The sequence below is a fragment of the Podarcis tiliguerta genome (assembly GCF_965153285.1).
Source record: "Podarcis tiliguerta genome assembly, chromosome: 13".
NCBI lineage: Eukaryota > Metazoa > Chordata > Lepidosauria > Squamata > Lacertidae > Podarcis > Podarcis tiliguerta.
Window position 1 is genome coordinate 10,593,288 of NC_139546.1, and position 121,896 is coordinate 10,715,183.

The 121,896-nt window shown below is 47.6% G+C and overlaps 5 protein-coding genes across 9 annotated transcripts; 3 read left to right on the top strand and 2 right to left on the bottom strand.

Annotated features, from left to right (window-relative positions):
• The first annotated feature begins 11,830 nt into the window (after nucleotides 1-11,830).
• PLEKHH3 (pleckstrin homology, MyTH4 and FERM domain containing H3) lies at nucleotides 11,831-59,281 on the top strand. Of its 4 annotated transcripts, XM_083407745.1 has the most exons (13): nucleotides 11,831-12,372; nucleotides 13,419-13,532; nucleotides 33,162-33,220; nucleotides 41,833-41,921; nucleotides 42,521-42,715; nucleotides 45,962-46,119; nucleotides 49,708-49,816; nucleotides 51,165-51,462; nucleotides 53,461-53,668; nucleotides 54,797-54,933; nucleotides 55,883-56,003; nucleotides 56,624-56,859; nucleotides 58,725-59,281. In XM_083407745.1, the coding sequence occupies exons 1-12, from the start codon at nucleotides 12,313-12,315 to the stop codon at nucleotides 56,837-56,839; spliced, it is 1,764 nt and encodes a 587-aa protein (XP_083263871.1). In that variant the 5' UTR covers nucleotides 11,831-12,312; the 3' UTR covers nucleotides 56,840-56,859; nucleotides 58,725-59,281. The 4 variants fall into 4 exon arrangements, with proteins under 4 accessions (XP_083263871.1, XP_083263870.1, XP_083263872.1 ...); XM_083407744.1 differs by lacking the exon at nucleotides 11,831-12,372 and having other exon boundaries at nucleotides 13,216-13,532; XM_083407746.1 differs by lacking the exons at nucleotides 11,831-12,372; nucleotides 13,419-13,532 and adding an exon at nucleotides 13,974-14,343.
• Nucleotides 59,282-61,525: 2,244 nt separating this feature from the next.
• TUBG1 (tubulin gamma 1) lies at nucleotides 61,526-86,652 on the bottom strand. The gene is made up of 11 exons (XM_083407859.1): nucleotides 86,557-86,652; nucleotides 83,925-84,037; nucleotides 81,910-82,077; nucleotides 80,525-80,593; nucleotides 74,493-74,572; nucleotides 72,463-72,589; nucleotides 71,368-71,454; nucleotides 69,678-69,827; nucleotides 65,697-65,849; nucleotides 64,046-64,207; nucleotides 61,526-62,136 (listed from the first exon to the last, which is right to left on the bottom strand). Exons 1-11 carry the CDS (start codon nucleotides 86,603-86,605, stop codon nucleotides 61,939-61,941), a joined length of 1,356 nt encoding a protein of 451 aa, XP_083263985.1. The 5' UTR covers nucleotides 86,606-86,652; the 3' UTR covers nucleotides 61,526-61,938.
• Nucleotides 86,653-86,654: 2 nt separating this feature from the next.
• On the top strand, nucleotides 86,655-102,440 carry RETREG3 (reticulophagy regulator family member 3). Of its 2 annotated transcripts, none has more exons than XM_083407822.1 (9): nucleotides 86,655-87,256; nucleotides 91,489-91,595; nucleotides 93,603-93,633; nucleotides 94,759-94,885; nucleotides 95,816-95,900; nucleotides 97,042-97,179; nucleotides 97,598-97,680; nucleotides 98,887-99,019; nucleotides 99,703-102,440. In XM_083407822.1, exons 1-9 carry the CDS (start codon nucleotides 87,003-87,005, stop codon nucleotides 100,149-100,151), a joined length of 1,407 nt encoding a protein of 468 aa, XP_083263948.1. In that variant the 5' UTR covers nucleotides 86,655-87,002; the 3' UTR covers nucleotides 100,152-102,440. The 2 variants fall into 2 exon arrangements, with proteins under 2 accessions (XP_083263948.1, XP_083263949.1); XM_083407823.1 differs by having other exon boundaries at nucleotides 93,606-93,633.
• Nucleotides 102,441-103,629: 1,189 nt separating this feature from the next.
• On the top strand, nucleotides 103,630-112,648 carry PSMC3IP (PSMC3 interacting protein). Its single transcript, XM_083408025.1, has 8 exons — nucleotides 103,630-103,836; nucleotides 105,934-106,049; nucleotides 106,963-107,052; nucleotides 107,685-107,796; nucleotides 107,987-108,132; nucleotides 108,718-108,771; nucleotides 111,963-112,022; nucleotides 112,203-112,648. Exons 1-8 carry the CDS (start codon nucleotides 103,800-103,802, stop codon nucleotides 112,257-112,259), a joined length of 672 nt encoding a protein of 223 aa, XP_083264151.1. The 5' UTR covers nucleotides 103,630-103,799; the 3' UTR covers nucleotides 112,260-112,648.
• A 774-nt stretch (nucleotides 112,649-113,422) lies between these two features.
• On the bottom strand, nucleotides 113,423-121,051 carry MLX (MAX dimerization protein MLX). Its single transcript, XM_083408005.1, has 8 exons — nucleotides 120,945-121,051; nucleotides 119,237-119,273; nucleotides 118,074-118,163; nucleotides 117,402-117,508; nucleotides 117,100-117,199; nucleotides 116,646-116,745; nucleotides 116,206-116,407; nucleotides 113,423-114,489 (listed from the first exon to the last, which is right to left on the bottom strand). The coding sequence occupies exons 1-8, from the start codon at nucleotides 120,990-120,992 to the stop codon at nucleotides 114,433-114,435; spliced, it is 741 nt and encodes a 246-aa protein (XP_083264131.1). The 5' UTR covers nucleotides 120,993-121,051; the 3' UTR covers nucleotides 113,423-114,432.
• Nucleotides 121,052-121,896: the final 845 nt, after the last annotated feature.

Below are 121,896 nucleotides of genomic sequence, written 5' to 3' on the forward strand. Positions count from 1 at the left end.
CGCTCCTCACCTGCCGTGCTGCTTCTGCTAAGGATGAAGTGCTGTTGTGGTGGAAAGGGGTTAAGTTCACTGCATGTACAGTGTTAGAGGGAAATATTATGAAAATGATGTATAGATGGTACAGTGGTACCTCAGGTTACATACGCTTCAGGTTACATACGCTTCAGGTTACAGACTCCACGAACCCAGAAATAGTGCTTCAGGTTAAGAACTTCGTTTCAGGATGAGAACAGAAATCATGCTCCGGCGGTGTGGCGGCACCAGGAGGCCCCATTAGCTAAAGTGGTGCTTCAGGTTAAGGACAGTTTCAGGTTAAGTACAGACCTCTGAAACGAATTATGTACTTAACCCGAGGTACCACTGTACTCAACCCCTGTAAAATTAGCAAAGATATATCATAATAGTGATAACTTATGTTGGAAATGTAAAGAAAAAGAGGGTACTTTCTATCATATGTGGTGGACCTGCTCCAAGGGAATAGACTTCTGGGAGAAGATTTATAATGAACTGGAAAAAATGTTGAAATATACATTATTACGAAACCAGAGGCCTTTCTTCTTGGAATAATAGGTTTGGAATTGCCCCCCCAAAATGTTAGATTGTTTTTGTATGCCACAACTGCAGCTAGAATTTTGTTAGCTAAGAACTGGAAATCACAAGAAGTCCCAACAGTGGAGGAATGGCAGATGAAGATGATGGACTTTTTGGAGCTAGCTGACCTGACTGGAAGAGTCCGCAACCAGAAGGAGGAGGAATGGATGAAATTCAAAGAATATTTAGTTAAATATGCTAAGATAACTTAATTGGAAAAACTTGCAAATACCAGATAGGCTTAGGAATTAAATATGTGATGTTATAGAATAATATGTTTAGAGTTAAAATGAAAAGAAAGAAAGATGTTAAGTGATTAAGTTAATTTTATGAGAAATCTGTTTTGGAAAACTGTTACAATGATATACAGTGGTACCTCAGGTTACATACGCTTCAGGTTACATACGCTTCAGGTTACAGACTCCGCTAACCCAGAAATAGTGCTTCAGGTTAAGAACTTTGCTTCAGGATGAGAACAGAAATCGTGCTCCAGCGGCGCAGCAGCAGCAGGAGGCCCCATTAGCTAAAGTGGTGCTTCAGGTTAAGAACAGTTTCAGGTTAAGTACAGACCTCCGGAACGAATTAAGTTCTTAACCTGAGGTACAACTGTACACTGAAATTCAGCCAGGGGGATTTGAGGAAGTCACTTAACAATGTTACTAAGATTGGATTAAGTACAGTTAAGATCTGTTTGTTTGTTTGTTTGTCTGTTGAAATTTTTTGTAAAATCAATAGGGTGGGGGAAAGGGGTGAACGGCTAAAGAAAGATATGCCCCACTTCCGAATCCTACAAAGGCTGTCCAAAGTTATTTAGTGCCTAAGAATGTTACAGCATGCTCTCCAACATTAAAATAGGGACGTCTTAAGGGAAAGCGGGACATTTTGGGGTCAAATCAGAAACCGGGACGGCTTCCGTAAATCCGGGACTGTCCCTGGAAAATAGAGATATTTGGAGGGTCTGGACCAATGGCCCACCTAGTCCAGTACCCTGTTCTCACAGTGGCCATCCAGATGTCTGAGGGAAGTGTTGTAAATGAAATCTGCCCTTCTTCCCTTATGGGGTATCCATTAGCCCGTATAGAGTCCTTAAGTGGGTTCCCGATTGGTAGGAGAAAATAACAGAGGCCAACCAGAGAATATTGAGAAGCAAAGCAGCTAGTAAGTCTGATCTTTATTAAAGCTGTTGCAACAGGGTGATCCCCTCACAAGCAGGAAAGGAGGAGTACCCAGAACCAAGGTGTGCCTGCCCTTATATAAAGGTAAAGGGACCTCTGACCATTAGCTCCAGTCATGGCCGACTCTGGGGTTGTGGCGCTCATCTCGCTTTATTGGCCGAGGGAGCCGGCGTACAGCTTCCGGGTCATGTGGCCAGCATGACTAAGCCACTTCTGGCGAACCAGAGCAGCGCACGGAAACGCCGTTTACCTTCCCGCCAGAGCGGTACCTATTCATCTACTTGCACTTTGATGTGCTTTCGAACTGCTAGGTTGGCAGGAGCAGGGACCAAGCAACGGGAGCTCACCCTGTCACAGAGATTCGAACCGCCGACATTCTGATCGGCAAGTCCTAGGCTCTGTGATTTAACCCACATCACTACCCGCGCTGACATTTTAAATTCCCTGCCCTGGAGCTCAAGACCACCCCTCCATACATCATACATACATCACAGAAGGGGTGTAACCCAAGACCACCACCCCACAAACATCGTACCTACATCACAGAAAAGGTGATCTACAACAGAAATTTGAATGTTGTTGTTTTTCATGTCTGCCAAGTTATCTGATAACGCCTTATCTGACTGCCTTTCCTGGTAGTTTGGCCATTCCTTTGAAATGGTGATTACCCAATTCCTGAGACAACGGGAAGGTTCCCTCACCCCCTCCCTCCTTGCAGAGAAAACATTTGGTCAATTTGGGAGTCAAAATGGTTTCAGGGCGGTCTTCCTGTGCTGCTCCAGGCATGTGGTCCACATATCTATGTATGTGCTTGGTTGGTACACTTATGAACATTTATTATATATACAAGACCTTAAATTTTTTATTACAGAAGCCCACATGCGTGCAACGGCGCTCTCCCCTAGTAGTGCTCCACAACAAGTTTACAGTACACAGGAAATACCAGGGCCATCCCAATACATTTTGGTACATTGTTCTGAGAAGGCGGCTATGGGCGATGAGCTCCTTGTAGGCTGGATTTGCTGCCTCTGCAGATTCTGCCACCTGAGGCGGTTGCCTCACCACACCTCATGTGTCTGTCGGTCCTGGGTACTGCACAGTCCTCGTGGAAAGAAGCATAGCTGTCATCTTACAGATTTGAAAATAAGGGACCAGCAGCCTCAAAAATAAGGGATCAGCAGCCAAAATAAAGGATTTTAGTCAGCCAGCAGCCAAATGAAGCCTCAAGCGGTGGTTCCCACAGCACAGCAACCCAGCAAAGGGGATGCAGCAAGGAAAACTACCGTCACCTCTCCGCTGGGAAGCGCTGAGCAAAGGCGAGTCCCCAGGCAACGCGGCCGATTTGATCGGCACAAGGCATGCAAGCTCCACTCCCCAGTCGTTCTTGGACTCCTTATTGGGTGAGCAACGCAGCCAAGCAACACAGTTGGAGCCTCCCTCCCTGGCCGGGCAGGAGAGGAGCTGCTTCCTTTGAAACCCGGGAAATTTAAGGGACATCATCAATAAGGGACAGCAGCGGGACACAGCGCTGGGATAAGGGACTGTCCCACCAAATAAGGGACGCTTGACAGCTATGGAAAGAAGTGATGAGTAGTTTTGTTTTCCAGGAGTTTGTTGCTGGCCCAGTCACCTTCTTCCAGTGCATTGCAGGGAACACCACCAAAGAGCACCCCAGGAGAGGCAGCAGACTAGGCCTTGCCCTCCAGCAGCCATTGAACATGTCAATACCTGCTCACGAGCATCACTGTTGTTGTGCGGGCTGGGAGCAGGCACCAGGCAGAGTCGTGGGCAAGTGTTGGTAGGGTTTGGAAATCGTTTTTATTCCATTTTACAAATATAAATTTATAACAAATCCAAATACATATCCATATAAAGAAATTACTCTGAATCTCACAACCTCCCCTGTGGATCCTAATGTCAACATTTTCAGCTGCCATCTATGTTTTATATCTGTCTGAATCATCCATAGTATTTGTTATATTACAAGTGAGATTACAATCCTACTAATATTTCCATCTGCTTACAGTGGTCTCCTAAGTAAATTATAATTTTTTCCCCATTCTTTCTTAAAGTTTTTGTCTTCTTGGTCCCTGAGTTTTCCAGTCAGTTTTGCCATTTTGGCATAGTAGAATCTCTGGTAGGGATTCTTTCTTCTTTCCATCTCTTGGCTAATAGCATCCATGCTGCTGCTGTCGCATACATGAAAAGTCTTTTCTGTTCCTTTGGAAGATTGATACCTACAATTCCTAACAAAAAGGCTTCTGGGTTGTTGTTTTTACAAACGTTATTTTACACATTTTTTTTAGTTCATTATATATCATTTCCCAGAAAGTCTTTATTACCTTACACGGCCACCACATATGATAAAAGGTACCTCCTTTTTCTTTACATTTCCAGCAGGTATTTGTACTTGTTCTATACATTTTTGCTATCTTAAAAGGTAAAGGTAAAGGGACCCCTGACTGTTACGTCCAGTCACAAACGACTCTGGGGTTGTGGCACTCATCTCGCTTTACTGGCCGAGGGGGCCAGCATTTGTCCGCAGACAGCTTCCAGGTCATGTGGCCAATATGACTAAGCCGCTTCTGGAAAACCAGAGCAGCACACGGAAACACTGTTTACCTTCCCGCAGGAGTGGTACCTATTTATCTACTTGCACTTTGATGTGCTTTCAAACTGCTAGGTTGGCAGGAGCAGGGACCGAGCAACGGGAGCTCACCCTGTCGCGGGGATTCGAACCGCTGACCTTCTGATTGGCAACCCCTAGGCTCTGTAGTTTAGACCACAGTGGTACATCATTTTCATCTAATTTTCTTTCAGCGTAAAACATGCCGTAAATTTCAGATCTGTTTTCCACAGCCTTTCCCAATCTGCAATCTGAATGTTATACCCCAAATCCTTTGCCCAGTGTATCATTACACATGTAATGTATCCTTGCAGCAACCAGGCAGAGTGGTGGGCAACTATTGGTGGGATTTGGAAAACAGATGCCCAAGGTGTGAGGGTGCCCTTTCCCCAGCACGGCAGAAAGACCCAACCACTGTTGTCTTCCGAATGAGAAACGGGGTGTCTGTGTGAGGTGTCCTCTTCTCCTTCACCTCTCACAGGAAAACGTCCTTGTGGCTGGTGCTGAAAACAGGTGCTGGGCCTGAGCGATGGCTTTCACACGCAGCTTCCTCTTTCCACGAAATCCCCGCCCGAGGAACATCCCCACTGTTGTGGGGAAGCGGCCTTCCTAAGGGGGGACTTCTCTTTTGATTCATTTCCTGTGGAAGACTAGACTCAAGTTCCCAGGCTTGCCACTTCCCCAAACGGCTGCAAGTGACAAGAACTAGCACGGTTTAGCACCAGCAGATGGACTTCTATTTTCCCAGAGGGGACGTCAGGGGCTAGGCTTGCTTTGCAAAGTCAGATCATAGGCCCCCTTGGGAGACTAGATGAAGGAAAAGGTACCCCTTACCATTAGGTCCAGTCGCGGACGACTCTGGGGTTGCACTCTCATCTCGCTCTATAGGCCGAGGGAGCCGGTGTTTGTCCGCTTCCGGGTCATGTGGCCAGCATGACTAAGCCGCTTCTGGTGAAACAGAGCAGCGCACGGAAACAACATTTACCTTCCCGCCAGAGCAGTACCTGCCGTATTTTTTGCTCTATAAGACTCACTTTTTCTCTCCTAAAAAGTAAGGGGAAATGTGTGTGCGTCTTATGGAGCGAATACAGGCTGTGCAGCTATCCCAGAAGCCAGAACAGCAAGAGGGATTGCTGCTTTCACTGCACAGTGATCTCTCTTGCTGTTCTGGCTTCTGAGATTCAGAATATTTTTTTTCTCGTTTTCCTCCTCCAAAAACTAGGTGCGTCTTGTGGTCTGGTGCATCTTATAGAGTGAAAAATACGGTATTTATCTACTTGCACTTTGATGTGCTTTCGAACTGCTAGGTTGGCAGGAGGTGGGACCAAACAAAGAAGAAGAAGAAGAGTTTGGATTTGATACCCCGCTTTATCACTACCCGAAGAAGTCTCAAAGTGGCTAACATTCTCCTTTCCCTTCCTCCCCCACAACAAACACTCTGTGAGGTGAGTGGGGCTGAGAGATTTTAGAGAAGTGTGACTAGCCCAAGGTCACCCAGCAGCTCCATGTGGAGGAGTGGAGACACTAACCTGGTTCACCAGACTACGAGTCTACCACTCTTAACCACTACACCACGAAGGGAGCTCACCCCATCACAGGGATTCAAACCACTGACCTTCTGATCGGCAAGCCCTAGGCTCTGTGGTTTACACCACAGCGCCACCTGCGTCCCAGGGCTTGGGAGACGGGAAGTCCTAAATATCCGAGTACATAAATGTTTCCTCTGGGCTGGAACACTGTGGCCATTGAACTATTAACCACCTCAGGTTGGTCAATCCCTCTCCGCTCAGTATAATAAGCCAAGAAGGCAAGGGTTTGAGCATACATTAGGTGTGTCCCCATTTGTCCAGTCACCTTGGTTACATCCTCAGGCCTTGGCAACTGAAATCCACCCAACGGAAAGTAGAGCGGGTGAAACTATGGAGACCTCCAAATACGGATTCCACGGTTGCGTCTGGGCAGACATGGGTTGTTGTTTTCTAATCCTCTGTGAGCTTTGAGAACATGTCACAGAGAGCCCTCTAGGGTTCTGCAACGTCCCCAGGCAGGCCAGATTGCAAAAAGCCCTGAAGGAACCACAAAAGCTTTGCTGGGGGTGGCACTGCAAGGATGCAATGGCGCTGGAAAATAACTGCTTGGGCTCCCACTAGCGTCTCCAATCAGTCTTCTTGCGCTGCAGCTATCTTCCTTCCTGCGTGGTTGCCCTTTGCTCCCTAAATTACCAAGGAGCCAGTTGGGATAAGCTAAGCGGAAAAGGGTGCTGAGGAGGAAGAGTGTCAAAGGCCTGACTCATCTTCATATTCTGCAGAGTGACTTGTGCCAGCTGCGGCAACTGGAAATTCCCCAAGGCTGTCTGGACTCCTGGGGGTTCCATGAGCCTCCTGGGATGGACCCCCCCCCCTTAACCAGCAGATCCATCTCAGCAGAGGGGACTAGATGCAGGGAGACTAAGAGCGCCTCTGGACATGCGAACCATGTGTAGGAAACTTGTGAAGCAAGCAAATCAGGACGAGCGCGAGGCAGAAGCTCGTTGTCAACCACCCCATAAACTAGTCAGAAGGAATGCTCGATAAAGACAGATATGATCTAAGTACCTGTGTCGACTTTTGTGCAAGCAAATCAAGATGAACGCCCAGTGAACAGGCCATCTGGAAGAGCCCTAAACCTCAACAGGAAGCAATTTGATCAGGGGTTGGCAAGGCTTACCTCTCCTGGGCGGTTCACTCCAGTGGAGATCCCTCCATGACACCTGCGTCTGCGCAGACATGATTTCGGCGTCTGCGCAGATGCGATTTCCGGCGGCGCGAAAGCGAGTCCCTGTGCCACGCCGGTTTAGCACAGTGTTGAGGGACTCGGCGAGTGGGCAGCTCAGTTTGGGGGCAGCTCGTGGGCCAGTTAAATGACCCCCATGGGCCTCTTGCAGCCCATGGGCCTTAGGCTGCCGACTCCTGAATTAGATCGACAGAGGGAGGATTTATTTGGCTATAGACACTCTATGGACAAATACGAAAGAAGAATACAGTGGTGCCTCGCAAGACGAAAAGAATCCGTTCCGCGAGTCTTTTTGTCTTGCGGTTTTTTCGTCTTGCGAAGCAAGCCCATTAGCGGATTAGCGCTATTAGCGCTATTGGCAGTTTAAGGGCTATTAGCGGCTATTAAAGGCTTAAGGGATTAGCGGTTTAGCTGCTAAAAGGCTATTAGCAGCTTAGCTCTTTAGAAAAAGGGGTTGGGGAGCGGGGAAAAAACCTCAAAAATTTTCGTCATTTTCGTCTTGCAAAGCAAGCCCATAGGGAAATTTGTCTTGCAAAGCACCTCTGAAAACGGAAAACCCTTTCGTCTTGCGGGTTTTCCGTCTTGCGAGGCATTCGTCTTGCGGGGCACCACTGTATACAAAATGGATGAAGGCAATGTGAAAAATTTAGATGTGATATAAAAATCCAGAAGAAGGAAGGAAGGGAGTCAGCTCTTAGGAGCAAATATAAGTGTAAAATGTAATACAGTATGTGTATGTGGAGTACATTAATGAAAACCAATAAAGAATATTATGAAGGGGGGGAAGAATTAGACTGACAGAGATGTCAGAATACCCCACTCCCCACCCCCCTTCAGAAGTAAAATGTGTGACGAGTTGGTTTTTATTTGTTTGATCAGGGATGTTGGAAGCCCTCTCTAGTATCTTTTTTTAAAAAAGTGGGGTGCACACCTTTGAAATAAGTCAGTACCCTCGGATGGCTGTCAGCTAACCACAGATGCACCTGTTCGGAAGGGTTAATCACCTGCAAGACACGATGTGCGCACCAAACTTCAAGCGCATTTGAATGCTTGCAGGTGCCATTTGAAAGGGTGTTTCTCGATCGCGCAGTCTGCTTGTGTGGCGCACTGCGACTTTTCACGGCTGCAAAAGTAACAGGGTTTACATGCAAAGGGGGGGGGGGAGAGAGAGCGTGCGACGGTTAAAATTCCACTGGGAGGAGAGTCTTCAGCCCAGCCAGACAAGTGTGGGAGTGAATTTGGCAGGCCTGCATTTCCTCTGTCCAGAGCTCAGCCCGAACCCACCCAGTTGTTCTGAGATGCTGCTTGACCCAGCATTTACGCCAAGGCGGGGGCAAGCGGGTTTAACCCCTGCTAAACCTTAACAGTGGGAGATGTTAGGAATCAGGAAGACTAAAACTAGGCACTGAGCCTAGCAAGCTCATGCTTAATACTGCTCACATTTTTATCAACAAGTCTGAAGGCTTAGAGTCGTTCAAAATCAAGTAGTAAAAAAATAAGAAATTTGAAAGCCTTGTTTGTGTATACAGCGGTACCTCTGGTTACATACTTAACTTGTTCCGGAGGTCCGTTTTTAACCTGAAACTGTTCTTAACCTGAAGCACCACTTTAGCTAATGGGGCTTCCTGCTGCTGCTGCGCCGCCGGAGACAGATTTCTGTTCTTATCCTGAAGCAAAGTTCTTAACCTGAAGCACTATTTCTGGGTTAGCGGAGTCTGTAACCTGAAGTGTATGTAACCTGAAGCGTATGTAACCCAAGGTACACTGTATATATAAAAGCAGTGCTTTTTTCTGGGGGAACACAGGGGTACGTATACCTCTAATCTTTTTCTGAATCTTTGTACTTTTGTTCCTTTACTGTATTTATTTTCCCCGATTTGAACTATAAAATGGTGGTTTTCTTGAATCAAAATGAGAGTACCCCTAAACATTTTTAAAGAAAAAAAGCACTGTCTAAAAGTGTGTGTTTCAGTTTTACTAAGTAAAAACAGGAGGTTTCCAGCCAGAAGTGGCATTAATGAAAAATATGGTATTTTTCAAAAGTGTCAGGGAACAGTGAACAAGAGTCCACAACAAAATGTTGCAGTTTGCCCTGGTTTGCATGTGTGAACCTGATCCTGTGGCTGAATTGGTCGGGCAAGGGGGAGAGTTAGTATCAAAGGAAGGAGTCTTTGTTCTAACTTGGGTCTTACTTCAAGTTTGTATGTTATCTGTGTTTTAAGGTTCTGAACGTTTAAAAATGCAACCAGTCTGCATGCAAGTCACTGGAACAGGAGTTCAGCATGTGACTGAGTGACTGGTTCCACCTGGAAGTGCAAAGAGGCAATTTAAGTAGACTGACCTTTGCTGCAACCTGAGAGGTGTGGGGAATTTTTTGAGTGGGGAACCAAACTAACCTCAGCCTCACCTGCAAAATTAACAGTACACTATATGGGCAGGGCTGCTGTAGACTATTCTCACTGAAGCCCTCCAACCTGCAATACATGTATAACAATGAACGCGGGTGGCGCTGTGGGTTAAACCACAGAGCCTAGGACTTGCTGATCAGAAGGTCGGCGGTTCGAATCCCCGTGACAGGGTGAGCTGCCGTTGCTCCTGTCAACCTAGCAGTTCAGAAGCACGTCAAAGTGCAAGTAGATAAATAGGTACCACTCCGGCGGAAAGGTAAACGGCGTTTCCGTGCGCTGCTCTGGTTCACCAGAAGCAGCTTAGTCATGCTGGTCACGACCTGGAAGCTGTATGCCGGCTCCCTTGGCCAGTAAAGTGAGATGAGTGCCGCAACCCCAGAGTCGGTCACGACTGGACCTAATGGTCAGGGCTCCCTTTACCTATTTATGCTGCAGAATTGCTGTGTACAGTTCGACCCACAATATGGGGATAAAAAAAAGAGTTTTCTCCCCTCCCCCTGCCCAAAAACAGGCAGCATCCTGTGTCCTCACCCCAAAGATACTACAGACTTGGCGTTCCCCTCAGCCTGCCAACACCTCCCTCTCATGTTCTTTTGACATCCTTCCCTGAATATTGGATCTGTTAAGATTTTGAGAGATACCAAAAGCTCTGATCCCTGCAAAACAGATACGCATCCAAACCAGGGATGGTGGTGGAATCTCGGGGCATAATTCTTTCAGAAATCCTTACATGGAACTGGCGGAAATGACTGGCAGAATCCGAGACCAGGGAGAAGAGTCGGTGGAAGAATGTTAGAAGGATGCTGGAATGAAGTTATATGGCTTTAGCAGAAATGTAATAAAGACTTAAGTAAAAGTGGATTGATAACGGGATAAAATGAAAAATTTAAGGTTAGACTGTTAAGATAAATTATAGAACAAAAATTGAGTAAGATGGAAAGAATTTGCTGAAATAGTTAATTGAAATAAAATACAAAAAAGGGAGGTGTGAGGAGGTCGATGAAACAAGTTAATGAAAGGTAAAGATATGGAATATTGGATGTGTGTGTTTAATGTGTTGTTGTTTTTTCATTTTTTCATTTTTTTTGTATTGTATTTTTTTATTGTAACTATAATGTATGTTTTGTTAAATTCATATTGTTTCTTCTTCTTTCTTTTTCTTTTTTCTGTAATTTCTAAACCTCTAATAATTTTTTTTTAAAAGAAATCCTTTCAGAGTCAGCTGCCGTGGATAAACTGACCAGGCAAGAGATGCCATTCCAGGAATCTACTTGGCAGCAGCCTGGGCAGCAGTGATGCCATCAGGGGAGCACTGCGGGAGGCCAAAGTCCAAGCCAAATTAGCAACAAGGCCCACAAATGCAGCAGGCTTATCTTACTACATTTTGAAGCCCTTATTTTCTGTCTAAATAGTGGGGGGAGGGGTCCTTAGGACCATACAACTAAAATGACCAATTGCACCTTAGCTGTTGGGGGCAACTTAACACAGTTTAAAGGTAAAAGGTAAAGGTACCCCTGCCCGTATGGGCCAGTCTTGACAGACTCTAGGGTTGTGTGCCCATCTCACTCAAGAGGCCGGGGGCCAGCGCTGTCCGCAGACACTTCCGGGTCACGTGGCCAGCGTGACAAGCTGCATCTGGAGAGCCAGAGCCGCACACGGAAACGCCGTTTACCTTCCCGCTAGTAAGCGGTCCCTATTTATCTACTTGCACCCGGGAGTGCTTTTGAACTGCTAGGTTGGCAGGCGCTGGGACCGAACAACGGGAGCGCACCCCGCCGCGGGGATTCGAACCGCTTTCGATCGGCAAGCCCTAGGCACTGAGGCTTTAACCCACAGCGCCACCCGCGTCCCTTAACACAGTTTAGCTACCTATTAATATCATTTTACCCTCCTCTCATGCAGAGTTGCAAAAATTCTGAAATATGATTCAGGAGATCCATGACAGGGTTTCTTTATATATTTCTTTTAATATTTCCCAATTAAAAGCAGCTATGGAGGCTTCAGATTTTGACTGCAGCAGTGGCACTGGGATAGGTTTCACTCCCCCCCTTAAAAAAAAAAAGCCCACCTGAGCCCCCTAAATTGGGTAGGGGCATGGTAGGGGCATGGTCTTTTATCTGAAAAATGGCACAGGGGGAGATATAAAAACCAGGTTCCCTGCAGCTGTTTGAAAGCAAAAACCACAAACCGCAATTTGAAATCTTCCTACATATTTTAGATCAGTCTGCAACAAGCTGCTTAGAAAAATGTACCATCAGTGTTAAAATTCCATGCTGTTCTGCTTTCTTTTCCACATGAGTAGCATGTAGTATAAACAGAGCAAGAGGTACACTCAGAAACACATTTTTTTAACATCAAATGTGAAAATGGTTGTTTTGAATACGGCAGAATAACAAAGACTTTGCACAGTGCTGTGTTGGAATTTGTCCTCCAGTTACTTGATTTTTCATCCTCTGCAAAAAAAACTAAAAATTGTTACTTTATTTTTTGCATCATTCTCAGGGTTCTTTAGAAATTCAGTGGCTGCGAGGTTTGGAGCCTTCCTTACTGCTGAGAGGTGGAGAAGGGTGGTGTATGTTTTTCTTTCTGGTAAACATTTCTCAAGCACATGTACAGCCTCCTTGGTTTCCCACACTTCCTTACCCCTCTCACAAGAAAGATTGCCTCATAAAGGTTTCCCCTGAGCTCTAGCTGAAACTTGGGCACCTGGGGAGGCTGCAAGGTGCAGACTGCTGGTGAGATGATTTGTCGACTGAAGGAGCTGTCATACAGGAATATCCTTGGCCACCTCAGAGGTAAGGTAAGTGCAACAAAAACCATGAAATTCACTACAAAACCCCTCACATGCAACTTGTTTTCTCATTAGTTGATGGGAAAAGCTGATGGGTGAAGGAAGAGGCAGTTGCAGAGCTGCTGCCACCGCCTTTGAAATGCAAAGCCTAATAAGAGCCCTGTGGGATCAGGCCAAGGAAACCATCTAATCCACATCCTGTTTCCCACAGTGGCTAACTAAACGCCTCCAGGGAAACTCAAGAGCAGGACGTGAAGTCAACAGCCACCCTTCCCTACTGCTGGCTAGCCTAGTATTTAATCACATAGCACCTCCCAACACGGAGGCTAATTAATAGTTGGGTGACTGATAGCTGTTGATAGACTTGTCTTCCCCAGTCGAATGTTTCGCAGCTTCTCTGGAGCTACCACAAAGAACCTGATGTGCCTAAGAGTTCTTAATTTCTGTAATGCAGAAGGATTTTTAAAAATGAAAATTGCCAGGCCTTTGGCTGGCCTATATACAGTGGCGTAGCGTGGGGGGTGCAGGGGGGGCCGGCCGCACCGGGCACAACATCGGGGGGGCGCTCGCACTCGCAGCTCTCTGCCTCTACCTGGCTCAGTGCTAAATTCCACGGGTTAGGGGGCGCAAATTATTTGCCTTGCCCCGGATGCTGACAACCCACGCTACGACACTGCCTATATATAACACATTCCTTGCCCTGGGACCCTGGGAATATAGAAAAAGCGAGTCTGCCCATTCTCAGAACAACTCTCCTCTTTTATTATGTTCCACATCTTTCAGGGCTTGTCCAGACCCTCCAAGTGTCCCTATTTTCCAGGGACAGTTCCAGATTCATAGATGCTGTCCTGGTTTCTGATTTGATCCTGGAATGTCCCACTTTTCCTTAGGACGCCCCTGTTTTCATCGGAGAAATGTAGGAGGGTATGGAGTTAGGCGACCCCGGAGCCAAGGAGATAAGTAACTATACAACCTTTAGGTGATATCTCATGGCAGCCCTACATAAGGAAGTTTTTCTGGTTAACGTTTCATTATGTTTCTATATATGTTGGAAGCTGCCCCGTGGACGTCCATCTCTCCATCGGGGAATGTTGGAAGCTATTCGGCGTGCCAAGCCTGCCTTCCAAATTCGCCAGGAAATCACACATTTCCCTCCATTACAACTCCAGGTGTGTACTTAAGAGGGAGCCGGTTAACGCCACTGCGGCCGGGGAACGAAAACCTCTGCATATGCTCAGGAGAACTGCGCCTCTTGTTTCTCGCGCAGAAGCCTCCCTGCTGCCATACCAGAGGCTCCGGTTCACTCGGATCGAGACCCCCCCCCCAACTCGCCACTGCGCTTTCCCTTCTCCGGCCGAAGTCGGGAAAAGGCGCAGCCCCGTCTTGGCGGCGCTTTCTGAGCCGCCCCGATCGCTCCACCCGGCCCCGATCCTTGAGTTTTGGCACCGGACCGGAGCCCGCCCGCCTGCTTTGCCTCCCGCTCCGGGGCAGAGGAAAGCCGAGCGCGCCCCGGGCCTGTCTCCCTCTCCAAGCCGGTCCGCGTGACGCATCCGGCTGCCGGCCCCCCGGAAAGGGCGGCTCCTCCCGGGGCAACCGGCGGAGCTGGGCCGGGACGCGCTCCTCCTCCTCCTCTTCTTCCCCAGCTCGGGCGCGGGGGCGGGGAGAGCCGGGGCGGGGCGAGAGCGGGCTGAGCGAGCGCGCCAGACGGCCGGGGAGCTGCGCGCCGGGAGGGTCCCTGTTTGGCGTCTCCAAACGCGCCCTGGGCGCACCGTCCTTTCCTTGGCTCGCCTTGCGCGCGCGGATCGAGGCTCCCGCGGCGAGCTCAGGCGCCGGATGCCGTTCCCCGGCGGCTTGTGGTGGTTGCTGTGCTGCAGGCAAGGCTTCACCTTGCTCCGACGCGACTATGGCGAGGCAGGCAAAGGGGGGGCGGACGACGACGAAGCCGAGGAGTCCTTCGAATTGCGCAGCAAAGGCGACGAGGTGAGTTGGGCAGCTCCCGGAGTTACTTGCTGCGCCCTGTTCCCGCCGGGGGGGAGGGGGCTGCAGTTTCTGCAGAGCTTGCCGGCAGATCTCACTTTTATTTTTTTAATATCTTGCGCTTTTGCGACCCTAGAGGAGCCCGCGTGCCTTACCTCGTCCCCGCGCCCCCGATACCCGGGGGACGGACGGACCAGGAGGACAAAGTGTTCTGAACGCGCCTGGGACGTAAATTCGCGCAGGTTAGCTGCGGGTTCTCCTTTGGAAGCTCTGTCCTGTGCGTCGGGGGCGGGGGGAGAGAATTGCTCGCTTTACTCAGTGTAAAGGAATTCGCTTGAAACGTGTTCGGAGGCTTTAGTGAGCCTTGACTCATGCAGCCCTGGACCTGCGTTCTTGATTTGCAAAGGAAGGTGGATTCATGGAGGACTGGCGCGGTAGAAATCGGCGCATAAACTTCTTTAGGCGCTTTTGCACCTAGGATATATGCTCTTTGGGGCCGATCTAACCTGCAGGATAGCACCCCCGGCCCCATCGGCGTGATTGGCTCCGTCCTGTAAGCAGTTTGGGAGCCGTCCCCAGGGCAGCACTGCCCGTCTCCTCATCCTCCCAATTTCGGGGGAGGGTGAGCTTTCTCCGGATAGGTAGCATGAACTAAGTGGCAGGAATGATTTGCTGGCAACGTGAGTTGGGGAGCGGGTGTCTCCTCATATTTATAATCCTTATGTAATTCTACAGCCATGAATTATGCAGAATGAGCTGTTGTCTTGGCTGCTTGGCCACCTCTTCCTCCCAGCCCATTTCCTCTTCACCGTGGGCAAAAGGAAGTCATGGAGAGCTGAACCCTGGCCAGCTTCAAGAGTGACAGAGAGCAGGGCTGCCTTTTGGCTGGCTGGGACACAGGGCCCTTCACAGCCCGACCAGAGTTCAGAAAGAAGCCATTCATCTTCCCAGACCAGCTCCAAAGGATGAATTTCTTGACATCAGCTGAAGCCGTAGATTTGTGCCAGTTGATTTTTTTACAGGAATAATGATGCTTGCTCTAGGGTAGAACGAGGCTGTTCCCTTTAATAAAATATTTCCTTTCTCTGACCTAGTACCTTGGATACTAGGCATACCTTTGCCCTTGTGGGCTTCCTCTGCAAGAGATCTGGAGAGCAGGGGCTTTTCTGTGGTGGCTTCCCACTTGTGGAATGCTATCCCCAGGGAGGCTCGCCTGGCGCCTTCGTTACCTATCATTAGGCACCGGGCAAAAACATTCCTCTTCTCCCAGGCCTTTGGCTAATTAAGCAACCTATGGCCTTTTAAACAGTGTGGGGGGGTTATTGTTTGTTATGATGGTATGTATTTATGTATTTTTACATTCTAAACTGCTCTGTGATCCTTGGACGAAGTGTGGTACAGTGGTACCAGTGGCGTAGCGTGGGTTGTCAGCACCCGGGGCAAGGCAAGTAATTCGCGCCCCCTAACCCGTGGATTTGCGCCCCCTAACCCCCATATGTTGCGCCCGGTGCGGCTGGCCCCCCCTGCACCCCCCCACGCTACGCCACTGAGTGGTACCTCAGGTTACAGACGCTTCAGGTTACAGACTCTGCTAACCCAGAAATAGTACCTCGGGTTAAGAACTTTGCTTCAGGATGAGAACAGAAATCGTGCTCCGGCGGCGCGACGGCAGCAGGAGGCCCCATTAGCTAAAGTGGTGCTTCAGGTTAAGAACAGTTTCAGGTTAAGAACGGACCTCCAGAACGAATTAAGTTCTTAACCAGAGGTACCACTGTACAGGTAAAACGTTGTAGAGAAACGGATTCCAGTCTGGCTGGCCAAGGTTTAGCTTAGCCCGAAGCTGGATTTGCTGGGGAAATTGGGAGTCTCTTTCTCTCTCACACTCACGCACACCTTTCTGCTCTGAAACCTCTCCAGTCACAAAGGCAGGTCCTGTCAAGAGGAACGGGATGTGACATGTTGGAGGCGATGCATCACTGCAGCCTGGAAGGAACAGGTTTGGGGTTCTCCAGATCTCCGCAGAGGTGTTATTAGACGTCCACGAAGAGGAAGCGCTAGCCCTGGCTTGGGAGGAGGGGGGAGGGATCTCCAAGCTGGACTGCCCAGCGAGTTGTAGCCTTGGTTTGCCAACACATGGCTGCATTTGTAGGCCCTGTTGCCCTCCCAAGAGGAAACAAAATTTGGGGCGGTAGATGATTTGGCTGAAGGCATGAAAAGGCTGCATCACAAATCCCAGAGACAAGTTATTGGGGGCTAAATATACACATGCTGCTTTGAGCCACCCAGAGTGGGCGGGGTATAAATTATTATTATTATTATTATTATTATTATTATTATTATTATTCCTCCCCCTTCCTTTGCTCCGTCATGGCTGGGGAGCACCTCCTATGCCATAGGCCATGGCTTTATTCAGAAGGAGAACAACAAAAAACAACAACAATAACCATAAGCATAACAATCATTGGGCACCACACATACAATAAAACCACGGTCACGGCTACTAAAATTATTTGTTGCATTAAATAGAATAGAGTGGCAGAAGATTCTCAGGTAAGATGTGCCAAATTAAATATCTGAATCCCCTTGCAATTGACTATTTTATCTAGTTCCTTCCTCCTGATCTTCTTAGCTGCCAGCCCATAGAGTGCTACTTTATAAGTAACAGTCGTCATTTCACCCTTTCCACCCTATTCAGATATATTCCACTCATAAACAGGGGTTTTATAAATCGGTCTCTTGGGTCTATATATAACGGGCACTGCAATAAATACTTCTGGTTACATACATAACTCGTTCCGGAGGTCCGTTCTTAACCTGAAACGGTTCTTAACCTGGAGCACCACTTTAGCTAATGGGGCCTCCTGCTGCTGCCGCGCCGCCGGAGCACTATTTCTGTTCTGATCCTGAAGCAAAGTTCTTAACCCGAGGTGATATTTCTGGGTTAGCGGAGTCTGTAACCTGAAGCGTATGTAACCCGAGGTACCACTGTAATGGCACAGGTCCTCGACGCAGGGTTGTCCACACAGACAGAGTCTCTCTTCATAATGTACTTTGAGCACCTCCTATTTAATCCTGCTTAGCAGTAAAATTGGAAGCATGTATGTCCAGCTAAAGCAGGAATGGAGAAACTGTGGCCCTCTATATGCTGTCGGACTACAGTTCCCATCTTCCATCACCAGTGGCCATGTTGCCTGGAGCTGATGGGAGATGGTCCATCAACAGCTCGCCTGCCCCCGTCCCCCGGCTGAATTAGATGGTTCTGGGAAGCCCACAGCAGGGCTTGAACCCAACAGCCCTCTCCATGGCTGTTGGACTAATTACCCCTGCCCGTACGGGCCAGTCGTGTCCGACTCTAGGGTTGTGCGCCCATCTCACTCAAAGAGGCCAGGGGCCAGCGCTGTCCGAAGACACTTCCGGGTCACGTGGCCAGCGTGACATTGCTGCTCTGGCGAGCCAGAGCCGCACACGGAAACGCCGTTTACCTTCCCGCTAGTAAGCGGTCCCTATTTATCTACTTGCCCCTGGGGGTGCTTTCGAACTGCTAGGTTGGCAGGCGCTGGGACCGAACAACGGGAGCGCACCCCGCTGCGGGGATTCGAACCGCCGACCTCTTGATCGGCAAGCCCTAGGCGCTGAGGCTTTAACCCACAGCGCCACCCGCGTCCCCGTTGGACTAATTATTATGGCTAATACCTATCGATAGGCCCATTTATAGAGGATAGGTCCAATCCCATTTTAGAGCCATCTAAGCCCATGGCCATTGTCTCTTGTGGCCGTAAGTTCTATACATTGCGTCAGGGCTGGGGAACCTGTGGTCTTTCAGCTGTTCCTGGACTCCAGCTCCCATCAGCCCTAGCCAATGTGGCCAATGTTTAGGGATGATGGGAATTGTGGTCCAGGAATGCATTGTGTGACTTTCTTTTGTCTGTCCCCAGTCTGCTGGCCAACCAATTTAACAGCGTGACCCTCAGTTTTAGCATTGAAAGGGGCGGGGATATTCCCCCTCCTCAATACCATGCCTGATTTTGCGCACCTCTGTCTTAACCATCCTTGTCTGTCAGCCTAGGTAGCTCAATTGGTTAGAGCGTGGTGCTGATAACGGCAAGGTTGCAGGTTTGATCCCCGTATAGGTTAGCTGCATATTCTTGCATTGCGTGGACTTGGACTAAATAATAATAATAATAAATTTTTAAAAATTATTATTTGTACCCCATCCATTCTGGGTGGCTTCCAACAGAGATTAAAAATACACTAAAATACATTTAATAAAGGTAAAGGGACCCCTGACCATTAGGTCCAGTTGTAACCGACTCTGGGGTTGCGGCGCTCATCTCAGTTTATTGGCAGAGGGAGCCGGCGTACAGCTTCCGGGTCATGTGGCCAGCATGTCGCGAACCAGAGCAGCGCACAGAAACACCGTTTACCTTCCCGCCGGAGTGGTACCTATTTATCTACTTGCACTTTGACGTGCTTTCAAACTGCTAGGTTGGCAGGAGCAGGGACCGAGCAACGGGAGCTCACCCCATCATGGGGATTCGAACCGCCGACCTTCTGATCGGCAAGCCCTAGGCTCTGTGGTTTAACCCACAGCGCCACCCGCGTCCCAAAATACGTTTAATACAAAGATTTAAAATACATTATTTTTTTTTATAAATTTTTTTATTGCGTTTCTTTCCATAATTTTATAGGTTTATAAACAAATAAAGTAGTTACAAGAAACAAATTTTCTCTTTTTTAACAACAAAAACAAAATAAAACTTGGACTTCCCCACCCCTTCCGATTCTGCGTTCTTTGCATTAACAATGTCAGCATTTTGTTACCTTATTTCATACCTTGTTGTAACTTTCGAATGTTATGTATCCAAATACAATATATTATATCTCAATTTCAATACCTTTAAAATAAACATAACATATTCAATTTAAATTGTCTCCTTTTCTCTTTTGTCACTAATTTTACCATTTACTTAATCATATTCGCAGAAGCTTAACGTTTCCTAATCATGCACTTTCTTAGGATTCATACAGCTTATAATATTTTTTCAGATAATCTTTAAATTTTCCCCAGTCCTCCTCAATTGTTTCTTTATCCAAATCTCGGATTCTGCCGGTCAGTTCAGCTATCTCCATGTAGTCCATCAACTGCGTCTGCCAGTCCTCCAGCGTGGGCAAATCTTGTGTCTTCCAACTCTTTGCAATGAGTATTCTTGCTGCTGTGCTAGCGTACATAAACAAAGTTCTATCTTTCTTTGACATTTTCTGGTCCACCATGCCCAACAGGAAGGCCTCTGGTTTCTTAGGAAAGGTATACCTAAATACCTTTTTCAATTCATTATAAATCATTTCCCAGAAGGCCTTCACTTTTGGGCAGGTCCACCAGAGATGGAAGAAAGTCCCCTCTGCTTCCTTACACTTCCAACATTTGTTGTCAGACAGGTGATGCATCTTGGCTAGCCTGACTGGGGTCATGTACCACCGGTATATCATTTTCATAATGTTTTCCTTCAAGGCACTAGATGCCGTGAATTTCATTCCGGTGTTCCATAACCTTTCCCAGTCTTCAAACATAATATTATGTCCAACATCCTGTGCCCATTTTATCATAGCAGATTTAACTATCTCATCCTGTGTGTTCCACATAAGCAGCAAGTTATACATTCTAGATAAAATCTTGGTCTTTGGTTCTAACAATTCTGTCTCTAGTTTCGATTTCCCCTCCTGGAAACCAACCTTTTTATCCATTTTAAAAACCTCTTGAATTTGAGCATAATGTAACCAATCTCGCACCTTGTTTTTTAATTTGTCCTGGCTCTGCAACTTCCAACCGTCTCCAATTTTTTCAATTAATTCCCAATATTTCGGCCAATAGGCCTCCATATTGGGTCTTTTTCGAGCTTTGGCCTCCACCGGTGATAGCCACCTCGGTGTTTTACTCTCTAATAAGTCTTTATATTTCATCCAGACTGCAAAAATCGCTTTTCTGACAATATGGCTTTTAAACAATTTGTGAACTTTAACCTTGTCATACCATAGATATGCATGCCAACCAAATGCATTATCAAAACCTTCCAGATCTAGGACGTCGGTGTTTTCTAGCAAAAACCAATCTTTCAGCCAGCAGAAGGCTGCAGCTTCATAGTACAACCTCAAATCCGGCAGGGCAAACCCCCCTCTTTCTTTTGAATCAGTTAATATTTTATACTTTATTCGGGGCTTTTTGCCCTGCCAGACAAACTTAGATATATCCTTCTGCCATTTTCCAAAACATTCCTCTCTGTCCACGATCTGTAGGGTTTGAAACAAGAATAACATTTTCGGCAATACGTTCATTTTAATTGCTGCAATCCTTCCCAACAAGGAAAGTTTCAATCTTGACCAAATTTCTAAATCCTTCTTTACTTCCAACCAGCATTTTTCATAATTGTCCTTAAATAAATTCAAATTTTTGGAAGACAAATAGATCCCTAGGTATTTCACTTTCTTTACCACATTTAATTCTGTTTCTCTCTGAAACCCCTCTGTTTCTGTAAGTGTCAAATTCTTGGTCAAAACCTTGGTTTTTTGTTTGTTCAACTTAAACCCCGCCACCTGACCAAACTCAGATATAAGTTCAAGAACTCTTTTTGTACTGGATTCTGGCTCCTGCAATGTCAAAACTAGGTCATCTGCAAAAGCTTTAAGTTTATATTGTTTCACTCCGACCTCTATCCCTTGTACCAGCCGGTCCTCCCTTATCATGTTCAATAGCACCTCCAGGACTGAAATGAATAAAAGAGGGGATAGAGGGCACCCTTGTCGTGTCCCTTTTTCAATTTTGAACTCCTCCGTCACCACATTGTTCACTATTAATTTGGCCTTTTGCTCTGAATAAATTGCTCGTAACCCATTTTCAAACCCCCGCCCCACTCCCATCCCTTCCAAGTTTTTCTTCATGAACATCCAAGATATATTGTCAAATGCTTTCTCCGCATCAACAAAAATTAACACCGCCCTTGTGTTCCTGTTAGTTTGTAAAAGTTCCAAAATATCGATGATGTTTCTGGTATTCTCATATAAATGTCTACCAGGGAGAAAGCCTGCTTGGTCTTTGTGAATTACTTCAATTAAAACTTTTTTAAGTCTACTTGCCAAAATGTCTGCAAATATTTTGTAATCCACATTCAGGAGTGAGATGGGGCGGTAGTTCTTGAGTTGAGTCTTTTCAGATTCTATCTTAGGTATCAATGTGATGAACGCTTCTTTCCACGTTTCTGGTGCCCTCTTCCCATCCATGATCTGGTTGCATACCTCCAACAAGGGTTGTGTTAAATAGTCTTTCAAAGTCTTGTAGTATTTGGAGGTAAGCCCATCCGGGCCTGGAGATTTGCCTAGTTGCATGTTCTGAATGGCACTTTCAATTTCCTGGGTGGTTATTGTAGAGTTCAAGATTGATCTTTTATCTTGAGTTATTTTTGATAGTCCATTTGTCTTTAAAAAATGATCTATCTCTGATTCTTTCTGAGGCCCCTGTACATAAAGTTCTTTAAAATATCTGTGGAAGCACTTCCTAATTTCCTCTGGTTTCTGCACCGTTCTTCCTTCAATCTCTAGATTTGTAACTGTATTCAACTTTTGTCTTTTTTTCAGCTGCCAAGCTAGCAGCTTTCCACATTTATTTGCTGATTCAAAGGATCTTTGCTTCATCTGTTTTATTTTCCATTCAATCTCCTGATTAATCAATTTTGAATATTCTGCTTGATGGAATTTAATTTCTCTCAACAGATCCTTTGACTTTGGTTTAGTTCTCAATTTTTTCTCTCCTTGATGTATTTTCTCCAGTATTTTATCTTTCTTTCCATTCCAGAGCTTCTTCTTAATTGTATTCTGTTGTATCAGAAACCCCCTCATGACAGCTTTGCTTGCGTCCCAGATCGTTCTTTTTTCTACTGTAGTATTCAAATTTATCTCAAAATAGTCCTTTAATGTTTTTTGGGCCTTTTTCACAATCTCTTGATCTCTTAAAAGAGTGTCATTCATTCTCCATCTGAAGGAACCGGTTTGAGTAAGTCTGAGATCTAATTTCAGAGCGTTGTGGTCGGAGCATGTTTTTGGGCAGATTTCCACCTTTTTAGTCTTGGGTGCCAGCCCCCTGGAGGTCCAGATTTGGTCGATCCTTGACCAGGACAGGTGGGCCTCAGAGAAGAAAGTTCCTTCTTTACCTAGGGGGTTCTTTGTCCTCCATATATCAATCAAATCCAGATTGTCAGTCATTTCAAAAAAAGTTTTAGGCAGTCTGCCGTCTGATGTTAGATTTTGGTTATAAGACTTATCCATATGTGTAGACACCACTCCATTCATGTCTCCCATCATTATGATGTTAGCATAGTCCAGATAGTCCAGCAGCGTCTCATGCAGCTTCTTGAAAAATTCTGATTTCCCGTCGTTTGGAGCATAAATTCCTAGTATCAATATTTTTTCTCCTTGGGTCTGGATTTCAATTGCCAGAATTCTTCCATATTCATCTTTGAATAAAAATTTAGGTATCAGGCTCTCCTTAGCATAAATCACCACTCCTCTTTTCTTTACCTTGTCTGAGGAAATAAACTCTTGGCCTAGTCTTTTGTTGACCAAAACTTTCCTGTGGAGCCTGGTCACATGGGTTTCTTGTAAACAAATAATATCCAATTGTTCTTTCTTCAATATATGAAACAGTTTCCTTCTTTTCTCCGGGGAATTTCCGCCATTTATATTCCAACTGAGTAGCTGCAGAGACATCCTGAACTATTCTGTTACACCTAGAGCGGTGTATCTTCTTTTTCCTCTAATTCCGAGGGTTTAGGCGTCCCTCCGCCTGCTGGCAGAGTGGGTCCTGGTTTAAGTATAGGCCAAAGGGCTGCTGCTTCTTTTTGGAGATCTTCTCCGTGGTCGTGCTGGAACTTTTGTAGATCCTCTGGTAATCTTATTTTAACCTTCTTCTGTTTGTAAGTAAATGATAGTCCTTGTGGGAACTCCCACCTATAAGGGATTGAGTTAAGTCTCAACAACTTAGCCAATTCTGAATAGGTGGCTCTCAGATCCAATAGCTGTTTAGGAATATCTCGGTAGATTTCCACCCTTTTCTCTTGTATCTCAATTGAGTTTTTGAAGTGTAGGCCTAATATTTTGTCTCTCTCCTCTCTTGATCTCAAAGCTATTAGACAGTCTCTAGATCTATCTTTTCTTACCAATCTTCCCAGTCGAAAAGCCGATACTACTTCTGCTTTAACTTCCTCAACCTCTTTTTTAGCTGATGTTGCAATTTCAACGGCTTCCCCTGCCAATTTACGGTTCTCTTCCGTTGCTCCTTGCAATTTTTCAATTGCTTGGGTGTGTTGGGAAACCTGATCTGTCAATTTCTGGATCGAGGATGTAGCTTGGTCAATTTTTGTTGATTGGTTATCAATTTTTTGATTTAATGTTGACAATTGTTCCAAAACTTGTTTCAGTGCTGCCTCTGCTCCTCCTGATGCCATATCTTCCTCTTCAGATTTTTCAGGCTTTTCACTTTCTACTTTTTGTGTTGCAAGCACAGCAGGCACTGATAGTCTACGTCCCTGAGTTAAAGTTGTTTGCAAAAGCTGTGCCTGCTTTTTTGCTTTTTCTTTTTCCTTAGCTTCCTTAGCTTTGGCTGCTCTTGTCTTTCCTGTACCACTCATCAGTCAATGTTCAAGGTCAGATGTTGTAATCCCATGGGAAAGACAAGTCCAAATTTATAAACAATCTGGAGAAAGAAAGTAAGCAAAAAAACTTTTCCCAGGCCTTTGTTATCCAATGTCCTCTAGGGGGAGTGCCACCAAAAGTTAGTAAGAAGAAGGTAACTTTTCCGCCATTAAAGTTTCCGTTTTCAAAAACAATTTTAAAAGCAAGTTAGTTCCAAAACACTAAGAAAAAAGTCCTGCAGAGCACTTTAAAACGTTTAACAATGTTCCAACAAGGTGCCTGCAATTGTATCCACTCAAACTAAGTAAGCCCAAAAGTTGCACTTCAGTTACAAAAGTATCTGGAAGTTTGTAACAGTTCCGCAGTCAAGCAACTTCACCCGGCCACCCGAAGATTTGGGGTTAGAGTCTTCCCTCGCCCCATGGGGGACCGCTCCAAGTCCAATTTAAACTGTATTTTTTCTTCCTTTAAGAATAGAATTTCAAGTGTGCACGAAAGTCCCACTTTAAAGCCTTAAAGCTTCCCTGTTCACAGCGCTTTCCGCTCTTTAAACAGTCTGCTTTGATCTTATAAGCAGTGCCGGAAGACGGACTTCCTCTTTCTCGTCTCCCGGTTTCAGCCAAATTTCTTCAAGTTATTGTAACAAATCTTAAGTCCTTACTCACGGGTTTGCTGTTTCAGAGTAGTATTTTTTGGAAGAAAGGTCAGCGCTCATCCGTGACAGCCGCGCGGCTTCGCCTCCGCAGAAAGAGCGATGAACTCACAGCACCGCTCCCCCTCCTTCACTCCGGAGCCCCTTACGGGGTCCCTTCCGCGAATTTGGGGTCGCTCCAGGTGCCCGCCGAGTCCCACGGCCACGGACTCTCTCTGTCCGTGGTTTTTCTTGATGGGTTGCCGCTGCGCCGTAGCGAAACAACCCTTTTCTGCGGTGCCCCTCTTCAGAGCTCGAAGAGGTCCGCCATCACGGTTTCGCGCCGCCTCCGGAAGTCAAGATTTAAAATACATTAAACCACGGCAAAGCTGACCTGGTTCCATTTGTTTAGCCTCAGGGTCCCTTCCAACTCTACATTTCTATGATTATCTGATTCATTTATTCTCCCCCCCCCCCCAAAGTAATTTCCAAGTGTGCTAGCTTTTTTTTTTTGGACAGGGGAAATGCTCCAGCTACTTCATCATGTCTTTTAACTATAGCCTTTGTGCGATGCTGCCAGAACCTGTTTTCCCCAGTGGGGAGCTACGCCAGAGCAGAGCTGGGGTGGGCATGAGCTCACTTACCACTACAAAAGCAGCTTGACTAGCTGGAGAGACTAGATGCTGAACCTGGTCATCTGATAGGTGTTAACTGGGCGTGCCGTAGTGTCACGCACTCCTGGCACTGCTTGCCTTGACCCCTCAGGAAATTTAAGGATTTGGCATCCCCAAACTCACCCTCCAGGTGTTTTGGGACTACAATTCCCATCATCCCTGACCACCGGTCCTGTTAGCTAGGGATGATGGGAGTTGTAGTCCCAAAACATCTGGAGGGCTGGGTTTGGGGGTGGCTGATTTGGAGGATGCTATCCAGCTTGGGACGCGGGTGGCGCTGTGGGTTAAACCACAGAGCCTAGGACTTGCCGATCAGAAGGTCAGTGGTTCAAATCCCCGCGACGGGATGAGCTCCCTTGTTCGGTCCCTGCTCCTGCCAACCTAGCAGTTCGAAAGCACGTCAAAGTGCAAGTAGATAAATACCTTCTCCAGCGGGAAGGTAAACGCCGTTTCCGTGTGCTGCTCTGGTTCGCCAGAAGCGGCTTAGTCATGCTGGCCACATGACCCAGAAGCTGTACGCCGGCTCCCTCGGCCAAAAAAGCGAGATGAGCACCGCAACCCCAGAGTCAGCCACAACCGGACCTAAAGGTCAGGGGTCCCTTTACCTTTACCTATCCAGCTTAGGTTGGCTGGGGTTAGGATGGTCCCCGTCCCCGATAGTCAGGGAACGTCGCCGATAGTCAGGGAAGAAGGGAGTTGAAGTTTGCCAATATCTGGAAGGCCACAGCTTCCTCACCCCCCCCCCCCAAGCATTTGAAATTAGCCAGGTGCCAGGCACGTTTTGTAACTTGCATGGGTTCAATTGCAACCACTTGGAGATCTTCAAATGCCAGGTTGGCACCTGTCATCTCCACCTGGCTGGCCCCTCCAGCTTTCTTAAGCAGCTAAGCAGTTCATCATTGCAATTACCCTGTGAGGTAGGCTGTGACTGGCCCAAGGTCACCCAGTCAGCTTCATGACCGAGTACATATTTGAACCATGATCTCCCAGGTCCTAGTCCAACACTCTAACCCATGGGTAGGCAAACTAAGGCCCAGGGGCCGCATCCGGCCCAATCGCCTTCTAAATCCGGCCAGCGGACGGTCCAGGAATCAGCGTGTTTTTACATGACTAGAATGTGTCCTTTTATTTAAAATGCATCTCTGGGTTATTTGTGGGGCATAGGAATTCGTTCGTTGTTTTCCCTTCAAAATATAGTCCAGCCCCCCACAAGGTCTGAGGGACAGTGGACCCTGCTGAAAACGTTTGCTGACCCCTGCTCTAACCACTACATCACCCTGGCTTCCTAGAGTACTTCTGCTGTGCTATGAGCTAAATTAAGTAGGCAAATAAATATGGAGGGAAGCAAAATGTCGCTTGGAGAAGGGTCTGAAATATTTCCCTTGCAGCGTGAATTTGTTTTATTCTGGATTTCTTTATTTGATGTTTTAATGGGTTGTAAAGCTCTTTGAGATTTCTTCTTCGAGATATAAAGCAGTCTAGAAATGAACTGAAGAAAAGGAAAAAGAAATATCATTAGGGGGGCGGAATGGCGCCTAGACATTCTGTTGTGGCGACCGTAACCTAGGTTTTAAGCTGCTATTTGGCAGTGACCTTATATGTCTTGAGTTTCCTAACATGGCTCACCCCTGGTTTATGGAACAGCAATTGAAGAACTTCTAGCCCCACATTCCCCCTTTTAATGGCTTCCCTCCAAGTCCAGTGTCTTTGCCCTGCCAAGGCTTTCTGAAAGAGGAATGCAGAAATTATTTTTCAGTCATGCAAGTTCCTTCATTTCGGGCCCTCAGAATGGTAAGGAAAAGTGTTCAGTTCCCTTCTCCATTAGGTTGTGGTGAGAAGTGATCAGACACAACCGTGTTTTCACCCGCAGACGCCACTTAGCCCAAGTGAGAAAATCCACGATTTGTCAACTTGCTCATTTATGTGGATTGTCGTCCGAAGAGTTCCATAAGCCGAAACAGTTTTATTTTTAAGGGAGTAGAGTTCTCTCTTTCGAAGGAGGAGTGAAAGCTGCTGTAGTCAATGGGTAAACTCTTACAAAGAGTTTACTATTTCAGAACACTTTACAGTGGTACCTCTGGATACGACCGGGATCCGTTCCAAAGCCCCGTTCGCATCCAGAAGCGAATGCAACCCATGTCTGCGCGGGTCGCGATTCGCCGCTTCTGTGCATGCGCGTGACATCATTTTGACCGTCTGTGCGAGCGGCGAAACCCGGAAGTAACGCGTTCCGTTACTTCCGTGTCACCGCGGAGCGCAACCCGAAAGCGCTCAACCTGAAGCAACTTCAACCCAAGGTATGACTGTATTTCTAAAGTATTACAGTGGTACCTCGGGTTACAGACGCTTCAGGTTACAGACTCTGCTAACCCAGAAATAGTACCTCAGGTTCAGAACTTTGCTTCAGGGTGAGAACAGAAATCGCACGGCAGCAGCGGGAGGCCCCATTAGTTAAAGTGGTACCTCAGGTTAAGAACGGACCTCCAGAACGAATAGTTCAGACTGCTAATCTGAAATATTTCAAGTAGGTGCGCTTTCGGTAAGTACAAGGGCTTGCAGACTCTCCTTACCATGCAAATTTGAGATAATTGCTACAAACAACCATTAAACTTTTAAAAGCCTTCCTGAGCCTGGTCATTATAGTATGGCGTCATTCACTTCTCCTGGAGAAGGAGGAAGGGACACCTGTCAGAACAGGGAAGGGATGTTTAATTTTCATTTTTCATTTCACATTTAATTTGTATACCACCTTTCTATTTCACTATACCCAAGGCAGTTTACAAGCTGAAGAGGCAAAGAATGTACACCATATAACAATCCAATCCAAAAATGTGATAATAAAACATAACTTTAAAATAAGCAACTTATATCAAATAAAGTCAGATTCAACAATCCACTAGAAGAGTATAGAATATTAAATATCAGCATATAAAAATGAAACAGAAATCCACTCTTAACAATTACAATAAATAATTTCTAAACTATAATCAGTAAAAACAATGGCAAGTCACAGTGTGTAAAATAATACAATACAAATTGAGAAGCAGAGATTGGAGGGTGGGGCAAGACAGGTGGAAAGGTCTTGCCTGATGGGCGGCTGGAAGTCTCTCCCCTTGAGGAGACCTTGAGGAGTCCTCCTTAGGGTTCTCATTGCCGGAAGCAAATTAGGGCCTTCTCCCACAAAGACTCTGAACCTGCAGTTTCCAGCTCTGGTAGCTTAATCCTGCTAGGAAGTCATCTCTACAACGTTTTGCCTGTACAGTGGTACCTCTGGTTAAGAACTTAATTCGTTCTGGAGGTCCGTTCTTAACCTGAAACTGTTCTTAACCAGAAGCACCACTTTAGCTAGTGGGGCCTCCTGCTGCCTCTGCGCCACCGGCACGCAATTTCTGTTCTCATCCTGAAGTAAAGTTCTTAACCTGAAGTACTATTTCTGGATTAGCGGAGTATGTAACCTGAAGCATCTGTAACCTGAAGCATCTGTAACCCAAGGTACCACTATAATATAACATATAACATATAACATATAACATATAACATATAACATATAACATAACATAATGCATTGTTCTGGAAGCACTCTGTGTGTGTGCCATTACTGGTGATCAGCTATGATGAAACTGTCGGCTCTGAGTTACCCTCAACTCCGCAGAGGCGTTCAGTCTCCGGAACGGGACTGTGGCATTTATTCACCAGCCTTTGCATATGTACCCACTGGAAAGATGCCAAAACAAGGGCAGGGCCTCTTGCACTTTGAATAATTGTGCAGAAGGAGGCATTTCAAGAGTTGTCGCTTGCATGACAACCTTGCATGAGACGAAGATAGCCCCATCGGTGCTGCAAGCCTTGCCGTTTGGTACTTTGGGGAAATCATGGCTTACGGAAGCTAGCATTCCCCACCCCCACCCCCCGTAACATGAGGAAAGGTAAAGGTAAAGGGACCCCTGACTATTAGAATCATAGAATCATAGATTTGTTAGGTCCAGTTGTGGACAACTCTGGGGTTGCGGTGCTCATCTCGCTTTATTGGCCGAGGGAGCCGGCATACAGCTTTCAGGTCATGTGGCCGGCATGACTAAGCCCCTTCTGGTGAACCAGAGCAGCGCACAGAAACACCGTTTACCTTACCGCCAGAGCGGTACCTATTTATCTACTTGCACTTTGATGTGCTTTTGAACTGCTAGGTTGGCAGGAGCAGGGACCGAGCAACGGGCGCTCACCCCGTCGCAGGGATTCGAACCTCCAACCTTCTGATCGGCAAGTCCTAGGCTCTGTGGTTTAACCCACAGCGCCACCCGCATCCTTTTAACATGAGGATAGTTGAGAGCTAAGGGAATCACAGCGGTCTTATAGTGTTGCGGGATGTAATGGGATGGCTGCCAGACAGCGCTTGCTTCTACTGGTCCTCTGTTGCAAGCCCCCTTCTTCCTCTTTCTGTGTGCCCAGTTCTTGCCCTCTGAGCAGATAAATATAGTGCTGTTAAATATGTGCTGAGCAACAGTGCCAGAGTGCAGGCATACTGTGATTTTTTAAAGATACAGTGCAGCCTGACATATTATAGTGGCACTCACGAAATCAAGACAGCTTTTGCTTATGTCTTGGCCTCCACATACTCGCTGTTTCTTACCGTCTTTTCAGCCATGCTCCTCTGCAAGTTGGGACAAAGTTGAAGCTAGGGCTAGCTTGCTGCACGAATTTTAATATGCTTGTAAATGCTATAATCTGAATTATGACAGCCGCCCTCTTGGTGATTTTAAGCTGAAGAGAGCAAGATGGTGCATGTTGCCGAACCAAAAGGAAACCCAGCAAAGTTTTGCATTTCCCAGCATCATCAGAACATCCCACTTCTTCTGCTTTGCTGATAATTTTCTGAACGACGAATTCATTTTAAACACAGCCTACGTGCTGCAAAGGCTGATTTTATGCTTGCTGAGTGAGTCATAAATCAGGATTCGCTTCTTCTTTTCCATTGCTAGTTCCACCTTGTGATGACAAAGGCATTTGTCCTTCTCATTGTCTTGTATCCTTCTCCATAGCCTTGGTCAACATTTTGATCTCCCAGTTCTCCTATATGACCTACCATTATTAGCTTCTGCCACTTCCTCTAATTCAGATGAAATGGCAGCACATGATGCTGTGCTGTATGAATGTAGTCATTGCATAGCATGGATGTGAAGCAAGGATGGATGGCAGCTAACAGATTGAGGTTGAATCCTGACAAGACAGAAGTACTGTTTTGGGGGGACAGGAGGCGGGTGGGTATGGAGGACTTCCTGATCCTGAATGTGGTAACTGTGCCCCTGAAGGACCAGGTGCGCAGCCTGGGAGTCATTATGGACTCAGCTGTCCATGGAGGCGCAGGCCAATTCTGTGTCCAGGGCAGCTGTCTACCAGCTCCATCTGGTATGCAGGCTGAGACCCTACCTGCCCGTGGACAGTCTGGCCAGAGTGGTGCATGCTCTAGTTATCTCCCGCTTGGACTACTGCAATGCGCTCTAAGTGGGGCTACCTTTGAAGGTGACCCGGAAACTACAACAAATCCAGAATGCGGCAGCTAGACTGGTGACTGGGAGTGGCAGCAGAGACCATATAACACCGGTCTTGAAAGACCTCCACTGGCTCCCAGTACGTTTCCGAGCACAATTCAAAGTGTCGGTGCTGACCTTTAAAGCCCTAAATGGCCTCAGCCAGGTATACCTGAAGGAGCGTCTCCACCTCCATCGTTCTGCCTGGACACTGAGGTCCAGCGCCAAGGGCCTTCTGGCGGTTCCCTCACTGCGAGAAGTGAGGTTACAAGGAACCAGGCAGAGGGCCTTCTCGGTAGTGGCGCCCGCCCTGTGGAACGCCCTCCCACCAGATGTCAAAGTGAAAAACAACTACCAGACTTTTAGAAGACATCTGAAGGCAGCCCTGTTTAGGGAAGCTTTTAATGTTTAATAGACTATTGTATTTTAATATTCTGTTGGAAGCTGCCCAGAGTGGCTGGGGAAACCCAGCCAGATGGGCAGGCTATAAATAATAAATTATATTATTATTATTACATCTAGCATCAATAGCAGCCTTTTGTAGGCATCATTTGGTCTCCAGAACTTTCGGGGTGTCCTGGTTTTTACTTTCTGAAATATGGCAAACCCTAGGCTTTTGGCTCATACCTGAATTTGTACATTCCTCAGCTCGCCACTTTAAATCAGTGGTTTTGATCCTAAAATCTGGCAGCGTTTATGATACGGGTGGTGATAATTAACTGAGCTAGGAGAAAGAGGGTTCTACTTTTTCTTTTTTGCTAAGCATTTGAAGGTGTACGAGGGTCTCCCCGCCAGTTCCAGCTCTGCTTCTTCTGCAGAATAATCCTTCCACACTCTCTTGGCGCCTGCTGCCAGCCTGCCTGCCCCTGCAAGGATTGTGGCAGCCCTTGCAAACTTGATCTGATTTATAACAGGTGTTCTAATGCCAGAGGGCAGTTGGTGCCCTGTCTATAACAGGTTACCTGTTGCAGCAGCTCCCTAGCTTTATATTTCGTCTCTCCCATTTTTTCCACCTGGCCTTTGCTCTGGCAGGGAGAGGGGGCCAGGAGGCCTAGTTCGAAACCGGACCTGGCTCTGTGTCCTGCACTGCCCCCGTCCCCGGTCCCCTTTAACTGTGCCAAAAACCTCCTTGCAGATTTTGGCGCCTGCCAACACCACCGATCCCCTTTGAATAAGGTGCACGAGGCCAGGTTTCCCTCTTGCCCTCTGCTGGGGACTTTTCTCCTCTCCCGGACTGCCCATCCCCCTTTGCAGAGGAAGGAAGCCTTGGCCACAATAGGACTTTGTTTGCCTGTATCTTACTCAGCAATGTGCTTGTGCAATTCTGCACAGCCCCGGAGCCCGGTGCCAAGGTCGGCTGAGGATACAGGAACCCGTTCAGCTGCTGCAGCTTGCGGTGTGTGCGGTGGGGTGGGGGTGGGGGGTGGCTAGCCAGACAGACTGTGGCCTGGGAGGGGCAGCAACCCAGACGAAGCAGCCTGGGAAAATTGCAGATTAATAATTCGCTCCCATGTGTGGTTGGGGAAATGGGAAGGGCAATGTTACTGTGCATTTTCCCCCAATCTCTCTCTGGACCGGCCTCTTGCTTTTGTGTGAGAACACACACACACACACACACACACACACACACACACTCACACACACACACAATATAATAATGTGCGGCAAAGGGTGTTGTTCCGGCTTTTGAAACCCCCCCAGTCTTAAAAGCCTTCCAACCTGTCTTCTAACGCAGGTGGCGCTGTGGGTTAAACCACAGAGCCTAGGACTTGCCGATCAGAAGGTCGGCGGTTCGAATCCCCGCAATGACGGGGTGAGCTCCCGTTGCTCGGTCCCTGCTCCTGCCAACCTAGTGCGGCAAGGCCACCTGGAAGAGTTTTACCTTTACATTTTCTGTATAACCATGCATCCCAATAATGCTTAAATTGTTAAGGCTAGAATCTTAGGATTCTAAATCTTAGGAATCCAAAAATCTTAGGAATCCAAAGTCTCTCTCTGCCCTGTTCGAAAGCACGTCAGAGTGCAAGTAGATAAATAGGTACCACTCCGGCGGGAAGGTAAACGGCGTTTCTGTGCGCTGCTCTGGTTTGCCGGAAGTGGCTTAGTCATGCTGGCCACATGACCCGGAAGCTGTACGCCGGCTCCCTCGGCCAATAAAGCGAGATGAGCGCTGCAACCCCAGAGTCGGCCACGACTGGACCTAATGGTTAGGGGTCCCCTTACCTTTAACATGTCTCCTTATCCAAATCACCTGCAAAGCGTAGCTTTGTTTTCTTGTGTTCTGATCAGTGTCCCCCCCCCCTTGCTTTTCAGGGAGCTCCCTTGCAGGTGAACGTCACTCAGCCCAGTCGGACCAGCAGCGGTTCCGAAAGGTGAGCAGCGAAGGGTCATGGGGCAGCTCGGTCGGTAGAGCACAAGGCTCTGAATCTCGGTTGCGGGTTCGATTTCCACGTTGGTCAAAAGATTACTGCATTGCATGGGGTTGGGCCTGTAATAAACAAAAATCTGCCCTTTTTCCCCATAAGGGAACAAGGGCAGATTTTTATGACCCTACCAACTCTACAATTCTGATTCAGTTTGGGGCGTGGCGCTCAAATAGGCAAATGTGTTATTGGGGGTGGGGTAGCTGTTCATGTCAGCATTCTGGCTCCTGTCAGCAGAAACCTGTAGGATCCTGCAACTAATGTGATTGGCTTAGGCCCTGACACTTATTCTTTTTAATAATAATAATAATAATAAGAAGAAGAAGAAGAAGAAGAAGAAGAAGAAGAAGAACTATTTGGTCAACTAGATCTTTTCCCCACTCCCGTGCCTGCAATCTAAGTAAGAACCCTTGCCCATCAAAGGCCAATACAGTGGTGCCTCGCAAGACGAAAAGAATCCGTTCCGTGAGTCTCTTCGTTTAGCGGTTTTTTCGTCTTGCGAAGCAAGCCCATTAGCGGATTAGCGGTTTAGCGGTTATTAGCGGCTATTAAAGGCTTAAGGGATTAGCGGATTAGCTGCTAAAAGGCTATTAGCAGCTTAGTGCCTTAGAAAAAGGGGGTGGGGAGCGGAAAAAACCCCCCAGGAATCGCAAGACATTTTCATCTTGCGAAGCAAGCCCATAGCAAATTCGTCCTGTGAAGCACCTCCAAAACGGAAAACCCTTTCGTCTAGCGGGTTTTCCGTCTTGCGAGGCATTCGTCTTGCGGGGCACCACTGTAACTGCCTGCCTCTTCTGTTTGTTGCCAACTTATTCCCTTCTCCCTTGATGCTGTCATCAAGCTCCAACTTTGGCCAAAAGCAAAATACTGGAAAGGCATTAGTGAATACAGTTTTTTAAAAAATCCCTACGGCTGAAGCCTGCCTCCGTGACAAGCCACCTTGCTTCGAAGTCCTACCTTCTGATTTGGGGTGCGCAGTGGTTTGCAGCAGTAGCTACGTGCTAAGGAATTAGTACTGCATGTGATTTTCTTGTTGCATGTTAAAAAAAAACAACAGTCCTGGGACTTGGTCCTGTCTCAAATTAGCATATGACTGGGGGTTCCTACTAACTTAGATTGCAGGCGTAGGAGTGGGGGAAAGATCATTCTAGTTGCCCAAATAAGTCTTTAATTTTTAAAAAGGAATAAGTGGCAGGGCCTAAGCTTGCCTAGAAAACACCACCCTTTCCCCTGAAATTATTCCCTCTGATTTCAGATATCTGGGGGCGGCTGTGTGGGGAAAACACTTTGTACATGTTCAGATGCACTCTGATCCCAGGTTCAGTTGCTGATATCTTCAAGTAGGACTAGGGAGAGAAACCCAATCTGAAACTCTGGAGAACCGCTGCAAGTCATTGTAGATTATTATTATTATTATTATTATTCATTCATTTCATTTTTATACCGCTTTGTATTTTTAAGAAAAATCTCAAAGCGGTTTACTTCATATTAAACATCAACAAAACAATCCAGAATCAGACATTTCTGAAGAAAGTACACAGTCAAAGCAACACAATTATCAGGAAACCAAAATGCCATCTCGAAAGATTTCAAAATAAAACATCACAAAGGAGGTCAACTACAGAATACATATTTAACACAAAGTTAACGAAAACAAAACAAAAATCTTAAACATTTCAAAAGAAAACATTGCTGAGTGAAGTCAAATATAAAATGCATATTTAAAACAGCATAATTAACAAGAGAATACAATATTATCATAAGCATGACACGGCGGCTTGGCCGGCACAAAAAGATGGGGCAAAAGGACCCAATAATTAGAATTTGTTGTCAGGCATCACGATAGATGATGCTGAGCTACACAGACCAGTTTCCCGACACAGAAAACCTAAGAGTTCAGCCCCAATTTGGGGGGCATTTCTCCTGGACCTCAGACTAATGCGTCCCAAGAGCGCCTTGTTTTGTTCCTTTTTGGAAGGTTTCTCGATTCTTTCTCAACTAGAGAGCAACTGGGAGAGAGAGAGAGGAGAAGCGATTGTGGGAAGAATTCTGTCTGGTGACCCACACTCCTCCCGCCCCGCTTGCAAGCTAATGGTTCCCAGCTGGGGTCAGGCCTAGCGAGGGCGCCTGGAGGAAAGGGACTCCAGCATTTTCCTCTGTTGCAAGACAGGGCCTGGGAAAAGGCCGAGGGGAACAGAGGCCCGTGTGTGAAGCTGAGAGCTCTGGGGTTCGTCCTCCGCAGAGCAAGTGTCTGAACATAGCTGTGGCTGAGTGCCTGGGGGAAACAGAAAGGAAAAGGGGTGAATGATGCCTTTTGGGAGGGGGGTTGAAAACATCTAGGTGGCAGTGGACTCACACACACACACACACACACATATATATATATATATATATGCAGGTTTTGGTGTCCTCGGGTGTCTTCCCGTGTAAAAGTTGGGGTGTCTAGGCGACGTTTCGACGAGGTCTCACTCGTCATCTTCAGGCTGGTGCTTTCGGCTTCTTGTTACTGGAACAGAGCAGGATCTCAGTGTTTGAGTTCCTATAAATACTGTTGAGGAGGTGTGGTGTATAGCCTCCAATGTTCTGGGCAGAGAGGAGGTTCCCAGGCTAGTGTGCCTTTTCTTCTTTTGTTCCTTAATTACTTGAGGGATATCTTGAGTGATTTCTTGAGTGATTTCCTGAATCTCACTTAGGTGGGTCATTAGGTGTGGATTAGTAGCTAAAGCCTTCGTGTCTTGAACTCTTGAACTTTGTGAAGAGTTTTTCTGAGAAGATGGCTGTACTGCATTTGGTTGTGCTCTGGCTTGGCTTCGTGTATAGGGGCGAGCTGTGGTTTTGTGGCCTGTGCCAGCCAGATCTGTGTAGGGATTGCAGGGGGGTGCAGCATCCGGAGGTGCCACCCTGGTTTGGCTACTGGATGGTGTCTGTAATTTATCTGTGGAGAGGGTCTGGGTTTGGGTCTGGTGTGGTTGATTGGTGATGGCGTTCTGTGTGCCTCTGGATCTGGTGTCAGATTTTGTGGGGAGGGCTAATTTCCAGATGTCTGGCAAGCGGGATGTGTCGTCACGCTTGTTCATGTTGTGAGGGTGTTTCTCTATCTCGATGGCTTCCATGATTATTCTCTTGTGGTGATGTTCCATGTTAAAGAGCAATTTGGAATCTGCAAAATTAATTTCGTGTCCTGTTTCTTTCATGTGTTGGAAAAGAGAGGAAGTTTTTTCTTCTTTTTTGACGGCATTCTTGTGTTCTGCGATCCGTGCATTTATTCGTCTGTTTGTTTGTCCAATGTACGTGGCTGGGCAGACTTTGCAGGGTATTTCATAGACCCCTTGGTTTTCCAACTGAATTTTATCCTTGGGGTTTCTGAGGATATTGGCTATTTTTTGGTTGGTGCAAAAGGCTGTTTTGATATTGTGTTTATGGAGGATTTTGCTAATTTTATCTGTAGTGCCCTTGATATAAGGAAGGAGGGCTATGCCATTGTTTTCTTCTGTGTCTTGGTTTTTGGGGGGTGTTTCTTTTTGGATTAGCTTCGTAACCCTGTTTTGCTGGTATCCATTGGTATCCAGCAAAACAGGGTTACGAAGCTAATCCAAAAAGAAACACCCCCCAAAAACCAAGACACAGAAGAAAACAATGGCATAGCCCTCCTTCCTTATATCAAGGGCACTACAGATAAAATTAGCAAAATCCTCCATAAACACAATATCAAAACAGCCTTTTGCACCAACCAAAAAATAGCCAATATCCTCAGAAACCCCAAGGATAAAATTCAGTTGGAAAACCAAGGGGTCTATGAAATACCCTGCAAAGTCTGCCCAGCCACGTACATTGGACAAACAAACAGACGAATAAATGCACGGATCGCAGAACACAAGAATGCCGTCAAAAAAGAAGAAAAAACTTCCTCTCTTTTCCAACACATGAAAGAAACAGGACACGAAATTAATTTTGCAGATTCCAAATTGCTCTTTAACATGGAACATCACCACAAGAGAATAATCATGGAAGCCATCGAGATAGAGAAACACCCTCACAACATGAACAAGCGTGACGACACATCCCGCTTGCCAGACATCTGGAAATTAGCCCTCCCCACAAAATCTGACACCAGATCCAGAGGCACACAGAACGCCATCACCAATCAACCACACCAGACCCAAACCCAGACCCTCTCCACAGATAAATTACAGACACCATCCAGTAGCCAAACCAGGGTGGCACCTCCGGATGCTGCACCCCCCTGCAATCCCTACACAGATCTGGCTGGCACAGGCCACAAAACCACAGCTCGCCCCTATACACGAAGCCAAGCCAGAGCACAACCAAATGCAGTACAGCCATCTTCTCAGAAAAACTCTTCACAAAGTTCAAGAGTTCAAGACACGAAGGCTTTAGCTACTAATCCACACCTAATGACCCACCTAAGTGAGATTCAGGAAATCACTCAAGAAATCACTCAAGATATCCCTCAAGTAATTAAGGAACAAAAGAAGAAAAGGCACACTAGCCTGGGAACCTCCTCTCTGCCCAGAACATTGGAGGCTATACACCACACCTCCTCAACAGTATTTATAGGAACTCAAACACTGAGATCCTGCTCTGTTCCAGTAACAAGAAGCCGAAAGCACCAGCCTGAAGATGACGAGTGAGACCTCGTCGAAACGTCGCCTAGACACCCCAACTTTTACACGGGAAGACACCCGAGGACACCAAAACCTGCATTCCTGTACCCGTGAAAATCTACGAAAGCATATATATATATATATATATATATGTATGTATTCCAGAATGCGGCAGCTAGACTGTTGACTGGGAGTGGCCGTCGAGACCACATAACACCGGTCTTGAAAGACCTACATTGGCTCCCAGTACATTTCCAAGCACAATTCAAAGTGTTGGTGCTGACCTTTAAAGCCCTAAACGGCCTCGGCCCAGTATACCTGAAGGAGCGTCTCCACCTCCATCGTTCTGCCCGGACGCTGAGGTCCAGTGCTGAGGGCCTTCTGGAGGTTCCCTCACTGTGAGAAGCGAAGCTACAGGGAACCAGGAAGAGGGCCTTCTCGGTGGTGGCACCTGCCCTGTGGAACGCCCTCCCACCAGATGTCAAAGAGAACAACAACTACCAGACTTTTAGAAGACATCTGAAGGCAGCCCTGTTTAGGGAAGCTTTTAATGTTTGATGTATTACAGTATTTTAATATTTTTTGGGGAGCCGTCCAAAGTGGCTGAGGAAGCCCAGCCAGATGGCCGGGGTATAAACAATAAATTATTATTATTATTATTATTATTAATTGTAGAGTTGGGACCACACGGGTCATTTAATCCACCCCCATGCAGTGCAGGAATCTTTTTGCCCAACGTGGTGCTCGAACCCACTACCCTGAAATTCCGAGTCTCGAGCTAGGCTTTTGGACAAAGGACAGCAGGAGGTGCCTGAGATGGGTGCCTCTCAATCTGCACTCGAGCCCCAGGACCTATTCTCATTACCAGGGCGAACAAAGTGGTCAGCGATGGAGAGTGAGCAAGTGCAGGAATTGATTTTTCTTATCATGGTATCACGTACTTCCAGGACAAAGGCTGTGGGCTTGGCTGGCAGCACCTCTTGTCTTGGTTGGGGAGCTTTTATTTCTACCTGAGCTCACCTGGCAGGCTATCAGGGTGCCAATACGTTTCCGAGCACAATTCAAAGTGTTGGTGCTGACCTTTAAAGCCCTAAACTGCCTCAGCCCAGTATATCTGAAGGATCATCTCCACCTCCATTGTTCTGCCCGGACACTGAGGTCCAGCTCTAAGGGCCTTCTGGCGGTTCCCTCATTGCAAGAAGTATGATTACAGGGAACCAGGCAGAGGGCCTTCTTGGTGGTGGCCCTCCCACCAGATGTCAAGGCAACAAACAACTATTTTACTTTTAAAAGACAACTGAAGGCAGCCCTGTTTAGGGAAGTTTTTAATGTCTGACGCTGTATTGTTTTTAATATTCGGTTGGAAGCCGCCCAGAGTGGCTGGGGAAACCCAGCCAGATGGGCAGGGTATAAATAATAAATTATTATTATTATCTTGGGTGGGGCCGAAGCCAGCGGTGGATGTGGCCGGGACCAAAACGTAGATGGGGCCTCTCTCTTTCCCTCTTATTCCCCATTCCATTATGGGAGGGACTGGTCACTCTTGCCAGAAGCCTTAAACTGGCCTTCAAAGTTAGCCCAACTCCTGCTATTTGCCTGCCCTTGTCTAGGAATTACTGGGAGTCTTGGTTTGCCTGTTTTCCATCTCCCTTGTGGGGGGTGTGGGAGGGCCCCGATCTACCTCCCTGTGGTCATGGAGGGCCCTCCCCCTAAGCCCCAAATGGAAGCATAAGTGCTTGTTCCGTATTAACTAATGATAGTACCCCTGAGCACATGAAATGGACTTTAGGGTCACCCCGCAAGAAGGAGAATATTGTATATCCCGGACCCATGGAAGTGTACAAATGGGAAAAGGCACTTGCAGGTGGACCCTATGCATGGGATGGAGTCAAAATTCAGAGATGGCGGTGGGCGGATAAGGCCGGAAATCGCTTAACTATTTCGCACATTTTGGAGCAGTTCTAGCAACACTGGGGGGGGGGGGGGCGGACAATGCAAATATGCAAGTCAGAAGCAAAAATAAGTAAAATAAATGTGGGGCTGGACTCCCTTCATAGAGAGGGTTGCAGAATTTAGGGGGGGGGCAAGCCCTTCCCTTCCTCTTTTGTCGTTGCCCCCCCCCTTCCCCAAATGCACACACTGTTCCCTCGGACAATCCAGCCGGCATCCTCTCCTCTCCTGAGCTCCTTCGTTTCCCAAATTCTTGGCAGCCTTTCTATATAAACAGTTTATTTTTAGCCGGAGGTTAACAGTGCAAGAGCTGGCGGCCCACTTTCCCACAGCCGTGGAGGGAAGTGGGTGTGGGGCCGCGTCCGAGGAAGAGGAGGAAAAGCGGTGGGGACGGGTGCTGGAATGTGCGTAGGCCGCAGTTTGGGGGCTTCTGTGGGGAGGGAGGCGAGGAAACGTGGGAGCAGGCAGTTTTCAAGCCCTGAGCCCCACCTTTAGCTGAACATTCGCAATTTGGGGGCTGTGTTTTAATTTTTGACCATATACTGTATTTTTCGCTCCATAAGACGCACTTTCCCCCTCTTAAAATCTAAGGGGAAATGTCTGTGCGTCTTATGGAGCGAATGTGTGGTCCCTGGGGCTGGGGGAACCTGGGCTTCCCTCGCCAGCCCCAACCTGCTCTTTGGGGCTGGCAGTGGCTTTCCACCTTTGGGTCGAGCAGCTCTGGGGTAGCCCGCAAAGCCTCCGCAGGGCAGCGGGGAGCCTTCATCCCACTGCCCTGGGGAGGCTTCGCGTAGCTATTCCTGGCTTTTGCGGGAGGTGGAGGAAGGGACAGAGCAAGGCTCTCTCACTTCCCCCACCTCCCGCAAAAGCCCTCAAGAGCCGCATTTTTTTCTTTTGAATTCCCCCCAGGTAGGTGCCCCTTATGGTCAGGTGTGCCTTATGGAGTGAAAAATACGGTAGGCTGCGAACTCACTTTAGTTCCAGCTGAAATGCAGTTTTTTTTACTCCCCACCCAGCAGTTGGAGACCAGGCCTCCGGGGATGGGTCACACTCAGGGTGGATTTGATTTAAATCAAATTGATTTAAATCACAATTTTAATCACTAGTCAGTAAGACTTGATTTAAATTGTATTTTTTTATAGAAAGACTCATTCTTGCTGGTATAATCTTAATATTTACAACCAGATGGAGGTTTCATTTTTGGAAGAATAAATTTTTAGAGTAGTTTTTCTAGTTGCATCAAAAATTACTGATGTGGTTATGCTATTAGAAATACATAGATAATGATGAAATTATTGTGAGGTTTAATAAGTTAACTGTTTGGACAACTTTTCTGCTGTACTTTATTGGAAGGCGGAAAACAATCATTTCCTTAACAACAATTTAAACAATTTATTTAACTAAAACAACAACATTATAGCGTATGTATCCATGTTTGTTAACTGATGTGGTTAAACAATAAAAACAGACTGAGTTTTAGCACACATGAAAAACTTAAAAACAAATCCTTATTTCCTGATGAATAGCTTTTGGACTATAATGTAGCTTAAACAGTAAACTAGAAATATTTTTTCTCCAAAAGCATTTTATTTAAAAAATCCAATTTAAATAAAAATAATCCAATTTAAAAATCTGATATATAAAAGTTGATTTTTATTCACCCTGGTCACACTAGGGCCTCAGGTTGATGCTTCCATCTCTTTAGCTCAGAGGTGCATAAAGCCCTGAATAAAGCAAATGTGGCCCTTCAAGGCTCTCTGTTTGGCCCTCAGCACCTCCCCCTTGCAGCCGCACCCTGTCTCTCCAGACCGCAGTCCTCACCAGCCCCAGAATATTGCCTGACTATTTCCTTGCACTCAGAGGGGCATAGAAACTAGCCTACGTGGAAAGGTTCAAGCGTTTGCATTGGTTGCTCCACCCATTTTTGCCTGCGGCCCCCCCAGAAGCTCAGCGAGGCCCTGCTTGACCCGCTCTGTCGTCCCGCAGGTCTCTGCCAGTGTCCGAAGAAACGCACAGTCTTATCACGGAGAAGAAGAGCGGGAGACTGCAAGGAGAACCCGATGCTATCGTGAAAGGTGGGGTCTTAACGCAGCGCGACTCCCTGAGCGTGGTACTTGCATTGCAAGTTGCGCTAAATTAAAGAGCAGCCACAAAGCGTTTAGGGGACGCAGGTGGCGCTGTGGGTTAAACCACAGAGCCTAGGACTTGCCAATCAGAAGGTCGGCGGTTCGTATCCCCGCGACGGGGTGAGCTCCTGTTGCTCGGTCCCTGCTCCTGCCAACCTAGCAGTTCGAAAGCACATCAAAGTGCAAGCAGATAAATAGGTACCACTCTGGTGGGAAGGTAAACGGCATTTCCGTGCGCTGCTCTGGTTTGCCAGAAGCGGCTTAGTCATACTGGCCACATGACCCTGAAGCTGTACGCCGGCTCCCTCGGCCAATAAAGTGAGATGAGCGCGCAACCCCAGAGTTGGCCACGAGTGGACCTAATGGTCAGGGGTCCCTTTACCTTTTTACTATTCCTTCTCCTACATAGATGGGCTACCTTCCCAGGTTGACCAGCCCTATCTGCCCCACTTGTAGAAGCAGAAAGAGAACCAAAGTGTCCTTGGGGTGGGGTGGGGGTCAACCTGAGCACAGGCTCCACCTCACCATCTTTCTATTGCCTCTTCCAGGCTGGCTACAACGGGAGGTCCGGGGAGGTATAAAGACTCCTTGGCTGCGTCCTCGCAAGTACTGGTTTGTGCTGACGGAGGATTCCCTCGACTACTATAGCGGGTGTGAGGTGACGGCCCGGTGCCTTGGTTCGCTCGTCCTCACCAGTCTCTGTTCTGTGCTGTGGCCTGACAAGCAGACCTACAAGGAGACAGGTAAAGAATGTGGGCTTGTGCCTGGCTGTGGAGCTCCCTTGCTTGGGTATCGAGCCTTTTAGCACAGGGTTGGAGAACCTCAGATCCCAATGTGGCCCTCTGAACCCTTTCCTCTGGCCCTTGGGATTCTCCTCAGACCACGCCCTCTTCAACTTGGGGGGTGGGGTAGGAACCAACAACCTTTCTTTCTTTCTTTTTTTTATCCTTCCGTCTTGATATTTTATTAAGGATTTTCTTGTTTTACAGAAGTAAGTGTAATGCCTCGTATTTTTTCCCCCCATGTAACATTTTTACAAATCCGTTTCATTTGTTGAGGCATTAGGGGGAGAAGAAAAAAGAAAGGGGGGGTGGATAGAGGGAAGATGGATGGGGGTGGGGTCGGGTGGCGGTGTTTCTATTATGTTTAATGTATGTAGAGTTTGGTGTCAGCGTTGTTTGTGTTGTTCACTTGTGTTCCTTTGGTGGTGAGAGAGGTTGGGGTTGGCCTAGGGTGTGGTTGTTTGCTTGTGGTTGGCTGTGGTGATCTTTGTTTTCATGTGTGAGTGAGGTGGGTGGGTGTTTTGGATCAGGTTAGCCATATTGATTTGTATGCTGTTGGTGGATTATTGCCATTGTCCTGTTGGGCTGTGTATGTGATAAAGGGGAGCCATACCGGGGTGAAGGCGTCTTCTTCTGTTTGTCCCCGTGTCAGTTTCACAGTGGCGTAGCGTGGGGGCTCCAGGGGGGGCCGGCCGCACCGGGCGCAACATCTGGGGGTTAGGGTTAAGGGGGCGCAAATCCACGGGGTAGGGGGCGCAAATTACTTGCCTTGGCCCGGGTGCTGACAACCCACACTACGCCACTGCAGTTTCAGTTTATTAGTTAATTTTTCTAGTAGGGCTGTTTCCCATACTATTTGGAACCAACAACGTTTCTGTCCGGATTTTCACTTTTTGAAATATGGCAAACCGACTGGAATGTGACCTTGGATCTGTAGCAATCCCTAACTTGTTTGGGTGGAGGTGTGCATGTTGCGTGTAGAAACTGGCTTTTTGTGTGCAATTTGTGCAGCTGGAGTGCAGCCTTCTGTACAAAGGGAAGAATCGTGCCTATTGCTTTGCCCGTTCCTGCCCTCCCATTGCTGGCACCCCTGGCCCGTGAGGAAATGTGGCCTTTGAGCCGAAGGAGGTTCCCAACTCCTGTTTCAGCTTTCTTTGATTGATTGATTGATTGATTGATTATATGCCACCCATCAGACTGGGTTGCTGCAGCCACTCTGGGTGGTTTCTGGCAAATGAAAACATCAAACACAGTAAAACGTCAAACATTAAAAACTTCCTTAGGCAGGGCTGCCTTCGCATGCTTCCTAAAAGTCGGATAGTTGTTTATTTCCTTGACATTTGAGGGCAGCACGTTCCACAGGGTGGGCACAACGACCGAGAAGGCCCTTCTGCTTTTCGCTACCTCGGTCTCAAAGCTGCTTTTCTGCAATAGAAATACATTGCATGCAAAATGTAAAAACATATTTATGTAAAAACATAAATTAAAGCATAGAACCTTGGGGATTTTTAAAATATGGAAAAACTTAAAGGGAAAGCATCAGGAAATTTTAAACTTCGGAAAAGTGTTCATGAGGCAAAGGGCCCCTAAGTTTGAAAGGATAGATATAGATATAAAAGCATAGCCTCTCTATGACCTGTGTGCGGCTGTCATGGGGAATGAAACGCTTTTTCTCTTCCTACTTCCCTCATTTCTGTGTTCCTTTCAGGGCTATATCTGCTACTAATGCTAATAGATATAGATCTATAGCTATATATCTATATGGTGTGTAAGTTAAGGCCTGTACACTTCCTGCTTCATGCTAGGGTGTGTGTATATTTTTGGGTTGCCATATGTCTGGAATTTTTCAGACATTGCTGGGATTCAGCCGTTGGAAACAGTGTCCGGGTGGAAATTACTTAAATGTCCGGGAAAGTCCGGGTTTATGGCAACCCATGTTGGAAGTGTAGATCAGGGCTTACTGGGCATGGGCTGGATCACTCCCGTGGAGATCATGGGCCAGACCAGTGCAGCATAGCGCCTGAAATCGCTTTTGCGTATGCCCAGATGCCGAAAATTGCAATTTCCAGTGTCTGGGCATGCGCAGAAGCGATTTCCAGAGCCATGGAAGAGAGTCCCCATGCTGCGCTGCGCCGGTTTAGCCGCGCAGGGACTCGCCGACTGGGCAGCTCGGTTTGGGGGCGGCTCATGGGCCAGTTAATCAACACTCATGGGCCGCTTCCAGCCCATGGGCCTTAGGTTGCCAACCTCTGGGGTAGATTCTGGCCAATTTCCTTAAAAATAGCTCAAAAGCATCTTTTTCTGTTTTTTTTAGATCTTACAAAAAAAATTAAATAGGAGCTGAGAAACTTTTGTGTCTCGATTTTCACTTTTTGAAATATGGCAACCCTAGTATATTTACAGGGACGTGGGTGGTGCTGTGGTCTGAACCACAGAGCCTAGGGCTTGCCGATCAGAAGGTCGGCAGTTCGAATCCCCACAACGAGGTGAGCTCCCATTGCTCGGTCCCTGCTCCTGCCAACCTAGCAGTTGGAAAGCACGTCAAAGTGCAAGTAGATAAATAGGTACCGCTCCAGCGGGAAGGTAAACAGCGTTTCCATGCGCTGCTCTGGTTCGCCAGAAGCGGCTTAGTCATGCTGGCCACATGACCCGGAAGCTGTACGCCAGCTCCCTCGGCCAATAAAGCAAGATGAGTGCGCAACCTCAGAGTCGTCCGCGACTGGACCTAATATACTAGTACCCTTTACTAGTATATTTATACCTGTGTATATGGGATGCGGGTGGCGCTGTGGGTAAAACCTCAGCACCTAGGACTGGCCGATCAGAAGGTCGGCGGTTCAAATCCCCGCTGCGGGGTGCGCTTCCGTTGCTCGGTCCCAGCACCTGCCAACCTAGCAGTTCGAAAGCACCCCCGGGTGCAAGTAGATAAATAGGGACCGCTTACTAGCGGGAAGGTAAACGGCGTTTCCGTGTGCTGCGCTGGCTCGCCAGATGCAGCTTGTCACGCTGGCCACGTGACCCGGAAGTGTCTCCGGACAGCGCTGGCCCCCGGCCTCTTAAGCGAGATGGGCGCGCAACCCCAGAGTCGGACACGACTGGCCTGTACGGGCAGGGGTACCTTTACCTTTACCTTACCTGTGTATACGTGTGTCTGTGTGTTTCTATTAATCACATGCTGGTACTCCCTTCTGTCTCCCTTCTTCACAGGATACTGGGCAGTGACTGTTTTTGGCAGAAAGCACTGCTACCGCCTCTACACAGAGCACTTAAACGAAGCTGTGCATTGGGTTTGCGCCCTTCAGAAGGTCATCATCAGCAAGCCTCCCGTGCAGACCCCAACGCAGCTCCTCATGTGTGACATTGAGGTGAGGGGGGGGGCTGGGCCAGGAAGGGAATGGGGGCGATGCAAGGGCCAGGACACACCTGCTGAGGCTGCGAAAGGGCCAAGCCACACTCCCCTCAGGCAGCAAAGGAGCTGGGAAGCCCTTGGAGCTGAGACGGCACTTGCAGAAATACATAATGAGCGCACCCGGTGGTTTTCTCCCTTAAATGAAGGGAGCGGCAACTGCACACACAGCATTTCTTACTCCTTTAAGGTCATGCTGCTGGTTTGGGCTGCCATTTTTGCACGCTTTCATTCTTATTCATAACTGCTTTAAGAGCGTCTGCAACGTTACGGGTTTGACGGGTTGCTTAAACATCTTTTTTGTAATTATTATTTTTCCTGCCGGCTCACCTCTGTTGTAAAATAATTTTCATTTGATTTTAGAAAATATATGAAAGTCAATTAAAAATCCATATACAGTGGTACCTCGGGTTACATACGCTTCAGGTTACAGACTCCGCTAACCCAGAAATAGTGCTTCAGGTTAAGAACTTTGCTTCAGGATGAGAACAGAAATTGCGCAGCAGCAGGAGGCCCCATTAGCTAAAGTGGTGCTTCAGGTTAAGAACAGTTTCAGGTTAAGAACGGACCTCCGGAACGAATTAAGTTCTTAACCCGAGGTACCACTGTAAAGAGATTGCTCTAAATCTCACGACTCCCCCCCCCCATCCCCTCCATGGGTCCTAATGCCAATATTTACAACTGCATATCAATCCATTATCCACATTTTTTATCCATCTAAATCAGGCATCTCCAACCTTCTGCCCTCCAGATGTTTTGGACTACAATTCCCATTATCCCTGACCACTGGTCCTGTTAGTTAGGGATCATGGGAGTTGTAGGCCAAAACATCTGGCGGGCCGCAGGTTCGGGATGCCTGATCTAAATTGTCCATAGTTTCTGTTGCCTTTCAAGTGTGATTAAAATCCTGATGATGTTTTCATCTGCTTACAATGGTCTCCGAAATAAATTATAAATTTCCCCCATTCTTTTTAAAGCTATTGTCCTCTTGGTTCCTAAGTTTTCCACTTAATTTTGCCATTTCAGCATAGTCCCATCAACTTGGTTTGCCAAGTTTGTTTCTTCTTCCATCTGTGGGCTAATAAAATAAACATATTTTATTATTAATATTAATAATATTAATTAATATTTCCCCAGCCACTCTGGGCGGCTTCCAACCGAATATTAAAAACAATACAGCGTCAGACACTAAAAACTTCCCTAAACAGGGCCTAAATTTAACGATCTAAGCCTCAGGGCAGGGGGCTGGTTTCTGTTGGAGAGGCGAGGCCTATGCTAATTAAACAAACAACCAATTAATATTGTTGGGGGTAGGGGTGGAGAGCTAGGCCCGTCCCTTATTGCTGACGTGCCCAAAAGTGTTAAGTTGCAGCATCTGCCCTGAGGATTTGCAGTGTGAAATGCAAATGGGTTTCGTGCCCGGAGCCCAGGCACACCTGGTTAGCCACCTTTGGCGAGGGCAGCCCCTTCATGGTGGCAGCAGGTATTTGCACGCAGGTTTCCTAAAGCAGCTCTTCTGGGAAGGTCCTCTTGTCGGCACCACAGCAGTTCCCAGACTAGAATCAGTAGCTCTAGAAATTCTGCAGGCAGCGAAATGGCTCAACTGAAAAATAGGTTAAGGGGAAATACAAAACAACCATTTACTCAAAAAAGGGATGCGTTCAAGAAATACCTACAAAAATATAATAAGGCTATAACATCTATGGTAGTGTTGGAATGACCCTTGTGTAAATTAAAGGTAAAGGGACCCCTGACCATTAGGTCCAGTCATGGCCGGCTCGGGGGTTGCGGCGCTCATCTCGCTTTATTGGCCGAGGGAGCCGGCATACAGCTTCCGGGTCATGTGGCCAGCATGACTAAGCCGCTTCTGGTGACCCAGAGCAGCGCACAGAAATGCTGTTTACCTTCCCGCCGGAGCGGTACCTATTTATCTACTTGCACTTTGGCGTGCGTTTGAACTGCTAGGTTGGCAGGAGCAGGGACTGAGCAACGGGAGCTCACCCCGTCGCGGGGATACGAACCGCCGACCTTCTGATCGGCAAGCCCTAGGCTCTGTGGTTTAACCCACAGCGCCACCCGCGTCCCTTTGTGTAAATTAAATATTAATAAATTAGGAAAAATGGTACGATACGTTAAAAGAAGGTATTAGAAAACAGAGTAAGGTAATAAGTATAAGTACATTCAATATTGTAAATGTAAAGTACATCAGGAAATGATGGGAAGTCTGTCTTAACATAGTTTAGTTTGTTTGATTCTACTTTGGTTTATTTTTGTTTAGTTAGAAAATATAAGAAAAAAGCACGTATAAGTATAAATTAATATTTAATGGTAAAATCATTTAAGGTTATTATTATTATTATTATTATTATTATCATCATCATCATCACCATTACCTTTGTGCATGAATATAAGATCGTGTGTGATATCCATGGATTTCAGAAGATAATAATAATAATAATAATAATAATAATAATAATAATAGAAATTCTTCAGGCAGGGTGGACCTGTAAGTCAGCAAAAGCCTTCTGGGAAATGATTTGTAGTGAGCTAAAAAAATGTTTAAAATAACTTTTGTTATAAAAACCAGAGGCTTTTCTATTAGCTATAATAGTAGAAGAGATAGTGAAAGAGGAAAAAGGTCCTATTTATGCCGCGGGTGGCTGTGGGTAAAAGCCTCAGTGCCTAGGGCTTGCCGATCGAAAGGTCAGCGGTTCGAATCCCCGCGGCAGGGTGCGCTCCCATTGTTCGGTCCCAGCGCCTGCCAACCTAGCAGTTCGAAAGCACTCCCGGGTGCAAGTAGATAAATAGGGACCGCTTATTAGCGGGAAGGTAAACGGCGTTTCCGTGTGCGACTCTGGCTCGCCAGAGCAGCGATGTCACGCTGGCCACGTGACCCGGAATTGTCTCCGGACAGCGCTGGCCCCCGGCCTCTTGAGTGAGATGGGCGCACAACCCTAGAGTCTGGCAAGACTGGCCCGTACGGGCAGGGGTACCTTTACCTTTATGTACTTGATGACAGCGGCAAGAATGTTATATGCCCAGGGATGGAAGGAAGGAAGAACGAACCCCATCGAAAGAGGAATGGATATTGAAACTGACGGATTATGCCGAAATGGCAGAACTGACCGGGAAGATTATATATACCAAGTGGACAAAAAAAATAGAAATGAATGGATTAACTTTATAAGAATATATGAAGGAGCATTGCAAACATTTAAAAACATTAGCAGGATTGGATTAGTGCTTGTAATATAATTTGATAAAGGGTATTGAAAAAGCAGACTTAATAGATTGGGTAAAAGTATTTAGTCACAGAAAAGAGAAGAGATAATTACTGGAAACCGGAGAGAGATATTGAATTTGTTATGGATTGATGCAATTAATATTGTATGCAAAGAAAAAATTAAAATAAAATGTGTGTGTGTATCTGCAGGCGGCACACATGCCCAACTCTGGAAGGGGTTGTCTCAAGGCTCTTCCGTCTCTGAACACCATTTGAATAGGAATGCTTCTCATCCGCATTTTTTCTTTCTCCTCCCCATCCCAGGAGAATCGTAACAGCCCAGAAATCCTGGATCAGATTTATCAAAATAACCCCATCCTGTGCTACACGGCTGGCCCAATCTACGCGCCTCTGCTACCCTTCCCGTATGCAGGTGGGTGACCGCTTCCTTGTGCGTGGGTCAGCATTGTCCTAAAATTGATGGCTTCAGTCCTTGGGCACCACGTGCCGTTGGCTGTACAATCCCAAGCAGTTCAGCAATTGGTGGTACGTGTCTCAGGACCGCAATACCTCAAGGACCGTCTCTTCCCATATGAACCTACCCGATCCCTGAGTTCATCTTCTGAGGCCCTCCTTCATGTGTCTCCTCCTCGAGAGGTCCAGAGGATGGCAACATGAGAACGGGGCCTTCTCTGCAGTGGCTCCCCATCTGTGGAATGCTCTCCCCAGGGAAGTTCGCCTGGCGCCTTCATTATACACCTTTAGGTGCCAGGCAAAAACGTTCCTTTTTAACCAGGCCTTTGGTTGATCTTGGGACACGGGTGGCGCTGTGGGTTAAACCACAGAGCCTAGGACTTGCTGATCAGAAGGTTGGTGGTTCGAATCCCCGCGACGGGGTGAGCTCCCATTGCTCGGTCCATGCTCCTCCCAACCTAGCAGTTCAAAAGCACGTCAAAGTGTAAGTAGATAAATAGGTGCACTGGTCTGGTTTGCCAGACCATGCTGGCCACATGATCCGAAAGCTGTACGCTGGCTTCCTCTGCCAATAAAGCGAGATGAGCGCCGCAACCCCAGAGTCGGCCACGACTGGACCTAATGGTCAGGGGTCCCTTTACCTTTTTTATTGGGCTGTTGTTTTTAATTTGATTTTATATACAGTGGTACCTTGGTTCTCAAACTTAATCCATTCCGGAAGTCTGTTCCAAAACCAAAGCTTTCCGAAACCAAGGCGTGCTCTCCCATAGAAAGTAAGGCAAAATGGATGAATCTGTTCCAGACTTTTAAAAACAACGCCTGAAACAGCAATTTAACGTTAATTTTACCATCTAACGAGACCCTTGATCCATGAAATGAAAGCAATAAACAATGTACTGCAGTCACACAATCAAACAATCAGTAGCTGAACTGGGTTCCGCACAGTCACAAAAAAAACAAACAAAAAGAGCCTCAAAAACAGAAACGCAAAATGAATAGCAAAAACAGACAGACCTCAGCATAACACTCAAAACGGAAGTGTGGCCCTCGAATCAGAAGCGTAACACTCAAAATGGAGCACGTTCGGCTTCCAAAAAAAGTTCGCAAACCGGAACACTTACTTCCGGGTTTGCGGTGTTTGGGTTCCAAGTTGTTTGAGTACCAAGGCGTTTGAGAACCAAGGTACCACTGTATTACCATTTTCTTTGTGAACCGCCCAGAGACCTCCGGATATAGGGCGGTGTCTAAATCCAATAACCGATAATGGATCCTGAGTGCATAGCTTATTTCTCCCTGTGTCTCTGCAGCTCCCGGCGGCCAGGGCTACGCGGGGATCCGTGACGAAGCTGTCAAGCTGTTCCACTCGCTGCAGCAGCTGGAGGGGCTGCGGGAGCCAGCCCTTCTCATGCAGGGGGTGCTGCAGACGTGCCACGACCTCCCCGCCCTGGTGGACGAAATCTACTGCCAACTGGTGAAGCAGACCACAGAGCCCCCAGCGCCGGGTGCAGCCGCAGACCTGCGATACTGGCAGCTGCTTGCTTGCATGAGCTGCACCTTCAGGCCGTCGCTTCCTGTCCTGTGCTACTTGCAGCTGCACCTCCAGCGGTGAGCCCTGGGGCAAAGGGAAATCGGGGTGCGTGTGTGTATGGGGTGCGTGTATTGCCTTGCTCACCGTCATCAGGCAGAGAGGCCAGAGATGATGGAATCGTGGAGTTGGAAAGAACCTCAGGGTTCATCTAGTTTAACCCCCTGCAATGCAGGAAACTTTTCCCCCCTCAAATTTTTTAAATTGCTTTTCCAAAAATTTTAAGCAAACAAACAAACAAACAAACATACATTTTAATTGTACTTTATCCAATCTTAGTAACATTGTTAAGTGACTTCCTCAAATCCCCCTGGCTGAATTTCAGTGTATATCATTGTAACAGTTTTCTCGTTGTTGTTTAGTCGTGTCCACCTCTTTGTGACCCCATGGACCAGAGCACGCCAGGCACTCCTGTCTTCCACTGCCTCCCGCAGTTTGGTCAAACTCATGCTGGTAGCTTCGAGAACACTATCCACCCATCTTGTCCTCTGTCGTCCCTTTCTCCTTGTGCCCTCCATCTTTCCCAACATCAGGGTCTTTTCCAGGGAGTCTTCTCTTCTCATGAGGTGGCCAAAGTATTGGAGCCTCAGCTTCAGGATCTGTCCTTCCAGTGAGCACTCAGGGCTGATTTCCTTAAGAATGGATAGGTTTGGTCTTCTTGCAGTCCATGGGGCTCTCAAGAGTCTCCTCCAGCACCATAGTTCAAAAGCATCAATTCTTCGGCGATCAGTCTTCTTTATGGTCCAGCTCTCACTTAACGTCTTTCTTTCTTTTCATTTTCACTTTAAACATGTTATTCTCTAACATTACATATTTAAATCCTAAGCCTATCTGGTATTTGCAAGTTTTTTCCATTTAAGTTATCTTAACGTATTTAACTAAATAGTCTTTGAATTTCATCCATTCCTCCTGGTACTCCTCCTCCTCCTCCTGGTCGCGGACTCTTCCAGTCAGGTCGGCTAGCTCCAAAAAGTCCATCATCTTCATCTGCAACACAGGAAACTTTTGCCGAACGTGGGGCGCGAACCCACAGCCCTGAGATGAAGTCTCATGCTCTGCTAGCTGAGCTATCGCTTGGCAGAAGCTTCTCTGCTACTCTAAGCAAAGGCAGTCCTGTTCTGCCTCTGCAACGACTCTTGTAGATAGGACGGTCAAGAAAGGGACCACTGTTCTCTCTATCTCTGTTGCTTGGAGGTGGAATGCAAAAAAATTGGAAAGAAAAGATTTCCCCAACTAAGGATCAGTGGTTGGATAAATTAATAGAGTTTGCAGAGTTAGCAAGTCTGACAGCCAAGAGAAGGAATACCAATGGAGGGGGGCAGGGAAGTGAATGGGATTGCCTTGAAGAGTATTTAAAGAAAGTTGGCATTAAGGTAAACTGGCAAGTAGAATGAGCCTATGATCAGCAGCGGAGAATTCAGTGGTACCTCGGGTTTACATACGCTTCAGGTTACATACGCTTCAGGTTACAGACTCCGCTAACCCAGAAATACTACCTTGGGTTAAGAACTTTGCTTCAGGATGAGAACAGAAATTGTGCTCTGGCGGCATGGCGGCAGTGGGAGGCCCCATTAGCTAAAGCGCTGCTTCAGGTTAAGAACAGTTTCAGGTTGAGAACGGACCTCAGAAACGAATTAAGTACTTAACCCAAGGTACCACTATATAAGTGGTGGAGAATGCTAAAATAAAGGTGTAGCAAAATAACGTGAATCGGATGTCGGGATAGGTTGGGAAGTCCATGTAAGAGGATGGCAAAATGACGAATGTGTGTAAAATAAAATCTGGAAAAAATGTAAAAATAAAGCTCCGTGCTTGGAGGTGGGATTAAACCTGCCAAGAGGAAGTAGACATTCTTCATGCCCTCCTGTCTCTGCCACGGCCAGAGCAGTGTATTTAATGCACAACAGCAATTTGCAGGTCCTTTCTTAGGAATCTTGTTTGTGGATAGGGGCGTGGAGTGCTGAGCAACGTTCTCGGGCGTGGGTTCCCTAATGCCGGTGTTTCCCTGGTCCCAGCAGGACAGAGAACCAGTTCCCAGGCTCGGAGGCGACTTGGTACGGACGCTTCATCGCAGAGGCCCTGCACAAGACCAAGGGGCGAGAGTGTGTCCCTTCGCTGGAGGAGATTGCGGGGCTGATGGGGCGCCAGGAGACCGAGTGCGGTGCGCATTGCCCTAGCATTGCCACCTGCCATGTGGCTGTCACCTCCCAGACCACAGTCCAGGAGGTGAGCAGGGGCTGAATGGCGAGGGTGGGTGGTTGGCAGCGGCAACGCCAGTTCGGGCGAAATTCCTACCCTTGGGGCTTGCAGGTTGCCAACAGGAAGCTGTGGCTGAACTTGCGGATGATATTGGTGGCGTTTACTTGGGGCTTGTGGGTGGCACTGTGGGTTAAACCACTGAGCCTAGGGCTTGCCAATCAGAAGGTCAGTGGTTCGAATCCCCGCGATGGGGTGAGCTCCCGTTGCTCGGTCCCTGCTCCTGCCAACCTAGCAGTTCAAAAGCACGTCAAAGTGCAAGTAGATAAATAGGTATCGCTCCAGCAGGAAGGTAAACGGTGTTTCCGTGTGCTGCTCTGGTTCGCCAGAAGCAGCTTAGTCATGCTGGCCACATAACCCAGAAGCTGTACGCCGGCTCCCTCAGCCAATAAAGCGAGATGAGCGCCGCAACCCCAGAGTCGGCCACGACTGGACCTAATGGTCAGCGGTCCCTTTACCTTTACCTTACTTGGGAGAGGGGGTTTGCGGGTGGCGCTGTGGGTTAAATCACTAAGTCTAGGGCTTGCTGATCATGAGGTTGGCGGTTCAAATCCCCGCGACGGGGTGTGCTCCCGTTGCTCGGTCCCTGCTCCTGCCAACCTAGCAGTTTGAAAGCATGCCAGTCAAGTAGATAGGTACCACTCTGGCGAGATGAGCGCCGCAACCAATAAAGCCAATAAAGCGAGATGAGCGCCGCAACCCCAGAATCGTCCGCGACTGGACCTAATGGTCAGGGGTCCCTTTACCCTTTTCCTTACTTGGGAGAGAGGGGGGAGGAAGGGAAAGAAGACTTGCCTCTTTCTTTGCCAAAAGGCCCAAGCAGCCAGGATTTCGTCTTGCATTGCGGCACTGGCTGCTTCCGTTCCGCGGCGCGGTTGGCGAGAGATGAGGCAAGCTTCTTTTCCCTTCTCCTCCCAGCACAGTGCACCAGTTGGGTCTCTGCACCCCTACCCTTCCACCCCTACCCTGCCCCCCTCTCCGCCCCTCCGCATGCTTGACACTGTCTGTCTGTCTGTGTGTGTCCCCTTTGCAGCACTGAGTGCCCTCCTGCTGGACATGCCCAGGCCTCCTGTCACCCCCTTTGTCTCCTCGTCCCAGGTGGCCCTGGAGCTGATGTTGCGCCTGGGCCTGGCGCATAGCCCCAACTCATTTGCCCTCTACGAGGAGAGCTGGCAGCACGTGCGCCCACTGCCGGAGGATGCCCTGGTGGCAGATGTTCTCACGAGGTTCGAAAGGTAAATGACCTCCCCTCAACGCAGTACAATTTAACTTGTGTCACAGCTGGACACACTGGAGCCAGGAGGAGTTAAAGAGAGTTGGCAGCATGTTGAAAATCCCAACTCAAAGCAACATCCTAGCCTTTGCGGCTCCAGAGAGGATCTTGCGAATATACGGGGGAAGTGGCTTGGGAAATGCTGGGTTGCCGGAGTAGGGATGTGCATGTGATTGCAGGGGTGGGGTCTGTTTCAGCAAGCGGGAGCAGAACTCTGCAAAAATAAAAAATTTAAAAACCCCTAGTTATGCAGGGCACACTTCTGAGTTGAGTACAGGATGTATCTGCCTTTGTGGGGAAGAGGGAGACAGTAAAACCTCGGTAAAAAACTAGTGGTACCTCTAGTTAAGAACTTAATTCGTTCTGGAGGTCCGTTCTTAACCTGAAACTGTTCTTAACCTGAAGCACCACTATAGGAAATGGGGCCTCCCGCTGCCGTCGTGCCACCGCCACCCGATTTCCGTTCTCGTCCTGCAGCAAAGTTCTTAACCCAATGTACTATTTCTGGGTTAGCGGAGTCTGTAACGTGAAGCGTCTGTAACCCGAGGTACCACTGTAACCCGTTCCGGAAGCCCGTTCGGCTTCCAAAATGTTCAGTGACCAAGGCGCGGCTTCCAATGGTTGCAAGAGCTTCCCACACACAAGCGGTAGCTGCGTCAGACGTTCGGCTTCCGAAAAACGTTCGAAAACCGGAGCATTTACTTCCAGGTTTTCAGCGTTCAGGACCCGAAATGTTCCAAAACAGAGGTGTTGGGGAACCGAGGTTTGACTGTTATCGAGCTACCAGGAAAGTTTCAGTCTTTTTCGTCTGCCCCAGTATCCGTGGCATATGCAGTCAGAACACTGGATCAGGTTAGGGCGTTTTTGCATGCCCCAGAACTGACGGACTGTCTTTGCTTGCCTTGTTCTAGCTCAGCTGGGGAAGACCCACCCAGGAAACCCCCTGGCAGACTTTGGTTCAGGCATTATGGGTGTCTGAACCTAGACTGTGTCCCCTGCAACAGCCAGGAGTTTGCAGTGCTATTTGAACAGGTAAGAGGTCACGCTGAGCAAGAGAACAAGCTTGCAGGAGTGGGGAGTGCTGTTGTTCCAAGCGACACACCATCTCCCTGCAAGGCCCATTAGCTGTTCATCTACGGCTGTATTGCCCATTTGAGATGTTTCCAACCTTGGGCTGCGTCACACTTGTAGAACCTGAATGGAGGCTTCTCCACCCACACCTACCTCCCTTGCTCGGACCAGCTTTTCCTTATTGACCTGCTGTCCACCCGCCTTAGTTGCCTGCTCTCTAAGTCCAATATCTTCCTCACCACCCCCATCGCTCTACCCGGACACTGAGGTCCAGCACCGAGAGCCTTCTGGCGGTTCCCTCACTGCGAGAAGCCAAGTTACAGGGAACCAGGCAGAGGGCCTTCTCGGTAGTGGCGCCCTCCCTGTGGAACGCCCTCCCACCAGATGTCAAAGAGAACAACAACTACCAGACTTTTAGAAGACATCTGAAGGCAGCCCTGTTTAGGGGAGCTTTTAATGTTTGATGTATTTTAATATTCTTTTGGAAGCCGCCCAGAGTGGCTGGGGAAACCCAGCCAGATGGGCGGGGTATAAATAATAAATTATTATTATTATTATTATTATTATTATATTACCACCAGGGGATCTCTCGCTGGAGCATCGTCTGCTGGGCTGTAGGCTCTCCCGCCCGTGGTCAAGCTGCGAGCGGAGTGGAAGCAGCTCCCGTGCAGCCATTTCCTGGAGACAACCTCTCTGACGGGAGTTGCCGTGTGCAAACGGAAACAGATACAGGGGACGAGGCAGCCGGAGATCAGCCTGGCGGGCACGTGGTCGGCCTTTGGGTCTGTCCTCTGTGATGCAGAGGTTTATTTATCAGGTAAGTCGTCCCCCCTGCACTTCCGTATTTCCGGGCATGACTTGAGAAGGTGCATGATGGAGAGAACTATGAGAGACCAGTGGCACACACTCGAGTAGTGGGCAGGCACTGCTATTTGGCAAAGCAGGATCCGACCATTATTGCGGAGGGAGGGATTTTCCAAGACATGTAGCACACTCAAGTATCAAAACGGATTTGGGTGTATTTGCAGGTGGCGCTGTGGGTTAAACAACAGAGCCTAGGACTTGCCGATCAGAAGGTCGGCGGTTCAAATTCCCGCAGTGGGGTGAGCTCCCATTCCTCAGTCCCTGCTCCTGCCCACCTAGCAGCTCAAAAACACGTCAAAGTGCAAGTAGATAAATAGGTACCGCTCCGGCAGGAAGATAAACGGCGTTTCCGTGAGCTGCTCTGGTTCACCAGAAGCAGCTTAGTCATGCTGGCCACATGACCCGGAAGCTGTACACAGGCTCCCTCGGCCAATGAAGCAAGATGAGCGCCGCAACCCCAGAGTCGGCCACGACTGGACCTAATGGTCAGGGGTCCCTTTACCTTTCTCTAACGCTGCTTTCATGCAGTAGCTTGCTATCTATTATCTTCTGGAAAGGGTGTATTTTCAACACTTAGGGATTTGCATTGGGCCGGGGCAGCTCTTTAAACCTGTGCTATTTTCCTAGAAAAAGAGGTGCCAGAACTCACCACAAACTCCTCCCTTGTTCTCTCATAATGGCAATGGCGCCTGCCTGAGTTCCAGTGAGTTCAGACTGGGAAAAAGTCCTGCATCTTAACAGATATTGTGGGACCTAGTCATGACCATAGCTGCCAACTTTTCCCTTTTCTTGCGAGGAATCCTATTTGGAATAAGGGAATTTCCCGTAAAAAAAGGGAAACATTGACAACTATGGTCATCACAGGGCAGTGACACAAGGTGGTAAACAAGTTTTGCTGAAACGACACATTGTGGGCAGCAACTGTTGGCTTTAGAAAAGGGACTCCCTACCCTGTCTTGTCCTCAGTCCCAAGGTGGCTGCGGTTGGGGATTAAGCACATTATGGAAAGCCGATTCATCTCAATAAATGTACTTTGAAAAGTGTATTTTTCACCCACCCCTCTTCCTGAATTTTCAATTCCCCCATTTTTGTACAATCTGAAAGTTTTGGAAGTCAAACTAGTGAGAGATGGCACCTCTGATTATATCGTCTCTCCCCTTACTAATGGTTTCAGGTTTTTCGAAAAGTGTAGCCTATATAAACACAAATCAAGCCCTTCTCTGTAACCTAGCCTGAGGGAGGTTCAGAGTTGAAAGGCCACTTTAAATATATATATATCACCTTGTATTTAGTGTTTCACCAAATAGATACCCATCTCACTGGTTGTCTTTAGTTTCTCCTTCCCTTCATCAAAAGCTTGTGGTTTTTTTGAAAGCGGAGCTCCTTGCTTGCAGAATACAGTGGTACCTCGGGTTACGTACTTAATTCGTTCCAGAGGTCCGTTCTTAACCTGAAACTGTTCTTAACCTGAAGCACCACTTTAGCTAATGGGGCCTCCTGCTGCTGCTGCGCCGCTGGAGCACGATTTCTGTTCTCATCCTGAAGCAAAGTTCTTAACCCGAGGTACTATTTCTGGGTTTGCGGAGTCTGTAACCTGAAGCGTATCTAACCTGAAGCATGAACCCGAGGTACCACTGTACAACTCTCTGGCCAGTCTGGCTGAAGGATATAGACTACCCCTTTCTGCCCACTCCCCTATTGTCCTTCAAGGGAAAGGAGGTAGGCTCTGGGGGTAGAGACTTAATCTGCAAGCAGAGGGGCAGGAAACGGCCTAGGATGGGTAGGCAAAGCTCTGACCTTGTCCTATTGTCTTCGCAGGCAAAGGAGGCGGTGCAGCAGGCCCAGCGTATTCCGCAGGAGGAGACTCTCGCGGTGACCGCCACCGACAAAGGACTGCACTTAACCAAACAGCCAGCGATGGGACCCTGCCTGCTCTGACTTTTCGCCCTGGCAGCAACCTTGAAGGCCAGGGAAATCTAGTGCCTTCCCGAGCCAGACACTTGTAGTGACGATACCCGTGGTACTTTATGCTCCTAAGGAGCTGGAAACGTATGTCCTCTCCTGTGTAGAGGGATTCCCTTCCCTTCCCCAACGCGTGTAGAAATTTATTTATATCGATAGATCTCCTCTCCTCCATTCGGTCTCTCGGAACAAGTAGTTGGCACGCTTCTTTCTTCTGCCTGTAAAGCTGCAGGCGGCTTGACACTGTGCCTATCATCTGGTCTGTGCAGACAGTGCCGTGTTTTCACTCGCACATGAAGAGATGGTGGAAAAAACAGCAGAGGACTTGGGAGTGCTGTGTAGCATCTCCTCCTATGGCTCTCTCTTGTAAAGCTGTTTTTTTAATAAAAAAACAACAAATGTAGTAAACACAAGCCAGTGGCTGCTTAGCTTTGAGCTGGATGAAGTGTGTCTTGTGAGAGGGATTACCAGTTTCCCCCTGGAGTTTCTTGTCTCTTTTCCCACCACAAAGGCCTCTGTTCAAGCTGTTCTGAGCCCAGCTGATAGCATCGTGATTATCGGTGAGAATCGTTTTTTTTAAAGGCAGGGTGTAAATCTATAAATACTGTACAGTAACAGGGTGCCTCTAAAACAGCTGCTGCTCCTGTTGCATCACACGGCCTCTTGCCTTTTTGTGCTGAATCTCTAATATCGTAGCTCGTTTTTCCGATCTCTCTCACTGCATGGCCAATGGCTTGCAATCTGCACCATCCATAAGAGCATTGCTGTGAACAGAGGCTTGCTCAGCCGCAGATTGGGGCACATGGAGTTTCCACTCCTACACAACGCCCAAAGAAAAGGATTTCACAAGAGTTTTGAGTAAATGAAGTCCAGGGGGCCTGCTGGACCAGGGTGAGAGAGCCCACGTCACACTACAAGCATTTTGGCAAATAGTTATCTTTTCTTTGACGTCCACAAATTGTGTCAAGACCCGACAGGCAGCAGGGAACCACGGAAAGCTGCTTTGAAGCACACACAGAATGACTTTCACTTATCTACTGAGCAAGTGTATTGAGCCCGAACCCACAAGAATCTGAAGTGGCCTTCAGCCCATGCTGAAATCAGAACTCAAAGAAGGTTACTCTCGTCTCCCCAGCTGCAACCTCCAGGATGATCTTAACACACACCAGTTTAAGGCCTGGAAAATATTTTTCAAACCTAACCAATATGGGGGGAAGAGGCAGTAAACGTGAGGTAGGTTCGCACGGGCCCCAAAAGGTTGGCAACCCCTAACTCCCATCTCCAGGGACGTGGGTGCTGTGGGTTAAACCACAGAGCCTAGAACTTGCTGATCAGAAGGTTTGCAGTTCGAATCCCCGTGATGGGGTGAGCTCCCATTGCTCGGTCCCTGCTCCTGCCAACCTAGAGGTTCAAAAGCACGTCAAAGTGCAAGTAGATAAATAGGTACTGCTCCGGCGGGAAGGTAAACGGCGTTTCCGTGCGCTGCTCTGGTTCGCCAGAAGCGGCTTAGTCATGCTGGCCACATGACCCGGAAGCTGTACGCCGGCTCCCTTAGCCAGTAAAGCGAGATGAGCGCCACAACCCCAGTCGGCCATGGCTGGACCTAATGGTCAGAGGTCCCTTTACCTCCCATATCCACTGCTCGTGCCCTATGTACCAAGAAAACAGAGTCCCACCAAAAGCTTCTGAATCCATCCAGCAGCACTTAATAGTTAAATTCCACCTCTTGCCACCAAAAGTCCACTGTAATCCATTTGTGGATTTCTTCTTTGCACCAATCTTCCCCCTTTTTAGAGAGAGCTGCCCATTCTACATAAACAAAACCAAGTCTTTGTTGTTTAATCAAACACTCCCATTTGTGGGATGGGCGAAACACCACCCATTTCTGGGACATTTTTTCGGGGGGCGGATGGGTCACCCATGAGCCACTTGCTATGAAAATGGCAGAGGCTGGAGTGCAGCAAGATGGCGAGAAAGAATAAAGAGCTTGATGTATCGCTCCCTCGCGTGTCAGGAAGTGTCAGCAGCTGAAAAGGTTAATCTGGCAATTTATTGGTTTTTAAAGAGGGCAAAATACGAGGCATCAATTCTTGCCCATCATGACAAATCCATTTGTGGGCTCCTGTTTCTCCTGCAGTGGTTGGGCTGTGCAGAGCAGAGCAGAGGGAGACAACCTGGAGCCTCATTTGGCGGCGGCAGGGCCAATCTCACCCCAGTTCCCACGCAGCCCCTGCCAAGCCACCCTTACACCAGTGCATCCCTCAACAGGTTGAGCCACGCTAATGCAGTTTTCTCAAGATGCAAGAGCTTTTAGAAGAATTCATGGTAGGAAATAGGAGGAGAATCCTATTGTGTTGTTTGGAGCAAAAGAAAACAAATACCATTGCTACCCAAAAGAAAAGGGGATAAAGGGTTCTTTTGTTCAGCAGCTTTAAAAGCAAAGAATATGTCTTTTTCATCCCTGCTACTGGTCTCCATGGTCCTGTCCCTTTATCAGCATGAACCTCCCTGTTAAAAAAAGGTAGCCGGATGCTATGATAGAGGTTCTGCCTGTTAGTCTGGTATCTGGTACCCGTGTCCTCTCTTACGTGTAGCTACGGCGCAGTTTCTTTCAGCTGCTGTGGGACGGTAACACAAAATACACAGAAACACAGATGCCTAGTTAACTTCAAAACGTTGCATCTCTTTGGTGCTTATTTCCGCCTGCGATCGAATAAGTTTCAATAAAACACACGTGCGACAGGAAAACCGCTTAGCAGAGGAAAAAAGCTTCTTAGGGACACGGAAAGGAACAAACAAGAAAAGGAGCTATCCTAATGCTGCTAACCAGACTCGCTCCTTGGGAAAATGCCAAGGAGACAGCCTGGTTCTTTTAAGGCAACGGGGGTGCAGTCAGGCCCAGGAATGGGAGCATTGGGCTGCAGCTTGACAAGGGATGGATATTATAACAGGAGAGCCAAAAACAACACAAAGAATCCCTTCCCCTGTTTAGGGACCCTCACAGCCCCAGCCCTGGGTCACAGGAGGTGAAGGACGGCATCTTTGTCACTTCCGGAAGGATGCCCATGCCTCACTGCTCTTGTGTGCCCCAGGAGATGTAGTCGGGCCGCGTGGCGGCGTGGTATTCGTCTATCAGCTCCTGGACAACCTTCCGGGAGTCGTCGAGCTCGTCAAAGTTCTCCTTGAAGATGTCCTCCTTGCGGAACTGCTCCAGGAAGGCTTCGCGTTTGCGCAGCTTGTCGTACTGCTGGCAGGTGCGTTCAAAGAGCTGGGTAAAAGAAGAAGAGTCTGGATTTGATATTCCGCTTTATCGCCTAAGGAGGGACGCGGGTGGCGCTGTGGGTTAAACCACAGAGCCTAGGGCATGCCGATCAGAAGGTCGGTGGTTCAAATCCCCGCGATGGGGTGAGCTCCTGTTGCTTGGACCCTGCTCCTGCCAACCTAGCAGTTTGAAAGCACACCAGTGCAAGTAGATAAATAGGTACCGCTCCGGCGGGAAGGTAAACGGCATTTCCGTGTGCTGCTCTGGTTCGCCAGAAGCGGAATAGTCATGCTGGCCACATGACCCAGAAGCTGTACGCTCCCTCGGCCAAGAAGCTGTATTGGCTCCCTCGGCCAATAAAGCGAGATGAGCGCCGCAACCCCAGAGTCGGCCACGACTGGACCTAATGATCAGGGGTCCCTTTACCTTTAAGGAGTCTCAAAGCGGCTAACAATCTCCTTTCCCTTTCTCCCCCACAACAAACACTCTGAGGTGAGTGAGGCTGAGAGACTTCAGAGAAGTGTGACTGGCCCAAGGTCACCCAGCAGCTGCAGGTGGAGGAGTGGGGAAGCGAACCCGGTTCGCCAGATTACGAGTCCACTGCTCCTAACCACTATACCACACAGCTCAGAAAGCCACAGGGGGGCAGGGCGCTGTAGATTTTGCATCAAGGTGGAGCCAAGCTGAAATAAATCAGCGACTTAAAAAAACCAACAACTACGGTATGTTTTGTGCAGTAGGGTTACTAATAGTTCCAATGGCTCCTGCTGCTCAGAATGCAACTAGGCCTCTCAGCACTTGAAAGAGCTCTGCTGCACAATGTATTGCAGATTTAGTTGCAGCGGGGAAGGATTTTTTTCACTGCTGCCATCTCTGGCTGCATCTAGAGCTTCCGAACCAGCTGTCAACAGGGGCTGGGGATCTCTTGAGATGGTCTACCTATGGAGGCTTTTAAATCCTAATAGAATCATCATCATCATCATCATACCCCACCCATTTGGTTGAGTTGTCCCAGCCACTCTTGGCGTCTTCCGACACACATACAAAAACTTAATAAAACATCAAACATTTAAAACTTCCCTAAAGATGTCTTCTAAAAGTCAGATAGTTGTTTATTTCCTTGACATCTGATGGGGGGGGGCATTCCACAGGGAGGGCGCCACCACCGAGAAGGCCCTCTGCCTGGTTCCCTGTAACCTCACTTCTTGCAGTGACGGAACCGCCAGAAGGCCCTCGGAGCTGGACCTCAGTGTCTGGGCAGAATGATGGAGGTGGAGACGCTCCTTCAGGTCTAGTGGGCTGAGGCCGTTTAGGGTTTCAAAGGTCAGCACCAACACTTTGAATTGTGCTCGGAAACGTACTGGGAGCCAATGAAGGTCTTTCAGGACCGGTGTTATATGGTCTCGGCGGCTGCTCCCAGTCACCAGTCTAGCTGCCGCATTCTGGATTAGTTGTAGTTCCCGGGTCACCTTCAAAGGTAGCCCCACGTAGAGCGCATTGCAGTATTCCGAGAGGGAGATAACCAGAGCATGCACCATAGTTCTCCCATAGTTCTGCCCATTGCTCCATACAGTCACAGCAACACCCTCTTCCAAACAACCCAGAACCACCCACCCTTTACTAGAAGCCTCTTACAGGACTTTCTTTTCTCTCCTACATTTACTTTCAGAGAGCTATCATCTTACGGCCCTTGCTTTTCTTATATATATCTCAACAAACATGAAACTTGAGCACGAAAAGCCTTAAGGGAAACTGAATCCAGTTTACAAGCGGTTCCTGGACTGTGATCAGCGTTAGCTACTAGTCAGGAGAGTAGATGGAAGTAACAGGCATGCTGCCAGGGCAATATTTAGTAGGCCTGAAAACGCCAATCCCCTTAGTAAATGACCGCATCCGTGCTTGCACCCAGACTCACCGACGAAATGTTGGTATGGTTGGCCATCATCAGACCGCTGACCCGGTGTGCTGACGGCAAGTACGGAGACTTCCTAGAAAGCGCTACTTGGATGCTGGCTGGGCCCCAGGGAATGAAATTGGCCAGCTTCCTCTCTCGGATCCGCTGCAGGCTCTTGTGGACCTGTAAGGAAGGCAGATTATTTTCAAGGGTGCAAACCGAGGGACCTGTATAGAATTCTAGAGTTGGAAGGGACCACGAGGGTCATCTAGTCTGACCCCCTCCAATGCAGCAATTTTTCACCCAGTGCGGAACTCGAACCCACAACCTTGAGATGAAGCGTGCCGTGCTCTACCAACCGAGCTATCCTGACTGCTTCCTCTTTGGATCATAGAAAGGGTTGGAAGGGACCCTGACGATCGCCTAGTCCAGGGTTTCCCAAACTTAGGTCTCCAGCTGTTTTTGGACTACAATTCCCATCATCCCTACCCATGCTAGCAAGGGATGATGGGAGTTGTAGTCCAGAAGCAGCTGGAGACCCACGTTCGGGAAACCCCTGATCCAGTCCAACCCCCTGTAATATGGAAATAAGCAGCTGCCCCATACTGGGATCAAACCTGCGACCTTGGCATTCTCAGCACCATGCTTGAACCAACTGAGCTATCCAGGCTAGGAAGACTGTGGACGCTTTATATTTTGAGTAGTGGAGGACCTCTGCAGCATTCCACAGGCACCGCAGAGGTGTCTGGAGGATGGATGGCGTCTAACAGATTGAGGTTGAATCCTGACAAGACAGAAGTACTGTTTTTGGGGGGACGGGGTGGGCAGGTGTGGGGGCTTCTTTGGTCCTGAATGGGGTAACTGTGCCCCTGAAGGACCAGGTGAGCAGCCTGGGAGTCATTTTAGACTCACAGCTGCCCATGGAGGCGCAGGACAATTCTGTGTCCAGGGCAGCTGTCTACCAGCTCCATCTGGCCCGCAGATTGGTGCATGCTCTAGTTATCACCCGCTTGGACTACTGCAATGCGCTCTACGTGGGGCTACCTTTGAAGGTGATCCAGAAACTGCAGCTAATCCAGAATGAGGCAGCTAGACTGGTGACTGGGAACAGCCACCGAGGCCACATAACACTGGTCCTGAAAGAGCTACACTGGCTCCCAGTACGTCTCCAAGCACAATTCAAAGTGTTGGTGCTGACCTTTAAAGCCCTAAACAGCCTCGTCCCAGTATACCTGAAGGAGTGTCTCCACCCCCTTCCTTCAGCCCGGACACTAAGGTCCAGCTCCAAGGGCTTTCTGGTGGTTCCCTCCATGAGAGAAGGGAGCTTACAGGAAACCAGGCGGAGGGCCTTCTCGGTAGTGGCGCCCGCCCTGTGGAACGCCCTCCTGTCAGATGTCAAGGAAGTAAACAACTATCTGATTTTTAGAAGACATCTGAAGGCAGCCCTGTTTAGTGAAGTTTAATGTTTTTAATATTTTGTTGGAAGCCGCCCAAAGTGGCTGGGGAAACCCAGCCAGATGGGCAGGGTTATTTTTTTATTTATGAATCAAATGTGGGTATGCGGTTCTCAGATTGCTTTCCTTGACACTGCCCATCATGAGCAGTGACCCCCCTGGTGCAGGTTCTTCCATACAGTCCCTCTCCTATGGCTGATCTCTCTCTAGCCACTGACCTGGGTGGGGTCCACTTCCCCCTGGATGATGTTAAGGATGGCGATGTAGCAATGGTTCGTCTGCCGGTCACGCCCCATGGACACCATGACGTTTTTGGGCTGCAGCAGCCGCCGCATCACGTCAAGGACGGTGGTTTTGCGGACACTGGCCACCTGCGGGGGGGGGGGGGAGGAGAGGTCAGTATAGGCCAGTATTGGTAGAGAGGTCAGTATTGGTAGGAAAAATGAAATGTTCATGCCGCACACAGAGAGTGGATCATCACAGCTGGGAAGAATTATCCATTTCAGGAAGTGTCTTCACTAAGAGGCTATCCTGAGACATTACAGAAGAATCACCCCTAGGTTCCAAGACCATTCGGAAGGAAAATGTTTCAGCCTCCCAGCTTTAGTTAACACGCCTCATACAACACCTCTTTTAATAATAATAATAATAATGATGATGATTTTTATTTATATCCCGCCCTCCCCAGCCGAAGCCGGGCTCAGGGTGGCTAACAACAACAAAATAATACAACATTCTAAAATCATTTCATTAATATTAATTCAACTCAAATTGATGCCAACTATTAGACTAAAGTTCAGTGAAGATTGCCAAAGGAGGGAGTCAGGCTGTGCCCTGGCCAAAGGCCTGGTGGAACAGCTATGCCTTGCAGGCCCTGTGGAAAGATGTCAAGTCCCGCAGGGCCCTAGTCTCTTGTGACAGAGCGTTCCACCAGATTGGAGCCACAGCCGAAAAAGCCTGGTTCTAGTTGAGGCCAGCCTAATCTCTCTGTGGCCTGGGACCTTCAGGATGTTCTTGTTTGAAGACCGTAAGTTCCTCTGCGGGACATACCAGGAGAGGCGGTCCCGTAGGTACGAGGGTCCTAGGCCGTATAGGGCTTTAAAGGTTAAAACAGCACCTTAAACCTGATCCTGTACTCCACCGGGAGCCAGTGCAGCTGGTATAGCACCGGGTGACTGTGATCTTGCAGCGAGGACCCCGTAAGGAGTCTCGCCGCGGCATTCTGCACCCGCTGGAGTTTCTGGGTCAGTCTCAAGGGCAGCCCCACGCAGAGCGAGTTTTTCTGATATTTGGGGGAGCAGATTCACCTTCTTGGGCCACCCTGGCTTCCCTTAAGTGACAGAGATAGAAACAGAAAGACCAGCTGCCAGGTCAAACCCTGTATCCACAGATCAAGGTTAAGAAAATAGGGAGTGAGAGAGCTCTCTCACACACTGAAGGCGTCACACCCACACCATGCATTGGATACCCTTTTCTGAACCGCCAGCCTCTGCGATCTGCCCTTCTGCATCTTCTCCTGCTGCTTGCGAGGGAAGAGGTGAAAAGGGGAGAAAACATCTGTATTTAGCAGGGTGGGAGTGCTGCCAAAGGGGTCAGCCTCAGGTATTACCCTTCCTTTTCGTTTCTGCGCACCTGCAGGCAGCGGTTTTCTTTTTTTATATATAATATTTTATTAAGATTTTCACATAAGAAAAAAATAAAATACAAAAATAATAAAGAAAAACAATTAAAAAACAATTCAATTTTCATGATATATCTTGCCTTTGCTTACTTCCCGGACCTCCCCACACCTCCTCTCTTTGTATTCCAGTTCAATTATTTATTCAGCAAATCCTTTCCCACTGCCTTATCCTTATCCGAATCTTAATATGTTATGCCCTTAGCTTTTCATCTGTTAACATTCCATTTCTCCCTATTCCTTCATACTGTTGTTACTAAAAACCCCTTAATCTCAGTCCAACATCATTCTAACATTCATTAATTTTGTAATATTTCTGTAAGTAGTCTTTAAATTTCTTCCAATCTTCCTCCACCAACTCTTCTCCCTGGTTTCGGATTCTGCCAGTCATTTCCGCCAATTCCATATAGTCCATCACCTTCATCTGCCATTCTTCCAAGGTGGGTAGTTCTTGTGTCTTCCAATACTTCGCGATGAGTATTCTTGCTGCTGTTGTAGCGTACATAAAGAAAGTTCTATCCTTCTTTAACACCAATTGGCCAACCATGCCCAGGGGTCGGCCTCAGGTATTACCCTTCCTTTTCGTTTCTGCGCACCTGCAGGCAGCGGTTTTCTCTGGGGAGGACACAGGGGGACACATACCCCTAAACATTTTGTGATCTAACGGGAGAAGAAACTAAAAATTTCCCCAAAAAAATATTAGTTTCTTCTGTAGCACGTGAATCGTCAGTTCTGTTGCCACCTCCGATGGCGGCCTCATTCCCTGTCACGGTGTTTCCTGAGTCTCAGACGGAAGCGAGCATTTAATGTGTGAAGTAGGAGTCGGAATCTAGAACAGCGATGGGTCAGTTTCGGGAAGATATTTGTGCACAAAACCTCATGCCAATGTGGAGGTTACTGGGAGCTGACAGCTGTGTAATAGGAGATGTAATGGTTCTAGGGGTTGCTCGTGCGTAAATCGGCGCCACACCTGGGTGGGTTGCCTGAGTGAACCCTTTCTGTCTGGACAGCCACTCGCCCGTGGCTGTCTCAATCGCTGGCAGAATCCGTCAGTGGGCATTTCTTGAACTTCTTCCAGCATAAAAGTTCTTTGACGCCTAGTCTCCGCCTACTCTCCCTGCGCGGAAGCCTTCTGCGCAAGGAGGGTGTGGGCATCGGAGGACCCGTGCTCTCCCCGCTGGTCCCCGGCGAGGAGTCTTGGAGCCACCTCGCCGATTCCCCCATCTGCCCCCCTCCTCCACTGGTGCTACGCTGATTTTCTTCCCCAGAAGATGTGCTGCTTCTCTCCCTCCCGGGACGCTCTCCGGAATCCCTCTGGAGCCCTCCCTCTCCTTCTGGCTCCGATGGCAGTTCCCTGACAGGAGGCAATGCATGTTCTTTGTGCTTTTGTCCATTTACTGTATTTACCGTATTTTTCGCTCCATAAGACGCACCTAGTTTTTAGAGGGGGAATGCAAGAAAAAAAATTCTTTAAAGGAAGCGCTGAGCAGAGCGTGTATGCATCCCAGGCTCTGCTCAGCTCTCCCTTTCATGAGCCACGAGGTGATGGGCTGCCCTTCTCCCTCCTTGTTCTGGCTTTTGGATAGCCCCGCGAAGCCTCCACAGGGCATGGGGATGAAGGCTCCCTCTAGCTGTTCTGGCTTCTGGGATAGCTGCGCAGCCTGCATTCGCTCCATAAGATGCACACACATTTCCCCTTACTATTTAGGAGGGGGAAAGTGTGTCTTATAGAGCGAAAAATACGGTATGTCCCCCGATTTGAACTAGAAAATGGTGATTTTCTTGAGTCAAAATGAATCATAGAATCATAGAGTTGGAAGAGACCACAAGGGCCATCGAGTCCAACCCCCTGCCAAGCAGGAAACACCATCAGAGCACTCCGGACATATGGTTGTCAAGCCTCTGCTTAAAGACCTCCAAAGAAGGAGACTCCACCACACTCCTTGGCGGCAAATTCCACTGTCAAACAGCTCTTACTGTCAGGAAGTTCTTCCTAATGTTTAGGTGGAATCTTCTTTCTTGTAGTTTGGATCCATTGCTCCGTGTCCGCTTCTCTGGAGCAGCAGAAAACAATCTTTCTCCCTCCTCTATGTGACATCCTTTTATATATTTGAACATGGCTATCACATCACCCCTTAACCTCCTCTTCTCCAGGCTAAACATGCCCACCTCCCTTAGCCGTTCCTCATAAGGCATCATTTCCAGGCCTTTGACCATTTTGGTTGCCCTCCTCTGGACACGTTCCAGTTTGTCAAATGAAAGTACCCCTAAGCATTGTTTTAGAAAAAAAGCACTGCCCGCAGGCCTCTAACACCATTATAATCATTGCAACCATAGACTGGACACATTCTGACTGCACAGTTCCTAGGATGTGCAATGGCTGGGCGTTAAAACAGGAGGGCAGGAGACTGAAGGCGGTCTCTTCTCAGACCCTTTGAGGGTGCAGAGGGGGGCCAAGAGCCAGTAATGGAACAAGCATGAGAACTCCCATGCTTAGGAGCAGAGGCAGGAAAGCACTTACAGCCTGGTCTGTGGTGAGAGGAGTGTAGCCCGTGATCAGGAAGTGCAATCTGGGAGTGGGAATCAGAGAGGCGATCAGCCCGATCAAGTCATTGTTCATGTAGCCCGGGTAGCGCAACGTGGTGGTGCTGGCAGACATGATGGTGGAGACCTAGCCAAGGAAGCAAAACCAAAACCGTAAGCCAGGGCAAGACTTTTTGCCAACACCAAAAGGAGAACACATTCCTACCTTGGATCCTGAACGCTTTGGTACTCGGACGTTTTGGTTCCTGAACGCCGCAAACCTGGACGTGGGTGTTCCGGTTTGCGGACGTTCTTTGGAACCCGAAGGCCGGAGGAGGAACAGAAGGGTCTCCTTCTGTTCCTAATCCAGCTTCGCTGAAAGGGCGCTGCGCAGTTCTCTCCTTCACAGGAGAGGCGCTGTACAGAGAGGGAGAACTGCGCAGCGCCCCTTCAGCGGCGCGCCTGTCATGTGAAGCCAGAGGAGGAACAGAAAGGACTTCTGTTCCTTCTCCAGCTTCGCTGAAGGGGCCTGTCCTGGCTTCTGCCTTAGCCGTGTGCAGCCTCTTCGGGCAGGGGAAGGCTTGGCACGGTTATCCCAGAAGCCAGAACAGCCACACGGTATCCCAGAAGCCAGATCCCTCTTGCTGTTCTGGCTTCTGGGACTCAGAATAATTTTTTCTTGTTTTCCTCCTCCCAAAACTAGGTGCGCCTTATGGTCTGGTGCGTCTTATGGAGCGAAAAATACGGTACTTCCAAGTTTAGAAAATAAATGGAACCAAAACGTAGTCGTTAGCCTTCCCTGGGATGCAAATGTTGGGCTTGGAGATATGAGAACCAGGTTAAGTCTTCTACAGGGCTCTCATCTCTGGAATAAGGCTATTAATCTTGCAGGATGTAATAGCACTCTTCAATTAACTACACACAACCCAACACAAGCCACTAAAAAGACCCAAATACTCAAACTTGCAAAGAACATGAGAAAAAACAATAGCTAGCAAACCAGATATGCTCAACGCTGAAATCTGAAAAAGAGGAGTTTGCTTATTTCTAGCGAGTGAATAAAGGTAAAGGTACCCCTGCCCGTACGGGCCAGTCGTGTCCGACTCTGGGGTTGCATGCTCATCTCGCTTAAGAGGCCGGGAGCCAGCACTGTCCGAAGACACTTCCGGGTCACGTGGCCAGCGTGACAAGCTGCATCTGGCGAGCCAGAGCCGCACACGGAAACGCCGTTTACCTTCCCGCTATAAAGCGGTACCTATTTATCTACTTGCACTTAGGGGTGCTTTCGAACTGCTAGGTGGGCAGGAGCAGGGACCGAACGACGGGAGCTCACCCCGCCGCGGGAATTCAAACCGCCGACCATGCGATCGGCAAGTCCTAGGCACTGAGGTTTTACCCACAGCGAGTGAATAGGGTGAGGCAAAAATGTCATTTGGGTCAAGTTCACTAGAAGCCCACACTTTTATTTGCCTGAAAACATTATGTGCAACTTTTCATAAGCACATTTTTCTTTAAAGTGGCATACAGTTACCATTTTAAAAAGCGCCTACAGAACCAAAGGTATAGTAAACAACAGATTTAAATGCCCCGTCCTATATTTTGACATCACCTTAAACCCCAACCTTCCTTCTTCAGGGGCTTGGGGGTGGGGACAACATCTTCTTCTCCCATCATCCCTGCTTACTCACCAGCTGGTTAATTTGGGAAAAGGTGGGATTCTGGATATGCAGTCTGTCAGTCGCAATGCGGTTCAGGGCTGTGTTGTCTAGAACCACCTATCAAAGGGGAGGCAGGGGTTAAGAAGCAAAGGATGAGTACATGCGGAGAGGGAGGGCATCCCTCTGCCCGCTTAATAACAATAATAATAATTTATTTTTTATACCCCCGCCCATCTGGTTGGGCTTCCCCAGCCACTCTGGGCGGCTTCCAACCAAATATTAAAATACAGTAATACATCAAACATTAAAAGCTTCCCTAAACAGGGCTGCCTTCAGGTGCTTCTAAAAGTCTGATAGTTGTTGTTCTCTTTGACATCTGGTGGAAGGGCATTCCACAGGGCAGGTGGCACCACCGAGAAGGCCCGCTGCTTGGTTCCCTGTAGCTTGGCTTCTCGCAGTGAGGGAACCACCAGAAGGCCCTCAGCGCTGGACCTCAGTGTCCAGGTAGAACGATGGGAGTGGAGACGCTCCTTCAGATGTAATGGACAACACAATGTTCCAATTCCACCCCACATCCCCATTTGTTTCTTGACTGCTCTCAGCTGAATTCTCAGCCACATTACAGGGTTAACCGACATGGAGGTACTAGGGAACAACGTATAAAACAACAACGGAAGCTCAGGAAACACCCAGAAGCTCCCTGACTCTGACTGTGTTGCCGTACGACCAGCGAAACCTTAAAAAAATACCAACCAACTCTACGGAAATTGTTCCCGTGGTCCATCTCTCCATAAACATTGGTACCTTGGTTGTCAAACGGCTTGGCTCCCTAACAAATCGGGTCCTGAACGCAGCAAACCCGGAAGTGAGTGTTCCGGTTTGCGAACGCTTTTCGGAAGCTGAACATCCGACGCAGCTTCCGATTGACTGGTTTTCAAACCATTTCGGGAGTCGAACGGATTCCTGGAACGGATTAAATTCGAGAACCAAGGTACCACTGTTTTTAAGAATAGGGTGTTATGCTTCTCAGCTCTACTATTGAGACCTGGGGGGAGGCAAGAGAAGGAAGGAAGGGAGTTTTGCTTTCCCCACCCCCCATGGCACCCCCAATTTTGCACCCCTTACCACACAGTCGGCATTCTGTGTCAGCCGCTTGAGGGTCAGGAGAGAGTTATATGGCTGAACAACCACATCGCTCATCTCATCTTGGTTGGGAAAGACCGAGTATGTCTGCACCAGCTTCTTGGGGTACCTGCGAGGAGGGAGAGGGCCGCTTCAGTAAAGACAAACATCCTGTATCTCTTTGTGCTTTTGCAGGACTCGTTTCGGTGGCCACGGCGCCAGGGTGTGCAGGACGACCCGGGAACCATTTTAGGAGATTAGATGTGCTACTGGGCTGAGGCCTAGTCAGATGTTGGGGTGATGAGCATCGCGGGGTATCTTACTGACTCCTGCCAGAGTCCATTAACAATTTATACTTTATTCTTGGCTTCTTCCCCTGCCAGATAAATTTAGATACATATTTCTGCCATTCCTTGAAGTGTCCTGCGCCGCTGATTATGGGTATCGATTGGAACAAAGAGAACATTCTTGGCAATACATTCATTTTTATGACTATCCTCCCCCACAGAGATAAATTCAACCTTCCCCATACCTCCAAATTTTTCTTTATTTCTTTCCAGGTATTTGTATAGTTATCCTTAAAGATATTTATATTCTTAGCTGTCAACCACACTCCTAAGTATTTCACGTTCTCCTCTGTTATCAATTCTGTAATTTGTTGTAGGTCTTTTTTATATTGTTCTGCCACATTTTGCACCAACATTTTCATTTTAATTTTTTTTTTAACTTGAAACCCGCTACCTATCCAAACTCACAAATCTTATCCAAGACCCGTGGTATACCAACCATCAGGTCTTCCACAGTAATCACAAGGTCACCTGCATGCTGTACTTCCCACTGAGAGGTAGAGGAAGACTTAATGGAGTGGGACAAACATGTCGTTTTTCAAGTACAGTGGTACCTCGGGTTAAGAACTTAATTCGTTCCGGAGGTCCGTTCTTAACCTGAAACTGTTCTTAACCTGAAGCACCACTTTAGCTAATGGGGCCTCCTGCTGCTGCCGCGCCGCTGGAGCACGATTTCTGTTCTCATCCTGAAGCAAAGTTATTAACCCAAGGTACTATTTCTGGGTTAGCGAAGTCTGTAACCTGAAGCGTATGTAACCTGAAGCGTATGTAACCCGAGGTACCACTGTATTTTACTTTTAAAAGACAACTGAAGGAGGCCCTGTTTAGGGAAGTTTTTGATGTCTGATGCTGTATTGTTTTTAATATTGCTTGTTAGCCGCCCTGAGCCCGGCCTTGGCTGGGGAGGGCGGGGGATAAATAAAAATTATTATTATTACAGTGGTACCTCAGGTTAAGTACTTAATTCGTTCCGGAGGTCCATTCTTAACCTGAAGCACCACTTTAGCTAATGGGGCCACCTGCTGCTGCCGGAGCACGATTTCTGTTCTCATCCTGAAACAAAGTTCTTAACCCGAGGTACTATTTCTGGGTTAGCTGAGTCTGTAACCTGAAGCGTATGTAACCTGAAGTGTATGTAACCCAAGGTGCCACTGTACTACAATTGTGTGGGGAAATCACAGTCCACATATTTTGCAAAAACCGAGAAGATGCCACTTTCAAACATAATGAAAAATAACCACAACCAAGGAGTGTTTACTTGGGGCACTATTTCCGAGGCCATAGGGCAAGAGTAAAGTAAAGGCTGCGATGTACCTGCACCGTCACAAACGGCTCCGTTCCCTTCCTCTCAATTTCTGAAAATCTTGCAAGGATAATGGCTCGCAAATCGCTACGTGTCAATGCCAAAGAGATGCGGTTTGCTTTAGCGAAAGCTCAAGAACATTCCTGGCAGGCTGATCTCAGCCTCTTCCCCCCGTTTCAAGTCACAACTTCACCAGCTCCAAGGCTTGCCCAAGCTGGTGTCTGGGTGGGGCAGGCCTGACTCTGAGTCAGCCGGGCCTCTTACTCATCCGCTGGGCTGCTGGCTCTCCAAAGTAGCCTGCCTGGCTGCATCGCCTACCGCTCCCCGAGTGGTGTGTGCATATGGGTCCATGCATGTGTGGGGTTTTTTGTGCCACTGCTCACCTGTCATTTAATCTCTCCAGGAGGTAAGAGCCCAGACCAGAGCCTGTCCCACCGGCGATGGAATGGCACAGGACAAAACCCTGGAGGAAAGAACGAAGTGCAACAAAAAATATGTCAATGCACATTACAACCATCAGGCCAAAGGCTGTGGCTAAGGACAATCGAAGCCACTGTCTGTACTCCACAAGGGACGCAGGTGGTGCTGTGGTCTAAACCACTGAGCCTCTTGGGCTTGCTGATCGGAAGGTCGATGGTTCGAATCCCTGTGACGGGGTGAGCTCCCGTTGCTCGGTCCCTGCTCCTGCCCACCTAGCAGTTCGAAAGCACATCAAAGTGCAAGTAGATAAATAGGTACTGCTCTGGCGGGAAGGCAAATGGCGTTTCCGTGCGCTCTGGTTTCCGTCACAGTGTCCCGTTGCGCCAGAAGAAGTTTAGTCCTGCTGGCCACATGATCCGGAAAGCTGTCTGTGGACAAACACCGGCTCCCTCGGTCTGAAAGCAAGATGAGTGCCACAACCCCAAAGTCACCTTTGACTGGACGTAACCATCCAGGAGTCCTTTATCTTTACCTGTACTCAACAGGTGAAGGATGGTTGAACTAGCCCCTTTTTTAAAAAAAACTGCCACGCTGTGTTCATTGAGTTTCCATGAAAATTCAGACAACGCTGCTGCCCAATTGCTTTCTGCATTACCGTCTTGTAACCTTTTCAGTCCTGATTGGTGCCATTTTAAAAAATAAAATAAAAAACAAATCTGAAACGGTGGACCGTATGGAAGGATTCCTTTGTTTTTTAGCTGCAACCTTATTCCTTGCCCTCACCGCTTTTATTTTATTGTAAAACCTTCCCCTGCGTTTGTTTGTATGGGATTTCCTGCTTTTATTCGTTTTTAATTCCAACTGATCTGTCCACTGCGTCGATGTTGACCTTAGGATTATTTTTAGCGGAGATCAATTGTTTCGATATTGTATGGATAAACGGCTACTTTGGGGTTTGTTAGTTTTTTTGTTAACCTTTTGCATACTTTGTATTTCTACAAGCCGGCTTGAGTCTTCTCGAGATAGACGACAGATAAATTTAAGAACAACACAACATCTGCAGCTCAAACACCCCAGGAGATTTGCCGCACCCCTGTCCCCTAACCCAAATTGTAACATGTTCCTCAATGTTGCCTGAAAAAACAGAGTGGATTACATAAATCTGTTGGGGAGTCAAGAGAAGAAAAGGACCTTGAAACCTGTTTTCAATTCAGAATGCAGACTTATAACTTACAGGTTAGTAGAAAAACAAAGAATTTATTTATGTACGCTACAACAGTGGCAAGAGTCTTGTTAGCACAAGGATGAAAGAATGAGGAAATCCCAACGAAAGAACAGTGGCAAGAAAAAAATGATGAGTTATGCAGAATTGGCTAAATTGACATACAAACTGCGAGAGAAGGACAACAGTGACTTTAAGGAAGAATGGGAACTTTTTACAAATTATCTAAAAAGACACCAAAATGAACTGGACTCCTTGGCAGGTTTTGACTTCCGGAATGGATTAAGTTTGAGAACCAAGGTACCACTGAATATGGAGAGAAAGAGAGAGGGAGGGAGAGATGGAAAGAGAGAGACAGTATCAACTTCCCCATATTAGAGAGAGAGAGAGAGAGAGAGAGAGAATTAACTTTCCCTTAATTCCAGAAATTTACTGAGCCTAATTGAGCTGCTTTAAAACAACAACAACAACTTTTCTTCCTTTAATCTACAAGGCAATGCATGTGTGCCTAGTGGAATCTCATACAAGCAGAAAACACTAGCTTGTTTTTGGACAGCCCTGTGTCAAGACACCTGATCACTCAAGCTTGGCATGAGAGGGAATAGCAACAGTTTCTATCTTCCTAAGGGACGCGGGTGGCGCTGTGGGTTAAAGCCTCAGCGCCTAGGACTTGCCGATCATCAGGTCGGCGGTTCGAATCCCCGCGGCGGGGTGCGCTCCCGTTGCTCGGTCCCAGCGCCTGCCAACCTAGCAGTTCGAAAGCATCCTTGGGTGCAAGTAGATAAATAGGGACCGCTTACTAGCGGGAAGGTAAACGGCGTTTCCGTGTGCTGCGCTGGCTCGCCAGATGCAGCTTGTCACGCTGGCCACGTGACCCGGAAGTGTCTGCGGACAGCGCTGGCTCTCGGCCTTTAGAGTGAGATGAGCGCAGGGGTACCTTTACCTTTTAAGGGATTCAAAGCAGTATACCTGGAGGATTTCCAAAAGGACAAGTCCCAGGCAGAAGCTAACCAGGCCACGGATTGGACCCTGATAGCTAAAGGAAGTAACAAGGTGTCGCATTGAAAAGAACTGCCATCCTTGACTGCGAAGCAGAAAAGCGTCTCTCTCGTTTTACTAGTGTCAGTGGCACGCAAGCAGCCGGAGACAGACAAATCCCCAAGGTGTAAGTCTGTACCTAGAAGCAGCAGCCGAGCAAAAGTCTGAACTCCTCTGGAGGGAGGAGCCCAGAGAGAGCGGCTGCTGCTGAGGTCTGCCAGGCTGACTGCCAACAAGGTCATGCCTCGTTGCAGCTGCCAGCGGAAAAGCAAGAGTAACCTAGTGGATTAAAATGAAAGGGATCTGGGGAAGTTAAAAAGAATTTTTGTAAAAGTGTTTCTCCCTACGAGCAAGAGTGACACACAGCTGTTTGCGAGAGCTGGTGCAGCCTTGTATACAAGGCCAGAAACATCACCAACCGTAGTTTTACCAGTCTGCTGTTTTTACCTTCTACCAAGCAGGCTCTGTCCCTCCTAAGGCAGCTCTACGTGGGGCTTCCTTTGAAGGTGACCTGGAAACTACAACTAATCCAGAATGTGGCAGCTAGACTGGTGACTGGGAGTGACTGCCGAGACCACATAACACCGGTCCTGAAAGAGCTACGTTGGCTCCCGGTACGTTTCCGAGCACAATTCAAAGTGTTGGTGCTGACCTTTAGAGCTCTAAATGGCTTCAGCCCAATGTACCTGAAGGAGCGTCTCCACTCGCATCATTCAGCCTGGACACTGAGGTCCAACTCCAAGGGCCTTCTGGAGGTCCCCTCACTGTGAGAAGTGAAGTCATAGGGAACCAGGCAGAGGGCCTTCTTGGTGGTGGTGCCTTCCCCGTGGAACACCCTCCCATCAGATGTTAAGGAAATAAACAACTATCTGACTTTTAGAAGACATCTGAAGGCAGCCCTGTTTAGGGAAGTTTTTAATGTTTGATCTTTTACCGTGTTTTTTATATTCTATTGTGAACTGCCCAGAGTGGCTGGGGAAACCCAGCCAGATGGGCAGGGTACAAATAAATTATATATATTATTATTATTATTATTATTATTATTATTATTATTACTACTACTATTATTATTTCAGCGCTGGCTGTGGTAGTCAAAGGGGTGGACTGAGGTCTAGCCAGATGCTAGGAGCTCATCTGCAGGTTTTTCTTAATACAGTGGATGCTCAGGTTGCAAATGTGATCCGTGCAGTACGCACATTCGCAACTCGCAGCGTCCGCAACCTGCAGCAGTGCATCTGCGCACATGCGGGTTGCGATTCGGCACTTCTGCCCATGTGCAAAGCGCGATTTAGCGCTTCTGCGCATGCGTGGCCGCCGAAACCCGGAAGTAACCCGTTCTGGTACTTCCAGGTTTTGGCAGTCCGTAACCCGAAAAACACAACCCGAAGCGGCTGTAACCCAAGGTATGCCTGTAGTTCAGTTGTCAGTGAGAGGGTTTTTAATGCTTTACTTTTCACCGTTTCCCACATTTGAACAGCTTCGTCTATTCCCAAGCTGCTACTTGCCCAATGGGGTAAGGCACACATAAACCTGAACGGTATCTTTACGTCCTCCCCCAAAGTGCAAACTATTAGCTGGGGGTGAGCTGCAATTTACCGTATTTTTTGCCCCATAGGACGCACCGGCCCATAGGACGCACCATGTTTTTCGGGGGGGAAATAAAGAAAAAAAATTTATTTCCCCCCCCAGGCGCTTGTGGGGCCGGGAGTGGGGAGAAGCGCTCTTCTCCCCGCAGCCCGCCTTCAGACCAGGTCCGGGGACAGCGGGAAGATGCGCTGCGCCTCCCAGCTGTCCCCGGAGCTTGCGGGGCAGGCAGCGGGGAGAAGCGCTCTTCTCCCCGCCGCCCGCCTTCAGTTCAGGTCCGGGGACAGGGGGAAGATGCGCTCCGCCTCCACGCTGTCCCCCGATCTTGTGGGGCTGGCGCTGCGGCTCTCCTGAAGCCTGCATTCGCCCCATAGGACGCACACACATTTCCCCTTCATTTTTGGAGGGGGAAAAGTGTGTTGTATAGGGCGAAAAATACGGTAGATAAGGAAAAATTGGCGGGGGGTGTTTGGCGTTTGCCTCCTAGGTGGGTCATAAGAAAAGGGTTAAAATGGGTGTGATGTGATTGGCCAGTGAGAATGCAAGGGGGGAGTAAAAGTTAGAGTGGGAGGTTTTGAAAGTCAGTTGAGGCTTGGGTGTTGAGGTTTGTCAGTTGGGAGTTGAGGCTTGGGTGTTGGAGAAGGAAGAGGGTGGATTAGTAGTGGGTTGGAAGAGTTGTATTGTGAGAGAGTGAGAGGAATTGTTAGGTGGAGTCAGACAGATAGTTGGAATAACCAGTATGGAGTTGTTAGGAACCAAGATTAAGAAACTGACAAGAGAAAAATAAACTGAAACCATACGCTTGTTCCTGCATTTACAAATAAACTTGATTATTTGTTAATGTTAACAACTGTCTGGACTCCGTTGTCCCCGTGAGAAACAGGGTGGTGGCAGAGAAGAAAGCAATCACAATGGTGGCACAGGGTCAATAGACCGTCAAACGTCCGGGGGCCCTGTGTGATCGCCACAGGGTGTTAAAACATATTTTCCTTGAGCCACTCCTTCAATTGGCCACCTACCTCTGTAGCTCCTTTGAGCTAAACAAAGGAGGGGGGAAGAATGCGAGAGTCAGTCACAAATCTCTGCCACAAACCTGACTAGGTGATCTTCTTTGAGCAGTTATCTCCACCACTCAGCCTAACGTGGGTCGCATGGTTGTTGCGAGAATAAAAAAAAGGGGATAGTGAAGAAAGCCACAACCACATATCTCAGCTTGTGCTCTTTGGAAGAAAGGCAGAATTTAAACAAAAAACAACAATGCAATTATTTAGTGATGTGGATTAAAAGACAGCCAAATTTAGCCTGCCTGTACGTGAGTAGAAGTTTGTTTTTGAAGAGCAAAACACACGGGGTGGAGGTGGAGAACCATTGAGCTATTTTGGAACAAGCATGCAGGAAAAGGCCTCAAAGAGGGACAAAAGCAGTACAGTGGTGCCTCGCAAGATGAAATTAATTCGTTCCGTGAGTTTTTTCGTAGAGCGAGTTTTTTCGTCTTGCGAAGCACCACGGCGGGGAGGGGTGGGGAGAAGCAGAGCAGCTGCCGCAGCCGGTCCTTGGACTCACCCGCGCCTTGTGGCCACCGCGCGACGTGGCTGCTGGAGGGCGGCGGGGCTCAGGAGCGCGACTCTGGCTGCAACGCTGGCTGCTGGCGGCAACGGCTCTCTGAGGGGAGCGCGGAGGGCGGTGGGCAGCGGCGCGAGGCAGCTGGAATGTCGGAAGGTCGGCTGGAAGGTGGGAGGGAGCCGGAGGAGCCGTCAGCAGGAAGGTGGGAGGGAGCCGGAGGAGCGGGGAAGCGAGCGTGCGTGCGTGCAGTGACCGTCGCCATGACAGGAGAGGCAGGGCTGTTTCGTCTAGCGAAGCAAGCCCTTAGAAAAATCCGTCTTGCGAAGCACCTCAGAAAACGAAAAACCCTTTCGTCTAGCGGGTTTTTCGTCTTCCGAGGCATTCGTCTTGCGGGGTACCACTGTATATCCCTGCTAAAGATTCGGAACAAAGGGACTGGAATCCATCTGGAAAGAAACAGCTGCTTCCAACAGAAAAGTCTAGGAAAACAGTCCAGCCTCCCTGGAACAGCAAAATGCCAGCCCTAGCTGTGTTTTGGACAGTCCTGAAGCCATTCCTTCCCTCCTTGCTTCTTAAGGTTTCTCTTACCTCTAAGCTGTCACTGCCGTCAGCTTCTCTGTCGATAATGTCAAATATATCTTCATGGATCTTTTCTCCCTGAGGAAAGAATCGCAAAACCAAGCCAAATATTTATCCTCCATTTGACTTTTTAAGCCGATAGAAAATTAGAAAACTATGAAACTAAACCCTACTGCTGGTTATATCTTCCATTCAAGCAGTTAAAACCTATGAGACATGTTGCTATTTTGAAGGGGGTATCTTTGCCCCTCTTCAAAAGGAACCAAGGCTGTTTCCATACCTGAGCCAGCAATAACCAGGTATGGAAACAGCAAAAATTGCCTACAATAGAAGAATGGCAGTACAAGGTTATGGAGTACGCAGAAATAGCCAAATTAACAGAAAAAATTTGACATCAGGGGGATGAAACATATCAAAAAGAATGGGGGGAAATCATGTTATATAGAGAGAAGATGATGTGAAATAGGGAAACCAGTAGAATTAAAAGAATATCTCATAACGGGAAAATACAAGAAATTTACTGGATAATAATATCAAAATGAATTAAAAATGTATATTAGGATTATTACTGAACAATATTTGTAAATGAATATAGACAGACGGCAAAAATTTGTATATATAGAAAGATTTACTGTTTTTTTCGCCCCATAGGACACACCGGCCCATAGGACGCACCAAGTTTTTTGGGGGGGAAATAAAGGAAAAAAAATTATTCCCCCCCCCCAGGCGCTTGTGGGGCCGGCAGCGGGGAGAAGCGCTCTTCTCCCTGCCGCCCGCCTGCAGACCAGGTCAGGGGACAACGGGAAGACGCGCTGCGCCTCCCAGCTGTCCCCGGAGCTTGCGGGGCTGGCGGCGGGGAGAAGCACGCGTCTCCCCGCCGTCAGCCTCCAAACCATATCGGGAGACAGCGGGATGGCGGCGTTCCGCCTCCCCGCTGTCCCCCGACCTTGTGGGGCTGGCGCTGTGGCTCTCCTGAAGCCTGGAGAGCGAGAGGGGTTGGTGTACACCGACGCCTCTCACTCTCCAGGCTTCAGCGAAAGCCTGCATTCGCCCCATAGGACACACACACATTTCCCCTTCATTTTTGGAGGGGGAAAAGTGCGTCCTATAGGGTGAAAAATACGGTATTTGTTTACGGACATTTAATGGAAAAAATGAAGAAGAACAATCTTGTGGAAAATGGACAAAGACAATGCAAAAAGTCAAAGAGGACACAAAAAAGCCAGAAGAAGGAAGGAGGGAAGTCAGCTCGGGAGAGCAAGAACAAATGTGAAATATAATGTATGTGTATGTACAGTATGTAACTAAAAATTCAATAAAGATCATCTGAAACGAAACAAAAGAAAACAAAAGGAACCAAGGCTTCTCAGCCCCCAGTTCCGTGACCTTCTCACCTGTGAAAAGCCACTGGCCCAGTTATTCCCGGCCCCGCCGCCATGCTCAGACAGGTATATGTTTTCTGGGTTGTACAGGTTGGCATATGGAGAGTTCAGGATGGAATGGATCACTCGTGGCTCCAGGTCTAGGAGGACAGCTCGCGGGATATAGTGTTCATCGTCTGCCTGTTAACAGGAAACGCAAGCACCTTGAACCAAAAGGACAACAGCACCAAAAAAAGCACTCTGCCCCTTCCAGGAATTTTCTGCCGGCAGACCTGTAATCTTAAAATGAGTGCCACACATAGATAGTGAGAATAGCCACAAGAGGGCATAGTGGGTGCGCCTTACCAGTTGCTGTTATTTTGTCTTTTTTATACAAATGGTTTCATATTTCAACAAAATAAATGTACAGTGGTACCTCGGGTTAAGAACTGGAGGTCCGTTCTTAACCTGATAATTCTATCCTACTTATTCAGGCTTTACGTATTTTGTTCGTTCCCTTGTTCTATTTCACATTAATTTCTCTTGGTAATTGTTTCTGTATGGTATAAAGGTAAAGGTAAAGGTAAAGGTAAAGGGACCCCTGACCATTAGGTCCAGTCGTGACTGACTCTGGGGTTGCGGCGCTCATCTCACTTTATTGGCCGAGGGAGCCGGCATACAGCTTCTGGGTCATGTGGCCAGCATGACTAAGTCGCTTCTGGTGAACCAGAGCAGCGCACAGAAATGCCGTTTACCTTCCCGCCACAGCAGTACCTATTTATCTACTTGCACTTTGACGTGCTTTAGAACTGCTAGGTGGGCAGGAGCTAGGACTGAGCAACGGGAGCTCACCCCGTTGCGGGGATTCGAACTGCCGACCTTCTGATCAGCAAGTCCTAGGCTCTGTGGTACCACTTTAGCTAATGGGGCCTCCCGCTGCCGCCACGCAATTTCTGTTCTCATCCTGAAGCAAAGTTCTTAACCCAAGGTAATATTTCTGGGTTACCGGAGTCTGTAACCTGAAGCGTCTGTAACCCGAGGTACCACTGTATTCAAACATATGCAATGTACAGGCATAATAACCACTTGGTTTATCTGCCTAGATATTATACGGCCTCGGCTCAGTATACCTGAGGGAGCATCTCTACCCCCATCGCTCAGCCCAGCCACTGAGGTTCAGCTTTGAGGGCCTTCTGGTGGTTCCCTCATTGCAAGAAGTGAGGCTACAGGGAACCAGGCAGAGGGCCTTCTCGGTAGTGGCGCCCGCCCTATGGAGTAGCCTGCCATCAGATGCCAAGGAAATAAACAACTGACTTTTAGAAGACATCTGAAGGCAGCCCTGTATAGGGAAGTTTTTAATGTTTGATGTCTTACTGTGTTCTAATGGAAGCCGCCCAGAGTGGCTGGGGCAACCCAATAAGAGGGGAGGTATATGAATAAATTCACCCGGGACGCGGGTGGCGCTGTGGGTTAAAGCCTCAGTGCCTAGGGCTTGCCGATCGAAAGGTCGGCGGTTCGAATCCCCGTGGCGGGGTGCGCTCCCGCTGTTCGGTCCCAGCGCCTGCCAACCTAGCAGTTTGAAAGCACTCTCGGGTGCAAGTAGATAAATAGGGACCGCTTACTAGCGGGAAGGTAAACGGCGTCCCGTGTGCGGCTCTGGCTCGCCAGAGCAGCGATGTCATGCTGGCCACGTGACCCGGAAGTGTCTTCGGACAGCGCTGGCCCTTGGCCTCTTTGAGTGAGATGGGCGCACAACCCTAGAGTCTGTCAAGACTGGCCCGTACGGGCAGGGGTACCTTTACCTTTACCTTTATATGAATAAATTATTATTATTATTATTATTATTATTATTATTACTACTACTACTACTACTACTACTACAGTACTAGCTATTCTGCCTGCTTGCTATGACACTTATCCTTTCACATTACTCTTGGTTGCTATGTCCAGTTCCCACTGGTAGTAGCACATTTTGTTCACTGCAGAATCAGAGGGAGGCTACCTCCCCTCAGAATCCACAAAGCAGAGGGAACAGAAGCCTATTGTACCTGGTAGAAGAAGACATCTTTTCGGTCCGTGCCTTCGGTGGCAAACTCCTCCACAATGCCCTCGGGGCTGATGCCATGCTCTGCGCAGAGCTGCTTCCAGAATTCAAAGCCAACTGCAACAGGAACGAAAGCATAAAGGTGATAATAATAACAACAACAACAACAACAACAACAACAACAATTTATTTATACCCTGCCTTGCCATCAAGTACAAAGGAAGGTAAAGACATCACCCTACTACTAAGGGGTGTTACCGGAAAAATCCGAGGGCTCCCTTGGACAAAAAGTAAAGACACCAACCAGAGTAAATTGGAGCAAATCAGCAGCCTGTAGGCTTGGCCTTTATTGAACTGTTGCAGCAGGGTGTTCCCCTCACTCGCAGGAGAGAGGAAAGACCCAGAACAATGGTGTGCAAGACCTTATAAAAACTTTTGAAATTCCCATCCTGTAGGTCAAGCCCACCCCCAGAAACATCATGCATACATTACAGAAAGGAGGGGTTGAGGGAGGAGTTGTGGTGGTAACCTGAATGTCCTGTCACCTGGCTGGTTCCCCCTTTCCCTCTCCCCATGAGTACTTTCCAGGTGACAGAGGGGAGTTTGCAGTTTCCTGCCCTCTGAGGGAAGATCTGATCATTGTCCTTTGTTCCAGTCTGTGCTGAATCCACTCCCATATGCAAGTTCTTTGTGATCTTGATTGTCTTCTGTCTGGGATCATCAGGGTTGACATAGCAACTGGGCAGGGCTTCTGTGGATGTGCTGGGATGGTGAAGGGGTTATGGCACCCTGTATCAAACCTTCCCCATTTTGTAGTCTTTCCTTCATGGAGTAAAATAAAAGTGGAACAGTGCAAATCCGATGTATGGTTGATTTTCTATGAATTTATAACAGAAGTGTAGCGTATGTAGTGTGTGAGTGTGAGTGTGTGTGAAGTTTGTACAAACTGAATGATGGGGGGGGGGGTTCCTGCTACAGGGGGAAATAATGCGTGCGCAGTGGCAGCTGCATTCCCTGCCCCACAGAATTTTGACGATACAATACTAGCCCATGAAAATAAGCCCATGAAGTTACCAACTTGCTTTAAAAAACCCAAAAACTAGCCTGCATGGGGAGGGGGGCTGCAGAGGAGAAAGAGTGAGTTGCATACCTTTATAAATTTAATAAAGAAAGAAATATGCATTGTCTTTGGTGCAAAAATGGTCCTCAGACAGGAGGCAAGAAGCCTGAGGTATTCATCACAGTGCCAGTCCGCCCCCCCCCCCCAATTAATTCCACAGGGACTAGAGGCCTTGGCAACACAAAAGAGTCAGAGACTCAGCCCCTGCGATGTTTTTTACCGGCTCTCCTTTCCTCCATTCCCAGCCCCACTACATTCTCCCTTCTAATGAAATGGCAGGTGCCATGCTGTTTATTTCCTTGTAATTATTGGTGTGGCTTTAATAGATTTGTACATATAGGTTTAATTCGAGCAATACTTTATTTTAATGATTTGTGTTTCCTCTTCCCCGTCCCCCCACCCCTACGGCTGCTCTGTGTTCAGGCTGTTCTTGATTTTATCTGTAAGCCGCCTCGAGTCCCTGTTCAGGAGGAAAGACGTGGTTTTAAATAAATATACGGTACAGCAGGAGACCCTTAATCTCAGGGGTCGTGAGTTTGAGCCCCATGTCAGGCAAAAGTGTACCTGAAGGGGCGTCTCCACCCCCATTGTTCAGCCTGGACACTGAGGTCCAGCTCCGAGGGCCTTCGGGCGGTTCCCTCCCTGCAAAAAGCGAAGCTACAGGGAACCAGGCAGAGGGCCTTCTCAGTAGTGGCACCCGCCCTGTGAAATGCCCTCCCACCAGATGTCAAGGAAATAAGCAACTATCTGAATTTTAGAACACATCTGAAGGCAGCCCTGTTTAGGGAAGTTTTTAATGTCTGATGTTTTATTGTATTTTTAATATTTTGTTGGAAGCCGCCCAGAGTGGCTGGGGAAATCCAGCCAGATGGGTGGGGTAAAGGTAAAGGGACCCCTGACCATTAGGTTCAGCCGTGACCGACTCTGGGGTTGTGGCGCTCATCTCGCTTTATTGGCCAAGGGAGCCGGCGTACAGCTTCCAGGTCATGTGGCCAGCATGACTAAGCCGCTTCTGGCGACCCAGAGCAGCACAAGGAAATGCCGTTTACCTTCCCGCCATAGCGGTACCTATTTATCTACTTGCACTTTGACGTGCTTTCGAACTGCTAGGTTGGCAGGAGCTGGGACCGAGCAATGGGAGCTCACCCAATCACGGGGTGCGGGGATTCGAACCACCGATCTTCTGATCGGCAAGAGCTAGGCTCTGTGGTTTGACCCACAGTGCCACCCGCGTCCCGATGGGTGGGGTATAAAGAAATAAATAACAATAGCAATTATTATTATTATTATTATTATTATTATTCCTGCATTGCAGAGGGGCTGGACTAGACGGCCCTTGGCCAACCTTCCAAATCTTCAACTCAAGCGCCTAGTCCTCAACACTTTTCCGGCCCCGCCCCAACAGAACGCGGCCAACGCCAGGCCCCGCCCCTCTGGAACCTTCGCTGTCCCCACGCCTCCCTCCCCCGCCCTGCGCGCTTTTCCATAGACCTCCCCTCTCGCATCCCGGCCTTACTTTGGTTGCCGCATTGTCCCAGCTGCAGAGTGATGATCTCCCGCGGCATGGCGGCTCCGGCCCCAGGCCCCTGCTCCTCCCGGGCCTGAGACGCGTCCCCTTCTTAAAAAAAATAAAGAATAAAATAAATGCCGTTTGCAGTCCCGCTACGCTTCTTCCCGCCTTCACCACCTCCTCACACCCTATGAATCCGGTGTATATATATAAATATTTTCTTCCCTTGGCAACGCGCATGCGCCGAAACGGCAGGAAGCGCGCTTTCCGTACGGCAAGATGGCGCCGCCCTATGTTGTCGCCGGTATGGGGGCGGCCATGCGAGTGTGCGGGAGGAGGCGGCGGCGGCTCTGGTAGTGCCGCTTGCCTCTGCGGTGTCCGTTGGTGACGGAGAACGATGATCCTCCTCCGCCATCCGCGGGTCTCCCGGTGACGCTGGGCAGAGAGGAAGGATGGAGGCCGAAGTGGCGGAGGCGGCCGGAGGAGGAGGAGGCGGCGGCCGGAGCGGCGAAGGTTCCCTCAGCGGCGTCGGCGCCCAGGCCCCGGCGGCGTCGGAGCGGGAGCGGCGGGTGCGCGCGCTGAGCGCCTACCTGAAGGGCCGCCTGGGGCCTTACGAGCCGGCGCTGAGCGCCCTGCAGGCCACGCTCGTCTGGGAGAGGCCGGCGAGGAGCGCGCTGGGCTGGGCCGGAGCTCACGCCGCCTTCGGGTGCGAGGGGCTCGGGGGGTCAGAAAAAGGGGCCTCTCGGAGGGATGAAGGAGGCGAGGGGACGCGGGCGGGAAACGGGCTTGACGTGGGGTGAAGCTTCTGAGCACTACCTGAAGTAACATATCATGAGGGAATATCCTTTTCAGGGCTTTGCTTTTGTTTTGGCGGGGGGTGTCGGGTAAAGTCATAGAATTGCAGGCTTGGGGTCTGAGGGTCATCTAGTCCCACCCCCCTACAATGCATGAATCCCCCCCCCCCCCAAAAAAAATGGTGCTGGAACCCACGACCCTGGCATTAACCCAGCCAGATGGCAAGGTATCAATAAATCATTATTATTATTATCATCATCATCAAGAAGCTCCTGCTTTTCAGACTGAGCTGTCACAGGTTGTTGTTGTTTGTTTATTAGCACTACCTAAAGTAATAAGTTATTATGGAGTGGACTTGAAGTACTCTTTTAGCCTCCTTTCACAAAGTTGGAAGGGACCCCGGGGGCCATCTAGTCCAACCCCCTGCAATGGAGGAATATTTTGCCCGAGGTGGGGCTCAAACCCACGGCCCTGAGATTAGGGGGCTCATACTCTACCAACAGAGCTATCCCTGGTTGTTATTGATTATAATTACAATTATATGCTTATTTATACTGTACCTTTCCCCCCAGACTACAAGGGACTACCAGGTCTTACAACAGGTGGCTTAAACTCTCCCAACGAAATGAGTCTCTGAAGAGGAATATCCATTATGTTTTTATGAAGCATGGTGGTATTCTGATTAAAAGGATGGCTTATGTGGCAGCTTTGCTGAGCTCTTGTCAGGGAGCCTGGCCTAGAGGCTAGGAAGAAAGGGACTTGCTGGAGGCTGGTCCATTTGGGGAATGGGGCACTGAGAGTTTGGATAAGAGTTTGGATTTGATATCCCGCCTTTCACTCCCTTTAAGGAGTCTCAAAGCGGCTAACATTCTCCTTTCCCTTCCTTCCCCACAACAAACACGCTGTGAGGTGAGCGGGGCTGAGAGACTTCAAAGAAGTGTGACTGGCCCAAGGTCACCCAGCAGCTGCATTTGGAGGAGCGGAGACGCGAACCCGGTTCCCCAGATTACGTGACTGCCGCTCTTAACCACTACACCATACTGGCTCTCACTGAGCCACCAACCTCGGGCTGGCCTCAGTGAGCTGCCACTACCACTCCATCACCCTTCTTACCGCCAATCCAGGGGTTGGCAGCTTCTTGAAGAATTTGTAGAAGTCACAGAATTGTAGGATTGAAAGGGACCAGTCCAGCAGTGGTGTTCCCATGCAATGAAGGAATCTTTTGCCCAATGTGGGACTCGAATCCAAGATCCTGAGATCAAGAGTCTCATGCTCTAGCAACTGACCTGTTGTTGGGGCCCATATGCTATTGCCCTTGCTAATCCCTCCTGTTTACATGCCTGTTGTCAGTTTTGATTAAAAAAGCAAAAAGTAATGGACTGAGGAAGAGCTCCTCTCTCCCCCCTCCATTGTGAAGATAATTCTGTTTGCTAGCTAGCTTGCATCTAGTGTTTTGACATCAAGACAGTATATGGGATAAAAGTATTTATGGGAATAGAGCCTTCTTTGTGTCCAGAAGTGAGATTTGAAGTGATCTTATTTTTGCTTTAGTTTTTTCCTAGCCAGAAAGTTCATGTGTACTCTTAGAGACTTAGACCCAAGGGAAAAGGTTGCCGGCAGAAGTCATTGCCTAGATCTGTTTTATAATGTGGGTTTGTTAGGCAGGTTGGAGCATGCTGAATTGACAGAGTTCAGTTGCTCTCTTTTATGAATCATGAGGGCTAGTGATGGGTGTGCTGGCCAATCCTGCACTTGGGAACACCTGGAGACTTGATGGAGCTGTTTGGATACTGGATGGAAAAATTAGGATCTTAGGCTTTCCTAGTGCTTCGCTCAGCATCGATGGGCAAAGCTATGATCCCCTCCCTGAGGTTCAGGTACCCTTTATAGAATCCCCTTCAGTTTCTTAGACTGATTCTCAACCCAGCAGAGCAAAGCTTTGTCCTTGACCAGCCAAAATCTGCCTCTTATGTGGTCACTGCCTGTGCTTCCAGAAAGTGGAAAGCCAGATTACAGACTTCTGATTCCCTGTTCTAGAGAGTAATAGTGTCTCATTGTGATAGACTGCTTCTCAGAGCACCAAGCTGCTATGGCTGCAGCAGTGCTTTTAAGGAAACAATAGGAAATGTGTAGTCCCCTGAACTGCCTTCATATGAGCGTAAGAATGTACCTGCTGACCTACCTCTGGAAAGAAAATGTTCAGTTGCAATTCATAAAAACAGAGGATGAATGCAGGCAGTTACACACTGCACAAGTGACTGGGGAACCCTGGTCTACCCTGCTCTCAAAGGGAAATCCCCCGATGCTTGATAATCTATTATTGATAACCTGTTGTTATTGGGTGAAGCCCTGGGAAGCTTCCCCATTCAGTATGACCTTCACCGCAGCAAGATTGCTTTAAATGCACACACATTTCCTTTGGTTGTACTGTATCAGCCAAGTACCGTATTTTTTGCTCTATAAGACTCACTTTTTCCCTCCTAAATAGTAAGGGGAAATGTGTGTGCGTCTTATGGAGCGAGTGCAGGCTGCGCAGCTATCACAGAAGCCAGAACAGCAAGAGGGATTGCTGCTTTCGCTGCGCAGCGATCCCTCTTGCTGTTCTGGCTTCTGAGATTCAGAATATTTTTTTCTTGTTTTCCTCCTCCAAAAACTAGGTGCGTCTTGTAGAGCGAAAAATACGGTAATTTGTATTCTGGAAAACAGACCTGAAGTGTGTTAATTCCATAGGTAGGACACCAAAGAAGGATTGGCATTGTTCTTGAAGCCTGAGGTCTTCTGTGTATCTTCTTGCTAAGTACTGGTGTGTAATTGGGTCTCATTGAAGAGCCCCTTATTACATGCCTCAGATTGATCATTTATATCATTAGTGCTACAGATGGCTTGTGACTTTCTCCCAAGGGCTGCTTCTCATTAAATGATTGAAAATAGCCATCTGTCTCTGATTCTGTTGGATGCAGCTCCTTCCCAACAATACTGATTATATTTGACTAATCGTTGCGGAGAAAGCACACAGCTCTTATTCAGTGAGGGAACAAGCAAGTCTTCAGATCTTCTGAAAAAAACAGAACCTCTGAGCTCACATGTCATTTTGTGTGTAGTGCTGAGTGGTTCTGCCTCTCACTGACTTAACAGGCTTCTTGGCATTCACTCTTGCTACATTTAACAGACTGCAGCCATTCAACAAGGCTCAGGCTTAGCTTACCAGAGATATTAAGACTGTAAAATCCATAGTAATTTATGTCTATGTTGAAACATAATGACAAGGATCTTGTGTTGGCTGCTGAGTGTTTCAGTTTGAAAAAAGTGTAATCAATCGTTCTTTGTATGCATGGATACAAAGTTATTTACATGTTTACATTTATGGTAAAAATAATTTTGACTATAGAAAGCGGTGTAACTCTTATTCACCGATTACAGTTGTAGATTGATCTTAAATAAGCTTTGTAGCACTGCAGATTTTGCTTCTGGTTATAACTGAGTGGAAAGTGACCACTGACTTGAATACTTTCTAAATGCCCGATATGTTGATACTCATTTGTTTATAATGACTCTTAAGAGATAAATAAGAATAACATGAGAATATATATACACACACAGCCATCTTTCTGTAGTCCATAGACAGTTTTAAGCTTTCTCCCGCTTTTCTGCAAACTCCTGACACTTGAGGCCGAACAATTTTTCTCCCCTTGATCTTTGTCTCTTTAAACATTGTTCTGCCAGAAGGTACAAGTTCCTGTCCATAGCAACCCATATGCTTAAGATTTCAATATAATGATAATAAATAAGCTGCAGCTGCCATAAATGTCAGTTTCCTTCTTGATTGACAGAGTGAATAGCTAAAATAATCAGTTTTCAGATCATTGATCAGAAAAAGGATGATATCTGGTGGATGTCATAGAGGTCACACACACACAAAATCCTCTCTCACACATTATTTAACCCTAATGGAAATATACTCCAAAGAGCTGTTGTGATACCTTCCATTCCTTACCTGTTGTTTTCTAACCTCTTCTTGCCAATCATAAGGCAATAATTATTTATCTTGGGCTTCTCCTGCTCCATGGCCTAACATCAGCTCTTGCTTTTACGGTAATATTTCTAGAGGAAAATTGTGTACTGACTAGCTTTATTTTCCCTCAGGTTTTTTGCTCTGACGTCTCTTCATCTGATATTCTTGGTTGCTTTCACCCTGATACTAATAGTGTGTTTAGATCAGTGGAAGAATAAAATATGGCCTGAAATAAGAGGTATGTTTTTCCCCACTTGACCCTTGAATTCAGCTGTGGTCTCTTCCCCCACCCCCATTTCTGATCTCAAGAAATTGCAGGTCTCATTAATCAAAACAGTCATTGACAAAGATCTTGTAAACTGGGTGCCTTCCTAGTTGAAATAAATGTTTAGGAGTTGAAAGTGTCGAAAAGGCACCCTGGCTGCTCAGATGGTGGGAGGGAAAAGAGCAATTCCACCATAATGAAACTGGTGGTTTGGAAAATTGGGATTTGCATTTCAGGTTGCTGCATTTTCACTACTTGTTCATGTGTAGGAGCTTTGCTTTCCAAGTTCACTTACCCAGATCTCAGATGTTCCAAAGATCTGCCTTTGTTCTCTAGCTCCAGAAAAAGCCTTTGTTTATCAATGTTAAAACATATTCCAAAGGGATATTTTTTCTTATTGGTTATAGAGACATACAGTCCAGGCTTTAGTTCATCATTAAATTGAGCATTGAGCTAACATCTTGGTGTATATCTTAAATTATATTTTAGTCTGAAAGCAGTCAAGTCAATTCAACAAAACCATACTATAATTTCTTAGGGAGGTAACCATGGTAAAAAAATGTATTTGTTGACTATAGTAGTAGTTTATTATATAGAAAGCTGTATTCATGAAGGATGGAAGAATAAATTAAAGCAGTAGTTTTAAAGGCTTCATTGAAGACTGAAACCTGATGGTTTTTCTCTCTAATATGCTGGAGCTGAGGTAATATTTGATTAAAAAAAACTTATTCCCAATTGAAAGCCTGCTTGCATTTTGAGAACTATCATCTTAGATAAGAACTAAAAGAGTTTTAGTTCAGGTTGCACATAATGCTAAGCATTATGTTTAGTTTAGTGCAATCATGGTTTAGTGCAAGGCTGCAGGTCCTTGGGAGAGGTCCTTGTTCCTCCAGTCCTGCTGCTATGAGCTAAGCCATAGTTTGGCTTAGTATGTCATCCAAACCCAAGCTTGTGGTCTGTCTCCATCAGATAAACCACGAGCTGTAAAACAAGGGTGAACTTGAGTTACTTTTGTGTCAGACCACCAGCTTGATTTCAGATTACATGAATGACTGAAGAGCAAAGTGACCGTAATATCTTCTCTGGCAACCCACACATTTGCACTAAGCTATGGTCAGGTTGGGACGCGGGTGGCGCTGTGGGTTAAAGCCTCAGTGCCTAGGGCTTGCCGATCAAAAGGTCAGCGGTTCGAATCCCCGCGGCGGGGTGCGCTCCGGCTGTTCGGTCCCAGCGCCTGCCAACCTAGCAGTTCGAAAGCACCCCTGGGTGCAAGTAGATAAATAGGGACCGCTTACTAGCGGGAAGGTAAACGGCGTTTCCGTGTGCGGCTCTGGCTCGCCAGAGCAGCGATGTCACGCTGGCCACGTGACCCGGAAGTGTCTTCGGACAGCACTGGCCCTTGGCCTCTTTGAGTGAGATGGGCGCACAACCCTAGAGTCTGTCAAGACTGGCCCGTACGGGCAGGGGTACCTTTACCTTTTTATGGTCAGGTTTATCATTACATGCTAACCAGATCATTGACTGCTAGCCCCTGCCCCGCCCCCCGCCCCCAAATCAGGCTGCTATAATAATAAGAGCATTGCAAGAAGCTATCTTGAGGGGCAGTGTTTTAATTTTTAAAATACATTTTAAATATATTTGCAGATTTATAAACTGCTTCACAAACAACAACAAAATAGCAGTGTGCAATAAAATACAAAATGTTTGCATTTGTAAACGAAAGGCAACAAAACCATTTCTGCAATTGTACAATTGCATTTGTACAAAATTACAAACATAATAAATAAAAAAGTTGAGTTTATAAAAGTGGGGGCACAGAATTGGATAAAATACTAAGTTCAGGATGTTTTCAGTTGCGGGCTGTCAGTGGGAAACAATTATGCATTATTCTCAAGTCATCTGTGTATTTTGATTATGCAGCAAAGCGTTTTCCCAGACATTTCCCTCACAACTAATCCTGATCTGTCTTTAATGTTTTAGTAGCAAGACCTGATGAATTAGACAATGAAAGGTATGAAAAATTAAATATCCTTTTCTTTGTAGTATGTCTCATGTTACATGTGCTTGTGTGGCTTAGCTGTAATGCTTTTTGTTAATTTAAACCTTATTAGCAGTGAATGCCCTTCAGTGGCTGGCTGGATGGAAGGAAAGATCCCTTGCTCCTAAATATTGTTGCTTACCTACCTCTTCTCATAGTTTGTAACTAAGGCTGCGATCCTATGCTTGCTTGGGAGAAAGTCTACTGCTAGGTCCCAGAGTAAGGTTGCAATTCTGTGTCCTATTGCAGTGAATAGGACTTCATTCTGAGTTGACATGTAGAGCATTGTGCTGTAAACCATTAACAGTGGTACCTTGGTTTGCATATGCCTTGGTTTGCATACGTTTTGGATTACAAACACGTCAGACCCGGAAGTGCGTGTCCCGGTTTGCAACCTTTTTCTGGATTACAACCCTTGTTTTTGTTGTTGTTGTTCTTTTGGATTACAAAAAAAATAATAATTTGGAGGCCTCATTGGCAAAAGCGCACCTTGGGTTACAACCTGTTTTGGTTTACAAACGGACCTCCAGAACGGATTATGGTTGTAAACCAAGGTACAACCGTATTAGGATTAGGTTGCAGGCTACATAAATCTGAGACCTTGAACTCTGCATGCACTGGGTTCTTAGAATCCCCAGTTTTCCTGGGGAAATGGGTTGAAAAGCTGCGGAAACCTAACCCCTTCACTGTTCCTTAATCTCTTTGAGTGCACAGCCAAGGACATGGAGATTTAAGTACTTATTAACACCCTTTAAACAGCCTAATTGTGGATACATGTGAGTGGCTTGTCTGCCCTATAGAAGGTTGCCTCCAGTGACATATTCCTCTGCACATATCCCATTGAAATGAATTGAGAAAATCTCATTTACATCTGTGGGATATGTGTTTGGGAGTGCCGCTGGTTTACAAAGAGCTCAAATTAAGCAAGTGTGGTGGGTGTGAAGTTCAAACGCAGGGTCCGTTTCTTGTGTGTGAAACGTGAACCCTGAGCAGCTTTGATGAGGTGGAATGAGAGGAGGGCTATTTTAAAACTGCAGTAGGATTCATTTCTTGATTTTTTATTAGCAAAGTAAGATGTCGTTTTTGTTGTCCCTCCAGCTGGGGCTACGTCCACCCCCGACTGCTGAGTGTGCCTGAACTATGTCACTATTTGGCAGAAGGATGGGTCACAGGAGACAGCTTCATGAGGAACCTGCTGGGCTTCAAAAGGCAAAATCCGGGCAAGGTGAAAAGCAGTCCTCATTGATACTAGCCATCGGGGAATGGGTTGGAGGAGAAGGGGGAGCAAAGAACGAAGAATAGCCGCAGTTTGAATTACTCTTTTATTTATGTAGAGGTATAATCCGTCTAGGGACGCAGGTGGCGCTGTGGGTTAAACCACAGAGCCTAGGACTTGCCGATGAGAAGCTCGGCGGTTCGAATCCCCGCGACGGGGTGAGCTCCCGTTGCTTGGTCCCTGCTCCTGCCAACCTAGCAGTTCGAAAGCATGTCAGAGTGCAAGTAGATAAATAGGTACCACTCCGGTGGGAAGGTAAACAGCGTTTCTGTGCTCTGCTCTGGTTCTCCAGAAGCGGCTTAGTCGTGCTGGCCACATGACCTGGAAGCTGTACGCCGGCTCCCTCGGCCAGCAAAGCAAGATGAGCGCCGCAACCCCAGAGTCGGCCACGACTGGACCTAATGGTCAGGGGTCCCTTTACCTTATAATCCGTCTGTAACTGTGTACGCAAAGTGCTCTGTACAGGTGTGCTTTCATTACTAGGAAAGAAGGGAACTGGAGGGTAGAGAGGCAGGTAGAAAGAGGAAGAGGAATGGGATGCCAAAATGGAAAATACTGCAGCCATCCTATTAGATGGAGCTTTCATCAGACTGGTCTTGCTTCCACCTACATTCCAAAGTAGAAATGTTGCCCTGATTCTGTCAAAATCACTCCAGGGCTTGGTCCAAAGGCAGCTGTGGCTCATGAGGTTCCTCCCTCCCCCTCTCCTAACGCTTATGCAAGGCTTCTCAAGCAGAATTCCTCTGTTTTGGTCTCTGTTCCCAAGCGGTGAGCTTTCTGGCAGCAGGCAAAGTGTGTCTGTATGGTCTTGAGCCGTAGGAGCCACTTTGCTCACTTTTCTCAATTCGGTAGAGACTAACTTTGGGTTTTGTTTTCCAGTTCTGCCTTCTGGCTTGTGGTGTCCTCACATTTTTGGCTGTGTTGGGCCAGTACATTCCAGGTGTCTGTCTTGCCTATCTAACAAGTGAGTATCTCTGTGCTGGGCGGGGATTGGGCAACAAAGTGCCTTTCACTTGAAAGTACAGAGCATTTGCAAACAAGGTTATTCTGAGCTGTTCCAACTCGGTTGCATTACATAATGTGTACATAATGTTTAAATCGTCCATTAAGTGGTTTACAAAAAAAGAAGAAAGTACAAAGCAAACAATAAAACCACAAACATATCTATACGTTTAGATAAGATCTTTATGTATGATATAATACATGATATCTCTGTTCTATTATATTGTATCCCAAAATGCCTTCTGAGAGTGTTTATTGAACACCAACCCTCTAATCTAGCCGACATTTTTCCACCTTCGCCGCATCAAGCAGTTGGTCCCTTACCTTTCCCGCCCCGACCTGGCCACAGTGATCCATGCGACGGTCATCTCCAGGCTTGACTACTGTAATTCGCTCTACGCGGGGCTGCCCTTGAAGCTGTCCCAGAAACTGCAGCGGGTACAGAATGCTGCAGCGAGGCTCCTCACGGGGTCTCTGCCATGGGAGCATATTCACCCAGTGCTTTGCAAGCTGCACTGGCTCCCAGTGGAGTACAGGGTCAGATTTAAGGTGCTGCTTTTGACCTTTAAAGCCCTTCGCGGTCTAGGACCCTCATACCTACAGGACCGCCTCTCCCGGTATGCCCCACGGAGAGCCTCAAGGTCCATAAATAGCAACACCCTAGTGGTCCCGGGCCCTAAGGAAGTTAGATTGGCTTCAACCAGAGCCAGGGCCTTTTCAACTCTGGCTCCGGCCTGGTGGAACGCTCTGCCTCATGAGACCAGGGCCCTGCAGGATCTGATTTCTTTCCGCAGGGCCTGTAAGACAGAGTTGTTCCGCCTGGCCTTTGGCTGGGAGCCAATTTGATTCCCTCCCTCTCTTTCTTTTTTCTTTTCCTTCTCCTCCTGCAATGAGGCTACATTTTAATATTTTAATGTTCCATTATTTTAATGTTGTACTTTACTTTTGTTTTTAAGTTGTAATCATTCATCTTGTTTTTATTATTGCTTGTAAGCCGCTCTGAGCCCGGCCTTGGCTGGGGAGGGCGGGATATAAATAAAAAAATATTATTATTATTATTATTATTATTATTATTATTATTATTAATCATCCTCTTCCTGCAGTGGTTTCCATCCTTCTGTGGCCACTTGCTGTTTACCACCGGCTCGGTCACCGCCTGTACACCAAATTGGAGCCAGCTCTGCAGCAGCTGGACTTCAGTGTTCATGGCTACATGATGTCCAAACATAAGGAGAGGCAATGTAAGTCTTGTACTAACTCACCCACCTCTTGTCTGCCACCTCTTTTTGTTGGTGATGTGAGGAACCTGAGAAGATCAGGTGAAAACACTGAATGAATCAGTAGTTACCTAAGAATGTTCCTCGCATCCCTGACCACAGTTTGTGGGGGTTTGAGGGGGGGGGGAGGAAGAGAATGGGCATTTCCCACAATTGATGAGCAATTGAATGTCTGAATGTCCGGAATTGTTGCAGTCCTAATTAGGGCACAGTGGTCAGTTAGCATTTTAGCTCTTGGGGCGCCCCTCCTACCCTCTGGTTTGCAATCCCAAAGTCTTCTCTCCGGATCACACCTGTTTCTTCTGCTTGGCTTCTTTGTGGGCATGCAGAGTTGTTTCCTTCCCATTTATAACTGCTATTCTGTCCCCTGATTTCTCTGCAGTGCGACAAAAGATGCTGAGCCATCATGCTGCTAGTGCTGATGGGAGCGACAGTGAAGAAGAACTTGCTGCTTTCTGTCCCACGGTAAATAGGGCATGGATCTTGTTAAGCAGTAAAGGTACCGCTGATCATTAGGTCCAGTCGCGGACGACTCTGGGGTTGTGGTGCTCATCTCGCTTTATTGGCCGAGGGAGCCGGCGTACAGCTTCCGGGTCATGTGGCCAGCATGACTAAGCCGCTTCTGGCAAACCAGAGCAGCGCACGGAAATGCCGTTTACCTCCCCTCCAGAGCGGTACCTATTTATCTACTTGTACTTGGACGTGCTTTCGAACTGCTAGTTTGGCAGGAGCAGGGACTGAACAATGGGAGTTCACCCCGTTGCGGGGATTCGAACCGCCGACCTTCTGATTAGCAAGGTCTAGGCTCTGTGGTTTACACCACAGTGCCACCCGCCGCTAAGATAGGGTGCTGCTAAGATTGGGGTGGGGGAGGGTTAACAACAAGGCGGCCTGTGAGTTTTTACTCATGGTCAAACTTGCCTGATTTCTGAGATAAAGCATCTCCTGCTGGCTCTATTCTTCTTAACTTGAATATAAAATTGTTTTTTTATAGTGCATTGGATTTCCCTCATTACAACTACATCTCATACTTTCAGAAGCAGATATAGGCATTTTTAAATTTGTAAAACAATTTTTGGGCAACACTTAAAAGGTAAAGGTACCCCTGCCCGTACGGGCCAGTCTTGACAGACTCTAGGGTTGTGCGCCCATCTCACTCAAAGAGGCCGGGGGCCAGCGCTGTCCGAAGACACTTCCGGGTCACGTGGCCAGCGTGACATTGCTGCTCTGGCGAGCCAGAGCCGCACACGGAAACGCCGTTTACCTTCCCGCTAGTAAGCGGTCCCTATTTATCTACTTGCACCCGGGAGTGCTTTCGAACTGCTAGGTTGGCAGGCGCTGGGACCGAACAGCGGGAGCGCACCCCGCCGCGGGGATTCGAACCGCCGACCTTTCGATCGGCAAGCCCTAGGCACTGAGGCTTTAACCCACAGCGCCACCCGCGTCCCATGGGCAACACTTAGGTGGCTGTAAAATGAAGTAAAGACCTCCAGAATGGAAAAGACGAACTGGAGGGCAGTTTCTGGCTTTCAAGTTCCTCATTTCCATTGCTGAGAGGAATGTCTCTGGGCCCATGTGGTGTTGAATAGCATTATGGAGGTATGTGTGCTCTCCAGTAACCCAAAGTTACCTTGCTGAGATCTTTTGTTTTATCATTTGCTTCTTTTCAAGTTGGATGATGCAATAGTTGCCAAAGAGCTGGCTATCTCTGATTCGGAGCACTCTGATGCAGAAGTATCCTATACCGAGAATGGAACATTTAATCTCTCACGAGGTCAAACCCCCTTGACAGAGGGATCTGAAGGTGAGGACAGCTATTATTGAAGTTATAAAGAACATAGTTGCTACCAGATAACATATTAATCGTACTGTTGCAGCTGTTGGTTGTTGGGATAAAAAAAGCAAGATATCAGAATGTCGATAAAGTGAGACCAGCCAGCCTTCCAACATGGAAAGTTTGCCTTGGTCCTGCTTGAAAAAGCTTGTAGTTTACATTGAATGAAGCAGACAAAGATTGGTGCAGGCATAAGTTGAGTACACTGGTCCACTGAGTGACAGAACCTGGAATTTTATTCTTTGAAATGGGAGCTTTCAGTCCTCAGCACCTTCAATTGAGAGCTTTCTGGTGTTAAGAGTTAGAAAGGCATCTGCCTGTCGGATTGTTTTAAGACCCATTTGCCAATTAAGAATGCCAGAACCCAGATAGAGTTAGTTCTTGGTCCCTCAAATTCAATTCTGAGGTCTGCTGCAGTACAGAAGCTTTGTAAATTTTCTCTCTTCTGCAGAAGAGGCAGCTCAGTCAAGTATTTGGGAATAGGTTTCATAACTCTAATTTTTTACTCTCCCCCCAACATTATAGATCCCTGTGGGAAGACAATATAGTTTTAAAGAAATTACTGCCTGTTTTCCAATAGGAAGTTAGGCTACTTAGTGGTAGGCAAAGAAACCAAGTAATGACTTTTTGCCAAACTAATTCTCTCTCAATAGACTTTGATGGCCACAGCGACCCTGAGGAATCCTTTGCCCGAGATCTTCCAGATTTCCCTTCCATCAACCCTGAGGTGACAGGCATAGACGATGAAGATGATACCAGCATAGGCATACCAAGCCTTGCCTGTCGTGTCCAAGGCCAGGAAGAGCTGCGACTTTCTCATGACCGGGAGGAAGTGACCTCGGATATCCTAGGTAACCTGCCATTAATGCACAACCTCACAGATGACTTGGCTGGCTTTGTAACCAGGGGAATGATCCAGCTGGCCTTGTCGGGAGCCTCCCAGTCTGGCTCCGTGCCTGGCAGCAGACGGCAGCAAAGTGCCAAGGCCTTCCTCCGGACCTCCAGCTCAGAGCTCGATACAGATGCTGAAGGAGATGACTTCGAACTGCTGGATCAGTCAGAGTTGAATCAGATGGATCCATCCAGTTCCCGCGGCCAATAAACAGTTGTCTTCCCTTCCCTGCTGTGGCTCTTCTGTCTCATGGAGCACAGATGGAGAGCCTTGTGCAGGAGTAGGATAATACCCCATTCTTTGATGTATAGCCTGATTGGGCAAATTTGGAAGACAGTGTGAATTTTAGAACAAAACCCTTCTGGTGCAGAACCGGAAGATATTTGTTGCTGAACCTGCCATGCCCTTCACCTTTCTAGCTTGCTGTGTGTTGCACTCTTGGTTCAAAGCCAAAATGTCCCGCTGCCGTGGTGCACGTTCCAAATCGGGCCTTGGAAGACAGATCTCAGCTTGTGTTTAATGCAACAGGAGTCAGGCAACGGGAATTGGCTTTTATTCAAAAGCCAGATAAAGAACAAGTTCTAAAATCTCTTGAGTGATGGAAGTGACTTGTACCCAGCTGCTGATTGTAAGAAGGAAATCTTCAGATCTGTTATGTTTGTGTATGGGACCCTGACATCTGCAAGGTATAGGAAGCAGCCTCTATCTATCCCCAGTAAGCATTTGCACGTAATGACCCCAAATCCTTATGTTTTGAACTTCTGGAGCTCTATTCTGGCTCTTCTCGCACATGATAATGGCAATAATATTTTGGTGGGTTCGACACTCACACAAACAGTCACACACACACACTTTACTATTAACTATTTCAGAGAAGTTCCCAGCACTAAAAATGCCCTCCACCCCGCACCATAAAAGTTTGGGAAGAAGCAACAAAAGATTTGGCTCCTAGTTACCCTCTGTCAGTCACCAAAGCCAGCACCTATGCGGGAACCATGAATATGCTTCCTCACTAAACAGTCTGCAGGCTGTAGTGGCAAAGGGTCTGTCAGTCTGACGTGTCCATGCACTTGTCATTTGACACCTGTTTCAGAATTCATGGATGTTTTATGCTCTCAGATGGCCCCCTCTTTTTGAAGAAAACAATATAGCTACTACAGAATTCTTTTAGCCTAGGATCACAGATGAAAACGAGTAGCAAAGCCAGATTCCTAGGGCCTGCTCACCCACAATATGTGCAGTTTTGCAAGTAGAGCATAAAAGTGGGGATCACGGCTTCAGAATATTTAATTAGAAAAAGCCTCTGTTAATACAAAATGAGACTATATCATCATTTCTGTGGATCTCTGCAATCAGTATGGCAGCAGCATTGTTTTGGCTAAAGGTATTTGAAGACCAAATTTAGATTGGCTCGATGACTGATTTAGGGTACCAAATTCCCATATCTTGGTTGCACTGTGTGCATTGCTGTGAAGATGGTGCTGTGTTCCTCAAGAATAAACCATTTACAAATGGCATCTCGATGTTGCTAATGCTTTGGTGTGGATTTTCACAGGACCCCTGATACCTGTTTCTCCTTGTTTCAGTAAAACCGGCACAAGTTGTTAACAATGCTGGTATGATTTTAACCAGTGTCTCAGACCTGCAAAGAACCTTCACAGAACATACTGTGTGGAGCTATGTGCTGCAGCTATTAAGTTGGTGATCCATATCTTCCCTTATAGAACACCACATCCAGACTTTTTGGGTTTGTGTACAAAAAGATTGGAAGAGTGTACCTTAGAAATAATTATTCTTGGTGCAAAGCCATTCTGATAACCCTCTGTGGACTGAAGAGAGACTTGAATAAATGCTGTGCTTTTACTTTTAGTTTTATTTAAAAGGTTTCCAGCCTACTTTCACAACTTGTGAATCTGCTGAACTGAATCATCTTGAATACCTGCATATCCAATTAGCCTTCTTGGTTCCCATAGTTCCAGCTCAACTTGCACCCTCTTTCAGGCTCTGTAGTTAGGCTTTTACATATTTTTCCCCGACTTCGCATCTGAAGACCTCTGTGATACGCTGCCTATTGTTTTCTTGGCCAAGCAGTAATGTGATGTAGATGCTATATGCCTAAATAGCACATTCTTGCAGAAAAGACTCAAGAGGGTGGTGCTTTGTATATTTGAAACAGCTTGGTTTTGGTAGCATTTGTGTGGCAATATCATGGTGTTTAACTGCCTTTTTTAGTGTTTACAAATCAGCCAATATTGTGGAAGTTTATAGAGTAATTTGTCATCTTGCAGAAGTTTTTAAAATAAGATGCTGATAACTTTTGAGGTGGGAAACTGACGTTATTTCATTAGGTTTTGTGTTATGTGGATTAGAACAAGATTTTAGTGCAATAAAACAACCATACCTTACCCACTGTATCAGTAGTGGGATGATACTTTTTTTTTGTTTTTATTGAGTGTTTCTTTCTGCCCTAACTGGTGCAAAATAAAGAATTTGAGACAAGCACGGTTTCTTGGTTTCTTCAGTGCTACACTTATAATACAGAGATACTTCAATGGGGCATGGGCGCACATGCAAGCCCTATCTCTAATGTCCCTAATGGACTCATTTTTAGATGTGCAAAGCTCCTTGAGAACCTGGCTTCAAAATGCTTAGAAACCCTTAGCAGACCTTGAAGCTACAAGTGCAAAGGCAGAGAGGAGCCCAGGGACATTGCATGCGTCCCTGCCCCTATCTACGCCTACACTGAGTGCTAATGGCAGGCTTTCCTGGTTCAGATCAAGCAGTAAGTATTATTGGGCCACTAACCTTGCCAGGACTAAAGACGGTTGGATTGGCTTCACTCAGGCCTCAGTTTGGAGTGATGCCAGGTAAGTATGATGAAAATTTTCACAGGTGCATAATATCCAGCACAAAAAAGAACAGCAAGACCACCCCCTTCCTACCTGATCATAGTACTTTTAAAGTGTCCTGCATAGGTTTTGTTTGGTTCTGCTAACCCACACAAAACGGGTATATTTATTTATTTTAAAAGCCTTTCAAAACAACTTCATTTTTTTGAAATCTAAGCAGTACTTACACTATGAACAATATTAAAAACTATTCATTATAACAAAAGTGCAGGCGATGAATCAATAGAACGGTATGACAACATCAAAGTAAATAAAACAGATTCAGGGGGTTCACACGCATTAATCAGGGCCCAATATTACAGGTCAGGAAAAGGTTTAACAAAATGCCATCTGCAACGAGTAAGGTGGCAGGTTTTGGAATAAGTCTTGGCCGCACTTGCAATCTGACTACCGCAAAGTGTACTGGTTAATAAAGGGTTTTTTTAAAAAATAAAAAACAACCCTTCAAATGCCTTTCTCCTCGCCTTGCCATCGATCAAATGGTTACTTTCGTGCAAGTTAGAATAATATTCCCAATGCTGCCAGAATTTATTAAAGTCTACAGGAATCAGTGCAGCCCAGCCTTGTAAATCATTTTAAACTCCTTTTGAAATGGTAGCATCAACTCCCTGAAGAGCCTGAACTTCCTTGTCTCCGTGGCTGCCCTTTTGCGAGCAGGCGGGTTTCCCGATTCCTTGCCGAGGCCACCAGCTGCATCTCCCCCGCAAAAACTGCATTTCTCCTTGTTTAGCCCGGAAGCCAGACCGTGCTTATCCCTCTACCATTATAGCTCTGTGTTTTCCAGGGCGCCCTTCCTCTCCTGACCCGAACGCGCTCCCGGAAGCCTGGCAGGGCCTATCCACCCACAGATCTAGCTCTATGGTTTCCACTGCGCCCGCCTTCCCGCCCTCTTAGCGGCAAGCTTCCGCTTCCGGGTTTTTCCGGTCGGGGGGTCTCCGCCGTGGCCAGGATGAGCGGAGCAGGGAAAACCCGGGAGGGAGCTGCAGGTAAGGCAGTGCGGGCGGGGAGAACGTGTGGGGTCGAGGGGAAGGCGGAGGGGGTGGAGAGAATGAGCGCGAGCGTGCGTGCGCGTCGCCGCCTCTAGGCCGCGGCTCGGGCCTTCCCTCCGGTCCTTGGCGTTGCTAGGCAACGGCCGGGCCTCTCGCCGCAGGCCTCCCTCGCCCGCGTAGTCCGGATCCGGGCCTCTTCTGGCAGTGTGTCCGGAGACCTGTTACCTGCTTCTTGCCTTCCTTCAGGCGCCAATTCTCCCGTTTTCTGGAAGGCCGCAGAGGCTGCGTGGCGATTACTATCGCTATTATTATTACTATTATTATTATTATTCATTTCATTTCTATACCGTCCTTAATCTGAGGGCCGCAGGGCGCCTTACCAACTAATAATAATGATAAGTAAATAAATAAAACAACAACAACAAAGGAAATCGAAATACATAACAAAGGAACAAAAGCAAACCCATAACACCCTCCTTTAATCAGCCAAAGGGCTGGTTATGAGGAGGAGGTTGTGAGACCTCCGGGTATAGGGCGGTATATAAATTCAATAAACGAATAAACAGGGACATTTTCACCCGGCGCCTAAAGATGTACGATGAGGACGTCCGGCAAGCCTACCCAGAGAGAGTGTCCCGCAAAAGGGGAGCTGCCGCTGAAAAGGCCCCGTTCTCATGTTGCCACTCTCCTTATCTCTCAAGGAAGGGGGTTGCACAGAGAAGGGCCTCAGATGGTGATCATAAAAATAATTTTTTAAAAATTATTATTTGTACCCCACCCATCTGGCTGGGTTTCCCCAGCCATTCTGGGCGGCTTCCACAAAGACCAAAAATACACTAAGATGTCACACATTAAAAACTTCCCTGAACCGGGGTGCCTTAAGATGTCTTCTGAATGTCAGGTAGTTGTTTATCTCTTTGACATCTGATGGGAGGGCATTCCACAGGGCGGGCACCACCGCCAAGAAGGCCCTCTGCCTGGTTCCCTGTAGCTTTGCTTCTCACAATGAGGGAACCGCCAGAAGGCCCTCAGCGTCCGGGCAGAACGATGGGGGTGGAGACGCTCCTTCAGGTATACTGATCATCGCAGGATCTGGGTCTGTTCATGTGATGCTGGAGCAGGCCCTTGAGATGGGCTGAACCAAGAATGGAAGCCCTCGGTCCTCTCTCTGTGTGCTTATTATTAGTTGGGGGCAACCCAAAGCAACTTGCCAACAAAGAAACAGAAAAACTCACATTGACACATTAAAACCGGGGGAGGGGGGAGAATGCATCAATACATGCTTGTTAACCGCCACTTTTTCTTCCTATATGAACATGGCCCATACTAAGGATCCCTACTATTCTTTCCCACTACAGTTCTTCCCAAGTTCCTGTCATCAGCAATAGAAAGGCCTGCACTCTTGATGGAATTGCCTTAAATTTTGCCTTCTCTCCCCATCCCCATGCTCCTCTTTCTTTAATAATAAAGAATCTTATGATTATCTAGCAGCCTCTAGGCTAATCTAGCCCCTGCAAAGAGAGCAGACTAGTCCCTGTATTGGAAAACTTTTGCCTAATAATAATAATAATAATAATAATAATAATTTATTATTTATACCCCGCCCATCTGGCTGAGTTTCCCCAGCCACTCTGGGCGGCTCCCAATCAAGTGTTAAAAACAGTACAGCGTTAAATATTAAAAACCTCCCTGAACAAGGCTGCCTTAATAGGCCTTCTGAATGTCAGGTAGTTGTTTATCTCTTTGACATCTGATGGGAGGGCGTTCCACAGGGCGGGCGCCACTACCGAGAAGGCCCTCGGCGCTGGATCTCAGTGTCCGGGCTGAATGATGGGGGTGGAGACGCTCCTTCAGGTATACAGGACCGAGGCTGTTTAGGGCTTTAAAGGTCAGCACCAACACTGTGAATCGTGCTCAGAAACGTACTGGGAGCCAATGCAGATCTCTCAGAACCGGTGTTATGTGGTCCCGGTGGCCACTCCCAGTCACCGGTCTAGCTGCCGCATTCTGGATTAATTGCAGTTTCCGGGTCACCTTCAAAGGTAGCCCCACGTAGAGCGCATTGATTCACACCGCTGCTTTCTGTTTCCAAAGGAGCTGGAGAAGGTGCAGCTGCCATCCTGCTTCGTTACCTCCAGGAGCAGAACCGGCCTCACAGTGCTCAGGATGCTTTTGGCAACTTACAACGAGAGCATGGCCTGGGCAAGACGGTGAGAGAAGATCTTAGAGGTGAAGGTGTGGGGGCTGTATCATCCACCATTAGTGCAAAATAGATATGTACAACATCTTTCAAAAGCTAAGGTATACACTCTGTATACCTTTCAAAGGCCCCCCGTTATACAGTGGTACCTCAGGTTACATACGCTTCAGGTTACATATGCTTCAGGTTACACACTCCGCTAACCCAGAAATAGTGCTTCAGGTTAAGAACTTTGCTTCAGGATGAGAACAGAAATTGTGCTCCGGCGGCGCAGCAGCAGTGGGAGGTCCTATTAGCTAAAGTGGTGCTTCAGGCAAAAACAGTTTCAGGTCAAGTACGGACCTCAGGAACGAATTAAGTACTTATCAGAGGTACCACTGTATTGGGTATTCCTAGTTTGATATTGTCTTGATTTTAAGCAAATCTGACAAATATTTTGTACTTCACAATGCTGCACATTGAGTGGTAACTGACTGAAAGATATATACTTGTTTCTCTATACAAGTTATAAATTCAGCTAAGCTTTGCTTACAGCAGCAGTTTCTCATCATATTATATACAGTGTAGTGACATTGCAGCATGGGAGGCTGGCTGTAAAAAATCTCACACTGTGCTTCCTAGGATATTGGGCTCTACAGCTCTTCCCACTTTCACAGCTTACTGATTTTTTCCTGGCTACTAGTAGATAGTGATGTGAGTTGCCAAGTACTGTATCACGCTGGACTTTAGAATTCATGTTTAGTAAGTCTCCTTCGATGTGCAAGTATCTTGTGGGAAGGAGAGTCCTCAAAGTTTTAATTTTCAGTTTTTGTTGCTTGACAAATATACTTAGATGCACATACAGAAGATCAGTCTGTCCACTTCACAGATATCTTGTGAATATTATTTTTTTTCTCAGTCCATTCCTTCTCTTGTTTCTTTAGGCCGTAGTGAAGGCACTAGAACAGTTGGCTCAACAAGGGAAGATCAAAGAGAAAGTGTACGGAAAGCAAAAAATTTATTTTCCAGATCAGGTAAGGGAAATGCCTTTCAAGTTCCATGGGAAGTAAATATTTGCTCACACCAGTAACTGAAGCAAACTACAGTGGTGCCCCGCAAGACGAATGCCTCGCAAGACGGAAAACCCGCTAGACGAAAGGGTTTTCCGTTTTGGAGGTGCTTCGCAAAACGAATTTGCTATGGGCTTGCTTCGCAAGACGAAAATGTCTTGCGATTCCTGGGGTTTCCCCCCCCTCCCCCCCTTTTTCCCAAGCCCCTAAGCCGCTTAACAGCTGTTCGCTAAGCCGCTTAACAGCTGATCTAAGCCGCTTATCAGCAGATCTAAGCCGCTAATAGCCTTTTAGCAGCTAATCCGCTAATCCCTTAAGCCTTTAATAGCCGCTAATAGCGCTAATCCGCTAATGGGCTTGCTTCGCAAGACAAAAAAACCCGCAAGACGAAGAGACTCACGGAACGGATTCTTTTCGTCTTGCGAGGCACCACTGTATTAAAAAGGTTTTCAATGACAACTGTGTAGGAAACTCAAATTCCATGAGTGAAATGTAATTGCCGGACAGGCAAGTAGAGTTTGTGACAGGGTAGCAATTTTATCATCTGTTCCATTGGTCTTATTATCCTAATAACCCTCCCGTCTTTGGTCCTGCAGGATCGCTTTGGTAGTGTGAATGACTCAGAGCTCAAAGGCCTGGACAATGAGATTTCGGAACTGTCTTGCAAAGTACAGACCCTCCAACAGAACTGTCGCCATATGGAGTCAGGTGTGTTCAGGCAGGTTCAGTCCGTCTGCTGTGCTAGCCTTTGCTGAGTGAGTGCATGTGCGATTGAGCACTTGAACAGTATGGAGCCTTTGTGAAATGTTTGTATCTGAGCCATAGTACACAGAATGCCTAGAGTCCTTCCCACTGACCGATGCCATCTCAGATGTTGTAACTAGCAATTCCATTCCAGAACTGAAAGAACTGAAGGGCTCTATGACAACCCCAGAGATGGTTAAGGAGATTGAAGAGTTAAAAAAAGATTGTGCCAATTATACAGAGAAACTGGAGCGAATTAAATCTGCTGCCAATCATGTGACTCCCGAGGAGAAAGAAAAGGTAATGGAGCTGCCAATGGAGAGGCCAATAGTGGAGGCTGGCAAGGTCCAGACAGGTATAGTTCTTTCTGGGTGCCCTGCCAATCTCTGCCAGCCATACGCAGGGCCCCTAGCGCTGCTGAATTTTCAGCTAGCCTCAAAGGATGGGAGAACTCCAAAATGCATACTGTCATTTATTTATTTATTTATTGCTCTTCCTGGGATCTGGGCAGTCCCAGCATTCATCCTGTACCTAGAGCATTCAAATGGGGATAAATGTTGATTTGTCTGGAGTTGTCTGGCATTTAATCAAATCAAGGCAACCAGTGAGCACATGTTCTCAGGAACCTTTTAGCTGCGGGGCTTGTTTAGAATTTCACCAAAGCAATGTTTGTACTATGGGTGTCCTTACTCACAAGGTGAACAGTCCCCTCTGTAAAAGCACAGCTGCCTGCCATTTCTGGGATTCCTTCCCACACAGAAAGCTTGTGCACACACCGTCCAACACAATTGTTGTGGCTTTGGTTCTCACATCATAGCCGGCTGCGTTACTGGCCATACTGTTGGGGACTGAGTGTAAGAATTGCTTTCCTTTTGCTTGTTGCAGGTGTACAATGAAAAGAAGTTGTATTGCAGGGAATGGCGTCGCCGGAAGAGAATGGTAAGGCAACTTGTCCTTCATATAGGATGAAAAGAATAAGTGGTGCGCACAGCACCAAGGGCAATTTTAAAAATACTATTGTTGAGATCAGAGGTACTAAAGGTAAAGGTACCCCTGCCCGTACAGGCCAGTCTTGACAGACTCTAGGGTTGTGCGCCCATCTCACTCAAAGAGGCCGGGGGCCAGCGCTGTCCGGAGACACTTCCGGGTCACGTGGCCAGCGTGACATCACTGCTCTGGCGAGCCAGAGCCGCACACGAAAACGCCGTTTACCTTCCCGCTAGTAAGCGATCCCTATTTATCTACTTGCACCCGAGAGTGCTTTCGAACTGCTAGGTTGGCAGGCGCTGGGACCGGACAGCGGGAACGCACCCCGCCGCGGGGATCCAAACCGCCGACCTTTCGATCGGCAAGCCCTAGGCACTGAGGCTTTAACCCACAGCGCCACCCGCGTCCTACCCCTCCCCTACCCCTCCCCTAACACCCCGTACATGTCATGTTGAAGTAGTGTGCCCACCTTTGGTCACCACCATTTACTTACCTTACTTTACTTTACTTTACTTTACTTTACTTTACTTTACTTTACTTTACTTTACTTTACTTACCTGTGGCTCTTAGAAGATGTCAGCGTGCGACAGTGGCCACATGCCAGGAATGGCTTCACTGGCTGGCTAAAACAGGCGAGAGTGATCAATTGGTCTCAAACCCTCTGTGAGTTAGGGACCTCCCCTGCCTGAAAAGACAGGTTCCAGCGGATTGAGCGGACAAAACCAATACAGTGGACGCTCGGGTTACGAACGTGATCTGTGCGGGAGGCCCGTTCACAACCTGCAGTCTGTGCACGCACGGGTTGTGATTCAGTGCTTCTGCGCACATGCAAAGCACAATTTAGTGGTTTTGTGCATGCGCGAGCACTGAAACCCGGAAGTAACCCATTCTGGTACTTCCGGGTTCGGCGCGGTGCGCAACCCGAAAACACACAACCTGAAACGTCTGTAACCCGAGGCATGACTGTAGTGCGTTCAACGGTCAAGAAGGTGTTTTCTGCACGTGCTGCAGAGAGACGTGAGGGGCAGATGGGGCTCATCCACCTGTAAAGGTAGCCCACCTAGGAGAAGGAAAGCTCTGATCCTAAACCTTCTGCCTTGCAAGGTATCTCCAGGAGAAGAAAATGCTAAATAGCAAACCCCACACAAATCCAGAGTGGAGTCCCTAAGACGGTTGGACGCCACCTTGTACGCCTCCAGTGTGGTGTAGTGGTTAAGAGCAGTAGTCTCGTAATCTGGGGAACCAGGTTCGATTCCCCGCTCCTCCACATGCAGCTGCTGGGTGACCTTGGGCCAGTCACACTTCTCTGAAGTCTCTCAGCCCCACTCACCTCACAGAGTGTTTGTTGTGGGGGAGGAAGGGAAAGGAGATTGTTAGCCCCTTTGAGACTCCTTAAAGGGAGTGAAAGGCGGGATATCAAATCCAAACTCTTCTTCTTCTTCCTCCTCCTTCCTGCAACTCCTGCAGCCAAGCTGGTGCTGAATGTGATGCTCTGTTTTCTTTCGGACCACATCAGCAAGGTCGAGAGGGGGATCTTGTCATCTGGGCTGCCCATGAGCCCGGGTTACTTTGGTGCCGCTGATGCGGAAGTTTCACTTCATCCGCATAGGTGCACTCCATTTTCCCTCTCTTGAGAGGTGGATGCCAACAATTGTTTGGTTCTGTAACTTCATCCATCCAGATGTGCATAGAAAATGCTATACACATGTGATAGGTGCTACGCAAGTCTAGAGAAACAAAAAAAAAGCAAGGCCCTACAATGTTCAAATGCAGATCCACTTTGTTGCCCAGTTTAATCGGGTTGCAAGTTAGGAGGGAGAAGTTTCTAGATGCCCTTTCCAGAGATCGGAACCCCAGAAGTAATGAGAGATGTCTCTTAATTGAAAGATTTCATCAGTTCCTCCTTTGTAAGTTTGCCTGTTTGGTTCTGTTTCTTGGTCCTGATGAGTTCAATGGGATTGCAGGCTGAACATTCTCAAAAATTCTAGCTCATTATGTTTGATGTTCCTGGGATTGTGCTTTCTGTTGAACGCTTGCTAATCTGTGGTGGGAGCTATGAGGGGCTGTGGTTTGCATGTCGTTTTGCACCATGTCTTCCTTGCCGAGGATCATGCCCACACACATGAATAGTTATTTGCTTATGAAAACTATTTTCTTGTTTGTTTCCTTATAACTCCTTTGAGGTTTGTAGCTGAGCACTATACCAGACAGTCCAAGTGGCTCTTTTGTATTTTGAGCTAAATCTTAATTCTAGCTTTAGTCACTGTAGTCTGCTGAACAAAACAACAGGTTCTGGTTTTTAAAAAGAGAATGCCGAGGAATTTCTAGTTTCAAGATGGATATGAGGTTTAGACCTTCTGTATTTCTCATTGGCTCAGCATTATAATACTAAGCTAAACCATGATCCTGCAAGTGTGCTGATGCACGTTTAGAAAATCACAACTGATTTGATCCTTCCCTGCTCCTTCCAGGAGCAAAACCATTGTTTGGATCAGCATTACTTCTGAATCTGGTCTCCAGAATGGTAAGTCAGGATCATACCTAGAGATGGGAAGGCCTAGAAAACCCCCAGAAAAATTGGGGAAACAGTTCAATATAGTTTGAATATTTCACACACCTTTTTTTCATTATTTCTAGAAAAAACCGGGGGGCGGGACTGCCCCCCCCCATTTTTTCCGGTTTTTTTCCAGGCCTTCCCATCATAGCTGTCAACTTTCAGATTTCAAAATAAGGGATCAGCAGCCTCACCTGTCCTGGGGACAGTCTACAGGATATCTAACAATCTGGGATAGCAGCGGGGAACGGTGCTGGAATAAGGGAATTTCCCGCAAAAAAAAGGGAAGGTTGACAGCTTTGCTTCCCATCTCTAATCATACCAGACTGTTGTATTCTGCACTACTAAGTACTCTGAGGAGGGTGTTCTTCAAGAGGTTGAGAAATACGGAATAGCTTGCTGCCATTGTTCCTCCCAGCTACAACCTGTAAACTTAGCCGTGGCTCCTGAAATATTTAGGCTCATCCCTTTTTTTGGTCATTTTTGTCTGTACCATCAAGAGGGCTTGTTTCTGTCTACCAGCACTGTGGTATAATTCTGTCTTGGTTGAAGGGCCAAGTAGCCAACTGTGTGCTTTGACTCTCAACAGGCAACAGAGCTCCTTGACGCGATCCTGGAAGGCTACCCCAAAAGCAAGAAGCAATTCTTTGTGAGTACAAACCCAACCCATCTGCCACTGAATGACATGGCCTCATAAGAGTGGGTTGAGCAGGCTTTTCTCGGCGAGCCTCCATAATGCATTAGTCCAACTGCTGCACAGAGGTGGGATATAGGATGCTTCTGTTTTCCTGCCCCGCATCTTAAGGAGTCTGTGTTGTCCTTTGTGCAGGAGGAAGTTGGCATTGAGACAGATGAAGATTTCAATGTTACTTTACCCACCGTCTGAACCCAAGGGCTTCCCTGTTTTATGAAACTGTCACCTACTTAGCACTCAAGTTTCAGTCCTACATATTCCACACATTGCTGTATATTTTTGAAACTACGTTTGCGTTGAATGGAGATAAGCAGACCCTGCCTACTGCACTATTATTTCTTAGTTCTGGCACCTCTCCCCTGGCATGTCAGGCTAATTGCCGTTTTGTTCTTAAAGCTGTTAGTCTCACTACACAGGACTGCTGATAAGCACTTGAGAAAATGGTCTGGGGGTGGGGTGCGGGACACAAAATAAAATACTTGAATTAACTCTAAAGGCTGTATCGTTTTTCTCTGTTTGTAACCAGCCTGCATTCTGTATAGATGGTGTGTTGTGCATATTAAACCCACCCAGCTCCTTTGCGTTCTGCGTTTAATGCTTCTTCTGTCTGCTTTGGGGAACTTGTGTTTTGTCTAGACTATTTATGCGTTGGGAAGGGTGGCTGAATATATATTTAAAAACTGGCTTAGCCATAGACATATGTGGTTGACATACCTCAGGAAGGTTCCTTTGAGATTTTAACCATAGAAATATTTTTTGCAGAGCAGCATTTCTTTGTTTGTTTAAAACAGAGATTGTCCGTGGGCCGGGCTGGCACAGCACGACGCCAGAAATTGCATCTGCACATGTCTGCAGCGCTGGAAATCGCTTCTGTGCATGCCCAGACGCCGAAAACCACGCCTATGCAGAAGCTATTTTGGGCATCTGGGCATGTGCAGAAGCGATTTCTGGTATCTGCATGTGTGCAGGTGCGATTTCCGGCACCGCTTGCGAGTCCCCGTGCTGCGCAAGTTTAGCGCAGCGTGGGGGGGATTCACCGAGCGGGCAGCGTGGCTCAGGGGCCAGTAAAATGGTCTTCGTGGGCCGGATCCGGCCCATGGGCCGCACGTTGCCATCCCCTGACTTAAAAGGCTGGTGTGTTTTTAGCCTAAGATAGCCTGACTTGTGCAAGTAACACTTGGGGGTCTAGATGTTCGCTCCATCTCTCAATGAGAAGAGAAAAATGCTGGAATAACTTCAGTGCTGGAACCATCAAGGTATTCAGAGATGGATGTGTCAGTGTGTTGGAGAAGCCGGTTTCTAAAATTTAGCTTTGGCTATGCGTGGCTGAAAACAAACAGGCAAGCACACTCCAGTCATTCAAACACTTAGCAAAATTTATTAGAATTGCTTGTCATGATATAAAAAAATAGTTTTCATTTTCACAAGTGAGGTCTGTCTAAGCGAGTCCTTATCCACCAGCCAGCAGCAGATCTAGAAAGTGGTGCTTATAAAAGGACAGGGGACCCCTCCTTCTTTGTAGCTACAGAACAGAAAGCAGAAGCTGCAGAGGAGGGTTGGCTTAGGCTCACTTTTGCTGCATTTTTAGAAACTGGGGGGGCTCCGAGGGGCTGAAAAGGCTTCCCCTGCCATGAAAGCCTTGCCAGCCTCTCTCAATCTGTGGTACTGAAGGCAAACGGTATTGTGACCCGGTCACACAATTACAGAAGCTGGAATTGGAGAGCAAGGCTTCAGTGTTAGCATGGCTTATTGCCCTTCTGCACGGCAAGCAGAATACATCATGTATGCAAAACACACCCATTTATTGCATAACTTGTTCAGGTCACAGCCCTTAGTAGCCCAAACTAAATGCTGGGCTAAGGCATCTGGGTGTGTAAATTGGGTGTCTGAATAAAACAACAGAGAGGGGGCTCTGTTTTAAAGTGTCCACACCAAGTTAATGCCACTTAGACCAAAGCCTTATGTGTACTGAGAATTTAAGAGCGTCTGCTCTTGATTTGAGGTGAAGCGAAGGCTGGAAGAGAGCTTGAGTCCCGGTACTTGCGTACCCTTAGGGAAGGAACTTTGCTCACAATCAAATCCTAGGACTGTGCGTTGCAGATGGGTTTTTATCAGACAAGCTAGGTCAACATGAAGAACACATCAGGGCCGAGGCTTGAAAGAGCGAGACCGCAGCGACTGATCCTCATGAACAGACAGCTAATTTCTTTCCTGCTCACATAAGGAGGCCGAGAGAAGGGTTTCAGAGGTCAATACAATCAATAGCCCTCCAAAAAAAGCTTGAAGAGGAAGTATGGGCAGGAATAGCCTCTTGGCTACAGAGCGCCAGGCTACAACACACCCCTCCTGGGGTGCCCAGGTGTGGTCAGTAGAGCTGGCTCTTCAGTTGTTGCAGGACGCCAATCACAATGTCCCGTAGGGTCTAGGAGGGGAAAGTCCATAAGAATTCGTAAGAAGCTGGTTCAGGTTAAAGGGTATTCTTTAGTAGGGCTGGGAAGACAGGGGAAACTAGCCTGGATGGGATTAAACCAGAACCTTTAGTTTTCAGGCTCCTGACCCATGGGAATCATCAACCTCTTAACAGGGGGACACCACAGTCTTGCACCTTACCTTAAGGACCACCTGAGACTAATCATAATAATAATTCATTGTTTATAACCCACCCATCTGCCTGGGTTTCCCCTCATGTCCCTGTTGAATCGCTGAGACCTACTGGAGGAATGCCATTAACTGTCTCTCAAGTGAATGAGGACTATCGGTATCTATGAAAAATTCAGCATGGCTGATCCAACAGTGTGGAATGCCCTCGCGATGGAGATCAGCCAAGAAACATCACATCTTATTTTTAGACGACATCCTTGGGTGGCTGGATTTTATGTGATTGGCAAGTTCCTTCTGATTTTAGTTTGCTGTATGTAGCTTAGACGTTTTCTATATGAGTTAGCAGTATATAAATCTTTTTATAAGCAAATACTACACAACAGTTGGAGGAGGAGCCATTTGTCAAGTTCCTTAGGATCATCCTGCGTAAAGTGCTGGTAATCAAAGCCTGATGTGGATCCTGAGGATCTGAGGTGGGGCAGGGGAACGCTTGATAAAGTTGAGCAGTTTATCAGCATTGAGCAAATATGGACGAGACTTCTAGTAATGGGAGGGGAGATCTTCTATGAATACATATCTGCCTTCACATCTCGACTCCCTTCCAAAAAACTGTGCAAGTTAAAACACTCAGATCTTACTGTTCAAACTAAATTGTGAATTTACCTAGGTAAATGTTAATGTGGGTGCAGAACTGAGATGTTCTGGTCACAGAATTCTGCAGTAGGCAGTAAAGCCAAGGCCAAAATCAGCAGGCGTGGGACATCTTAGGAGCCAAGTGGAACTTGTGCCCATTGGGACACAACTGTACCACTTCCGCAGCACTTTGTCATCTCACTGCTGGGGACCAGGCTAGTATGAGCTACTCTTGACAGTCTTGAGTCTCAGAGCTGCATTTATTCAGTTTCCAGATATGCAGCTGAAACCACTTGGGCACTAAATGAACCAGTTATCAGACACCGGGAGAGGAGAGGCAGATGGACTGGGAGCTGCCATAGCTGGGGACACTGAGGTCCACGAGGTCAGAGACCCGTTGTCTCCTGAGTCAGAATGGGGCAGAGCATGCTATAGTCTGGCCAGCAGCCCTCATCTTTTAGAGTCCGGTGATGAACAAGCAGCTCCCATATAGGCTGAAAGCGTTATTCATACTTTTCTAGGCCATTTTTTTCTGATTTTGCTCCTGCATGCTAGTGGAAGGGGTTAACCCTTTGCTCCCTGCTCTAGTGCCCTGCTGACTTGGGAGTATTTGCATAATTAAGGTACTGGGGAAGATAAGGAAACCATTTCTCTCCTATCAGGAGTTCAATCTACCCAGTTCCAGCTGTACAAAGAGACGAACGCCATAGGCTACTGAGTGGTACTTAGCAACAGCAGGAGGAGTTAAGGAAATCCATCTCATGACCCCTTGATCGATTCAATTTCCACCTGCTTGCCTCTGAGCAGGAGGCAGCACGGACTCCAAAGAGGTTAGCATGAGCAAAACAAGCACGTCTTTGCTGCACGAAACGGCTAGCCACATGCTCTCAAACTGCGGAATTACCTGTGGCTTGCAGTGCTCTTCTATCCAGCTGAAGACACATGCCGAGAGCTCCTGAAAGCTTGTCACGGAAATGGAGGCGTTGAAGGACTGGAACAAGGAATCCATGATACCCTGGAAAACGTTGAACTTCACCTGGTCGGAGACCTGGTTCTTCCCTTCATTAGGATTGTCCTGGTGAGCTTTGACAATCTGTTCGTAGTTTCTGAAATGCAGAAATGTGGGCTTAGGAGAAGCAGATTGAGCTGGAAAGGCATGGAGGGCTTATCTGAACTCAGGGATGTTTGATAGCAGTTGTTGCAGCTAACAGCTCAAAAGAAACAGGATAGAATGGACTGCTCACAATTAAGGAGTTCACTTCCGTCCCTTATAAATATTGTGGGAACGGCTGCTACTGAAGCATGCTGTCTTAATGTCATGTGTACATTAACAGAGGGTCTTACATTTTCATGATTTTCAAGGCCATTACATCTTTCCGGAGCGTGGAGACTTCTTCTTCCTGCTTTTTCTTTTCCTTGTGCAAGAACTGGATATAGTCAATGGCTGAGGAGCAAAGACACCAGCGGGTTAGAACGCAACCACAGAGGGGCTTCTCAAAACATAACCAGAACCTGTGGACTATTCTGCCCTGTTAACTCAGGAAAGTTGCAGTCTCTCTCTCCCCCTAGGAGGAAGACAAGCAAGCTAGGCTCCCTTTAGGCACTAGTGCTAGTTAAGACAAATCTATTCAGAGTTTCATAATCTGAAAAGGAGAGTGAGCGAGCAGACGATGAAACTGGTTTCAAGACTAGTGGGAGCTTGCAAGAAATAAGACAAAAAATAGTAAGAAATAAGATGCACAATGCAAATGGAAGGAAGACCGAAAGCCAAACACACCCAAGCAGTTCCTCAACTCACTTTTCTGCAACACAATTGCCTTGCTTAACTTCCCTGAGCCTATGGAGAAATCCTGCTGCTGGCAGGTAGGTACAATCGACTGCAAATCGTCGTAGCCTTTCTGTAGGAGAGAGGGAGAGCGGTGTTAAAACTTACAAAGCAAGGCTGTCCCCTCCCAAATGATTAGCTAAGTCAGCACACCTCCAGCCGCCATTTCTTTTCTCGGCTGCTGCAGGGGAGGGGCAGTGCAAACTTGCTATACCAGGGGGGGCAGAAAGGGGCGTCGAGCATGTATGGATGTGTAGGTCACCCCACTTTCTGACCTTGATGGCATCCCTCCGCTTCTGCTCAGCCTGTGTGTGGGCGCGGCGGCGGCGGTCCTTGTAGATTTCTTTGTAGGCTTCCTGCTGGTAGTCGGAGTCTTCATCATCTGCAGCAGGAAAACAGGCCTTGTCAGCTAAGGGGCAAAGCAGCAGGAAGGGGCCTAAGGGAAGCGGGGGAGGGCGCCCGGCAGCTTCCTCACCGCAAGATTTCATCAGGCTCAAGTTGCGACGAGAAAACTGCACGGTCTATTGGAAGAATCGCCATTTGTAGGCTGTGAAAGCGCAAGCCAGCCTCGGGTCCCTTTTCTGGGAATTAAAAGGGAATACACCCCTGGCTAGGGGGCTTCCTTTTCTCTGCATTTTCACACTTCCATGGGCCAATGAGAAGGAGAGATGGGACCTTAACACCTTTCAAAAAAGCCAGGGATTAGCCGAGAATTTGGCGATGTCAAACTAGGAGTGCAGTTTCCAAAAGTCATCACCAACCAATGGTGAACCTGATGTCCCATTTGGTAGTCCTTTAATACCTCTCTTCTTCCCTTCCATGGCACTCCCTTCAATTGGAATACTTAAGACACTGCCTCCCAGAATAATGCAGGTGAGAGGCTCTGTTCACTTCACAGTTGGGAGACGAGTGACTGTTCCATTGACAGAGAAGCCAGTGGGCTGTACCTGTGTTGGGTACTGAAGAGGCACTGGTGGAGCCGATGCTGTTTGCTCTTGACACAATGCTCCCTTTCCTCCTGCTTTCCACAAAGAGTGCTGAAAGAGAAACACCACCAAAGTAGACCTGACGAGAGTGCATCCTCCACATAATTTTACTCCTTAATACCCTCTATCCACCCTACTGCGTTTGCAGTTGGGGGGATAAAAGAGTTCGGGTCCTCCCTCTTTGATGGCACACTTTTATGTGAAGCAGGGATTCACTGGTTGCAATTGGGCAACCGGGAGCTAAGCTACATTAACTGAATGCAGTGGTGTGATCCGTCATACATATCTCTGGTAAGTGTATATATGGCACAAAGGGCCCACAAACGAGGTCACCATAACTGCCTGCCTCCCTCGCAATTGTCCCTTCATGCTTCCAGCTCAAAGATGAGGCATCGTCCCTCTCCCACGCTAAGAATATGGGGCACACAGATTCATACAACCCTTCCGTTCCCAGCTGAACGCTTCCAAAGGGACAACACGGGAGACCTTGCCCTTCCCAAATCCCGTGTGTGTCTGAGGAGGGGAGGGGAAGAGTCAGTGGCAACCACAAACTATGGCTAGCCAAAATTGGTGGATCCAAAGCCCAGCTGAAATGTGTAGGCCCAAAACACAAATCCACCAAGGAAGGGAATAAAGGTAAAGGTAAAGGTACCCCTGCCCGTACGGGCCAGTCTTGACAGACTCTAGGTTGTGCGCCCATCTCACTCAAGAGGCCGGGGGCCAGCGCTGTCCGGAGACACTTCCGGGTCATGTGGCCAGCGTGACATCGCTGCTCTGGCGAGCCAGAGCCGCACACAGAAACACTGTTTACCTTCCCGCTAGTAAGCGGTCCCTATTTATCTACTTGCACCCGGGAGTGCTTTCGAACTGCTAGGTTGGCAGGCGCTGGGACCGAACAACGGGAGCGCACCCCGCCGCGGGGATTGGAACCGCCGACCTTTCGATCGGCAAGCCCTAGGCGCTGAGGCTTTTACCCCCAGCGCCACCCGCGTCCCCTAAGGAAGGGACTAGCTCCTGTTAAAACACAAGGGCCCAGGGAGAAGCAGGGGAAGCAGCTAAGGATATTTAGCAAGACGATAAGCAATCCAAGAAGTCATGAGAAAGAGGGGCTACCAAACACTTACCAGGATCCAGCCCGTTGTCGCTAAACGTCGAGTCAACCTGGTTTGTTGTGCCACAAGAAGAGAGAGGGGTGGAAATAAGACAACTGTTCCTTTACACACATGCCAATGTCTTACTTGAACTGTGGCTGTTTCTTAAGCATTCTTAAACATCTCTAAAACTGATACCTCTGTGCTGAGTGCACAAAGAGGGGTGTTCAACAAATACGCTGTTATCTCATGTCAAGTAAAACTAAAACAAAATCATTCCATTGACCCCCATTAAAACATTTTTTAAAAACCTAATTACTCTCTGTGTTGAAAGATCAAAGTGAGAATGCAGGAAGTCAACCTCCTGAAAGGTTGCTTTTGCCCTCATATATTTTATAGCACTAAAGGAAGGAAACTCAAAGTTATATATTGCAGCCTCTGGATACGAGACAAGCAATATTCCTCCCTACCTTCTGGGAGAGGGTAGCTTTGGGAACTAGAATATCCAGCAGCAGGGCCTAAGCTCTCTTGGAGAGATGGACCAGTAAACAACACTAGGTGGGATGGCTCAGTGGTCTAAGGCAGAGTTCCTGAAACAGGAGCCTCACAATTTCAGGCCTTTTGGAGCAGAGGTCTCAGTGCTGAGCTCTCCCCATTCCTCTTTCATTCTGGCCCACTTGCAACGCAGCGGAAAACGAGCAATGGGCACTATAATCTTTTCCAGCTATTTTCCTATGCACTTAGCAGCTCAAATACACACAAACATTCAACAAGGTCTCCCCTTACTGCAGCCTTTCCCAACCTTGGGTCGTCGTCCCCCACCAAGGCTGTTGGACTACAGCTCCCATCATTCCTGACAGCTGGTCCTGCTAGTTAGGGATGATGGGAGTTGTAGTCCAACTTCTAGGAACCCACAGCTGGGAAAGGCTCCATCACCGTGAGCGCAGAGGGAGGGTCAGTTCAGGCTGTCAAAGGGGCACGAGGAGTCTTGAAAGCCCAGAATGCCAATCCCATAGCTGTCAACTTTTCCCTTTTCGTGCGAGGAATCATATTCGGAATAATAATAATAATAATAATAATAAATTTTATTTATACCCCACCCTCCCCAGCCAAGACTGGGCTCAGGTCAGCTTACAACCAATAATAAAAACAAGTTGATTAAAATACAATTTAAAAACAATATTAAAATACAACATTAAAACATTAGAAAGCAGCCTCTTCACAGGAGAAAGGAAAAAGAAAGAGGGACAGGGAATCAAACTTGGAATAAGTGAATTTCCCTTAAAAAGGGGGGGGGGGGACGTTGACAGCTATGCAATCCCGGGAGAACCAACTGCTGCTTTTTTTTAAAGTCTCCTTGGCATCTTTTAATGCAATTAGGAGGGGTTGTTTATCAGCTCCATTAAGCCACGTTTAAACTAAGCCCAGATTTCAGCTGATTTCGTAACGAGAGATATCCGCCCCAGAGGCGATCAAGCAAGCGCCTTTCTTCCCACTTCTCCCTATTCACTGACCTGGGGTTGTTTTTTTTAGTTATATACACTGAAAAGGCCCCAGGCCTGCTTCCCAGTGGGGAAGGGGCATTCTTCACATGCTCAGAGACACTGTCTTCAGCGTCTCGCGGGTTCCGAGCTGAGCAGGCGACCGGGACCCACCCGCCCCGTCCCTTAGACCTGCCCCATGGCTTGAGCCTCGGTCCCCACTCGCTCGCCTTGCCCTTCCTTCCCCCGGTCCCACTCACTCTGGCCGTCCAGGAGCTCTCCGGAGAAACGCTCGGCGGCTCCGCCATCTTTCCAGACCCTCCCCCCCCCCTCCGCCCCCGGGTCTGGAACAGCGTCACGCGTCATGCCGTGACGTCGCCCAATCAGGGCTGCGGGAGGGCAGTTCTTGGAAGGGAGTGCGCTCGGATGACCCGGGGAAAGATTACACATACACACACTCAGAGGCCCTGCCGTATTCCTTCCATCTGCACCGCAGACTTCATCATCATCAATAAATTTATTGCACTAGCCAAAGGCCACGACAGATCCCTACAATCGTTTTAAAATGTAATGCACACACACATACACATACCTTTATCATCATCATCAATAAATTTATTGCACTAGCCAAAGGCCGTGACAGATCCCTGCAATCATTTTAAAATGTAAGGCACATACACATACCTTCATCATCATCATCATCATCATCATCAATAAATTTATTGCACTAGTCAAAGGCCGTGACAGATCCCTGCAATCATTTTAAAATGTAAGGCACACACACATACGCATACCTTCATCATCATCATCATCAATAAATTTATTGCACTAGTCAAAGGCCGTGTCAGATCCCTGCAATCATTTTAAAATGTAAGGCACACACACATACACATACCTTCATCATCATCATCATCATCAATAAATTTATTGCACTAGCCAAAGGCCACGACAGATCCCTGCAATCATTTTAAAATGTAAGGCACACACACATACGCATTCCTTCATCATCATCATCATCATCATCAATAAATTTATTGCACTAGCCAAAGGCCACAACAGATCCCTGCAATCATTTAAAAATGTAATTCAAGCAGCTGCTAATAAAAAACAAATGACCATGCACTGCGAGATCATCGATAGCAGGGATACCACTAGCTGAGTTGCAGTTGCAATATCATTGTTGTTGTTGTTTAGTCGTTTAGTCGTGTCCGA

Bases quoted from the DNA above. Each gene is read 5' to 3' on its own strand.
- TUBG1 (XM_083407859.1), bottom strand. From the start codon at position 86,605: ATGCCGCGGGAGATCATCACTCTGCAGCTGGGACAATGCGGCAACCAA. The intron at 74,573-80,524 runs GTAAGAGAAACC...TCTTTCCTCCAG, and splicing joins ACGGCAGTGACAGCTTAGAG to GGTTTTGTCCTGTGCCATTC. The intron at 71,455-72,462 runs GTAAGGGGTGCA...CCCCTTTGATAG, and splicing joins CACAGAATGCCGACTGTGTG to GTGGTTCTAGACAACACAGC.
- PLEKHH3 (XM_083407744.1), top strand. From the start codon at position 13,353: ATGGCAGCCCTACATAAGGAAGTTTTTCTGGTTAACGTTTCATTATGT. The intron at 13,533-33,161 runs GTGTGTACTTAA...CTTGCTTTTCAG, and splicing joins TCCCTCCATTACAACTCCAG to GGAGCTCCCTTGCAGGTGAA. The intron at 54,934-55,882 runs GTAAATGACCTC...GCCTTGTTCTAG, and splicing joins GTTCTCACGAGGTTCGAAAG to CTCAGCTGGGGAAGACCCAC.
- MLX (XM_083408005.1), bottom strand. From the start codon at position 120,992: ATGGCGGAGCCGCCGAGCGTTTCTCCGGAGAGCTCCTGGACGGCCAGA. The intron at 119,274-120,944 runs GTGAGTGGGACC...ACAACAAACCAG, and splicing joins AGAGCTCCTGGACGGCCAGA to GTTGACTCGACGTTTAGCGA. The intron at 118,164-119,236 runs GTAAGTGTTTGG...TTTCTCTTTCAG, and splicing joins CGACAACGGGCTGGATCCTG to CACTCTTTGTGGAAAGCAGG.
- PSMC3IP (XM_083408025.1), top strand. From the start codon at position 103,800: ATGAGCGGAGCAGGGAAAACCCGGGAGGGAGCTGCAG. The intron at 106,050-106,962 runs GTGAGAGAAGAT...TTGTTTCTTTAG, and splicing joins AGCATGGCCTGGGCAAGACG to GCCGTAGTGAAGGCACTAGA. The intron at 108,133-108,717 runs GTAATGGAGCTG...TGCTTGTTGCAG, and splicing joins CTCCCGAGGAGAAAGAAAAG to GTGTACAATGAAAAGAAGTT.
- RETREG3 (XM_083407822.1), top strand. From the start codon at position 87,003: ATGGAGGCCGAAGTGGCGGAGGCGGCCGGAGGAGGAGGAGGCGGCGGC. The intron at 91,596-93,602 runs GTATGTTTTTCC...TTAATGTTTTAG, and splicing joins AATATGGCCTGAAATAAGAG to TAGCAAGACCTGATGAATTA. The intron at 97,681-98,886 runs GTAAATAGGGCA...CTTCTTTTCAAG, and splicing joins TTGCTGCTTTCTGTCCCACG to TTGGATGATGCAATAGTTGC.